General features: G+C 50.0%; 2 protein-coding genes and 2 long non-coding RNA genes across 6 annotated transcripts; 1 reads left to right on the top strand and 3 right to left on the bottom strand.

Annotated features, from left to right (window-relative positions):
- Nucleotides 1-1,865: 1,865 nt before the first annotated feature.
- Nucleotides 1,866-36,445, bottom strand: XG (Xg glycoprotein (Xg blood group)). 3 transcript variants are annotated; one of them, XM_064573677.1, is made up of 13 exons: nucleotides 27,039-27,086; nucleotides 26,721-26,820; nucleotides 25,916-25,957; nucleotides 24,378-24,401; nucleotides 22,556-22,618; nucleotides 18,749-18,811; nucleotides 18,121-18,183; nucleotides 14,914-14,976; nucleotides 11,552-11,599; nucleotides 8,594-8,635; nucleotides 7,335-7,370; nucleotides 5,769-5,885; nucleotides 1,866-3,650 (listed from the first exon to the last, which is right to left on the bottom strand). In XM_064573677.1, exons 1-13 carry the CDS (start codon nucleotides 27,069-27,071, stop codon nucleotides 3,634-3,636), a joined length of 711 nt encoding a protein of 236 aa, XP_064429747.1. In that variant the 5' UTR covers nucleotides 27,072-27,086; the 3' UTR covers nucleotides 1,866-3,633. The 3 variants fall into 3 exon arrangements, with proteins under 3 accessions (XP_064429747.1, XP_064429749.1, XP_064429748.1); XM_064573679.1 differs by lacking the exons at nucleotides 26,721-26,820; nucleotides 27,039-27,086 and adding an exon at nucleotides 35,916-36,445; XM_064573678.1 differs by lacking the exons at nucleotides 1,866-3,650; nucleotides 5,769-5,885; nucleotides 7,335-7,370; nucleotides 8,594-8,635 and adding an exon at nucleotides 9,703-11,317.
- Nucleotides 36,446-45,653: 9,208 nt separating this feature from the next.
- CD99 (CD99 molecule (Xg blood group)) lies at nucleotides 45,654-82,259 on the bottom strand. Its single transcript, XM_045873991.3, has 10 exons — nucleotides 82,100-82,259; nucleotides 64,692-64,724; nucleotides 64,225-64,269; nucleotides 63,035-63,082; nucleotides 62,310-62,378; nucleotides 58,668-58,712; nucleotides 57,248-57,301; nucleotides 55,724-55,837; nucleotides 47,995-48,051; nucleotides 45,654-46,202 (listed from the first exon to the last, which is right to left on the bottom strand). Exons 1-10 carry the CDS (start codon nucleotides 82,164-82,166, stop codon nucleotides 46,177-46,179), a joined length of 558 nt encoding a protein of 185 aa, XP_045729947.1. The 5' UTR covers nucleotides 82,167-82,259; the 3' UTR covers nucleotides 45,654-46,176.
- Nucleotides 51,760-55,716, bottom strand: LOC135361892 (uncharacterized). The gene is made up of 2 exons (XR_010406010.1): nucleotides 55,211-55,716; nucleotides 51,760-54,641 (listed from the first exon to the last, which is right to left on the bottom strand). It is a non-coding gene; the product is annotated as an uncharacterized LOC135361892 (long non-coding RNA).
- Nucleotides 81,601-85,108, top strand: LOC123844034 (uncharacterized). The gene is made up of 3 exons (XR_006790688.3): nucleotides 81,601-81,822; nucleotides 83,356-83,486; nucleotides 83,896-85,108. It is a non-coding gene; the product is annotated as an uncharacterized LOC123844034 (long non-coding RNA).
- Nucleotides 85,109-102,795: the final 17,687 nt, after the last annotated feature.

Genomic DNA, 102,795 nt, shown 5'->3' with positions numbered 1-102,795 from the left:
AATAGAAGGTTTAGGATGTCCCAGCAGCTGCCTTGTGTCCCAACACACACTTCCATCGTGACCCACCCCTGCCCCACACACCCGCCTGCCTCGTGGGACCCTTGCTACTCCGAATTTGTGCTCAGAAAGCAGGGCAGATGGCAGTAAGACGCAGGCGAGCCTCCCCGGTCCCCGGCCACAGGCTTGGTCCATTTTTAAACCCAGAGCAGGCATCCTGCCATGGGCGTCGCTGGGCTCCTGTGCATGGTGGGTCTCCAGGAAGCCGTGCAGAGGGGACACCTGGCGACCTCCACCGTAGGCGCATTGGGTGGAAGGTAGGCTCTCCTCCCGGTTCCTGGGAAAAGGCCCACCGTCCTCCGGGATGACCTCAGCTCATGACCGCTGCAGACTCTACTTCCAAATAAGGTCACATTGTAACTGCTGCAGGCTACAACTGGAATATATTAACTTGGGTATTTGTGTGTCCGTGTGTGTGCGTGTGCGTGTGATTTCTTCTTCCCACTCTACAAGTCACACGGCAATCAGCATGACCACACTCCCCCCCCTGCCCCCCACTGGAAAGCATTGCACTTCGCCATGGATATGTGGTTGGGGAGGGGAGCAGAAGTTCTTTCCAAGGGCGTGCAGGAAAATGGAAATACAAGTATAGCTCCCGTGGTGGTCACCCTTCTCTAGACCTGCCTAAAATTCGATTCCGGGGCTTCGCTCTGTTCCAGCGTGAAGATGCTCCTCCAGGCCCGGACCCCCAGGCACCCACTCGAGCTCCCAGGAAGAACTGGGAGTGTTGCTTTTTACACAATACGGTCAATACCATCCTTTCCTTCCTTCATGGGCATGCAGAATGCAGCTAATTGTGACTTTTCTCCTCTTTAGCAGGGAAGCATGCCATCCTGGTGGCCCTGGGGGTGGGGCGGGATGTGGGGGGAGTTCCTGAAGGACATATGCCCCCCACCTGAACCTCATGTAACACTCTGGGTCAAGCACACTTTAGGCATCAACCAGTCAATCAATCAATAAAATGCTTCTGCTATATAATCCCCACCCACCCCAAAAAAGATATGCCTCCAAGTACTCATGATTCAAAGATTTTTATTCTTTTTTTTTAAAGATTTTATTTATTTATTTGAGAGAGAGAGAATGAGAGACAGAGAGCATGAGAGGGAGGAGGGTCAGAGGGAGAAGCAGACTCCCCGCCGAGCAGGGAGCCCAATGCGGGACTCAATCCCGGGACTCCAGGATCATGACCTGAGCCAAAGGCAGTCGCTTAACCATCTGAGCCACCCAGGCGCCCCCAAAGATTCTTATTCTAACTGGGTTGAACATTAGCCAGTTTCCGCTTGTCACTTGGGTGATTTTCTTTTCTTTTAAGATTTAGTTTATTTATTTGACCCAGAGAGAGCACAAGCAGGGGCAGAGGGAGAAGCAGGCTCCCTGCTGAGCATGGAGCCCCACGCAGGACTCGATCCCAGGACCCTGGGATCATGACCTGAGCCGAAAGCAGACACTTCACTGAGCCCCCTGATGCCCCCCACGGGGGTGATTTTCATCCCTTAATTTTGTAACTACGTTTAAGTGTTCACCATCCATCGAATTCCAGATGGCACCGATGACAACTCGTCTCCCTCGGCAAGGTGACAGGTGCCCATGTGCTCCCCAAACTCCTGCCGTGACCCTTGGAATGGAGCAGACACCGTGCCGCAGGCAGACACACCCCCAACGGGTACCCTGCCCCGCCCAGGACTGCATTTATCCGATGCCGCTGAGCTGCGTAGATAGCTTCCTGAATCGTGGACCTACTGCGGCATGCTGCCTCCTCCTTGTAGGTGGGGATTACAGAAAGCAAGAACATGGCAAGCCAACCGCGGTATTTTTCTTTCTTCTTTTACATTTATTTATTTATTTTTAAAAATATTTTATTTATTTATTTGACACAGAGAGACACAGTGAGAGAGGGAACACAAGCAGGGGGAGTGGGAGAGGGAGAAGCAGACTCCCCGCTGAGCAGGGAGCCCGATGTGGGACTTGATCCCAGGACCCTGGGACCATGACCTGAGCCGAAGGCAGACGCTTAACCGACTGAGCCACCCAGGCGCCCCTTACATTTATTTAGAATGATGAAAATTTATGTATGACAGGTACAGGAAAAAACCAAAACAGACAGATAGATGTCTTTATAAATGCTTCCATTGCATCTAGGTCTGTACGTGAAGGTGCAAATGCGTGTGTCCATGCATTTGCACGTGCACAGACCTTCACACACACTTTCAACCAGTGTCAAAAGAAACTCACATACACAAAACATGCGGCAACCATGCGGCTTCGTCCCTGGGTGCAGACAGTTGAGAAGCGTGCTAGGACATCCCCGTCCCAACAGGAATTGCGGGCTGCTGTCTTGAAATGGCTCAAATCATACATGAATCCCTGACATGAGACACCACCATCTTAGCTGCAAGTTCCCTTTTGCATTTGGGAAGCTCTCTTTAGGGCTTTCTGCTTTCGGCGCCCCCCTCTTTGTAGACCTAGCTCCCAATCCATGATGGTGAACACAAAGCATGCATATTTAGGACTTTTCTGGGTCCTCTCCATCAGCTGCAGATGGCAAAAATTGTCTCTATTTTGATATTTAGGGCAAAGCCCAAAAGTCCTATAAGCATGTACCTAAGTTGGATGAAACTATGCCAATAAGCCCAAACTGTCTTTTTCCCTCCCCGCTAAAATCTTACTAACACAGAAGCAAATAGCTAGTATGCATTTCAGATGCTTGAGCGTTTTTTAAGGTTCTCTACTATGGGTCTAAAAAAATATATATAAACTAAGAAAAAGGATGGCATTGCCTAAAGAACAGAAACCTAGAGAGCGTCAGATGGAAACTAATACGAGAACAGTCGAGTCACACATCGTGATCGCCGTCCCCTATTTTCCCAGAAATCTCGAAATCATAAGATTTCACAGGAAAAGGAAAAGCATCCCAGGCCGCTTCCCCCGCCCCCCCACCCCCGAGATGGCTTGCACTCGAGCGACCGTGCATGGACAATCCCGAAACCCAGCCTCAGCCTCTGCAGGTTGGGGGCAGGGGATGGATGGAGGGCTGGTCGAAGCCACCCCGAGTGGTGAGAATCCCACATTCCACATCAGCCAGGCCGGTGGGCGCTGGCTCCCTGATGAACACTCAGCCTGGGTCAAGCTTCTCCCCAGAGCGGGCTGGAAACCCCCCCACCCCCAGTGGTGCTCCTGAGACCCCAGCAGAAGACAGCACCCGAACCCACGACCCCGTGCCCTGGGACACTCCCCGTGCTTTGGGGCGACACGCACGGGTCACCCATGTGCACGTCCTGCACCATGAGGTCGTGTTGGGAACCCAGGACACAGTCAGCATCTATCCACATTCGCGATCGAACCAACAGATGAGGCAATAATCTTCGTTCGACCCAAGGAGGAGCCCAGTTATCCTCACAAATGGACCTCCTCCGGCGGATTTGGGGATGCTTTGGGAGGCGGCTCATCTGTGCCGAACAGAAAACACGTCAGGGCAGCTGGTGACGTCGATAATGAAAGGAATTGTCCCAGGAACAGCGAACAGAGTTCTGGTCTACACCGAGCTTCTCCCTAAGCGACCGCTGGATCTCGAAACCCTCATACGTGCGCTGGTTCTGGAAGGGAAGATGGGCAACCATGTGTCACAGCTAGGATGAATTGACCAACTATATCTTTTTGGTCGCAGCTAATATTTGCCCAAACCCCCTTTTACAGATGTGGTTTCATTGACCTTCACAATCTCGGAAGAGGGAGCTTTTATTCCTTGCAGTTTACCAAATAAGGCTGAAGCGTCATGCTCAAACAGTCCACCTGTTGCCCCGTGTGTGGCCCCATCCCCAGAAGTGTGTGTCCAGAAGGTGTGGCACCTTCAAAGTGGAGCTGCCACACCCGTCCAGTTCCGCAGGTTGCACACTGCAAACTCATCCCCCTACAACTTGCCAAGACGGCGTGTGAGCCGTCCTCCAGCTGACAGGTGACCTCCCGGACCCAACCGCACAGCCGAGCAACGTCAGCATGACTGCGTGGAGCCAAGTTCGCTGCAATGCTGAGACCCTCCCCTGCACCCCGGGTCATAAACAAAACCCAAGATGGAGCCGCCATGCTCATACTTGTTAGACGGTTTGCAGGTTTGGCAGCCGGCAAGACCAGGCAACACCAGGATGAGTCTTGCCCACCTTGGGGGGGGGGTCCCCTCATGATATGACAGCGAGTGTGCAGTCTTGGTGTCTTAGGACCATAGCTTTAACAGACGGGCAGGCAGACGTGGTCTCCGCTGGACCCGGTGACCTCATCCCTGAAGAATAGCTAATGGAGGGGACGTCTGGGGGGGCTCAGTCGGCGAAGCATCAGGTCATGATCTCAGGGTCCTGGGATCGAGTCCCGCATCGAGCTCCTTGCTCATCGGGGAGCCTGCTTCTCCCTCCCCCTCTGCACTTCCCCCTGCTCATGCTCGCTCTCTCTCTCAAATAAACAAATAAAATATTAAAAAAAGAATGACCAACTGAAAAACTAGATGGGATGTTTATCTAGCCTCCAAAAAAGCAAAAAGAGCTTCCAGGCAGGGAAAACGAAACAAAACAAAACCAAACAAACAAACAAACAAAAAAAGCGGGCTTTGTCTCAGATAAATGGGGAGATCATGACCCACATTTAAAAAAAGCAAAACAGAACAAAATAAGAACAACTCCAGGTGCTGCAAAAAGAAAGTCAGGTGAGGTGAGGCGGTTGGGCACAAAATTCCGGCAGGCACCGGGAAAAAAGCCAATTCAGGTCTACACTGCTGGGTTCTGAAATGCCCGCGGGCCCGAAGACGGAATCCAAAGTCACGCTCGGTGTGTCTGCAATGACCACGGAAGCTGCCAGCCACGGGAGGGGTGTTTCAGAGACGCTGTTTTCCCCAAGCTTTCTGGGGGGGCGGGGTGGGGGGCCAGGTACGGTGTAGACCCGAGCTCCCCCGTGTCTGGATTTGGTCAGTACTCCCCATCCGCCAGCAGAGGGAGGCCCCGGGCAGGTTTTGGGATTTTGCAATCCCACCTAAAACACCGTTCCTGCAGGATTCCCTCTTTAGGGACACAAAGGAGATGTGGGTGAACGCGCCCCTGCAAAGCCCAGATGGAGTCCAATGTGGGTTCTTGCTGTGGGGACCACACCTCCACACACCCTCAGCTCGCTTCCGCAATAGAACCCCTCTTTGTGTCTGGGCCCTCCCTGCAGACGGGTCCTCAGGGCCGGCCACCGGGCAGCACCCATCACCCCTGCCCCCAAGGGTAGCCAACCAGGCGTGATTCTCCAAAACCCAGGAGACTGGACCCCCAAAAATCCTGAACTAGAAAGCCACAGCGGCCCCCCACCCCCTTCCATGGGGTCTGTGCCCAAATTCACCAGAAAGCCTTCCAATTCTGTCCCTGCATACTTTTGTTTTTGGAGAGGAATACAAACATCACAGCCTCAACCCAAACATTTCCCGAGTCCCTTACGATCTATCGAAACCGTATCAGCCCCCCTGATCGCAACCCCGAGCTGAGAGCGTTTCAGTCTATGTGAGTTTTAACACCCACTCTTGCAGATCACAAAGCTGCTTAAAAATACGGGGAAAAAAACGGAAAAGCACCCCCCATGAGGCCCCAACTTAAAACCACTTCCTTAAGCAAGGCGCTATATGGGACGTCCCCAGAAATAACCCAGCCCCGTAACAGGCTCCAGGAACTATTTTTATACAACCCAACACTTACCATTTGTCCTGAAACAGTTTCTCCTTCTGTTGCGTTGGCAGAAACCCGCTGCGGCGCCCACCAGCGTGACCACCAGCACGGACACAATAGGAGACACGATTTTCGCTACCATGTTTCCTGCGGGATCGAGAAACCAAAGAGGGTCTCAGAAAACATGTGGCCAGCGAGAAAGCCGTTCATTGTAAATCATCCCACAATCTCACCTTGGGCCCTTCCCACCCTCACATGCACGGGAAAAAATACATAATAATAATAATAATAATAATAATAATAATAATAATAATAATAATAAAAAAGAGCAAATCAGAACAAGAAGTCCGAGGAAAGGATTCTGCTTCTATAAGCAGAAGATTTCGAGATTATTGATGACGTCTTACCAGTTCAGGACATTCAAGGCAGAGTATTGCAAATAAGAGGCACTCGATTTGTTTCTCGTGGATTTGTTGAATTGGATGGGTTTGTACCTTTTTCAGTTTGTTTTTCGTGGATTTGCTGAATTGGATGGGTTTGTACCTTTTTCGAAGTAGGATGTTTGTACCCTTGCAAAATATATTCAGTGCACACGTGCCCACAAAGGTCTGGACACAGGCACACACCTAACCTTGACAGCTTGGAGGCAACCTTAACTGCCAACAGTTTGGTTTCTCTGCCTGGGACCTTGCATGACAAAAATCAACGGTCCCGAGAAAGAAGAAATCATTGCTTTTACTGGCGAGAACCACCTGTGTCTTCTCTCAGAGTGGGTCAGGCAGCTGGTGTGTTGTTGGGATGGATACGTGGCCCCCATGGGACGTTGGCTTGGCTACTGTGGCCTGCAGGAAGCATCACTTCCCTCCCCCACCCTGGTCTGGCATCAGTCCCTCTGTCTGGACGCAGGACCCCATACGTTCCACGCAACCCCATGTGTGCCACCTCGATTTTTGTCTTGGGCTTGGCCCCTCCAGCCCCCAGCTTGTGTCCGAGAGAATGGTAGGGATGGCTGTCCTGCGAACGCCAGCCCAGACACCCCACAACCCCGAGGCTGTGCACGTGCGTCGGGACGCAGAGGCTGCAGAGCGCTTCCATGCGTCCTACTCGCGGAGCATCTGTGACGCACAGAAGCTTGGCGTCGGGGCGAGCGCATTCATCTTCAACGTGAAGGCGGGACTGCTGAAAGGCTGCATTCTGCCACCAACGTGTGACCAGCGTGGGCCTCCTGGCCTCCACCCCTGCCCTGTCTGACCTGCTCTGGGGCGGGCATGGACTTCTAGGGGGCTTCTCTAGGGCCGAATGTCCACACCCTCCTTCCCGTTCTCCTTCTTGGCTTCCGTTCGTGCTCTTGCTCAAACACACATGAGCCATCGGCGGCCCCGGGACAGGTCCACGAGCCCCTCCCTGCCCTTGGAGTCCCGAGACCCACCCTCCGCCCTCCTTCTCTGAGCCCCCAGGGAGGTGAGCACCCCGCAGAGGCAGGCTGCTCCATGAAAACCTGTGGGTTAAGACAGTATGTCCAGACCCTGCTGGCCCGCCCACGCGCTACGCAAGAGCGTGTTTTTATTACAGACGGGAGCGGCGCGGATCCATTACCCTGGGGGTTCCCGTAGGTCGAGTGTCCGTCTCCGCCTGTAAAGAGGAAGGCACATGGTCATGGGTTTATTCAGCAGAGTCTCCACCGCCGGGCACCGCGGAAAGGCTGGGCATGCAGCGAGAAGCACCGCGGACGCGGATCTCCGTGTGCGGGGAGCTTACCTTCTCCCCGAGGAGGGGCGCACACTCAGCCTCAGGACGGGGCTGTGGACGCTACATCCAATGCTGAGGAGTGCGAGGGGGCAGCGTAGCGACAGGGCAAAGCAGCTTCCGTTCCAGGGGACAAGGGATATACACACACCTTTACAAACGCAACGTGCACGTGCACCCACGGACAGGTGCACACACTCACGCCGCCCCCCATGCGCGCACCGCCCCCCATGCGCGCGCGCCCGCATCCTCACATACACACAAGCACACACTCACATTCATGCTTGTGAACACACGAAGACATGCATACACGCACACTGCCACCCATGCGCGCGTCTCCACGCATGCAGGCGTGCACACCCCCACATGTTTGCAGAATACATGCAAACAGACCTGCAGGCACGCATGCCAGCCACACGCATACACACGTGCACACATCCACCTGCACACGCACGCACACAGTGCACACACAGAGACCCATGGACATCTATATGCAAATCCATGTGCACAGACTCATGCACACAGAGGCACATGGACATCTATATGCAAATCCATGTGCACAGACTCATGCACACAGAGGCACATGGACATCTATATGCAAATCCATGTGCACAGACTCATGCACACAGAGGCACATGGACATCTATATGCAAATCCATGTGCACAGACTCATGCACACAGAGACACATGTGTGCGCAGGAGAAAGACATGCCCGTGTGCATTAGCAAGTAGACGTGTGTATGCAGCCAAATGCACACGCATGCAGAGGCAGACATATGCACACATACAACCATACATGTGTGCATCGGCGTGCACCCATCTGCACGCATGCACGCATGCACGCGCATTGGCACACACACGCATGTACAAACACACACACACAATATCAACTGTAAGCAGGGCTTACTTACTTCCTTGCAAGAAAGTAAGACTGCGCTGCATGCAAAGCAACTTTGGTGACCGGTGAGCACACGAATTAGACCCCGATGGTCAGTTAACTTCCACGCAGGAGGCAATAGGACAAGCTTCCCACCAGCGCGCAGATGGGGTGTTAGTTCTCCCCAAGGACAGTTTCTCCGCACACAGCTCGTAAGAAATAATTCCTTTACCGTAAGTATTTCCGTAAGAGTTGGGTCTAGAGCGCCCTCCTCCTGCAGGACAGAAAGACCACGTGTCCAGAAGTTGCGGCGACACCACTCAGAAAACCAGCACACCCGAAGCAAGATGCTGCGTGAAGCTGCGGAGATTTCCGGCCCTCCCTCCCCATGCAAAGGGAAGAGACACAGTCACCACGGGGCGGCCTCTGACCACACAAGGAGTGGCGGCTGAGCTCAGCCTGCACGATGCACGGCTTCCCCTGACACCCTCTGGAGCTCATGGCGACTGGGCCACACGCCATGCTCATGCCCGAAGACCGGGCGCTTGCCTTAGCTCACGTGCAAACACGCTTTCCATGAGGCCAGCCTGGGCAGTGCCGTGGGCACAGACTACAGTCATCCCGGCCAGTGAAACAGGAAGATTTCTGGCACCTTCTTCCCATGTCTGGAGGCCGTTTCTCAACGAAGGTTTGAGATGATAAACGGAACGCTTGGTGCTAATTTTGTTAATTTGGAAGCGGGAGCATTTTTGTGGGTGCTGTTTAAACACTGATGGGTCATTTGATCAACTGCCTCCGGATTGAGCCGTGTCCCCCTCCCCAAAATTCATATGTTGAAGTCCTAGCTCCCTGGAACTGCAGAACGGGACTGCGCTTGGAGGTGGGGTCTTTAAAGGTAACAACGTTCCAAATTAAGGTAAAATGAGGTCGCTAGGATGAGATCACTAAGCTGTTAGGACTGGTGTCCTCTGTGCAGGAGGAAGGGACATGCCCAACGCGTTCTGCCACCTCCAGGGAGAAGCCGGGTGACGCGGTCACCTGATGCATGAACCCGATCCTCGGTGCTAGTCTGAGAGCTGACTCACAGCTTGGCACAGCTCAGTACCACAGAACAGGGGTCCAGGCACGGATGGGGCCAGATGCGTGTTCCCAGAGCCTCACATGCCAGTGAGCGTGGCCCTCTGGAAAACCGCATCAGCCAGGCTTTGTCCTGCAGCTTGACCCTGGCCCCGCCCGAGAGCACGGGGTCAGGGGAGGGGGGTTTGCAGACATTTTGTCCCCAGGGTGAATGGTCATCCTGAAGAGTGTGCTTTTCTGCACTCAGAGGGGAGACAGGTCCCCAAGACATGGCGGCGTGGGATCAGAGCCCTGACTAATTTCCTGGGGAATAAATGTAGGCATCCTTAGGGCTCCTGGGAACACTGGTAGATGAGTCATTTCTTTCCCGCTTGTGAATCCGGCAAAGAACAAAACAACAGGCTCTGGGAAGGATCCTCGCGGAGGGAGAACCATCAGAGACAGGTGCATGGGGTAAACACATCCCCGGACTGGGATACCTCCCTGGCCTGGAGGGTTGTGGGGGCGTCATCTGACCATGCAACATTCCACGTGGCTGCTTATAAAAATATCAAATAAGCTTTTGTCCCACAGTTTCCAAAGAAAGAGGATGATGGGCACATCACATCTGCACACTGAGTTTAAAGGAGACAGCTTTTGACCCCTCTCCACTAGGACCCTTCACACGCCGCCTGTCCCATACAAGCGTGTGCACCTTGGAGGGACAGCGTTATGGGGATGGGACCATCTATAGGGCGACAGATATCTGTCCCTTAAAGCAGACTGTTTGAGCACCATATTTCCTTCACCTTTACTTTAGAAAATGGGATATAAAATAAAAATTTCCCCTTCAGAGGTTAGGGAGGTTAATGGGACCACATCTCCGAAAGGACCATACCCCTTGCCAACGCACCATACAAATATTAGTTTTGGCCAAAAGATAAGTCACTCAATTCATTCATGGTGCTCAAAACGCTTAACACATGGCAAACGGAAAAGAAAAATAATGCTTTGAAACCAATCCACAAGTTGATTGGTGGGCCAAGGGGACTCAAAGGTACAAACGTGTAGTTACAGGATGAATAAGCCCTGGGACGTCACATAGAGCCTGGGGACCCTAGTTAACAATCCCGTATCCTATATTTAAAAGTTGCTAAGGGAGTAAATCTTTAAGGTTCTCATTTTACAATAAAAAATAAAATTTGTGGGGTGCCTGGGTGGCTCATTCGGGGAAGCATTTGCCTTCAGCTCAGGTCACGATCTCAGGATCCTGAGATCGAGTCCCGCATCGGGCTCCCTGCTCAGCAGGGAATCTCCTTCTCCCTCTCCCTCTGCTCCCCCTGCTTCTGCTCACTGTCTGTCAAATGAGTAAATAAAATCTTTTAAAAAAATTTAAAAAGCAAAATTTGTAACTATGTGTGCCAATAGACACACAAAAAATAAAATCTGTAACTGTATGTGCGATGGACGTTCCCCAGACCTAGAGCCATGATTACTTTGCGACATATAATAAATGTTGAATCACTACGCTGTAAACCTAGAACGAATACAATGTTCCATGTCAATTGTATCTCAACTAAAAAAAAATAATCAATCGGTAGCATTTCGCTTTCCCAGCGCCGACGTTTTGTTCTCAGTCTTCCCTTAGGCAAGCAGAGAGCATCTGAGGGCTTTGAGATCCGCTGATCCGTTTGCAAAGAGCTCAGTGTAGACAAGAACCCCACGAATCACTCCTGCGGACTTTTCTATTCCTTCCTGGCAGAATCTGCCTCCCCGAAATGTGTTCTGCTGGCAGTAGGTCAGCCGCCTAACAAAAAGCCCCCAGTGTGTCGGATGTTGTCCCCCCGGCGAGTGTTGCTGTCTGCCGTTCTGTTTCCTGCTACCTGGACGCTGGGGGCCCCTGGACGGCAGGACGCGGCCAAGCCGGACGGTCAGTGCGGAGAGGGCTGCGAACCCCGGACGCCAGCACACAGAGCCCCCACACCCAGGATCCCAAGAAGAGACGGGGATGGGCATGCAAGGGGGAGGCGGGGATGGGCATGCAAGGGGGAGGCGGGGATGGGCATGCAAGGGGGAGCCCGGCAAAGACGACCCCCACCCCGCCGCCCACCGGGGGTCCGGGCGCTGGGCGTACCATGCGTGTTTCCGGACCCATCATTGCTGGGGTAGTAGCTCCCACCACCTGCGGGAGAGAAGGTCCGTGTCAGGGATGCTCTGCTGGGAGGCATGGGGTTCCTGGTGATGGCACCAAAGCCGTGCCCACGACTCACCCCAAAGAGAGCCCCACATGGTGGCAAAGAGCGGGAGCCACCAGGGCACGTCCAAGGCTGCCCGCCTAAAGTCACAGCTTTCTGCTAGGACAACTCCCGCCGAGACAGACCCCCTGTGGAAAGCTCAGCGCCTTCACAGAGCCCACATGGAGCCGGACGGGCTCCCCGCGCATGCAGGTGCATCGTCCTCCTGCAGAGAGGTCTGAACGGGACCCACAGCTTCGTACAGAAGCACCTTCACGAGATGGGCAGACCGGAAAGGCGAAGCCCATCGTGAACCTTCTCTCTTAGGGGCACGTTTAGGGTTGGCTGATCGTGACCGTCACAGCCCTGAAGACAAAGCTGTTTGTTCATGGTGCTGAGCGTCGCAGAAAGAAGGTGCACGCGCACCCTGCTTGTCCAGATGACGCATGTGCCTTTTGGCAAGGTTTTGGGGCGGAGGCCTTCCCTCTTCTGAAACACATCGGGCACGACCAGACAGAGGAGAAACCTCGCCTACGGGACACAAAGCCTCATGCATTACAGCCTGGAGCCCGAGACTATAGACGGCTCTGTCCCGACCGACCCCTGCTTTTGTTTACGGAGGGAAAATTCTCGGCGGGTGGTTCCATTCCAGTGATAGCAAGAATGTCCATAAAGGCTTTATACATACCTGTGTACATGTGCATAAACGTCTACCCATATACGTAGGTATATACACACATACGAACAAATAAAAGTATACATAGATAGATATAGAAGTACACGTACAAAGATACATACACATATAACAGTATACATACGTACATATAAAAGTAGATAAATATACATAAAGATATAAACACACACATACATATGTAGATATACATAAAGATATATATACTCAAAATATATGCATACATTTTTAAAGCTGTCTCTATGTACATATATAAACATATTTACACACATATAAAGATATATCTATACATATATAAAGGTATATGCATATGCAATGTTAGAGAACTATATATATATAAACATGAAAATATAGAAATATATACATATTCAGAGGTGTGCATGCATATAAATATATATAAAGGTATGTAGAAATACAGAAATAAATACATATATACACTATATATAAAATGTATGTGTACATAAAGGTATTTAACACCTATATTAAGATATAGATAGATATACACACATGTACAAGTGAAGAGATATATATATACATATTTATAAAAGGTGTATATGTAACAGAGACATATAAATAAGTACATACATATATAAAGAGATATATACATAAATAAAGATAGAGATTTTATGTATATAAAGGTGTTTATGTAAATGTATAAAAGGATATATATATAAATATAAAGACATATAAATATTTACATACATATATAAGGGATATATAGCTAAATAAAGATATATAGACATACATATATGAAAGTGTTTATATAAATATATATAAAGAGATTCATACATGAATATAAAGATATATAAACATGTACATCTAGGGTGCCTGGGTGGCTCAGTTTGTTGAGCGACTGCCTTCGGCTCAGGTCATGATCCTGGAGTCCCTGGATCGAGTCCCGCGTTGGGCTCCCTGCTCGGCGAGGAGCCTGCTTCTCCCTCTAACCCTCCCCCATCTCATGTACTCTCTCTCTCTCTCATTCTCGCTCTCTCAAATAAATAAATAAATCTTTAAAAAAAAATGTACATCCATATATAAGGGATATACAGCCAAGTGAAGATATATAGAGAGTATATATATAAAGTATATATACCATATAAAGGTGTTTATATAAATATATACAAATATATATTTATATGTATTTATATGTACATATATTTATATGTATATATACACACATATATGTATATATATTTATACATATATATACGTATAAATATATGTGTATATATACACGTATGTGTGTATATACCTACGTATATAGACGTTTATGTATATATTTATGTGTATATATTTATATGTATATATGTATATATATGTATTTATATGTAAATATATATAAAGCATATAAAGGTGTTTATATAAATATATATACAAATATATATTTATATGTATTTATATGTACATATATTTATATGTATATATACATATATTTATGTGTGTATATACCTACGTATATAGATAGACGTTTATGTGTATATTTATGTGTATATTATATGTATATATGTATATATATATGTATTTATATGTAAATATATATAAAGCATATAAAGGTGTTTATATAAATATATATAAAATATATATTTATATGTATTTATATGTACATATATTTATATGTATATATATACATGTATTTATATGTATATATCAAGCATATAAAGGTGTTTATATAAATATATATAAAATATTTAAGGGATAAACGCATAGGTAAAGATATAGAGAGACATATGCATATAGAGATGTTTATATAAATGTATATAAAGGGGTATATAGGTAAGTAAAGATATATAGAGATGGGCGCACGTCCAGGTGCATATTTAAAGGTCCGTACGGGAATCCGTACACGAATATAAAGATGTATAAATACGGGGCGCCTGGGTGGCTCAGTTGGTTAAGCGACTGCCTTCGGCTCAGGTCATGATCCTGGAGTCCCGGGATCGAGTCCCGCATCGGGTTCCCTGCTCGGCGGGGAGTCTGCTTCTCCCTCTGACCCTCCTCCTCTCATGCTCTCTGTCTCTCATTCTCTCTCAAATAAATAAATAAAATCTTTAAAAAAAAAAGATGTATAAATACGTACATGCATTCATAAGGGATCTGTGCATGAGTAAAGACGTGCAGAGACGGATGGGCGCAGGTCAGGTGCATATTTAAAGGTCTGTACGGGGATCCCTATGCGAGCACAGAGACACACAGAGAGCTGGGTGTCTCCAAAGCCAAGCACACATCACGCCTTGCAGGATACCTACGTGCACAGAAGTGTCCGGGAAAAGGCACGTGCCCAGGTGTGTGCCGAGCTATAAAGGAACGCACACGCACGAGTATACGCAGACACACACACACGCGCGTTTACACAGACACAACCACCACTTGTCAGTGCAATCTGCCCCGTGGCCCGTGTTGCCCACGACACAAACCTCCAGGGGGGACAGGCGCACGGAGCACGCCCTCCGACGCAGCGTGGGACGCGTGGGACGCGGACGCCCTGTGCAGCGCATCTTCCGCTCGGGGCCGACTCTGCACCCAGGCCTCCCCAACACCTCCCCGGTCAAGAGAGAGAACCTGCGGGCATACCTGCGGGCGGCTTGGGTCTGGGCGGGTAGCGGCCGTCGTCCCGGTCCGTGTTGCCGAAGTAACCTGCGGGGTGCACAGACCATCCCTGAGACCCTGTACGGACAGCGCTCCGTAAACCCCAGCCCGCATGACGGACGCGTGGGCACGTTACGGAGAGCGGGGCAGACCATTTGCAGGACGCCGGGACAGTGGGACCAAACTGCAGGTGTTCCCAGTGCCGTCCAGGTGGGACACCATTCTTCCTTTGGGGAGAAGGTACGGGGGACCCGGCAGCCTGGGGAGGGAAGGTGCTTGGACGGGCCGCTTATGATCCGAGAGTTGAAGGGAGGTGCAGAACGCAGAGGAAGGCAGTGATCCATCATATCTCAGACCCCCAGGCCCCAGGACCTTTGCACATGCCCTCTGCACCGAATGCAGGCTTCTCTTCCTGCCTCAGCCCTTGTGCTAAGACCACCTCCACCCTGGGTGGGACCCCACAGCTCCCACTGCCCCATCCATCCCCGCCCGCTTGGTGGCTGCCGCACCCCCACGCCGAGAACCAAGAACCAGCCTCGGCACAGAGCATGTGCTCACGGAAACACTATGGAATGCCTCTGGATACTGAAACCCGTGGAATTTCCAAGCATACCTGAGCTGACGTGAAAGGAGGTGCTTCTGAAAAGGCCCTAAAGATGGGCGCTGGTTGCCGGGGGCACCAAGCCCCCCTGTGATGAGCGGGTCCTAAATTGCAATCCCGCCCCCCTGACCTCTGGGGACAGGGAAGGCGCCAGAGGTGGAGTTAATCCCCAGTGACCCACGATTTAATCCATCGTGCTTGCGTGATTGAAACCCGCCTAAAACCCAAAAGGACGGGGTTCAGCGAGAGTCGCGGTTGTGGAACGCATCCACATGCCGCATGGGGGACGCACTGCCCCTCCCCGGGGAAACAAGCTCCTGTCCTCGGGACCCCTGCAGATCTCACCCCATGCACCTGTTCCCCCGAGAGCTCGTGCATATCCTTTATCAGACCCTGTAGGGTAAACTATCACCTGTGTTTTCCCCGAGTCCCGTCAGCCAGTCTGGCAAATTAACGGAGCCCTGGGAACCGCCGATCTACAGCCAGACGTTCAGAAGCTCAGGGGACAACCTGCATTTGCAACTCTTGTCTCAAATGGCGACGGTGCCCTTGGACTGAGCCCTTACCCTGCGGGATCCGGGGCTGTTTTCGGGCACAGAGTATCAGAAGCGAGTTAACCGCTCGGTCGTGTCAGCAAACACACACGTCGGATACACCGTGCAGCCTCCCGCACGTCCCCGTGTGGGACAGTGGAATATGGTGATGCATGCTCACCGGAATTTCCCTGCCCTCTTTTGAATAAACTTGCTTACACCCTGAGCCGGTTTTGGATTTTTTTCTTTTAATCAAAATACAGTGAAATTTAATGTGCACTTGGGTCCCCAAAGCTCAGTTTGGGGTTCAGTGATTGCCTTTGTTAACATTCTCCTAGGCACCAAATATCCTGACCCTTTTCTGGGGATGCTGACATATGAAGTCTGGCGAGGGGCCCTGAGCTGCCCGCTGGGGCCAATGGGGGAACGTCTGTGTTTACAATCAGAATAAACCTCGGGGCCTTTAGAGGCGGTGGCCAGCCTATCTGCAGAAGCCGGCAGCTGGATGTGAGTTGTATTGGGGTGTCGGGGTGCAAAGGGGGTTCCAGGGGGCAGCAACAGCACCCATGGCCAACGATCGCCGTCCCCAGATAGGAAACTGAGTATCTTGTCACGGCACTGGCTGCAAGCCGCAGCCTGCCCACCTCCCAGGTGTCTCCTGCACCCACAGGGAGGCAGGTCCTGGCAGAGACCCCACAGCCCTCACATTTGAGCTGGGCAGTTGCTAATGCCATGCAGATGCATGCAGCCAACTTCAGCGTTGGAAGATGTGCATCCAATAGAAAACCCCACAAAAGGTGTCCACCTGCTTGGAAAACCCACAGAAGGCATCCACCTGCTTGGAAAACCCTACCGAAGGCATCCACTTGCTTGGAAAACCCACAGAAGGCATCCACCTGCTTGGAAAACCCTACAGAAGGCGTCCACCTGCTTGCTGCTCCCAGATACCTGAAGCCTGCATGCTTTCTCCCCAAGAGCCAAGACATGGCCCCAGAGATGCATGTTTGGGGACTTAGGATGCCCTAAGCATCCATGGGCAAAATTTGTCTGCACAACCCACCCTTCTCTCCCCGTGGAGTTCCAATGCCCCCTGCCCTCCCAGGGCGTGTGTACAGGACTGAGCCACTTGGGACACAGATGACATCCAAGGGGAACTTCTCAGGGTTTGCAGGACCGTCCATAGTCAGCCTGCGCCTCTTTCCCCTTCCCCATATTAACGATTTGGTCTCTGTCCAGTCTCTGAGAAACCCCCGTGGATATGCACAGCTGTCTGACCCGGGGTCTCATAAAACTGTGAAATGCAAAATCAGGCAGTGACCTGTTCAATTTCTCTCCACAGAAATCGCTCCATAAGGGACACCTGCCCAGAGCTGTGGGGACCCCTGGGAAAGGGGTATATAATAATATAAATATATTATTTATTTTATATATAATTTAATAATGTATATGCTACATATAATGTATATTGTGTGTTATATATATTACATGATATATAATTATAAACCATATAATACAAACATATCATTTATTTTATATATAGTGTATATGCTATAAAATATATGATATATATGATATATAATTATACCTGTCCTGCCATCCAGTAAGGGCCAGCCGCCGAAGACATGGTGGCATCTTCAAGAAGCTGAGTCTCGCGACTCCAGAGAGCTCATGATAGAGCTCATGATTTCTCATTAATTTTGCTTCAAGTGGGATCTCCAGAAACATCTGTGAGCCGTGACCAGCGTCCGTCATGACCCCTCGTTAAGGAGGGGACATGGATGCCATGTTGGAGGACACTGGATGCCATGGCTGGGAATTTGGGGAGGGCATGGGGTCTGTGTAGAGCATTCCAGCAAATGGAGTTGAGGGTGTGCACCCTGACGGAGGGATTTAAGGGTGGATCCTCCATCCCCAACATTGGAGTGCACTCCTTATAAAACAGCCTCTGGACATTTGAAAAACATTGCCATTTCACCATCGAGGACAGAATTTCGAGAGCATCAGTGTGGATGCTGCATCCATCCCCAACGCTTCCGAATCCCGTCTTAATGCGCTTACCTCCACCGCTGTCAGAACCGCCAGGCTGCGGGCGAGGGGGTGGCCTCGGCTTTGGGTAGATACCTGTCAGAAAATAGCAAGGGGATTTTAGGAACGCTCCTGGAAGCCCTTGGCTTAGCCCAGCCTCACATGGCTCTACCTGGTCTTAGGTTTTAGGTTTTGGGCGCTGTTGTATTGCTGAAGACTTTACTGACACTGTGTCCTTTTATTTTATTAAGAAATCTATGGGAACTGGGTCTGCCAGGTTTTTGAAGCCAAGGAGACACGGAGGGTGAATGACTTGCCATGCACAGCGCACACAGGTGGGCGTTTTTGAACGGGACATAATTTGGACCCTACAAACGAGCGGGAGAGGAACTTGTCCTCAGCCTAATTAAAAATCCATTACAAGAACATACAATACCCCCTGATCACACGGTATTTTCCAGCGCTCAGAGCAACGGGAAATAAAATGAGTGATGTCGGTTCAACCTTCTGGCCTCCCCTGCTTAGGAGTGTGACTCGGTTTCCCGCACAGCAAGCTGCTCCTTATTTCAAAAGCAGCCTGATGCACCCCCCACCCCCATAAAGACAAGGCGGGCTTCACGAAACCAGGTTGGAAAGGAGCCCTAAGGCTGAAAATTCTTACTTCCACTGTCGTCCGGCATTCCAGGTTGGGGGCGGTACGGGGGCTTGGGCTTTGGGTAGATATCTGCGGGGAAAACGACATAGCGTTTTTAGCAGAGAGAAATAGCCTTGTGTTATGAGCAGCCTATAAAACAAGGACATGCGCGCGACTATAGATTTTCCACCTTATTCACATCTGTTGTTCACGGTGTTACAGACGACTATCGACCCGCCAGACATGACTGAGTCTATAGATGTAAAATCTCAAAACTGCAACTTAAAGAAAAACCCACACGTGGGTGCACGCACACACACACACACACACACAATTCCTAGAAGCTAGCTTTCACGGCAAGAGGGTGCTAGAGCTCTAGGTTGCTAGCAGGTGCAGGCTTAATGATAAAGTTCAGCTTGCAACTTAAATAAAAAAAAAAAAGGCAGAGAAATTCTCCCGGTGCATTTTTAAATTGATGTCAACGCTTTCTTACTAAACATTCTTCTTCTGGTTGTTGGTTATCTCTCTCTCTCTTTCTTTTATTTTAACTCCATTATTTACTTATATATAATATATCATATGATATAATATCAAATAATATCATATCAAACATCATAGAATGATACATATTATATGTGCTATTATATAACATATATTAAATTTTATTATGTTATGTAAATATATTATTTATTTTATATATAATTTAATAATGTATATGCTACATATAATGTATATTGTGTGTTATATATATTACATGATATGTAATTATAAACCATATAATATAAACATATCATTTATTTTATATATAGCGTATATCCAATAAGATATATGATATATATGATATATAATTAGATATTGTAGTTTATTATATTATATAAATATATCATTTGCTTTACAGGTGTAGTATATATGCCATATTATATATGCTATCTAATATATATGATTATATATTGTCTATTATTATATGGTATATAACTATGTTATTTATTTCATATATAATTTACGAATGTGTATTACATGTGAGTTACCTATGAGCTATATAATTATATACTATATTATAATACATGTGTTCTATAAATCATACCTGTATTACTGAGGTATAATTGACATGAGATTATATTCGTTTCAGGTGTACAACACGATGACTGGGTATTTCTCCACATTTCAGAATCCACCTATCACCATAGATACCAGCTACAACATACTCTTTTTTTCTTGTGGGGAAAAGTTTTCAGATCTACTCTCTGAGCAGACTTCCAACACACAATTCGGCACTATTCACCGTGCCACTCGTATTGGTGAGCCGTCTTCATTGTGATGCACATGGACGCCGTGCGTTGATACCCTTGGTTCTGTGACCCGTCTCCCACAACCACCCCACTGATGGACACTTAGGTGTTATTTTGTACCTCAACTAAGAGGATTCTTTTTACCCAGAGCTCATAAGACGTGTCCCTCTATTCTTCCAACACTTGTAAAGTGTTCCTTTGCATATTTAGGCTTGTAATCCACTTTATGTTTAAGTATTGCATGAGGTAGAGAGTGAATTGGCTATTATCCAGGACAACAGCCACTCACCTCGGCCCTGTTTACAGGACGTGCTCCCTTCCCACTGTTTTCTGGCTCTGACCTCTCTCAGGTACCAAGACGCCCCAGCCCTGGTCACACCTCAGACTTCCACCCTCCCTGGGCTCTTTGTCTGGGCTTTCCTGTCTAGACCCCTGGTCAAAAATGTGCCCATCCCTGCAGAAGTAACAGACTGTCCTCATTCTTAAATCATCCCATGCTACACGAGTATCTACCTCTGAGCTAGAAAGTGCACACATAATAAAAACTGAAGATTATATTGCATGGTGAGATATCACCTCGCACCTGTTGGCTATTACGAAAAAGACAAGAAACAACAGATGTTGGCGAGGATGTGGAGAAAGGGGAAATCTCTGGCATTGTTGGTGGGAATGCAAGCTGGTGCAGCCACTGTGGAGAAGAGCTTGGAGGTTCTTTAAAATATTAAAAGTAGAACGACCCTGTGATCCAGTAATTCCACTAACTGGATGTTTATCTAAAGAAAACAAAATTACTCTCTTGAAAAGGTATCTGCACCCGCATGTTCACTGAATCATTATTCACAATAGCCAACAGATGGAAGCACACCCCCAGGGTCCATTGATAGATGAATGGATAAAGAGAATGTAATATATATGTTACAGTGTAATGTATAGATATAGATATATTGTACCTACATGCGGTATGTATAAAAGAGAATGTAATATATATTTTGCAATGTAATGTATATATCATAATATATACAAATATATTGTGTCTATATGTAGTATGTATATTGTAATGTAATGTATATATTATAATATATAGATATAGATATATTTATATGAATATATATATTGCAATGTAATACATTGCAATATATTCAGATAGAGATATACTGTATATTTATGTAATATGTATATTGCAATGTTATGTATATATTGCAATATATACAGATAGAGATACAGATAGAGATATATTGTATCTATATGTAATATGTGTATTGCAACATAATGTATATGTTACACTGTATCTATATGTAATATGTATATTGCAACATAATGTATATAATATATACAGATAGAGATATATTGTATCTATATGTAATATGTGTATTGCAACATAATGTATATGTTACACTGTATCTATATGTAATATGTATATTGCAACGTAATGTATATAATATATACAGATATAGATATATTGTATCTATATGTAATATGTGTATTGCAATATATTCGGATATAGATATAATGGAATGTTACTCAGCCATGAAAAAGAAGAAAATCCTGCCATTTGTGACAATATGGCTAGAACTTGAGGGCATTATGCTAAGTGAAATAAGTCAGACAGAGCAAGACAAAGACCACACATCTCACTATATGTGGAATCTTAAGAAAACAAAAATAAAGTAATGGCAAGGTCATAGACACAGAGAACAGATTGCTGGTTGCAGAGATGGGAGGTCAGGGAGGCCAAAATGGTTGAAGGCAGTCAAAAGGAAATCATAAAAAAAAGATGTCGCTTAGGTGCACACATCCAGCAGAAATCAAAATGAAGCAAAGCGAGGGAGCTCATCTATATAAAATTCAGTGTCGTGTTTAACTCTGACGGGGAGACGGGGAGATAGGAAGGGAGTTCGCAGGTAGATGTATCCTATCGTCAAGTACCAGTTCCTGAATTCATCATGAAATTACTTAAAATACAACAAGACTCTCCTTGGACAAAGACAACAAAGGCACATAAAACAAGGATCACAATTCATTGAAATTCTGTGCAGGTTTTAGGTTTTTGGAGTTGTTGCATTGCTAAGGACTTTATTGACAATGTTTCCTTTTATTTTATTTTTTATTTAATTTATTTTATTTTATTTTACGTTATTTTATTTTATTAAGAAATCTATGGGAACTGGGTCTGCCAGGTTTTGAAGCCAAGGAGACACAGAGGGTAAATGACTTGCCATGCACAGCGCACACAGGTGGGCGTTTTTGAACACGACATAATTTGGACCCTACAAACTTGTCCTCAGCCTAATTAAAAATCCATTACAAGAACATACAATACCCCCTGATCACACGGTATTTTCCAGCGCTCAGAGCAACGGGAAATAAAATGAGTGATGTCGGTTCAACCTTCTGGCCTCCCCTGCTTAGGAGTGTGACTCGGTCTCCCCCACAGCAAGCTGCTCCTTATTTCAAAAGCAGCCTGATGCACCCCCCACCCCCATAAAGACAAGGCGGGCTTCACGAAACCAGGTTGGAAAGGAGCCCTAAGGCTGAAAATTCTTACTTCCACTGTCGTCCGGCATTCCAGGTTGGGGGCGGTACGGGGGCTTGGGCTTTGGGTAGATATCTGCGGGGAAAACGACATAGCGTTTTTAGCAGAGAGAAATAGCCTTGTGTTATGAGCAGCCTATAAAACAAGGACATGCGCGCGACTATAGATTTTCCACCTTATTCACATCTGTTGTTCACGGTGTTACAGACGACTATCGACCCGCCAGACATGACTGAGTCTATAGATGTAAAATCTCAAAACTGCAACTTAAAGAAAAACCCACACGTGGGTGCACGCACACACACACACACACACACAATTCCTAGAAGCTAGCTTTCACGGCAAGAGGGTGCTAGAGCTCTAGGTTGCTAGCAGGTGCAGGCTTAATGATAAAGTTCAGCTTGCAACTTAAAAAAAAAAAAAGTCAGAGAAATTCTCCTGGTGCATTTTTATTTTATTTTATTTTTTTATTTTTTTTTTCCTGGTGCATTTTTAAATTGATGTCAATGCTTTCTTACTAAACATATTCTTCTTCTGGTTGTTGGTTATCTCTCTCTCTCTTTCTTTTATTTTAAATGTATTATTCATTTATATACTATATGTTATATTATGACATATGCTAATTATATCTTATATATAACTATATATTAAATGTTATGTTATATAAATATATTAAATATATTATTTATATTATTTATTTTATATATAATTTAATAATATATGCTTATATATATTATTACATATGATATAGTACATATACACATAATATATATTATATGAATATATATATTAATATCTTATATAACTATATATTAAATGTTGTTATATAAATATATTAAATATATTATTTATATTATTTATTTTATATATAATAATATATATGCTACATATAATATATATTGTGTGTGTCATATATGTACTATATCATATATAATTATATAATATAAATAGACTATTTTCTATATAGTATATATGTTACATAATATATATTACATTATATGTAATTACAGATTATATTTTATTATGTTATATAAATATATTATTTACTTTGCATGGATATCATATATGCTATATAGTATATAATGTATGTAATTATATATTATATTTCATTATATGGTATATAAACATATTATTTATTTTATATATAATTTATTCTTTTATGTTTTAAAAGACTGTCTATTTATTTTAGAGAGAGAGAGTGGACAGCGGAGAAGCGGAGGGGGAGGAAGGGGGAAAGAATCTCAAGCAGACTCTGCGCTAAGTGCGGAGCCAGATGCTGGGCTCGATCTCAGGACCCTGAGATCATGACCTGAGCTGAAACCAAGAGTCAGACACTTAACTGACTAAGCCACCCAGGTGCCCCATATATATAATTTAATAATGTATGTACTGTATATAATGTATAGTATGTGTGCTCTATTTGTGCTATGTAATATATATAATTATATGTTGTATTTTATTGCATGGTATATATTATTTATTTTATATATAATTTAAGAATGTATACTGCATGTGACCCACCTATGTGCTATGTAATTATATATCATAACACGTATGTTGTATACGTCACGTCTCTATTACTGAGGCGTCATGGACATAGAAGGTTATATTAGTTTCAGGCGTACAACATGACGATTGGGTATTTCTGCACATGTCAGAATCTCGTTAACACCCATCACCATAGCTACCAGCTACCACACGTTCTTTTCTTCTTGTGGGGAGAACTGTCCAGACCCACGCCCCGAGCAGCCTTTGAGCGCACAATTCGGCATTCGTTCCTGTTGGCGAGCCGTCCTCGTTGTGGTGCACGTGGACGCCGTGCGTCCATACTCACCTGAGCTTGGCTTCTTGGTGGGTTCTGTGCACAAAGAGAAAAACACAAATCCAATCAGCATCGAAGATTTGTGCACAGCTCACAGAAGGAACAGTTAACACCCTTATAAAAAGGGAAAATTTCAAGGACTAAATATGACATGTTTTGAACACAAATCTCATCGTGTATTGTTGCGGGAGGGGGGAGAAAAGAAAGAAAACACACTTAGAATCTACATCGACCAGTCCTCCCCGGGAGTTGTGCAGGGTTGGGGTGGGTGGGAGGAAACTTAGTGAGGTGGTCCACTCGGCTCGTGAGCACCTAAGTTAGAACAAAGGCTTTTTGGTGGCGAGGGAGAGATACTCTGCACAAAGGCCGACTTAGCCGAGAGCACCCAGGGCCGGCGGGCATGTACGTGGTGACTCGTGCATCAGGAAGGCGGCCACGTGTCATCTTCTCTCTCTCTCTTTCATGTGTGTGTTTATTCAGTCAACAAACGCTGCCTGAGTGCCCACGGGCACCGGGGACTGTGTAACGGGGGTGCACACAGCCCCCCAGGCGATTGCACAACCACGAGGCCAGCGTTCGAGGCCGTGGACATCAGCTGGGCGGTGCCTGGGGTGCAGAGCACCGTGTGGGTGAGCGTGCATGTAGGGTCTGGGGGCGCAGACGGACGGCAACAGGAGCTCAGCGGAGGGAAGACGGACGGGACGGCCTGGTGCACGATGGCCAGGCTCCTTCCGAACAGACGAGACCACATGTCCTCGCTGTCCACCCACGCGGTGGCAGGTGCCTGAGCTCCTTCCTTTCCAGGGCTGAGTCAGATTCCTTCCGTGCAGGGACCATCTGCCCCGGGGCTACCCTGCCCTCCAAGCTGTGCACACCGGGGACAGTGAAGCCTGAGGACCCCACTGCACCTTGACAGGGGAAACAGAGTCTCCACCTTGGCGTGCGTCCACCATTAGCTTCTCCCACTGCACGGACCGTCATCCCCTACCTGCCCCATGGTGGTTCAGATCAGTGAAACCCTCCGTGCACGGGGAAAATCCCCATGGGGGTGGGTGGTTTTGCATCAGGGAGTCTCTGTCCTTTGTAAGGTAGGGGTCTGCGTGCCCACCCCGTCCTCATTGTTACCACCCCTTGTCTACCTGCACTGAGTGACCGTGGGCTGTGCCGGAGCCAGAATCCGCTGATGATCCTTCTCAGAGCAGACAAGCCTTTGTCTTTCTTCCAAAACAAGACCCCCCTCCCCATCCCACCGTGTGTGCGTGGACACCCCGTGTCTCCCAGCTAGACCTGATTCCAGACCCTCCTGCACGGTCCAGGAGCTGATTATTCAGCTTTCTGGCAGCAAGCACATCCAGCTGGGCTCAAAAATGCTAAAGACAGGGCACGGGGGGCTCTCCAACCCCACGCCCCCTCTCCGGGGAAAGCGAGCAGCCTCGTCCACGGAGGTGGATGGAGAACCTGCTGGGAGGGAGGTCCCCCAGACCCCCTGAGCAGCTGCCAAGCTGCGGCGAAGGAAACCTTCCCCCCCACCCCGAAATACGGTCACTCACCGGGGTCATCGAGAGCGTCGGCCAAGTCGAAGTCACGCTGACCTGTGGGGGGCACAGAGGGTATAAGTGGACCAGACAGGAGACGTCAGGGGTCCTGGTTCCTGGCTGCAGGCTGCTCCCCTCCGCCGCCTGCCCATGCTGAGCCACACAGGGGCCTTGGCACGAAGGTCAGCCCACCGCGAGAGCTCAGCAGAGGGTCGCAGTGTCTCGACCTCCCCCACCCCGTGTGTTTGTCCGACGAATATCCCGTCTTTCCCAGCAGCTGGGTGCCCCTCACCCAAGACGCATGTTTTGGCAGATTATTATGGCGTTGCAGTCTCCAAGGAGGAAAGAATCCTCCTGGGATCCCAACTCCTTCTAGCTCCCTCCCAAGCTGAACACGGGCATGTTTCCGAAACGCCAAGCATCTGTGCGTTCTGCAAACACCGCTGGGTGTTGGGCGTGTGCCAATGAACCCCCCAAGCCCTGCTTCCCAGCTCTCTCAGGGGAGACAGGTGCATGAGCACCCCGAAAGGGAGGGACGGGCTGCCTCGGGGACCAGAAAAACGAGGCAGTGGGCAATTGCTCTTCTTGTGTGAGCACACCTGGAGGTCTTCCAGGAGGAGGTGACGTGTGAGCTGTTTCTAAGGTGCCCGTTTTCTCACGACAACGAAACACCCCAATAATCAGAGAGCAGCACCTCCTAGGCAAGAGAAGTTCCCTCACGTCAAGGGACAGAAACTAATATTTTTAAAATCGGGCCGAATGGGAAACAAAAGCAATCAGCACAGCCCACACAAAAGCCAGCAAGATCCGCACAACCCACCTGGCCGAGTGGTGGCCACGGCCCGAAGCTGACATCCAAGACTAGCGAGCTGCACCCCGCTTGTCCCTCTGCTCCCGAAGCCACCGTTTGGGACGCGACCCTGCCCGACCGACCGCAACAAGGACTCAAAACCAAGTGCTTTTCCCTATTGAACCCGGAGCCCAAACCTCCCCCTGCCGAGCGAGCCAGCGCCGTGTTACTTCCGCTTTGCAAACCGGGGCCTGACAACAAAGCCTTCCCTGACCTCTGACTGAGTCCTTGCCCTGCAGGAATTTGGTGAGACGGTCCCCAGGAGCCAGTCCCCACCCCCATTTCTACCTTCAAGAATGCCCCCCCGGGGGGGAAATGCATGTGCAGAATTTGGGGTATTTTCCTCTCTACGGGTGGGTGTGCGATGCAGGCCCGGCCACAGGCCACCCCCTCGCTTTCCAGGACCTCCCCCGGAAGGCTTTGCTCAACACTCCCAACCAGGCCCTCCTCCCCGAGCTCACAAATTTCTGCGGCTTCCTGGCAAAGAAGTCTGGAATCTCGGCAGGAGCCGAGACCGTATTTCTGCTTTTTCGCTGGCTCAACTCGAAGTCGCTCTGGGTGGAGCAACGTGCATGGGGGGGACGGGGAGTGTGGCTGTCCAGCTTGGGGACGGGGGTCCCCCCTGGGTGGACGGCTCGGATGCTCTCCAATCCCAGGGTGCTGATACACCTCCTGCATTCACCCAAACTCTTGGAATTTCTCCATCTGAAATGCTTCCCCTGGGGACCCTTATCCGTGTGTATTTTCTCTAAAAAAACCCCAAAATCTTTTAAATGAGCTGAGGATGGCCCTGGGCCACCCCAAGTTCCTCTCCTGCCCATTGAGACTTTCCCTCCCGCACAAATTTGCCCCTTTCGCTGCTCCCAAAATTACAAGAGCGAAGTCAGAGGACGTTTCCGATTCTGGCCCATTTGAATCCCCTTTTGGGGGTGACAACTTTTTTTTTTTCCCCAAACAGCTTCGCTGAGATAGAATTCGCCGCGCCGACGACTCGCCCATTTAACGCGTGCACTAGGGCGGCGTGGAGCACGTTCCCCGGGTCATGTAACGACCGCCTGTCTCTATTTCCAGAACATTCCACTGCCTGCAAAGGAGACCCACCAGCAGCCCGTCTCCAGGCCCCTCCCCAGACACCGGTGACCGCAGACCAGGAGCCGGTTTCCTGGGGGGCCTGATGGGCAGAGTCAGAATTCACGCTGGGCCCTCGGGCAGCCTCCGCCGCAGCCCCGCGCTCCGGGAAGGAGTCTGGGCGTCGGGAACCAGGTGACCCCTGGACGCTGGGTGGCCTCGGCGTGCAGCAAGCTTTGCTCGGCAAGGACAGGCCTCTGAGGGTGGGGGACCCCTAGGCTGGGGTGCAGCGAGCAGCAAGCCCCGCGGTCCACACGGGAGGCCCCGGGGGACGTGCCCCCTCCAGAGCCAATCGCACTGAGCGGCTTCCGACTGTGGAGTCGTGGCTATGTCCCTGCGGGGCAGGGGGCCCGTCTGCCTGGCCAGGGTCTGCTCCGCTCCAGCCTCTGACTGCTACTCGTGCAGGAACAGCCTGGGCTCCATCTGCCGCCCCAGGGGCTCTCTCTGGCCACCCTCGTCCAGGGCGGACGCGCAGGACTCCGCGTCAGGCTGGCTTCTCAGACAGACACCCCCTCGCAGGGCGCTGGGGGTGCACAGGCTGGGGGTGCACACCCCTTCCGTGCAGCTCCCGTGCACAGCCCCCCACCCCCGCAGGTCCTGACATTCAGGAATGACCATCGCCATTCTGAGCCAGGGCCTCATCCCCGGAGTTCCAGGCACCCCGCATCACACCGGCGGCCCGTAAGCTGCTCCACATGCCTCGACCACGCCCGTCGTCCCAGATGAGCAAAAGCCTCTGTGTTATCCGCCCTGCCCACCACCCGGCTGGCCTCTCCCGAATGCCTGTGCCCAGCGGGTGGGGGCTGCCCGCACTGCATGTAGGATCCCTGACCCCTCCTCCTCTCTGCATGCATCAGGAACCACGGTGCACCCTCCCCGCCTCTGCAAGCCGCCCTGGCCTCCGGGTCCCCTCCCTTATCAGCAGTACCTTTGCCAGGATGGAAATGCTTCCTGAGCTCTGGGTGGGGGAGATGGGTCACCCCATGGGTCACCAGGCAGCCACACCTGGAAACATGGGGTTTACCCTGAAAGGGCTGCTGTGTGAGCAGGACTCATGCATGCAGCGGGGAGGGACTCCCCGGGACCTCTTGCATCAGTTGGCGACTCTGGCCAGCATCAGGCACCCATGTGGGGACCGTCCAGTCCTGCAAGCCAGGCGGAGCACCTGCGGCCAAGACGTGGCAGGGGTCCCACCCGTGGCAAGGGGTCCCCATGCATTTCAGGTCCTAGCTGGGCTGGGAGCTCACTCGGGCTGACAAGACTGCTCCTGGGCCTCAGTCTCTGGAGACACCCAGGCAGGGAGGGTGTGCATGAGCCCATTGCACTCATCGGCATTATTTTTCCACTCAGAGCACATGACGTGGCTCGTGTCCCAAGACCTGTTTCTGATCTCGTCTCTCCTTTTGCTTAGTGAGCTCAGGGACGTTTAATCAAACCCACACGTTTTGGATCCATGACCCCAGGGAGAAAGCAGCGTCCCGGGTCCTGGGGTCATGACGCTGGTGATCCTGCTGAGATCCCGGGGACGTGGGCTCACGGTGGCTCGTGCTGGTGGGTGTCTGGCGGTCAGCATTATATACAAGACCCCCTCCCTCCACCAAAAACAAAACCAAAAAGCTATTTGGGGTCTTTGAGTAGCACTTGGAGGAATTTTGTCATCTCCAGGGGCTGTCCTCTCCTGGACCGCCAACCCCTCGACCCCCACAAGACTCCCATCTGCTTCCTACTGCACTTTTCACGCCCTGAATTTCTCAGCTTTGATGCGCACCCTCAAGTCAACATGACACACGGCAATCTGCAAAGCCAACAGCAGGACCCTGGTTGGGATAATCATCATACCACGCCGATGTTGTCAGAGTCCCCGCCGCCCACTCATCCAGGGCTGCCACGCAAACCAGGAGCCACGCACAAGCCCACACCAGAGCTCCCCCCCGGCCCTGCCCCCACAACCACTGAATTATCGACTCTGATCTAAAGGAGAAAATCAGCCCCAGGCAAGCTCCGAGTACAAGAAAGTGAAAAAAAAAAAAGCACGAATTTAATGACCGTGGACCACACTCATCGCGTGGCCGATCACCCACTCATGAACGTGGACAGGCTCTGACATGCTATTGTTCCAACCAGTGTCCTTGTATCTGTGTCCCATCCAGGAAATTATGCGTCATTTCTTCACACAGGATTTGACTGATTTCCCCAAGTGGGGGGCTAATTGAAATCAATCCTTCCGGGTCAGCTGCCACCGAGTGCATGGCTCACGTTTATAGGACCCGTTTCTGTCCTTCAGAATCCCCCCCATGGGGCCGGCGCTGGAGCAGGGATGCCCAGAGAGCAAATCGTGACTTCCTCCAGGCAAATCCTTTGACTCTGCTCCATTGTTCTTAAATATATATATATATATATATATATATATATATATATATACACATATATATATATATATGAATGTACAGAAAGCACATTTTGGGGGCTCTTCCCCAGGATAGAGAAAATTAACAGTGCACGTAGGTGAGCCGTTTAGGTTTGCACAGACTGTGATAAGGAGCCCAGGGGTGACGCATCCAGGTGGGTGTGGGTGCATCGCCTCTGGGCTCCTTGTTCTCCTGCTGGAACACCTCTGCATAAATGTGTAAGAGTCTCCGGGTGCTCACGAGGTTTCTGTTTCCAGCAGCAGCAAGGGTTATACAAGAGGGCTGGGTTCTCATGCTGCATAACTCAGCATGCACGTGCAGGGACGCCATGAGGGACTCTCTCCCCAGGGGCGGCAGTGCTGACCCTCCATGGAGATGAGCAGGTGGTCCCCTCGAGCTCCACCCCATCCTGCTTGCCCTGCAGCTGATTACAGCTGAGCCGCTCTTGCAAGGTCAACCAGTTGTCCCGGTTCCTAGTGTTCCCAGGTCCCCTTTCAATGAAAGCCCTCCACCCCGACGACATGCACAGTCCTGGGAGGGGAAGTACTTGGTCACAAAGGACTAAAGGTTGGATATTCATCACAAAAGCCAAGACATCCATCGTGAAATGCAGACCGTCCAACGAGGCAGTGTCCCAGAATGATGCGTACACATGGACCCCCGAGGACGTGGGTGACATGCAGCCCCTACCATGGCAGCTCTGGGTGTGCCAGAGAGGCTGCGTTTCTCTGCAGCTCCTGGGGGAGACTGAGGCTGTGGGCTGTGGACTTCACTTTGCAGGGCAGGGGCTTTGTGTTCCCTCCAGGTCCCAAAGGCTGAGAGTCTGAGATCTGGGCGGGACCGAGGCTGGTTCCTCCTGAGGCCTCTCTCCTTGGTGTGTAGACCCCGTGTCCTCCCTGTGTCCTCACGTGGTCGTCCCTCTGTGCCTGTCCTCATCCTATCTTCTTAGAAGGACCCCAGTCCTATGGGATCAGGGCCCACCCTAATGACCTCACTATACCTTAATCCCCTCTTTAAAGACCCCCACCTTAAAACACAACCCCATTCTGAGATCTTGGGGTTAGGGCTTCAACCTGTGAATTTTGAGGGGACACAGTTCAGCCCATAACAGACTTAAACTGGCAGAAGCTGAACCACCATGGAATCACCACCGGACGCTCTGGTAGGATGGAGTGGAGGCCCTCACCCGGCCCCAGTCCTAGGAGCAAAAGGAAGGAGATTTTCGGCAGAGCTGTATGAGGACAGACCGTGCACGGAGTGCTGAGTCCACACCAGCGCTGTTCCTCAGCCTCAGGACTTCTGCCTCCATGCCTCTCAGACCCTCAAGGGCGTGCAGATCAGCCCATAATCTGCTTACGAGCAGATTCTGGATCAGCAGGTCTGGGTGAGTCCGAAACTACGTTTCTCCAGGGTGTTGGTGCTGCTGGCCTGAGGGCCTCAGTCTGCAAATACACCATGTGAACAAGAAAGACATCCTTCCTCCCTGTTTTGTCCAGTTGACCAAACCCCCGAGGATCTGAGAGGTCCTCACCCCCTTCAAGAAAATAAGAGCCAAACAAGAGCCCCAGGCTGCTGCTTCCCAGGAGGAGGAGGGAAGGCAGCTTTGCACCAGCTGTGGAGGCGTCTGTCCATGCAGTGTGCAAATATTCCAAGTTGATGCCCTGTGGGCCACCTTCAGAGCAGCCCTGTCAGTAACTCCAGGAAACTCCAAGGGACAGCCATGGGTCTTGAACAGAAACAGCTCTGTTCTCTTGCAAAAGGAAACCTATCACCTTTTGGGTATAACTTGCATGCACATGGGACCTTCCCGCTTCCCCAAAGACCTCTGAATACAGTGAATCTGGCCTCATATTTTACTCAGAGCCTTAAAAACTAGAGAGGCTGATGGATGTCATCTGGGGGGAGGACACTAGATGCTCCCCGCGTGCCCTGGATAAGAGGCAGGGGCTCCCCAAATTGCTGATGCAGGAGGACCACCTGCAAAGCTGAGAAAGCATCCAGAGCGGGGCCCAGGACTCTGCATCTTGACCCTGTCCCCCAGCAATCCTGACGCCCGTTGCCCAGCAAAGTTTCCCAACTACCTCCCCCGAGTATCAGCACTTTGTCCAGATCATATTTTATTGTGATCCACAAGGATAAAAACAAAATATTGGAAGAAAACATTTTGAAAACTCTTGAGAATTTGCTCCAAGGTCGCCCCGGAAAGCCGTCTGAACACTCAGAGCAGAAGGCACAATGCTTTGCATGCTTTGCCCCCTTGGTTCTCAAGAATGTGGCAATTTCTACAGCAGCTGTGCTCACCAGAGACAGCCCCCTCAAGGGCGTAGCTCAAGGTCACAGGGAAAGTGGGGATACTAAAAGATTTAACAGCCCTGCCTCCATTCCAGCCCCGCAACAGAAACAAACACGGGAGTATTTCTGACGACACAGCTGAGGGACCCCGGGGGGCTGAGAATAGGCAGAAAGACCTTGGAACCCTCCGGAAAATCTGCAGAGTTGGCATCTCAGGCAAGGGAAGTGGAAACATGAAAACATCCCAGATGGTTCATATTTTGTGTCAATGTGGCCAGGCTTCAGGGCCCAGATGTTTGGTCAAACACTAGTGTAGATGTCACTGTGCCAGTATGTTATCAATGGGACTGCCACCTGCAATCACGTGCTGGGAAAGCATATCACCCTCGGTAATGTGGGTGGGCCTCTTCTGATGTGATGAAGCCTTAAACACAATGAGCGAGGTTTCCTGGAAAAGAAGGTAGTCAGACTCAACACGGCAGGGTCGCATCCGAGCTGAGTTTCTAGCCTGCCCTCATGGTTTTGGACTTGCCAGCCCCACACTCCTGTGGGGCAATTCCTTAAAATAAATTTCAGTCTATAGATTGACAATGATGATAATGATATATATATAGATAGATGATAGATAGATAGATAGATAGATAGATAGATAGATAGACAGATAGATAGATAGATAGATATGATGGATGGGTGGATAGATGGGTGAGTGGGTAGAAGGATGGATGTATGGATGGATAGATAGATAAATGATGGGTGGATAGATAGATGAATGGGTGGATGGATGGATGGATGGGTGGGTGGATGGATGGATGGATGGATGGATAGATGGGTGGATGGATGGATAAATAGATAAATGATGGATGGATAGATAGACGGATGGATGGATGGATAGATGGGTGGATGGATGGATAGTTGGTTGGATGGATGGGTGGATGGATGGATGTATGGATGGATAGATAAATGATGGATGGCTAGATAGATGAATGGATGGATGCATGGATGGATGGATGGATGGATAGATGGGTGGGTGGATGGGTGGGTGGATGGGTGGGTGGATGGATGGATCAATAGATAGATGGATAGATAGAAAAATGATGGATGGATAGATAGATGAATGGATGGATGGATAGATGGAAGAATGGATGGATGGATTGATACATAAGTGATGGATGGATGGATGGATAGATGGATAGATAGATGAATGGATGGATGGATAGATGGATAGATGGGTAGATGGATGGATGGATACATAAATGATGGATGGATAGATGGACAGATCAACAAATACATAGATGTACGTATGTATAGGTGGACAGGTAATAGATGGATAATATTTAGATACATAGATCAGACACACAGACAGATGGAGTCTCTCATGCTAACATGAGATTTCTCAACCTGAGCACCAGTAACATTTGGGGCTGGATCACTCTCTGACATGTGTGGCAGACATTGGGCAGCAACCTCGGCTTCCACCCATTTGAGGACACCAGCTGACCCACTCACAGTTGTGACAGCGAAACATGACTCCAGATATTGCCAAGTGTCCCCTGGGGGCAAAGTGGCCCCTAGTTGAGACAATGGCAGGCTGCATCATGTCTATCTAGAGGATGTCCCTTCTGGCCTGGCTGTGCTGGCTAATGATGCATCACTGAATGGGGAACCCCAGAATAGCTGTCCCCTTATGTCACGGATCAGTGAGTCTCCACCCTCGTGCCACGGATCCATGAGTCTCCACCCAAGGGTATACCAGATGGCCCGGTGCTTACTCATCATCCCTTCAAGGGAGCCTTGACTCTGCACAGAGTCCCTCTGGGTGCTTTTGAATCTACAGGTTCCGAGCCCCACCCACATACCATATGAGCATCTCAAGGGGCAGGGCCTTTAATCCAGCTCCCTCCCAGGTGATTCTGCACACCAAGGATTGAGAACCACTGCCCTACATAGCTGGGCAGTTTCGGCCCCACTGTTGGGCATGACAAAACAGGCTTAAATGACCCATCTGGGGCTTGGCCTTCCCACCCACAGATCAGCTAGATCAAAGGTAGTTTGGGGGCCACGAGGAAAGAGGCAGAATCAAGGGAGACTCTTGATTGGTTCTGGGGTGCAGCCAGCGTGGGCTGGAGTTCCGTGGCCCAGCATGGCCTGGCTTGTTGCCTCGGGCACACATCCCACCCTTCGAGTATCACCAAACCACAAGGCCCCACAGACCTCAATGCAGCACGTGATGCAATAATATAATAATATATTACAATAATATATATACAAGATAAGATATATTTAGGGGGAAAAGACACATAAAGATAGATATAAATAGTTTCTTTTTTCTCAACAGACCCAAAACCACAAGCTGGCCTTGGCAAGTTTCATTTCCACTCCTGCTTCCTCATTGTGACCTCAGGCACATGATGGAACCTCACCCCGTGCCTCGTTTACCCATCTATAAGGTGGCGGCAAGCACGGCACCATCATCAGGCTGCATGAGAATCAGCTGGGAAGCTGATGTGTGCGTGGAGTGCGGGAAGCTTTGCCCTCCAGCTGACCCTCAACATCCCATCGGCCCCCAGAGAACCAACGCCTTGTCCCGAGAACACACCTCGAACAGGATAAACGGGACACGCCCCAACAGGGACATCTGAATTCAATCCTGCTACTCCTAACCAACACCACCTCCCAATCCTCCATCCCACCCGACCTTCCGTGCTTGAAAGGAGAGTATTAAAATGACCAGAGGGGTTGTTTCGGTCCCGTTTCTCATGAGTTCATTACAGTTCCTAAATAGCCTAAGTAGCCGCCTGCCCCACCCTCCAACAAACCAAACACCCCCCGAATCTGGGAGACAGCCCGTGAGCTCCAGCTCCAGTTTTGTGCGTAAACAACTCACATGACTTTCTTTTGCAAGAAGGAAGGATGACATTTATCCAGACGGCTGCAGAATCCAAACCCGAGTACCCGACGAAAATGGGCAGAACTAATCTTTTCCATCCGGAACAAGGAATTTAAAAGACACCCCCCCCCCCCGGCACCCTGTCGAGCTTAAATTCCGGGGTAGGACGGGCTGTGTTTGAAACGCAGAGCGGAAAAGCAGAGAACGCCGCTTGCTTCCAAACGCTGTTGGTCCGTGTTGTGCAGTTCCAGGTCCAGGTCCCCGGGCTCTCAAGTGGCCCCCGTGTCCCCTCTGCCTTCTCAGAAGGCACCATTCCCGTCTCCTCTAGTCCCCCCTGGCAACTTCTAAGCGTTTGTTTGGTAGAAGCTGCTTTGGAGGAGTTTTGAGAAGGAACCAGACAGCAAGCACAACACCCACGCGGCTCTCCCTCGGGGCCAAGACGCCTCTTACCTTGGATGTGCATCAGAAGGCCCAGCACCGTGATACAGAAGAGGCCCCAGCGGCTCTCCATCCTTGGCGGCAGCACGAAGGAGCCTCCGTGGAGGCCCCAGCCCAGCGACTCGTGAGATCCGGCCCTCCCGGGCCCCACCCTCCGTGTGTTGGCTTCCTGTCTCTCAGCTTGGAAGAAAGGGAGGCGACATTCCAAGCGGAAAGTATGAACCAAGCTGCAATCCCTTTGCCAAAAGCTAATGCACCCCGTGCTCAGATTCCAAACCCCACAGCCTAGAGCCCATGAGGCAAGCGCGTGCACGCTGAAGGCCGACCCGGGCCTCCCAGAGCGGCGCTGGCCGGCCAACGCTCAGCTCGGCAGGGAATCCAGCATCACCTGGCGCCAATGGGCATCCTCCGCTTTGGGAAGCCGGGCACACCTGCTCTGCAGCTCTGCTCCCTGCAGGCGTGGGAGGCGCCACGAGATCAAAGGTTGGCCAACCCTGAGCACAGGGAGGACGCTCCCTGCCCATAGATTTGTAGATTCTAGGCTTGCTGCTTCCCAAGGGTGGGACTTCAGATGAGTTCACGCATTCATTCCACAAACACTGTGGACGCACGTCTGTTCCGAGCCAGGCCCAGGCTAGGTGCCGGGGTTGCGGGGGTGAAGAACGAATCGTTGTTTACAAAGGGAGGGGACATCGAAAGTTAAACCAGATGATGGCAGTGTGACATTACATAATGCAGGGAAGCACACAGAGGCCACAAATTTGATGGAGAGAAAGGGAAGGGAGAACATTCCGGGTGAGCAAAGCAGGATGTGTGGTCCTCTTCTGTGCTCTTGAGTCTGGTCTTCGATAATAAGGTCTATGCTGGGCCCGTTGAGGATTAAAATGACAATCGGCCATGTCTTGATTTTGCTAGTCCTTGTCAGACCTGGCAGGGTCTAAACTCAGCCGGGCGTGGGCTTCTAGAGAGGGTGGTAACCTCTAGATAGATGATTTCAAAAGCTGAGTAGGAAGGACATAAGATGGCAGGGACAGAGCGTTTGGGCAGAGGAAGGTGTGGGGTAAATGTACTCAGTAGGAAACAAGGAGCCCAAGGCGACTGTGGGGGACAACTCTAGGGGGTGCTGTGCATACCACCAACTGTTACAGACTGAAGGTTTACATCCCCCCAAGACTCATATGTTGCGGCCCTATCTTCCAATGGGGTGGGATTGGAGGTGGGCCCTTTCGGAGTGATTACATTGAGATCAGGTCATGATGGTGGGCACCATGATGGGATTTGTGTCTTTATAAGAAGAGGAAGAGACACCACGTGAGAACACGGGGAGAACACTGTGTCTATATCTCAAGGAGAGAGGCCTCAGGAGGAACCAGCCTCGGCCCTGCCTGGATCTCAGACTCCCAGCTTCTGCCCCACCTGGATCTCAGACACCCAGCCTCCAGGATAGTGAGAAGTAAATGTCTATTGTTTGAGCTGTCCTGTCCTTGGCATCTTGTCCTACCAGCCCAAACGGATGACCGTGCCAACTAGGATGAGTGCTCTAGAGGTGAAGAGTAGCCACTATTTGCCTCGTTCCTTGTTAACGTAGAGTGTGACTTAGCTTGTGTCGATGTGACAGCATCTGATAGAGAACTCATGATATTCTGTACATCCTACAGATGATACTTTCTCCGCTAAACCATTACTTGTCCATGTAGGGATGGGGGTGTGGCATTTAGAGGTCAATGGTGTTGTACGGTTGACACTGGGACCCATTCAATGCTTTGTGGGGCATCAGAATAGAGAATGCATTTGCCCCGATATGTATGGACTTTGTCTGACTCTCTGTTTGTGGAGAGTCCATATTCCAAATTGAAATATGCCACAGCCAATGTTGAAAGTAGCACAAGGCCCATTGTATTTTGTGTCTCATTTTGTGCCGCAGCAAAGGGACCTAATGACCGTGTGGAGTGGAGGAGCAGGACCTATTGAAAGTTATCTTACGGCTGTTCCTTCCCCCCAAAACAGTCAGGACCATGAAACATCTGAGTTGGGCCTTCAAGCACAAGTACAAATTTGATGGAGAGAAAGGGAAGGGAGAACATTCCGGGTGAGCAAAGCAGGATGTGTGGACCTCTTCTGTGCTCTTGAGTCTGGTCTTCGATAATAAGGTCTGTGCTGGGCCCATTGAGGATTAAAATGACCACCGGCCGTGTCTTGATTTTGCTAGTCCTGAATGCTGTATAAGGATTTCAGTTCTGCAGGCTGGGGGGACCACATTGCATGTGTAATCAGGGGAGGGTGGAGATGGGGACCTCTTGGGAAGAGAAGCCCAGGAATGGCCAGGAGATGAGTTACAGAAGGGGCTGAATTTGACGCAAGGAGGTCACAAAAGGCATTAATGTCATGCTGGGGGAGGTGACATCGGCAGAGGTGGGCAAATTTAACGGTCATGGGGTAAGGTCGTTTCAAGCATTCTTTAGAGAGGGAACCAGTGGAAACATGGCGCCCATATTCAATCACAAATGGACCTTCAAAATACTCTTCTGTGGATCTGGAGAAACTTCAGTCACTAGCATATGGCAGAGCTAGGATTCAAAACCAGGCAGGCTGGGGGCACCTGGGTGGCTAAGTCGGTTGAGTGTCTGACTCTTGATTTCGGGCTCAGGTCATGATCTCAGGGTCATCACATCGAGCCCCGTGTGGGGCTTCCTGCTCAGGGGGGAGTCTGCTAGAGATTCTTTCTCTCCCTCTACACCTCCACCTGCTCCTTCTTTCTCTCTCTCTCAAATAAATAAATAAATCTTAAAAAAAATTTAAATCCAGGCAGCCTGAGTCCAAGACTCATCCCTCCTTAACCTGCCCTGTTGATTGCTGGCCCAAAGCATGCGTTCAAAAATCACCTGTTAAGTTAAACTGAGGGGAAATCGGATGAAGGTGGCTGGCAAAGGGAATAGAGGTGGCCATCCAACCATCTGTTTTCGGTCCAGAGTGGGTCGGGTTGACCCCAAAATGAGAGAGCGAAGCCAAGAGTGACGTCTGGCGCTTGGCGTCAAGAGAAAACTCTTGCTCGGGAGGGCTTGGCTTTCCAGTGAGTAAGGAGGGTGTCTGTTTCCCTGGTTTCATGAGTATTCTTCACATCTCCAAGACTCCAGTCTGTCACCCATCAACTATTTGGCAATGACGTGCTTGGTGACAGAGCTAACTCAACAGGCACCCTGCCCTTGGGAGATACACAGATCGGTGTTTTCGGCTGAGTTGTGTCTCTTCAAAGTTATGGTCCCAACAGCCAGGAACTCAAAATGGGACCTTACTTGGAAACAGGGTTACTGCAAATGTAATTCGTTAAAATGACCCGGGTGGGTCCAGACAACAGGATCATCACATGAATGATCCAGGTGGGCCCTAAATCCAACATCAGAAGACACCAAAGAAAGAGGAGAGACACACACACAGAGGAGAAGCCACGTGAGGACGGAGGTAGAGATGGGAGGGACGTGGCCACAAACCCAGGAACACGTGGAGCCCCAGAAGCTGGAAGAGGCAGGAAGGACCCTCCCCAAGAGCTTCAGGAGGGAGCATGACCTTGCCCCGCCTGGATCTCAGCGGCCCTGCCCCGCCTGGATCTTGGTGGTCCTGCCCCGCCTGGATCTCCGTGGCCCTGCCCTGCCTGGATCTCAGACGTCTGGTCTCCAGAGCTGGGAGAGGGTGAATTCCTGTGCTTTAAGCCACCTGATTGGTGATTCTTTGTCACAGCAGGAACGGGACATTCATAGAAGTTCCTTTCTTTGAAAGAAAAGAACAAAAAGGTACTGACTAGGCATAAACATTTTTCTTCTAGCTCGGAAATAACCCCCCAAGCCCCCACATGCTACGTATCAGCGGACCATCACCCCTGGCACGACTTGTACTTCTTTTGCGTTGTTGCGGGTTCCCCCTCCTTTCCATCAGCATTTGAATTCGGACATAATGTTAGAGTTGGAGCGGAACCGAATGCATTTCCAAAGTGCCCATCAGTCCTCCCCGATAGGCTGACCTGAGTGAAAAAATGCAGGCACTCACCTTGAGAGCAATTTCCAGGACACAGAGCCCGGCTTCCCCATGGTCGCCCCGAGGTGGAGAACGCATGGGGGAAGAAAGCAGGACCATCGCACCAGATGAATAGCGCAATCAGCCGCAGAAGCACTCAGTTGCTGGGAAGAGGGTAATTACCCGCTCTGCCCTCTCTGGGACCCGTGGTCCCATCCAGGATGGAAACCAAGGGCTGGAGCTTTTAAGCTCCATCTGACTTTGCGAAATTTGCCCTTTTGTTTGTTTCTTTTCTTTTCTTTTTTTTTTTTTTTTTACCTCTTTCCTCACAAAAGACAAAATAAAAAAGTATATGGATAAAGACATATCGTTGATTTCACAGGCATTTTACAGAAGGGCCAAATTCTTTACATCTCCTGTTTGGGGATCTGTCTGCAGAAGAAATACAGCCGGTGGCCAATCCAGGGATTTTTTTTCCCCTATTTTCCCTGTAAGGCTCTGTGATTACACCTCCCTTATCCATCTACACACATTGACTCACCCTTGCTGGCTTCCTCCCTCAACGTGCCAGGAAAGAATACAAACCCACCATTTCCAAAAGGCTTTGATCCCGTCTGATCAATGGGCTTAGTGTACAAGAAAGAAAAAAATACTAATAAATGGTGGTGGTGAAATCTGTTTGTAAACCACTCCCCCTCCCCCCCCCCCCCCAAAAAGCTGGATTTAGGCTAAACAGATTAAAAGGGGGAAATGAATCCTGACGTTTTCTGCATTTTTTTTTTTCCGGCACCTGGAAACGTGTGCATGTGCCTCGAGTGTCTGGTGTTCTGGTTTTCGTTCTTTACACGGAGCATCATTACAAAGCGATGCTGGTGATGCAGACCAGGTTGAGGTGCACACAGGAGGGTGTGGGTCTCTGTGTGATGCTTTAAGGAGCTGCATGTCCAATCCCAAACTCCCCGTGGGACAGTCAAGAGCGGTGGATGACGCGCTCGGACAGACGTTTTCTCCCCATTTCCCCGACCACGAAAAGGAACAGACGTCTCACACACACACGCACACACCACAGTGTGGATGAACTTTCAAAATTTTACATTCGGTGACAGAAAACAGACACCAAGGGCCACATCGTGTGTGAGTCCATGTCCCCCAACTGTCCAGAACAGGCAAATCCAGAGACAGAAAGCAGATGGGTGGTTTCCTGGCTATGCAGTTGAACTGTGGCCCCCAACCCCTCCCCCAAAAATCATACGTTGGAGTCGTCACCGGTAATCCTGTAGAATACGACCTTTGCTGGATGTCGGGTGGGTGTAGATGCAATTGGTTAGGATGGGGTCACCCTGGAGTCAGGCGGGACATGACCCTATGCGAGCTGTTCCTATAAAAAGGGGGACGTTTGGACAAAGATGGACACATGGAGGCAGAGGTGGGACCAGCCAAGGGACGCCCAGGACCTCCAGCAGCTCCCGGGAGCTGGGACACAGACATGGAGCAGACTGTGCCTCAGAGGCTCCAGCAGGGACCAGGGCTGTCCACACCTTGGTCTCGGACGTCTGGTCTCCAGGACCAGGAGGCAACACACTTCTGTGGTTTAAGCACCCCTCCTCCCCATCGGTGGTGCTCGGTTATGGCCGCCCCAGGAAACCAGTACATGACAGTTTCCTTTGAGGGGGTGACAAAAATATCTTGGAACCAGACGGAGGCGGCTGGTGGTGCAATATCACGAGCATGCTACATGCAAGACAGACGTGAGTGTTTTTGCTTACGTTGGCCCTTTGCAGCAGACGAAGGGGCCGAACAAACCCCATCCAAACCTGCTGAGGTGGGGGAGCTCCCACGTGGATGAAGGGGTGTCCAGAGCCTCCCTCGACCCCATAGAGTTGGGTATAAGGACAAAAACGTGCACAGAATATAAAACACCCGTTCCAATCGCCCCAGGTCAACAATAAGAAAGCAAAGGGCTGCAGGTCTCAGGGGACATGCGTGCAGCCAGCAAAGAAATCACAGGGAGGTAGAGGAGCCCAGAACTGCCTAGGGGGACGCCAACCTCCAGAGTGCGACCTCAGACCACGTTCCTCCCGCCTGCAGGTAAGCATGCAAGATGCAGGGCAGGGATGCCAAGTTGGCTCCCGGGAGCAGAGAGGGAGGAAGCTGATGCATTTGCTACCCCTGCAAACCACCATGTGCCCGGGACGGTGGGTCTGAGAACAGAAGGGGACGGGCAGAACAGGAAAGGAGGAGCCAGCCCCCGGGGAAGCCGGCTTGACCTAAACCGGGGTATGTGCACAAGTCATGTCTGGCCATACATGGACATCCCCTGAGCCGCAGAACGATGCATGCCGATCCCCTCGTCAGGCACTCGTGGCTACCCACCCCTGTCTCAGCCTAAACAGCTCACGCAGAACACACATAGATGCTTGAAGAGACAGCTGATACGGCGGATTTCACGTTCGCGTCCTCTATACCTTCAACACCGAGAATCCACTTGTGTCTCCACGTTCAGGGAACTTCCTCAGAAAGAAAAGCTTCTATCCACTGGAGGGGGAAAAAAAAGGTAGAAATGATATAGGCAACATGCTGGTTGCACACGGCAATAAAACCAGGAGACTGATGACCACATCCAAGAAAGCAGAAAACACGAAAATATCACGTGGACATTAAAAAACAAAATGAAACAAACAAACAAAAAAAAACCTTTTAAAACCACTGAATTAACAAGAAAGAAAAACAATCCGGAAATGGTGACTCTCCAGGAAATAGAAATAGGAATGATCCGTGTCCCCCCTTGAGCTCAGAGAAAAAGCCAGAGCCTGGAATATTTACAATATTCCACAAGAAAGGATGAGAAAGCATGGAAATTACCGTTCGACTCAAGGCGCGTCTGCGTGGAGGGCAGATAAACCCAAAGAACGCCAACGGCTGGGATCATGAATGAAAAGCGCAGAAATGGTGAAGCTTATCATCCAACCATTAGTTGAGAACCGAAACCGGAAACATAATAACAGTGTAAAATCACAAGGACATAGAGTTCCCCACAGACCCGGAGAACAGTGAACAGTTAGAAGGAAAATCTGTGTTCAAATCTACATGGTGACATTTTGAAAACTCTGGAAACGTGGATGATTTTCAAATGAAGAAGTGGAAATAAAGCTTTTTTTTTTTTTAATTTTAAATCTCTGTTTCCCTAAGAGAGAAATAAAAGACCGAAATCACTTATCCCCTCTACACACACATACACACCAGGCCCAGGTAGCTCCAGCCAAACCAGTTTCTCAGGATGAAAAGAAGAAAGTCTATCAGAATCTACAGAAATCATGCAAACAAAGAACACATAGTGAGGTCACTCTTGAATATGGACGCAATAACCCTAAACGAAACGACAAGCCCGCCACCAAATAAGACCCAAGTCAAGGACAAGAGGATGGTTCTACATCAGATTAGGTATGAACATGCATGTAATCGTATTGAATTCATCATATTCATAGAATAAACTGGAAAACCCTATGATCATCCCCACAGATCCTGAAAAAGCACTTAATTTAATACCTACTCCAGATGAAAGCTCTAAAGAGGGATATTCTCTTTTTTTTTTTTTAAGACATAAAGAAGGGTATTCTTACATGATTACACATATATATGGAATATTCGGGACATGGTTTGGGAATAATAGCATGATACCCTATGCAGAGGGTAGGAATTGCATAGCAGAATCTCTTCCTCATCCCTATACAAATATGCATCTCTAGGGAATCAAGTATTTTAATGTAAAAAAAAACAAACCATAAAAGTGTTGGAACAGAATATGAGGTTTTGGGGGTGGTTTTAGAGATTTTATTTTTAAGTAAATCTCTACACCAAACATGGGGCTTGAACTCACAACTGTGAGATCAAGAATCTCATGCTCCACCGACTGAGCCACCCGTTTGCCCCCTGATGTTTAAAAGAAAAAAAATGTTAGTAAGGTTGATGTCTTTCTAAGTATAACAGCATGCCCAGAAACCATTAAGTAATTTCACTACATAAAAATGATAAAAATGAATGGAGAAAACATCTCTTCAGTTAAGAGGCTAAAAATAAAGTGAAAAAGCTTATTGGCTACCTATTTCAGAGTCAAAAAAAATGGCAGTGCCTTTAATATGTAAAGAGTTCCCACAGATCAATAACAGCAGGAACAATGATGCATGTAAAAATGGGCAAAGGGCGTATTCAGAATGGAGCAAACATGGATTTTCCACACACACATTCCCAATCCCACCTGTGTTGAGAGAAACGTAATGTAAAACCGTTGATTCGATACCATGTTTTCAACAGGCTGGCAAGGCCCATAACGTTTGCAGGGCTATTTGAGGACAGCTGAGACATCACTGGGAACACCATAAATTTGCACAACTTTCATGGAGGACGATTAGGCAGTGCCCATCATCACACACACACACACATCCTAACAAAGCTGACTTCAGACAATAAATGTACACACACACTCGGACAAATGTACAATATCAGCTCATGTTGTTTGGCTAAATACATTATGACCCAGGTTTAAACCCTCTAACTGTGTTACTGTTCTCCCACTAGCCTACATAAATTTTTTTTTTAAAGATTTTATTTATTTATTTGACAGAGAGAGACACAGCGAGAGAGGGAACACAAGCAGGGGGAAAGGGAGAGGGAGAAGCAGGCTTCCTGCTGAGCAGGGAGCCCGATGCGGGGCTCGATCCCAGGACTTTTTAAAAAGATTGTATTTATTTATTTGTTTGTCGGAGAGAGAAAGAGGGAGAGCACAAGCGGGAGAGCAGCAGGCAGAGGGAGCAGGGAGCCTGATGCGGGACTCGATCCCAGGACCCCGGGACCATGACCTGAGCCTAAGGCAGATGCTTAATGACTGAGCCACCCCGGCGTCCCCCTACATAAATTTTCTAATCCTGATTTCAAAACCGTGACACTAAGACTTCTTCATACAAAAGCTCAGAAATAATTAAACAAAGCCATTTTTGTCAAGGAGGAAGAGTATGCTTCTGGTTCATTTCGAGTTGTTAGGAAACATAGCAGGAGCTCCTGAGCCACAAAGCAGTTTTACCCCAAAGGTAAAGCAAGCTCTCACACCAAAGCAGTTAAGACACTTTGTAAAGACATTACAGTTAACAAATTTCCACAAAAAACCCACATGGAAGAAGAGGGCAGTATCTGAACGCAGAGGAGTATCTGATTCAGGGGAGTAGCTGAACTGCGGAGGAGTATCTGATTCAGGGGAGTATCTGGATGCAAGGAAGCATCTGATTCAGGGGAGTACCTAAATATAGAGAAGTATGTAATGCAGGGGAGTATCTGAATGCAGGGTAATATCTGATGCAGGAGGGTATCTCATGCAGGGGAGTATATGAATGCCGGGGACTATCTGAATATAGAGAAGTATCTAATGCAGAGGAATACCTGAATTACAGGAGTATCTGATGCAGGGCAGTATCTGAATGTAAGGGAGTATCTGGATTCAGTGGAGTATCTGCATGCAGAGAAATATGCAATGCAGGGGAGTATCTGAATGCTGAGAAGTCCTTGTCCCCAGTGTACTAAGACCAGTGGAGGGAAGTAGGCAGAGAAAGAAAATCCCGAAAATGCAGGGGGTACACATGGGTTGATTGTTTGTCCTGCAGCCCCAGAAAAGGGACCACGGGGTCCATTCCACTGGTTTCCACAGCCTTCTTTAAACGTCAGCCCATGATAAGACATTTAAGTAAAAAGTACTTGGTTTCTAATTTCTTTTTTATTAGTCTGGTGTGAAAAAAAAATCTTACCCAATGAAGGACATTTTGAGGACACTAATGAAACGCTTATCTCACCATATCCGAGGGTCAATGCCAGGGACAGTTCTGTTTAACTCACACGTTAATTGGTAAACGGCCCAGAGTTCCGGGTGGGGGAGCTTCAGTGGGGTCGGTATTGGGATGACTTTGTGATGGACAATCGGCCTTTCACACCCCACGGGGAAACCCTTAACGGCCACGGACAGGGTGAGCAAAACTCCCCTCTCGGGGTGCAACACTCGGCGTTAGTATCCCTCGTCTACCCAGCATGGTGCAAATGGGCACAACGCATCTCAAGGTCAAAACAAAGAGTCTCAACGTGAGCACAGGCGTGGGCAGGACAGGGCTGGATTCCGCCGCGGCCACCGCCACCCTGGTGCACGTGTTTCTTGGGAAGATGCAGCAGGGGAGTCTTCTTGTTCTCCTGCTGGGAACGTCGAGGATTTGCGTTTGCAGTCAAGCTTCTACTTTTCCAGAAGACTCCACTGAACTGCCAAGGACAAACAGACAAGGAAAGACTTCACAAGGCATCCCCAGCTCCCCCCACAACCCGCACGTCACCGACTGCTTCTTAAACATTTCAGACGCGGGTGACTCCCTTGCTATAGAAGATAAATGAGCGCAAAACGCATCGCTGACAGCAAACAAAAACCGACTCTAACCTGCTGGGGGAAAAGAATTCCACACATTTTAGAGTCCAATCAACTCTAGCTAGGAAAAAAAATATGTACTCCAGAAAAAGTAGAAATAGGAGAAGGCATTTTCTCCTAGGAAAAAGAAAAAAAACATACTCCACAAAAAATAGGAAAAAAAATATAGAAGGCATTTTTTCCTAGAAAAAAACCACGTACTCCAGGAAAAGCAGGAAAAAAAAATAGGAGAAGGCATTTTCTCCTTAAAAAAAAAAATACTCCAAGAAAAATAGAAAAAAAAATATAGGAGGCATTTTTTCCTAGAGAAAAAAGTACACATTCCAAGAAAAGTAGGAAAAAAGATAGGAGAAGGCATTTTCTCTTAGAAAAAAAAAATATTCCAGGAAAAGTAGAAAAAAAATAGAGAAGGCATTTTTTTCCTAGAAAAACAATGCATACTCCAAGAAAAGTAGGGAAAAAAAAGTGAGAGGCATTTTGTCCTAGAAAAAAAAAAAATACATACTCCAGGAAAAATAGGAAAAAAATATAGAAGACTTTTTTTGTTGAAAAAAAAAATACATATTCCAGGAAGAGTACGGGAAAAAAAAATAGGAGAAGGCATTTTCTCCATAAAAAAAAAAAAAATACTCCAAGAAAAATAGAAAAAAAATATAGAAGGCATTTTTTCCTAGAAAAAAAGTACACATTCCAAGAAAAGTAGGAAAAAAGATAGGAGAAGGCGTTTTCTCTTAGAAAAAAAAAAAATTCCGGGAAAAGTAGAAAATAAATATAGAAGGCATTTTTTTCCTAGAAAAACAATGCATACTCCAAGAAAAGTAGGAAAAAAAAAAATGAGAGGCATTTTCTCCTAGAAAAAAAAAAAATACATACTCCAGGAAAAATAGGAAAAAAAATATAGAAGACTTTTTTTGTTGGAAAAAAAAATACATATTCCAGGAAAAGTAGGGAAAAAAAAAATAGGAGAAGGCATTTTCTCCTTAAAAAAAAAAATACTCCAGGGCGCCTGGGTGGCTCAGATGGTTAAGCGTCTGCCTTCGGCTCAGGTCATGATCCCAGGGTCCTGGGATCGAGTCCCGCATCGGGCTCTCTGCTCCTTGGGAGCCTGCTTCTCCCTCTGTCTCTCTCTGTCTCTCATGAATAAATAAATAAAATCTTTAAAAAAAAAAATACTCCAAGAAAAATAGAAAAAAAAATATAGAAGGCATTTTTTCCTAGAAAAAAAGTACACATTCCAAGAAAAGTAGGAAAAAAGATAGGAGAAGGCATTTTCTCTTAGAAAAAAAAATATATTCCGGGAAAAGTAGAAAAAAAATATAGAAGGCACTTTTTTCCTAGAAAAACAATGCATACTCCAGGGAAAATAGGAAAAAAAAATATAGAAGACTTTTTTTGTTGAAAAAAAAAATACATATTCCAGGAAAAGTAGGGAAAAAAAATAGGAGAAGGCATTTTGTCCCAGAGGATGTTGCACAAGGAACCACAAGAACGTGACACGAAGTTGTGCCTCAAGCCCCGGAGGGTTGGTACCCCGGCCCCGGAACTCGGGCCGCGGGAAGGAAGGGGACGCGAAGGATCTCTTGCAACGCCCCGCGCCACGGGAAGACATCCGTCCCAGGGCCCGCGACCCACCTGGCTGGTCGGCGCTGGTGTTCTGCTGGTTCTTGGTGCTGGGCTCACCTTGGTCGGCTGAAAGAAAACACAAAAGATGCCCCAAGGGGGTGAACGCAGAGAAGGCCCCCTCATGTCACCGCCAGGCGGAGTCAGCCCCCCACCTCCTCCCCACCCGCCCAAATCAGTGGGACCTGGAGGGACGGAGACGCAGACCCACCCAGGGCAGCTCCGTCCACAGGGAATCGAAGGCTAAGGGGGCCTCGCGGGGTCCCGTTGGCTTGATTTCGGGTTTTCTTGTTCTCGGTCAATTAAAAAAAAAATCTTTTTTCCGAAATTTCTCTTTGGGAATGTTCCAAATGGGCATCAGAGCGGACACGACCATGGCCGCCAACCGTCCCCTCACCGAGATGCACAGCCCAAGTCGACGGGATTCAAGACTGGCAAACACAGATTCACTGACAAAAGGCGTTTATTTCTCGACGACGTCGCTTAGGGGCCCCGAGCGAAGCACATCCCAGACCGTTCACAGAGCTTGAGACTTTGTACAAAGTGCATCGCTCGGGGCGAGAACACCGTCGCGAGCAAACACGCCACGCGCCTTCAACTGCAGGTCACGGAAGAACGGGTCCCGGGGGGCGTGCGAGGAATCCCACCGTCAGTCGCCCTGTCCCCACCCCCCAGCCCCAGACGCAGACCCCTGCTGGACACCCAGAGTTGCATGAGGACCGTGACCACGTCAATGGCGCATCTTCTGCTGGAAGGGGGTGGGTGGCGGTCTGGAGCAGGACCCCAGAATGAGCATGCACGGGGAGGAGGGTGGACGCTGCAGGGCGCAGGACAGGGGTCTGTCCTCTGGGGAGCAGGACCCCAGGATCTACATGCACGGGGAGCAGGGTGGACGCTGAAGGGCACAGGATGGGTGTCTGCCCTCTGGAGAGCAGGACCCCAGAATCCGCATGCACGGGGAGCAGGGTGGACGCTGCAGGGCACAGGATGGGTGTCTGCCCTCTGGGGAGCAGGACCCAGAATGAGCATGCACGGGGAGCAGGGTGGACGCTGCAGGGCGCAGGACAGGTGTCTGCCACTGGGGAGCAGGACCCCAGAATCCACATGCACGGGGAGCAGGGTGGACGCTGCAGGGCACAGGATGGGTGTCTGCCCTCTGGGGAGCAGGACCCAGAATGAGCATGCACGGGGAGCAGGGTGGACGCTGCAGGGCGCAGGACAGGTGTCTGCCACTGGGGAGCAGGACCCCAGAATCCACATGCACGGGGAGCAGGGTGGACGCTGCAGGGCACAGGATGGGTGTCTGCCCTCTGGGGAGCAGGACCCAGAATGAGCATGCACGGGGAGCAGGGTGGACGCTGCAGGGCGCAGGACAGGTGTCTGCCACTGGGGAGCAGGACCCCAGAATCCACATGCACGGGGAGCAGGGTGGACGCTGCAGGGCACAGGATGGGTGTCTGCCCTCTGGGGAGCAGGACCCCAGAATCCGCATGCACGGGGAGCAGGGTGGACGCTGCAGGGCACAGGATGGGTGTCTGCCCTCTGGGGAGCAGGACCCAGAATGAGCATGCACGGGGAGCAGGGTGGACGCTTCAGGGCGCAGGACAGGTGTCTGTCCTCTGGGGAGCAGGACCCAGAATCCGATGCACAGGGAGCAGGGTGGACGCTGCAGGGCACAGCATGGGTGTCTGCCCTCTGGGGAGCAGGACCCAGAATGAGCATGCACGGGGAGCAGGGTGGACGCTGCAGGGCGCAGGACAGGTGTCTGCCCTCTGGGGAGCAGGACCCAGAATGAGCATGCACGGGGAGCAGGGTGGACGCTGCAGGGCGCAGGACAGGTGTCTGCCACTGGGGAGCAGGACCCCAGAATCCACATGCACGGGGAGCAGGGTGGACGCTGCAGGGCACAGGATGGGTGTCTGCCCTCTGGGGAGCAGGACCCCAGAATCCGCATGCACGGGGAGCAGGGTGGACGCTGCAGGGCACAGGATGGGTGTCTGCCCTCTGGGGAGCAGGACCCCAGAATCCGCATGCACGGGGAGCAGGGTGGACGCTGCAGGGCACAGGATGGGTGTCTGCCCTCTGGGGAGCAGGACCCCAGAATCCGCATGCACGGGGAGCAGGGTGGACGCTGCAGGGCGCAGGACAGGTGTCTGCCACTGGGGAGCAGGACCCCAGAATCCACATGCACGGGGAGCAGGGTGGACGCTGCAGGGCACAGGATGGGTGTCTGCCCTCTGGGGAGCAGGACCCAGAATGAGCATGCACGGGGAGCAGGGTGGACGCTGCAGGGCGCAGGACAGGTGTCTGCCACTGGGGAGCAGGACCCAGAATCCGATGCACAGGGAGCAGGGTGGACGCTGCAGGGCACAGCATGGGTGTCTGCCCTCTGGGGAGCAGGACCCAGAATGAGCATGCACGGGGAGCAGGGTGGACGCTGCAGGGCACAGGATGGGTGTCTGCCCTCTGGGGAGCAGGACCCAGAATGAGCATGCACGGGGAGCAGGGTGGACGCTGCAGGGCGCAGGACAGGTGTCTGCCACTGGGGAGCAGGACCCAGAATCCGATGCACAGGGAGCAGGGTGGACGCTGCAGGGCACAGGATGGGTGTCTGTCCTCTGGGGAGCAGGACACAACCCCTGCTCCCCAGAATCCCTATTCATGCGGCATGGAGCACGAACACCAGCACCGTTGGGTGTTGGCGGGCTGTGATTCCAGCAGGGCTTGGTCACCCGGGCGCTTCTCCCAGATCGTGCTGGCGATGCTCTTTGCTGGAGCTGCATACAGCCCTTGGCGGGGGGCCGACACTTAAGAGGGAGGCCAGGCCTTGTGACCGTCGGGGATGCAGAGCCAGATTCCCCATCTCCCAGAGGGGAGGAGCCCCGGAGACAGCACGCACCCTTGACCCCTAAGGGGACACCGCGTTCCACAGGACGCACCCCGCATCCCACCCACTTCGCCCTGCCCTCCAAACAGAAAAGGGCACGCACACCACATCTCAAAACAAACACAAGCAATGCACATGCTTTTCGTCTGCACTAGGGACCACTTGTCCCTAGTAGAACCGTCATGGAAATGGCAGCTTATTGGGACTCCGTGCCTGGGGACTATTCATGTATATACACAACATGCATTTGGAGCCAAGACCACAGCCCTGCGGGACCACCGACCAGCAGTGCCTGATTTTAGGCCACACGGAGGACTTCCTTCTTGGGGGCGGTGGGCACACACACACTGGACTCAGAACCACCCTACGCTAACTGGGGAAGAAGCCTTATTTTATAAGAACCGAGAAATCTGCAGGGACATCCTCCAAAGAGCCAGGTGGTGGCCAAGGTGACCACGGAGGGGCGACCCGACCCACGAGAAAAGCATTTAGAGCCTCCACGACAGCTCACCTCCCCATTAACCACCCATGCTAACCCCACAACCTGCCAGCGACCCAGCCCTCACATCATCACCACCCCATCCCACCCCCGGGGCCGGACATGACGCTGAACCTCAGCACGAGGTCAAGATGAGAAAAGCAGTGTTTACGCCCAAGGGAAGGAGATGCCCGAACATGCACGGCAGGGGGCGGGGGACATCCACGGACGACTTCACGTTTACGGGAAGATCCAGGATGCGCGGATGCTCGGACAACCTCCACCCCGTTCTCGATGGACTTTAACATTCTAAGATCGTGAGATTTTTAGATGGTTCCTAAATAAGTGGATTTTTTTTTTCCTTTCCTCCCCTGGAGAAGTGGGTCAAGTGGGACATTCACGTATTTTTGAAAAAAAAAAAAAAAAATAACATGGGTCACAGAGACAGTGAGGACCTGCTTTGTGGGACACAGAGTGGGCAAGGCATCCAAGAACTGCAGAAGCTGGGAAATCAGACGTTGAAAGTTGCACGGCAAAGCGAAACCCTACGACCCGGGTGGGCTTTGTCTCGGGACCCTCCGGCTGGCCCAATTCGTCGACTCAATGGACAGTCGCGAACGGGATGAATGCAGAGAAGCGCCCCCTCCCCACCGCCACCCGCCACCCCAGCCGGCCGCGGTTTCTTTCCGTCAGATTTAAGTCTATGAGAAAATATTTGCATTCCTCTTCCTGTCCTGAAACTACCTGCACGTTAATGCGACATAAGAGTGTGAGCTTCCATGCATCTGCAGGGGGTGGGGGTGGGGTGGGTACACAGAATCCCGGATCTGGGAGGCATCCCCATCCCCATGGCAACTGACTAGCCATAAGGAGCAGGGCAAACGCCAGGGTTTGCTTTAGACTCAGCATCTTAGCGGACAAGCACTGATCCTACAGGAGCAGCTCCAGGCTCGCGCACGGTTTCCCGCTCGTCCCTACATCCTCAGCTCATCTGAAACGAAAGGTCGAGAAATGAAAACAAAACAACACAAAAAGCAAAAAGGTAAACTTCGGAGAGGTTCAGGCGAGTCCGAAGCCCCAGGCAGCGGTCGCCGGGTGTGACAAAGACACTCTTCGCACTCGGGAGGAGAGCTGGTTTCTAGGGTTGGTTTTCTTTTTTAAGCGGCGTTGAAAGCCCAAGGTGCAACGGGCGGCCGCGGATCAGAGACGGAAGCAAACTCAAAGAGGAGGGGGAGGTGGAGGTGGGGACAGACGGAAGCAGGGACAGAGGGGAAGGCGAGGGACACGCCAGCAGGTCGGCTCAGGAACGCCTCAAGCACCTGCTGGAAACCGGGAGCACACGAATCAGCCGCCACGCACACGGAAGGCCAGCAAATCGTGCCCGCCAAGTGACAGCCACCCAAAGCTGCGCTCTGTCCAAGCAGGTCACCATCCGTGCCATTCGCTGCTCAAACCCGTCACTTGAGGCCAATGCCGCAAGCCACGAGCCCACGCCCCAAATGGCTCCTAATAGACCAGCGCGCGTCATTTGCAAGAAAACCACATTAAACTCATCCAAACGCATCCAAATGGGCAGGAATGGAGGTACACATCGGAATCTCCAGGAATAAAGGACAGATGCACCAAATTTCGTGGGCCACGGATACTGTTCCAGGCGTCAGCTCAGAACATGATACTAAAAAGCACTTCAATAAATGTACAGCAAGACTGCTGGGATTTGATGGATGCATCTCCGCGTTGAGAGAGCACCTACTTGATGGAGACTAACCTTCATGCACAACTCAACAGACCCTGCAAAATCCAACGCAATGACAAGATCCTGGAAAACCACCCTCTATAAAAACAACCACTCTTGTAAAACAATAGTTTTCCCCCCAAACCTTGGTTTTTTCAAGCGCTGGGACGCGCCGTGGCCACATCCTTCTTAGGAAATGTCCAAGCTCACAGCTACACATGGGTATGCGCTTCTTTAAACCACCATCCCGACAAGAAAACCCACAAACAGTCCTGCACAGACTCCACTGAAAGGTCTAGGATGTTCACGATCCCAATGCCTGGATCCAACACTTCAATTCTATGTCTGTTCATAAAAAGGCATCACGGACACAGACACTGAGTTCATCTACCAACACAGGTCAAAAACACCAAAACGTCTCGTGGCGTACTCAGAAGAGAGACTCATTCTCCTACGTCAGTGTCCTGGGGTTTACAGAAAAATAGCATCTAATTTTCTTTGTCTTAACATGGGGCATTTTATGGCTCCAGACAAAGGCACCTAATGACTGAAATCAGAACTACCAGCTTCCTTCCCTCATTTTTTTTTTTTTTTTTACATTTTCTTTGTGCATCTACATCAGCGAATATCAGAAACGCCGTAAAAACCAGAAAGCAAATCGAAACTGTAAAGTCACCCCCAATGTTCATTTGGCTCATGCAGAATGAGAGACTATACGGAATTCTGGGTAACTGAATTTAGCTAGCTGTTCAGGAGCATATGTTGAGTCCCGGACTGGCCCGAGCCCATTCTTCAGGAAGGATGCTGTTATTTTTTGGAATTAGGGAATTCAACTATATCTACCTGAGGAACTTTGTTTTCACCCCCCGTTAGGAAAAAGACCAAGACCCAGGAATGCAGTACAGGGGGATGGGGAACACTTGGTTTTCCAAGTCCCTAATCCCATTCCAAGTATGGGACAATGTCAAGTCCATTAAGATTCTTGGGTCCTTCCCCAAGTGCCTTGGCATATGAATGTCAAATCGGCATCATAACATCCAAGGGGGTCATATATCCCAAACCCGAGGTGACAGAAATGCTTTGCAACTCCAGAATCCGAATGGATTTGGAAATCCAAATTGGATTTGAAAGTCACCTACAGATTTTCAGAAAATCACTGTGCCCGGACTTCCCATGCATCGTTCCTTAGCAGGCATGCCTTCATCCTCTCCTGGCTGGGCGTCATGCTCTGAGCTGAGCCTCTTCAGAGAGGGGGGCAGAAATGAAGTCCATTTGAGCATGTCCTTGATCTCGGTCATCTGTCCATTTGGGCACATCCTTGACCTTGGTCATCTCTCCATTTGGGCATGTCCATGACCTTGGTCTTCTCTCCATTTGGGCACATCCTTGACCTTGGTCTTCTCTCCATCTGGGCACGTCCTTGACCTCAGTCATCTGTCCATTCGGACATGCTGGATGCTCAACATTTAGGCAACCGAGCACAGTTTCCTGAGCACCCCTGATGGAAGGCGCCCAATCACATGTGGGAAATAGACATAATCAGGCACCCTTCCCGTTCGCTGCAAGAAAAGAGATGCCAAACAGCAGCTTATGTTAAATCTCTGAACCCACAGTCTGTTTGGGACTGTCAATTTCGGGTTACAACCAGAGTCTGTGAATCTAAAAATCTAGAATGATGGGAGATTTAGGGTAGACTCCCTCCCTATAGTCAGATTTTGTATCACCATCTATTCAGATCTTTGAGTCCTCAGGCAGTGGTCCTTGAGGACGGAGGTCAACGGCTAAGTATGAATCTGGACTTGAAACCACAGGCAGGTTGAGAAGTTTAGACATCGTGAGGCTCCATGCATAGCCCACAGGACTCCTAAAGCCACATCAGAGTCCACCCTTCGTGTTCACCTTGCAAGAGGGAAGGCAAGACTTAGAGCAACCCAGAGATGCATGAACATGAGCTATGTTCAAAATACAACTTACTGATATCAGAGCAAATCCTATGTAATTCAGGGACTCTTGCCCGTACGGTCCCCAAACACCCAACGATGGAGTTCCAATCTCTATGTTGGTAGGTGTGACATCCTCCACATTCCCCTATAAATTTTATATCCCACCCAAAAGCCCTCTGGAGCACCTGTCAGTACGGGGTGGTACCAGAAAAGGAATCGGCTGCCCTGCATTTCAATTTTAATTCTCTTGGTTGGAGAAAACAATATGGCGCTCCCCGCCGCCCCAGCCATCGCTCTTGCCTTAAGGGGGAAGAAGATGACACCAATTATAAATAAGGATGAATAAACATTTCCAAGAGCTAACATTTCTTCAACCAACCTGTCAAGACTTTCACACACAACCCTATGGAACCTCACAAAAGTCCTGTGGTGTACAGATGATCATTTCCCCCCTTTAGAGACGGAAAACCCAAAGACAGGGGTGGTTAGTGACTTGCAAAATTTGCACAACTCCACACAGGCGGCGCTGGAATGGAAGCTACAAAGTCTGACTGCAGTATCCCAGCGATTTCTTGAACCATCAGCCACCTCACACGTGTCTCATGCCAAGGGGACTTCTGGATTGTTTTAGTTTTGAGAAAGCACAGCTTTTAAGTTAGTAAGGCATGAAGAGAAGGAAGGGGCCACAAAAACCTTACCGTTTTCTTTGAAGCACAACTTTTTCTTCTGGTAGGCGATAAAGCTAGAGATTGCTCCGGCCACGGCCACCACAACGGCCCCAATGATGCCAGGGATTACCCCAGGGGAGTCAGCTGCGGGAAGAAGCATAGGGCACCATGACGGGGAACACTCGTGGAGAGCAGACCACGCACAGGATAGGTGGCTGGAGGCCCCGCCCACAGGAAAAAGGTGCAATTGAGTGTCAAGACACAGGGTCCCAGGGTGTCCATGGAGGAAACCCCACTCTTGAGCCTTGCCCAAATCCCAACACTGCCTCCAATCCATTTGCATGACACGAAGGGCCAGCCATACTGCTCCCCGAAAGTCCCACCTGGAACTGGAATCCATCTGACTATGCATATCGCTTCCAATGAAAAACAGGTTTCGGGTGGATGACACACCCTGCCTCCTCCCATCCCTATGGCCAGTGCAGGGGTCCTAACAGTCAAAGGTGGAAGTCTCAGGAGAGGCAACATGGCCCACAGTGCATGGTGCCCATCTGGGACCACTCAGAGGCTGTGTGGCATCATCCTCTTCATGCATTTTCTGAAAATCAAAGCCACTGACCCCCTTTGCTACTTTCATTTGACTTACTGGAATGGAGTTTCCATGCACTATTAGTAACTCACACTACGTGTATCTGTGCCACATGGACAGCTAGCTATTTCTCGGCATGGCAGGTGCCCAGGACATCCCACTCCATGAGTCAATCAAGGATGGTGTGATGCTTAATTGTGTCCACTTGACTGGGCTCAGCGGTGCCCAGATAGCTGGGAAAACATTCCTTCTGGGTATGTCCATATGGATGTTCTCAGTAAAGATTAATGTTTGTATCTACAGACTACGTGAAGCAGGTGGTCTTCACCCATGAGGGTGAGCATCAACCAATCCACAGGGGGCCTGAACAGAACAGAGCGTAGAGATGGGACATCCATCTTCATCTGCCCTTGCGCATGAGCACTCCTGGTTCTCGGGATTTGAGACTCAGGTGGGGACTTGCACTCCCAGCTTTCTCGGTTCCCAGTCCTTTGGACTGGGACTGAACCACACCAGTGCCTCTCCTGGTCCTCCAGCTAGCAGTCAGCAGATCGTGGGACTTCTCAGCATCCATAATCATGTGGGACAATTCCTTATAATCAATCTCTTTCTGTATATCCTACACTTACATCTGTATCTAGATAGATCCCAGTGGTTCTGTTTCTCTGGGGAACCCCAGGTAATATAGATGGTATTCCTTCTTAGGACACTGTGGGAAGATGAGTAAACTTAACCTGTGGGTCACATCAGTACCCCCTTGCTGAGTCTATTAAAGAACACCAACCAGCTACTTCAGCAGAGCGCTTCGGAACGCACAGCGCAAAGCAATCGCACTTTGATGCTTCGGGCCATCATCTTTAGGATGGCAGAGCCAACACTCTAGGTTTGATCTTGAGCGCTGCATTCCACTTTCTCTCAACAGTGCATATAAGAAACCCAAGACATCAGAAACCATGTGTACATACCCTGCTCCCCCCCATCAGGCTTTTGGCTTCCTCCATCACCACCGCCACCACCTCCTGCAAGGGAGAAACAGGCTTGCAGACAAGTTGCATCGGGAAGAGTTTTGGTAAAGAAAATATAATCCCAAAGATCAACTACTGGGACCCTGAGTTGTGAAAGAACTCACAGAGTCCTTTCCCTTTGTTGAGTCCCTGCTTTGCTAAACCTATCATTGGACTTGCTCCCATTTGCCTGACACCCAGACTCAGCTCCTGACTCAAACCATTCCTCCCATGGTGGGCTGCAGGTGAGCCAGTGAGTCCTGGGTGCCTCACGGATTCTGACCCCTCTTGCTGGGCTCGGGAAGAACCCCAGCCAGGGCCCTGGAGCCCACCTGGGACCCGGACCATAGTTATGGGGTGATCCAAGGCACATTCCTGTTGAATCCCAGGATCTGTACCTGTGACTCACCCTTGAATAACTCAAGAGGATTAGGGGATCCAACCCCCTGTACAGTCAAAAATCCGTATACAACTTTTGATTCCCCAAAAACTTACTTACTAATAGCCTACCATTGACTGGAAGGCTTACTGATAACATAAACAGTCAATGACATATACATTGTATGTTCTGTGTATTATATACTATACTCTTACAATAAAGTAAGCTAGGGAAAAGAACACACGATTAAGAAAATCATAAGGAAAAAAAGATGGAGGTAGAGGCATGAAGAGAATCATAAGGGAGAGAAAGTACATTTACAGGACTATATTGTATTTATCAAAATAAATGGACCCATGCGGACCAAACCTGTGTTGGTCAAGGGTCAACTGTAAGTATACATTAAGACAAACTACATGTAAATATAATAAATCTTAATATATTCTAACTACTATAAACACATATTATTATATTTATTGTATACTAAAATTTTTACTTATTTATACAAGATATATTATATCTAAGTACTGCTTTGGACCCTACTCTAACCTCAGATTTTAAAGAGAGAGGTGGAAAATCTGCATTTCGAATTGTAATGCTGTCAACCAGGGTCACATGACTTCATTCTCATTTCTATGTTCATTAAGTAATAGAACACAGGCCATTGGTGACACCCAATAGTCATCTAAAAAAAAAAACAAAAACCTAACAGGTGACTGGGGAGTTCAGGCGATGTCTGAGAAGTGCCCGATCAGCTGGCCTCCAGCCCCATGCATGTGGCCGATAGACAGCTCCCTGAACCATTAACACAGCTCCCAGGGAGCAGCCTTGGTGGGGCAGGTCTTACCGGCCACATCCTTGATGCATCTACAAATGGCAGAGGTGGGAAGAGATTTCCAAGCAGCTGACCGTGATTTCCCTGAGGGTAAGACTGTAGGCCCTGATGTCATTGTGTACAGCAGGTGGGTGACAGAGAGAAAAGAGAAGAAGTCTTAACTCTACCTCCATCTGAAGCTCCATCGATGAGATCGGAATCTGAAAAACCACCTAGGAGACAAAAACACAGTGTCATCCGCCATATTGGGACTGTCAGGGAGGTCTCGATGTCTTGGAATGAAGGAAAACACCATTAGAATCAAAAGCAGATCTGAGGCACAGGGAATCCAACAGCGGCTCTACTTTATAGAAGAAATCTCTCAAATACGCAACGACAACTGAATTCCCAATTCTATTTTAAAACTCCTCAAATTCGTCTTACCAAAAACTCTGCTAGGAAACCTGAAAAAGATACCAAGAGAAATGGAAAGCATATACCAATCTCTTGGATGAGTGTAAATAAGATAATCCCAAAGGGATCTGTCTGGTATAGATTCAGGACACTAATGGCCCTAGGTATTCACTCTCCCCATTATGGGTGGCATGTTCTGCCCACCTCTTGACTGTGGACTCGGCCACATGACTTACTTTGGACAACGGTAAGTTGGCAAAATGGGAGCCGCATCAATATTTTAAAATAGGGGTTGATGCTCTTGCCCCTTGAGAGGAGCTCATAAAACCTAGTGGCAGGGTGTGGGAGACACATAAGGGAAACCTTAGTCATCCCAGCTGAGGTCACCCAGACAAGCCAACGCCAGAAGACCCACCAGCTGACCACAGACATGTGACAGCCATGCAGAGATCAGCCAAGCCTGGCCCAGACTCGTGACACATAACACATTTTTTAAGATTTTATTTATGTTATTTAGAGACTGAGAGAGAAAGAACGGGGCGGGGTGCAGAGGGGGAAGTCTCAAGCAGACTCTATGTTGAGTGCCAGCCAGATGTGAGGCTCGATCTCATGACCCTGAGATCACAACCTGAGCCAAAATCAAGAGTCAGATGCTCACCTGACTGAGCCATCCAGACACCCCGAGACATAACAATTTAAAAAATTTTAAACCACACTGGGTTTGGGCATAGTTTGTTATGCAGCCTTCGCTAGCTGATACATATCAGATTTAACCCATCAGTTTAACAAAACCTATCATGACCAAGTATGGTTTATTCCAGGAAGTCAAGGACGTAATGTGTAGAAAGACGTCCTTCAATATACCTTGTCGTATTCACAGGTTAAAAGAAAACTAAATGCTCATATGCATTGATAAGCACATGCACTTGATGAAATTTAATATGGGTTTTCTAGCCAAGGCAAAATGATTCAAATACAATAAAACTGGAAAGAGAAACTATAAACATAAAAATATATATACATTTGATTGAAAAATAGTTTTGCTAATAATGTGATAGTATTTTCATAAAAGCTAAGCAATGAAGGCAAAATTATTATTATTTTTTTTTTAAAGATTTTATTTATTTATTTGAGAGAGAGACACACAGCGAGAGAGGGAACACAAGCAGGGGGAATGCGAGAAGGAGAAGCAGGCTGGCTTCCTGCAGAGCAGGGAGCCCGACGTGGGACTCGATCCCAGGACCCTGGGACCATGACCTGAGCCGAAGGCAGTCGCTTAACCGACTGAGCCACCCAGGTGCCCCTGAAGGCAAAATTATTAACAGGTAATAAGGATTCATCATTAAGCGGCCAGTGAGGAAAGATGTACAAAATTCCTTTCTGTATCACAGAAATAAGCAGAAAAATAATGGGCATAAAATGTATTCACAGAAACAAACATTAATAGGGAAAAGCAATTTAGAAACAATGTTTATAAGAACAACAACAAGAAAGAAGGACAGAAAACTGAATGCAAAGCAAAAAGCTCAATTTTGCAAACGGCACTCTCCAAATCGATCTCTCGTTGGAAACCATTCAAATGACAATAAAAGGACAGTTTTCTTTCTCTCGAGAAGGATGAGAGACAATGACTAAGTGAGTGTTAAATTAAAAGGAAAAAAACAAGAGAGCCGCAAAAACGCAGGGAAGCCATTCAAACATCAAAGAACCCACGGGGAAAAACACAGACACACATGCACACACACTTAAAGGCTAACTTGCCAAAAAAGCACTGGGAAAAATACCCAAATGCTAAAATAAGGGGGGAAAAGTTTTCGTAATAAATGACTGAAGAGAGTATCCGTAAGTGGATGAAACGGGCTTCTCGATCAGGAAGGACATACCAGGTACCCTCGGATGTAACTGTACGTGGCCAGCTGACACTCCAAATTTATCTCCTTTAATTTCCTAAATAAAGACGTGAAATTAGGGCCAAGGGCCGTGTAACCTTGCACAGGATACATCCGGCAAACTCTTCCAGGTGATAACAACCAGTCTCGGGAACGGTGTGTAGGAGAGACGCACATTTGCACCAACAGCTGGACTGGGGTGTGCCAGTATAATTTTGAAGGCAATTTAAAAAAAAATGTCAAAAACCTTAGCACACACGGACCTAAACAGTTTGACACGCACCATCTCTTTTAAGGAATAAGAAAGGAAAGGTGTGAGGGTGTCTTCGGTTTGCTTTGTGAATCGTATTTCTCCAGCCTCCGAAGACACAGCACTTTCGACGTTAAGGACGTTGCAACGGAATGACCGCCATGAAAAGGCGCACAATAAAAACAACCAAACGGAATGAAAAAAAATGCTTATGAAATATTAATAAGCACAGCATGAGGTAAGGAAGAGTATGAACAAAAGACTGACATCATCGGGTCTTAGAATTCTGTTCATTTAAAATCCCGTCTAGGGGCGCCTGGGTGGCTCAGTCGTTAAGCGTCTGCCTTCCGCTCAGGTCATGATCACAGGGGTCCTGGGATCGAGTCCCGCATCGGGCTCCCTGCTCCGCGGGGAGCCTGCTTCTCCCTCTCCCGCTCCCCCTGCTTATGTTCCTTCTCTCGTTGCGTCTCTCTCTGTCAAATAAATAAATAAAAATCTTAAATAAAATAAATAAAAATAAAATAAAATAAAATCCTGTCTAAAGCACTAGGGAAGGCAACTGCCAAAATGTTGACGGTTGCACAATATGGAGACTATTTATGTTTTTATGCGTTAAAAATTAAACAAATCTAAAGCAAGAAACCCACTCAGAATCTGAAGTCTTCACACAGCCGTCCAATGCAGAAAACAGGTGCTAGTTGGATTATTCTAAATATACTGGAATATGTCAGAAAAAGGAAAAAGGCTGAAAATCCAACAGCTTCTCCACAGCAGGAAACCAAAACCTCATACTTTTGTCCAAATCCATTATTTGGACAAATATATAGTTTAGGGGCACCTGGGTGGCTCAGTCGGTTGGGCGTCTCTTGATTTCAGCTCAGGTCACGATCTGGGGGTCATAGGACGGAGCCCCACGTTGGACTCTGAGCTCAGCACGGAGTGTGCTTGGGATTCTCCCTCTCTCTGTGCCCCACCCCCTTCTCGCACTCTCTCTCTCTCCCCATCAAAAAAATTTTAAAAAAGTAAGTAAAATCTTCCATTGCGTTTTTGAAAGGTCCGTAAAACCCTGGAAGTCAACCGCAGCCAACCAAAAGTCAAATCCAAACCAAAAATATCGTTTCGAAAACTCGTTTCCCACTCCTAGAAAACCGGAATGACCTTGCGCTAGAGAGACCCCAGGACGCCCACGCTAATCTGGAATGACCTGTTCTCGGCCAACAGGGAGACCACCGCTCTCTGAGAAATGCACAGCACCCCTGCAGGGGAGGGGGTCTTACCAGAAGATCCAGGCTGGTTGGGGTTCGGATGAGGCTTCGGTTTGGGTGGTTTAGGTGGCACTGGGTCATCTGTTGGTAAAACATAAGCGTTGCGTTTGTGAGCAGTCAGCAAAAAAAACCCCAATACCAAAAAAACGAAACACATCAGTTTGCCTACAGATGGTTTCCCAAACAGCCAGAAAGTGGAGTGTATCCTTCCTCATGGAGGGGACCCCCAAACACAGCCACCTGCCCATTTCTTTCCATCATCATCCAGCTGCCCTACTTACCTTCAAGAGAACCAAACAGTCCAAGGGTTCCGTAAATTTCCATTAGAAACTAAAGCAGGCGACTGGACCAGCTAAGGAATTTGTGGGACCCAGTGCGACACGGAAATGCGGGGCCCCTCTTTCAAACCACGTTGAGAATTTCAATATGGCAGCAACAAACCATCCCAGCGAGGGTGGGGCTCCTGGTGAGTGAGTGCACGGGTCACACGCCCGGGCAAGGGTGCTCACATCAACCTTATGGCATTCCAAACGATGCTCGCCCGTTTTTTAAAATAAAAGCAAAAGCACACGGGTGGAAACGAGAAACCCAACAAGGGCCAATAGCAATACGCCATTCTCTACGTGTTTGCGGTAACAGCTCGTTCTGACTTGAGAGGGACAAGGCTCTTGGGAACGATGGTAATTTGGTGATCCTAAGCAAGTCAGCCACACAGGAGACTTCCCGAAGGCACTTACTCTCTCCTCCCCCGCCGACAGCATCTTCCAGACTGAACCCATCATCGTCTGCAAGGGAAACGGGCCGTTAACACCGAGGATCCAGGAAGGAATCCAGCTCCCTAAACACACGGAGGAACCCCTGCGTCCCCACCTCCCCAAACACGTCTGCGAATACCAGTCTGACCCAGGTCTGAACAGAAGAGCCAAATTCCTCACCTCTCAGAGGAAAGGAGCAAGACACAAAACCAAACCCACAAAATGGCACGTACCAATCAATGGCGCCACGTGGGCCGAGCTGGGATTCCAACTCTGCCCGCCGAGAATCCCCTCCCGTCCGAAACCACCCCTCCCGCGTGGCCAGCGCCCTCTGTACCGCAGACACAACGCGGTGGGCGCAGATACAAGGCACTGGATTTGCACGGGCATGCACCAACGCTGGGGTTCCCTCAGCGCAATGAGGGGACCCTTCCTGGTGGCATCACGGGTTGCCTTGGTTTTATGAACCAAGTTCCAGCTACATCTAGGGACGTTGGCGGATCCGCCCAACGCAAGGCACCGAACTACCGTGAAAATTCAGGTTTTCAACCATCTCTTATCCAGCATCCTCTGCACGTCCGTGGTGCGCAGGGACGCGGATATGAACACAGCAGGTGCTATGTGTTCACTCCTGACGGGACATTCTGGCTGGAGTGCCCTGCTCTTAAACCTATTCAATTAAAAACAACTTAAAAAAAGAATCAACAGCGGTAAGACCTCCATGATCTTGGCATCAGTTTTTGTCTGGGTGGCTCAGGAGCAACGGATCAGACCCTTGTTCCCGGTTCCCGACTTTCCTTTGAAAGGAGCCCCGCCAACAATGGGCGGATGTGTCCTAGCGGCTGGAGACTGGGTTCGCTCACGTGTTCTACGGGCATCTCAGCCCCCCAAATTCTTCTCCTAGGCAACGCACACCCAAAAGCATCCAGACGCGCTGTCCAAGCGACCTGAAAGCATCCCCGAGACACGTCAGCCCCTGGTCTTGCCCAAAAAACATGGCACCCTGTAGCTAACGTTGGCAACATCACTCCAGTAGGAACCAGTCTGCGTCCAGAGCCCCTGAAACCACTCGTCTCTATGCTTGTCTACGTCTGGACCAGCTCTTGGGGCGAGCGGGAGGGCACACGTGGTGGGGGTCTCTCCTGCAAGGCACCAGCCCGTTTGCTTCTTACCAGAGCTGGGTCTCTTGGGGGGTGCCGTGGGCTTCTTGTCGTCATCTACAGAGAAAAGACACTGAATCAGCAAGACCTGAAGGTAGAAAACCGTGCCAAGTCTCAACGATGCTCCATGCGCTTTAAAAAAAAGTCAGAAAATGTCCAAAGCACCACTCCCCGATTGCTCAGGCGGCGGCCGGGGGTCAGAGCGTGAATTCTGAGCCCACCAGGACCGCCACGGACAGGTGCACAGGTTGGTGTTGGCCACGGCGTGTGCTGAGACCAAGAGCATGGGGGTTCTCCCACTGGGAAGGTTTACTCCCCCTACCCAGAGCGTCCGGCTTTTCCTCCTCCTGCGTGAGTCCCTTTACCCCGGTACACACTTCGATTACTACGTTCAGACAAAACACTCATCGTCCGTTTTAAGTCAAAAGTTTACTATTACATCTGTCACCTTATAAATATTAAATTTCAAGAGGACTCACCACCAAGGGCATCCGACAAGTCGAAATCTTGGCCTACGAGGACAAAGAGTCTGGTTAGAAATCGGGGAAATAAAAACGTAAAAATTAAGAAGACGGTACAAAAAAGAAGGGGGGAGGGCCTGAAATTTTTCTGGATTTCGTGATGTTTGCGACAGTTAGCCGCTCTTTAAAACGTATAATGGAGGCGGAACTTCTCATCTCTTCACCACGCTCACGTTTACGCCGAAACGTTAGATGATAGTTTACGTTAGAAACGGCTGGTGATCTTAAAATTTAGCAGCTGTTACAGCAGTAGGAAAACATGGTAATTTTTTTTTTTTAAGATTTTTTATTTATTTATTTGAGAGAGAGAATGAGCTAGAGAGAGAGAGCACGAGATGGGGGAGGGTCAGAGGGAGAAGCAGGTTCCCCACCAAGCAGGGAGCCCGAAGTGGGACTCAATCCCGGGACTCCAGGATCATGACCTGAGCCGAAGGCAGTCGCTTAACCAACTGAGCCACCCAGGCGCCCGGAAAACATGGTAATTTTGCCCGTGCATCATTTATGAGGAGCAGACCCTCTGCAAAAATGACTAACAATTTCCCGTATGTGACGGAAAACACAGATGGGCAGAAAAAAATCCCCTTTTATGACCAACTTCTCTGACTACACAGCCAACCTGCATCTCTTGCAGAATCACTAGACAACCCAGAAAAACACAGACATTGTTTTTTGACCTCCTGGGATCACAGAGAATGGGGAATCTGCGGAGCTGCTCCTTGTGCTTCTCCCCGGGCCCGACTGTTTTTACTGAAACCATCCCCGTGCTATCGCCAAGTGCCCATTTCGGATGGGCTGCAGAAAAGGCACCGTAAAGACATTTTGGAGAAGCCCGCGTGGACTGCCTGGACAGCTGTGAGGGGACTGAGCGCAGGTCGGACAGTGACTGGAGGGTCCAGAAGCGGAGGGGACGTCTGCACCACCTCAGGAAGCGCTGGTGTCCAACGCTCCACGAACACGCACAGAGCCGCCTCAATGTGGGCATGTGCTCAGTTGTACGGGACGCCTCAGGCAGGCGGTGCTCTATTATTGTGTCCTCTCTCGCGTGTGCGTGGGGCATGCGTGTGCGTGTGTGCACAGATGTAAGTGTGTTTGCGTGTGCTTTGTGTGTGGGGATGCGTACACACGTGTTTATGCTTTGTGTGTGTCCATATATGTAGGTGTGCGTGGGTGTGGTTTATATGTGTGGATGTGTACATGTGTGCATGGTTTATGTGTGTGTGTAGATATAAGTGTGTGTAGGCATGGTCTGTGCGTGTGGATGTGCACGTGTGTGCATGGTCTGCGTGTGTCCCTACAGGCAGGTGTGTGTAGGCGTGGTCTGTGCGTGTCCCTACATGCAGGTGTGTGTAGGCGTGGTCTGTGCATGTGGATGTGCACGTGTGTGCGTGGTCTGCGTGTGTCCCTACATGCAGGTGTGTGTAGGCGTGGTCTGAGCGTGTGGATGTGCACGTGTGTGCATGGTCTGTGTGTGTCCCTACGGGCAGGTGTGTGTAGGCATGGTCTGTGCGTGTGGACGTGCACGCGTGTGCATGGTCTGCGTGTGTCCCTACATGCAGGTGTGTGTAGGTGTGGTGTGTGCGTGTGGATGTGCACGTGTGTGCGTGGTCTGTGTCCCTACATGCAGGTGTGTGTAGGTGTGGTGTGTGCGTGTGGATGTGCACGTGTGTGCGTGGTCTGTGTCCCTACATGCAGCTGTGTGTAGGTGTGGTGTGTGCATGTGGATGTGCACGTGTGTGCATGGTCTGCGTGTGTCCCTACATGCAGGTGTGTGTACGTGTGGTCTGTGCATGTGGACGTGCACGTGTGTGCATGGTCTGCGTGTGTCCCTACATGCAGGTATGTGTAGGCGTGGTCTGTGCGTGTGGATGTGCACGTGTGTGCATGGTCTGCGTGTGTCCCTACATGCAGGTGTGTGTACGTGTGGTCTGTGCGTGTGGATGTGCACGTGTGTGCATGGTCTGCGTGTGTCCCTACAGGCAGGTGTGTGTAGGCGTGGTCTGTGCGTGTCCCTACATGCAGGTGTGTGTAGGCGTGGTCTGTGCATGTGGATGTGCACGTGTGTGCGTGGTCTGCGTGTGTCCCTACATGCAGGTGTGTGTAGGCGTGGTCTGAGCGTGTGGATGTGCAGTGTGTGCATGGTCTGTGTGTGTCCCTACGGGCAGGTGTGTGTACGTGTGGTCTGTGCGTGTGGATGTGCACGTGTGTGCATGGTCTGCGTGTGTCCCTACATGCAGGTGTGTGTAGGCGTGGTCTGTGCGTGTGGATGTGGACACGCGTGCATGGTTTGCATGTGGGCACGTGTGTAGGTCTGTGTGCTGCTCGTGTGTCTGCATATTTTTGTGGCGGGGGTGTGGTCTGTGTCTAAGAGTATGTGTAGATATCTCTATGTCTAGTCCGGGTGTGCATATTTGTCTCTGTGTGTCTCTGTGGGTGTGTTCCTATGTGTGTACTAAGAACAGGCTGACAGAAGCAGGTGGTCTCGGGCACAACATACACGGGACGCCCAACAGTACGCCAGTGGGGCTGTATTCACGATCTCAGACCCTGAGGTGACAGTGTCTACACCGCGTGGCCCAGACCCAACAAATGCAATTATACCTCCTGCTGCGCACGGCAGGTTTCCCTGAGGCAGCGGGTGGGGATCTTACCAGCGCTGAAGACCCCACTGGGCATGTGCCCAAACATGCATGCGTACACACATCCGCGCTCCTGTGTACTTACGTGGAAATCCACGCCTGTCCACTCCCCCCACACGCACTTCACCCGAAATCACCGTGCCGAGAGAGCTTTGTCAGACATCCGCCTTCCCCCGCCCTGGAGAGGACTTCCAGCTCCAAGGGCACATGGCCTGACACAGACGGATTCCAAGAGCGGACGCTGTCGCGCTCGGGACGAAGGGGGACACTTAGAAAGGAGAAGCAGACAGGGCTCTTTGGGACGCTCAAAAACCAACAGCAACACGTGCGAACGTCAATACAGACTTTCCCGTGTGACACTCCCAATTGCCCTGATTTCTGCCTCATGAGAGATGGTGATGGAGAGAATCCGCAAGGAAGCCAAACGAAAGAGAAGACTCCGTACTGACTCTTGTGTGTGTATGTGTGGGCACTGCACATGGGCGTGTGTTAGGCGTGTGTATGCACTGCATGTCAGCCTGTGTCTATGTGCACGGGGGTGCATGTTAGGCGTGTGTATGCATTGCATGTGAGCGTGTGTCTGTTTGCACGTGGGCGTGTGTCTGTGTGCACCAGAACCACTGACCGGGACCTCACTCTCCCTAAAACTGATTCCTCTCCTGCCCAGCCTTCCTTTCCACTGCTGTGAGGAGGTCACGGGTCCCCTACACGCCCCTTCCACTGACCCCCACATGGTCCCCAGACAAACCCAGTAGGAGCAGACCGAGCAGGGATGGGGGCAGGCTCTCCAAACACCCTCCAGCCCCCCACACCCCCAGGCTGCCCTGTCTGCTGGGGATCTCGTCCAGGGCTCTCCGCTTCAGACCGCGGCCAACGTTCCCATCCAGTCACTAAAACCAAGCCCAGAGCCCACTGCTCCCAGGACCCCAAGATCACCCAAGGGCAGGTCTGAGAGTGGACGGGCACAGGAAGAATACCCCCTTCCCAGCCTCCTCCCCAACCCCTCAGTGTACCCCAAGAGCATGCACTCGGCCCCGGAGCGAGAGCTTGGCTTCCAGCCCGGCCTCTGGGCTGGAACCCTGCAAGATTGCCCTGGGCCGAGGACACCGCGCAAGACTCCCAAGCGTCCAGCTGAGACCACTTCACCCTGGATCCCGTGTCTCAGGGCTCTCCCTGACCTCTGCCCCCTGGGGACACTGTTTCCTGATCACAAAGCCACACCCTCACCAGAGACGACAGAATCCAGGGGACTACCCCCCCCCCAAAGGGAGTGCTTCCCACACACAGCCGCACAGAAATTCTGGGGCATGGAAGGGCCAGCTCCCACATAACTCAGTCATGAACGTGAATCTCTCCCCACCCAGCCCATTGTGCAGATACGTTGCAAGACTGTGCCAATGTTTGCAAAAGGCATGCACACACGTCACCGCCAGCTGAAGTCCCCACAGGAACGTTCAGGAAATGCAATGATTCAACACCCAGCAGCACTGACCAGCAATAACCGCTCCCAAACTACTGCTAACCTAATCTAATCTCTCCATCTACACAAGTGGTCTACCGGGTCCAAGCCAGCACTGCTGACTCTGTCATCATCATGGGCGACCACGTCAGGGGGCTGCGTGTCCCAGGAGAAACTCTCCCATGCCGACCACTCCCCTCACTGCCTCCCGGGGCCAACAGCACCAAACGGGGCTGCCACCACCTGGACCAGGAGCCTAGGCCCCGTGTCCAATGTTCAAGGCATGTAGCTCCTCGGTCCCCACTGCAAGCGGACCACTGTGCATGGAAGCCTGTCCAGCCCTGTGGGCTCCTACACCCCTCAAAGCTGCAGATGTTCTGGGGAACTCAGGGGTGAGTCACACAGGGCGAGGCTGCCCCTGGCCGGACGGAGAGACACATGAGTCACCCAGATGGCACCACGCCTCCAGGAGCCCCTCCCGCCCTGTATCAGCCAGTCACGCGGGGACACGGGATGAGCCACGTGCAGTCCCCAAACCCCCCCCCCCCCGTGGGTGTGTGGGCAGCTTCTCCTGAGTGCAGATGCAACCCCGCCTGGATCTCCATCCCACCTGGGTCTCCATCCCCCGCCCGGATCTCCATCCTGCCTCGGTCTCCATCCTGCCTAGATCTCCATCCCACCTGTATCTCCATCCCCTCCTGTATCTCCATCCCCCCTGGGTCTCCATCCCCCCCCAGATTTCCATCCCCCCCCCGGGTCTCCATCCCGTCTGGGTCTCCATCCCCCCCTGGATTCCCATCCCCCCAGGACCTCCATCCCCCTTGGGTCTCCATCTCCCCTGGGTCTGCATTCCGCCAACCCAGCCAGAATCGGGTTTCTCTGAAATTCTATCACAATGGTGGAGCTTTGCAGAAATATAAAACAGGACGGAGATATGCATAATACTAAATGACAGAAATGACAAATGACAGGATTCATACAGGAAACTTATAAATTATAGGAAAACATAATAGAAATAAATTATAGATGTATATCCAGAATAAACTGTGTATATTTACATATATATAGAAGTCTATATAGAATATGGGATAAATTATAGATATATATTTAAAATAACATATATTTACATATAGAGAATATAAAATTCTATATAGAATATGGAATAAATTATAGATAAATATTTAGAATGAATTATATACATTTACATATATACAGAATATAGAATTCTATGTAGAATATGGAATAAATTATACATATATTTAGAATAAACTCCATATATTTAAATATATAGAATATAAAATTGTACACAGAATATGGAATGAATTATAGACATGTATTTGGAATAAATTCTATATATTTACATATATAGAATATGGAATAAATTATAATTTAAATTTAAAATAAATTACATATATAATAGTTATATAACAGTTATATAATGTTATAATAATAAATGGTAGATTGCAAATTATATAACTTATACACAGACTTTATAAATTCTATAGATAAATTATATTAAAAGTAGAAGTAATGTATAGAAATAAAATTACAATAGGAACAAAATATATTGATGATGAATTATTGTAACTGTAAATTATGTAGCTTATAATTATACACAGAACTTATAAACTATATAAATACATATATGATAAAACAGAACAAGTTATAGAAAGAAAATCAGAATAGAAATGAAATGTAATTATAAGAGATTATAGAAATTACAAATTATGAAATGTATAATTTATACACATATAAACTTATAGACCCTATAAACGAGACAGAAATAAGTCACAGGACGAAAATATGATTCTTTGTAATAAAGTACAGACGTTTGTTACACATACTTACACATTATAATTTATACAAAGCTTATAAACCATATAAACATATGAATAGAGTAGAATTACAGAAATACAACGAGAATAAAAACCAACGACACGCATTCCCAATAAATTATACAAACTGCAAATCTTATAATTTGTTCACACGGTCTGTAAGTCGCCGAGACAAATACACACATAAATAAAATAAATTAGGGAAAGACGAGAGGAGAAACACCAAGGAGGCAGTGAGCGGACTGCTCACATTTCCAGATACTTTTTCGTAGGAGCAACGGGATAACAAACGTCGGCAAGACCTCTGGGGTGACTCGCTTCAGAAATACCTCTGTGCTCTTTGCAGACGCCTCACTGGACGTTCTGCCTTACAGATTTCGAGATTTATCTATTTTAGAGACAGAGAGAGAGAGCACGAGCAGGAGGGGCAGAGCGAGAGGGAGAGAGGATCTCAAGCAGACGTGGGACTCGATCCCACGACCCTGAGATCACAACCTGAGCCGAAACCGGGAGTCTGATGCTAAACCGGCTTTGCCACCCAGGCGCCCCTGTGTCCCTCAGGTTTTTTTGAGTCCTCAAGGCTCCGGGAGTGTGCTGGTCCCGGGTCCAGCTTCCCAAAGACACCCGACGTCATGACAACAAAATGCACTCGGCGGCTCAGTGACAGACGCAAGGAAGACCAAGGCGGAGCCAAGCTGGAGAGCTGCACGCACGTGTCCGTAAACACACGGCACGGCGGTCGCCCAGCCCCAGGGACACATTCTTGGCTACACAGAGGAGCCAAGCTCAGGGCCACGGCGGTCTTGGGCGTCGCGACCACCCCGACAGCTCACGTCAACTCTGTTCCGTGCTTCAGTCCCACGCGGGTCGTCCACCTGACCCAGATTCCGCGTGTGCCTGCAGGTGAAAAGCAGCCGGTCCGGTTCATCCTCCCCGGGCCGAAGGTGCTTCGGGGCTTGGATGGGCCGGGTCCTTTCATGCTAAGTTTACAACGTGGTGGAGGAGGAGGGGAAAAGTCTTTCTCGCCGTCACTCTGGGGACAGCCCTGGTAGGTATGCCAAGTTGTGCACAAACCCTGGGAATCTGGTGAGGCCGTGGGCGGGGTGTTGGGGACCATCACGGTCCCCTGGGGTCCCTGTGCCAACGCATTCCTGAGAGACCGGGCTGCCATGCGTGCACCTGCCTTTCTATTACCCTCGGGCCGGGACCTTCGGCTGTCAGCTCATTGCTGCAGGGGCTCCTTCCAGGCCCCCCGGGGACATGCAGTCTCTCCCCTATAGGAAGCCAAAGCATTGCTCCTCAAAGGGCGAGCTCCAAAACCAGACTAGAAGCCCCCACTCCAACCCTAGCCACCTCCCCATCTGTGTTCCCTTCACACCGGTCCCCTCCCTGCCCACCTGGTCTGGCCCCAAATGACCCATTAGACTGTCCCAAACTTTGTCAGCTCATGGAGCCCTTTGTGGCTCTGGAAACTGGCCCAAGGTTGCCAAACAGACTCAACCATTCTGTTTATTAATTACAGTCAATTCTCATGCGTCATGGAAGTTACGTTCTATAAATTGTTGGGAATGCTGAATGCACAAATACTCCGTCTTCGCTTCTAGGGATGGATGGTGTTAGGATCCCACAGCCTTGAGTCAGGTGTTCGCCAGAGAGTCAATGCATGACTTGTTTTCTGCATGTTTCTGCTTAAACAGAACTTACTGGATCTGTGTTGTTTATTCGTCAGCATTGCCAAGCACAGGACACAAAAATGCAAAAGATGTGCCCCTGTACAGAGCATGAAAAGGACACTTGTTGACAACCTGGAGCCTGGACAGTGACTCAGACACCCTCACTTCTGCACCCGTCCCTGAATACGGACGGTGTTCATCTGGGAGTTCCAAATAGCACGTGGGCGAATGCACAAACAAGGGATCCGTGAATATGAAGGATTCACTGTACTTCAGTGCAAACAACGTACCCCCAGGAGTTCCTGCAGTGTTTGACGCGTGGCTGTGTGCTCCTCAAAACTTTAAATCTTACTGCCCCCCAACAAACCCGGACAGCACCTTGTGAGTCTGGAGTGAAAACCACACGCTTAGGGCACCTACAGCTTTCCTTCGGATCCTCTCCTTGCCCATACCGGGAGAACTCCTATTCATACCTCAAAGCCCCAAGAAAATGCTGCCTCCTCTGGGAAGCCCTCTGTCATTCCTCCTCAGCACACTGAAGCATTTCCTCACCAGCGTTTGCAGAGATTGCTTCTCAACCCCAGCTGTGGGTGATTTCATAAGTCCTGATGCTCAGCTCATGCTCCCGGCGAATTAAATCAGAAATTTTGTGGGCTGGAATTCAGGCACCAGTGTCTGAAAAGCTTACCGACATGACACCAATGTGTGGTCAGCATTGCAGGCTTTTGATCCCCTGATCCAGGCTCTGCCAACAACCTCTGCCCTCCAACCCGCTCCGCATGCTCTTTACCTCTCTTGCAGGTAAGTGTGAACACGTACCTGTTTGCTCAAAACCCTCCAGGTGAGTTTCAAACCCATATCCTGGCAACCGGGGCCGCTCATCACATACCCCCTGCAAGTAGGTCTACAGCTAGAAATAAACTACATTCTTTCAGCATTAATCACTGCTTCTGCCTTCTCTTCTCATCCTCCAGACAACCTACCTGCAACTTCCCCCCCAGGCCCACGATCTCACACACATAGGTTTGCTTTTTGCAAGCTACGCCCCCAGCCTGAAAAGCCCTCTCCCCGCTTCGTCAGGCTCCCACTGATATGAAGGTCTGTCTATTCGTGGAAACTCGGTGCCCATGGAGGTTCCCACCTGCAAGAAGCCTTCTCTGACCCTCTGGAAGAGAGTGGTCCCTGCTTCCCTTCACGACACTGCACCAGAAGGGATACCTTGCTTGTCACTGTCCAGGCAGAGAAGAATTCAATCTATGTTGGCTGAAAGCACGCATGAGAGCCAGTGGCTGGGAGCGTGGGTAAGTTCACAGATGGATGGGTGAGTGGGTATGTGGGAGATGGATGAGTGGATGGATGGACAGATAGTAGAAAGATACATAAAGCTAGATAAAAGAAAAAATTGGTGTTAGTTATAAATAAATGATGGAGGATAGGTAAAGCATGGGTGGATGGATAAACTAATGGATGGACAGGTAGATGGGTGCGTGCGTGGATGGATGGATGGATGGACAGGCAGATGACTGGACAGATATGGGTGCATATATGTGTGTATGGATGGATAGGTATATGAGTGGATGGGTGGGTGGATGGGTGGATGGATGGATGGGCAGGCAGATGACTGGACAGATACATGGGTGCATGTATGTATGTATGGATAGGTAGATGGGTGGGTGGGTGGATGGATGGATAGGTAGATGGGTGGGAAGGTGGATGAATGGGTGGACAGCTGGACAGATGGATGGGTGGATGTATGGGTGGGTAGATGGGTGGATAGGCAGGTGGGTAAATGAACAACTGGACAGTGGGATAGATGGACAGGTAGATGGGTGGATGAATGGATGTGCAGATGGAGGAACTGATGAATGGATAGGTAGATGGATGGGTAGGGTGGGTGGATGGATGGATGGATGGATGGATGGATGGATGGATGGATGGATGGATGGATGCACACATAGAGGGATGGATGGTGGGTGGATGAACAGATGGATGGGTGGACAGAATCGATAAGGAGTTGAAGAGGTCTGAGTGACCGGTCTTGGATAGGTTCCCTATCAGACTCAGAGGAATTCTCTTCCATGTGGAGTTAAGTTTCATTAAATATAGGATTATCTCCTGTATTTCCCTGTCAAGCCACATTACTGAGGCAACTCCCTCTGTGGTCTACACAGCAACACCTGGAGAGCTTGCTGCAGTTGCCAGGCCTCCGTGGCCCCGTGGCCCTGAGGCCACAGGTCTTGCCATCCAACATAAATCTGATGACACAGGTAGGCCTGGGCAAGAGTGATTTCTCCAAGCTTCCGGGGGACTCTGCTCTGGGGCCAGGCCCGAGAACATCAGATCTGGGCCTCCACTGGCCACTGAGGGTTCCTGAGCAGGTGTGCAATTGCAACCATCGCTCAAGCATCAGGACAGAGAGCAGAGGAGGGAGGCAGGCAGGGAGGAGGAACAGCTCTGAGGCTGGGATCTTCTCCATCCGAACACTAAATAATTGATTTAATATAACCAGCTTCCTCTGCGACGTTATGTTTTATTTTGTGCATTAAAACATGAAGTAATCTGAGAAGGAGTCCCCACTGCCCTCCTAAAAGTGCCTGAAAAGTCCAGGGAAGAAAGTAGTTAAGGGTTTTTCCATTCATGTGAGAAAAGTGTCAGGGGTAGGGGTACAAATCTCCCCCCACCCCCCCAAAAAAAAGAAAAAAAAAAAAGGCAGGAATAGAGAAAGGAGCATGAATCAAGGAAGATCCAGAAGATGAAATGCACAGGATTTGGTAATAGATGGAATATGGGAGGAAGGAGCTGCCAGGAGTGAAGGGTGGCTCTTCCGTCTGAGAGTCTGGGCAAATGGCCATATCACAAAAGATAGGAATGAAGGAAGAGATGTAAGTTGAGGAGAAAATAATGAGAAGTTCCAGATACAGAGCTTCGGAGACACTGTGGGTGCAACCAGATGGACCTAGTTTAGAAGCTGTTACCTGCATAAGCCTAACCTGGAGAGACTCAGGCCTGGTACCTCAGGGGAGGAAGCACTGGCATCCCAAGATGTGGATGGGGAAACTTCCTGTCCTGTAGCTGGACACAGGATGCCAGGCTAAGCCTCAACTTCCTCTCTGTCATCCCCACTCCCAGATCCCTTCCCCAACTCCATTCCAGCTTCCTCTTCTCCGAATGCCCGGATTCTGACCCATTCATCACCTGGTGATATGCTTATGATTCGCTGTGATGAGTCCAGCTGCTTTCAGAGCAAGGAGACATGTACACCTCCACCTGGAGCCACTTGGGACAGCCTGGGGCATCCCTCTCAGCTACACATCTATCACCCAGCTATCTGTCTGTCCATCCATTCTGTCTGTTTGCCTGTGTATGTATACATGTATCTATGTGTCTACCTATTTATCTATCATCCATCCATCCATCCATCCATCCATCATATCTATCTTTCCATCTGTCTACCTATCTATCTATCCATCCATCTCTACATTATTCTATGCATCCATCCATCCATCATATCTATCTTTCCATCCATCCACCCTTCCATCCATCATATCTATCTGTCAATCTATCTATCATCTATCTATCTATCCATCCATCCATATATATGGCTATCCATTCTTTTATCTATGTATCTTTCTATTACTATGTATTATCAATCCATCCATCCATCCATCCATCCATCCAATCCATCATGTCTACCTATCTATCATCCATCCATCTCTACATCATTCTATGTATCTATCCATCCATCCATCACATCTATCTATCCATCATCTCTACATCATTCTATGTATCCATCCACCCATCATATCTATCTTTCCATCCATCCACCCATCCATCTATCATATCTATCTGTCAATCTGTCTATCTACCTACCTATCTATCCATCCTATCATCTATCATTTTTCTATCATCTATCTACTATGCATCCATCATATCTATCATCCATCCATATATGTCTATCCATTCTTTTATCTATCACTATGTATTATCAATCCATCCATCCATCCATCCATCATGTCTACCTATGTATCTACCATCCATCCATCTCTACATCATTTTATGTATCTATTCATCCATCCATCATATCTATGTATCTATCTATCATCTATATCTATCTATCCATCCATCCATCCATCGTGTGTACTATATCTACCATTTATCATCTACCTATCAGTCATCAATCAGTCAATCCTGTATCTCACCCTTCGAGTGCTACCTCACTCCAGCCAGGCCACAAGTCCTTAAGCAAGTTCCCCAGCAGGAAGAGGCCACAGCCTCATCTTTCACACAGCATCCAGCCCGGATCCGAGTGAGAGTCAGCTGTTCACAACCACCTCCTCCTCAGGGAGACCCCAGCACATCCTTCCTTTCCTGCCACACCGTGTTGGTCTGCCTCAGATAGCTGAGGTTCCCCTTACTGTCTCCCTTCATCCTGCTGGGGTATGTTGGGGTACACTCTGTGCCGAGCTTGGGGCAAACACCACAGTTTCCGTTCACGCTGAGCACAGAGCCCATGCCCTCTGCTAAGAGAAGACAGCTAACAGCCTCAGAAGGAAACCGACAACAGATGGGTTCTTGCAGGATTTACAAAATTGACATGGCTCCCAGACCCTCTGCCCCCAAGACAACATCATCTATTTATACTTCGTCCATGTATAACACTGGTCCACGGTGCGCCCCAGCGAATGCATGCATCTTCCACGCTGCATCCCCTACGCTTAGCAATCAGACCAGCACACGGGGGCTATGGCAAAGGCAGCGCTGAAAAAAAGCAGCCAGAAATCTCTGGCCACGCTGTGTTGGGATGAGTAATGCCTTCCAGAGCATCGGAATGCAGCTACTCTGCTACTTCAGCCCCCTTCTGGAGGGCAGTTCATTTAAGGACTTACAATTATTATGTTGTTTTAAAAAGCACTCCCTTGGAGCAACTATGTTCCTCTTTGTGAAGTTCCTGATACAATGCAATGTATCCCAAACCGAAGGGGACCTCTCCAAAACTTCCAAAATGAAGGGGACCGACCTATCCAAATCTTCCAAAACGAAGGGGACCTATCCAAATCTTCCAAGTGGAGAAATGAACGTGATTTGCAGGGGCTTTGGATCTGCAAGTATGTTGAAAGCCTTCTGCCTGCCGTCCAGGGCAATAAATCCGTTTTATGTCTTGGCCCAGGCCACCCAGACACGGAGAAACAGAACGAAAGCCTCATGGTTGCTCATTCCGCTGGGCTCCTGATGAGACACACGGCTGCTTTAGCCTCTAGTGAATTTTCTTCTTGTCAACAAAGCTGCCGCCCACGGAACTCTCGGCCATCAATGCATCCCAAGCTACCGTTGGAGAAACACACTGGTTTGCGGGCTTGCGACCGACTCGGGGGTGGGGGGAAGAAAAAGGATGCATCTGGTTTCCTGTTTAGGGGATTTTTAATAATACGGCTACCGAGCGAGAGTACACGAGGGATCGTGGCAACGTTGAGTCATTCCGAAACAAAGCTGAAACACATCCATGTGCCGTCTCCCCAAACTGGTCTAACAACCACACCAGTGAAGAACAAGAAACTCAAGAAAGGGAAGTGTTGTGTCTCTAGGGGTGTGGAAGATACTATTAATTCCCTAAATACAACTAGAACTTTGGTGAGTGACCATCTCTCACCCCCAGACACTGGCACACCCAGGAAAGTGCATCCATCTGGTGTTGGATGGTGAACCACCCAAGGCGTCCAAGCAACATGGCGGCACCAAGATCACCGACGGTCCACGCGGCTTTCTCTCCCACAGCGGGGCGGACATAACCGAATCCTCACAGCCGCTAACTGGGGTGGAAACGCCCTGTGGGTTGCGTGGGTCCCTGCACTGTAAGGTTTCAGGGCGAATAGAAATGAAAAAGAAGACTCCCCGTTGAAAATACAGGAGAAACATAAGGGAAGGCCTGCCCTTCCTTTCAGACATTCTCTGTCTTTGTCAAGCATATGGAAACGTTTGCAATAGCTAAATACGCTGCTCACGTATATGACGGGGAATCTGCGCACAGCCACATGCAAGCAGGAGGACTTGCTGTGTGCGTTCCCCACCCCAGCGGATCGCCCGCGATTGGGGTTTCATGCATATTCCTTCCTAACCCTGCTTTCTGCCCCCTTCTACCTCTGTAGAAAAACCATCTTGGTTGGGAGAGGTCTCGTGTAATTACCACCCCCAACAACACCCTTCCTGTCCCCTTGCAGATTTCCCCGACAAATAACACCATCAGGAAAGAGTTGGCAAGTCTGGATCCCATAAGTTCCGTGTGGATGACAATGTTCGCTGGAGGCAATTCTACTCATCCTCAAGGGTGTGTCCTTCTCAGAGGTTTAGAAAATGCACCTCTGTCCGGAGAAAGCATTTCCCAGAGCACCGTATCCCCCTTGCCCCTAAAAAGGACTTTTGGAGTCCCTCCCTAAACACATGCTCCGTCATCCATCACAAGAGTCGGCAAAGGACCAAAGGATGTCCCAGAGCAATCCCTGCTGATTCACGTGGGACAGACGCCCAGACATTAAAACAAAGCACACGAGGACACATGGACATGTCTTGTGTCCCGTGTGTCTCTCCGACCCTCACAAAGGCTGGGCGTCCTACAGAACACTCCTCCAGTCTCTGGGCATCCGAATGATCCCAGGTAGAGCCACAATGTTGACTAATTCTGTTTTTTTAAAAAGAGGTGTTCCAACTCACGTTGCCAAAAATCAAGACCCGATTTTGAGATCAAGAGTGAGCTTCTTCACAAACGGAGCCACCCAGGCGCCCCCCGAATGCTGAGTAATTTCGAGCCTCCAAACACACATTCGTCTTAGAGCTCTACCCTGTCTGTAAGTCATAAGACACGTGGGATTGTTTTCCCCTTAAAAGAAGCCACCGTGCATTGGGAAATCTCAGGAGGTGGAAACACCATGATGACCACGTGTGTTCTACTCAGGGTCCCGTGGGGGAAGCCATCCCCTGAGAAAAAGGCCAGATTCCGTCCACGAAATCCTGCTGGACCCCTTCATGTTGAATTGGTTATACTGCTCTATTAGCCACATTCTGCTCTAAATCAAAGCAGGCAGCCAAGACGTCATCCAGATGGAAGAAAAAAAAAATCTACAGAAGTCAATTTCCTATCTCGACATGAAAAAAATATATTTTAAAAAAAGCGTTAACCTCCTAAACTAAGAACAGAAAAAAGCGCCAACGCATGCAGGTCAACAAGTGCAATTAAGTTTTATCAGAGCCCAAAGGGCAGGCGGTCAGCCTCCTCGGCAAACAGGCGGGGCCACGAAAGCCACACCCACGAGGCGGAGATCAGAGCCTTCGTCAGGACACTGGAGAAACCAAGCCCACATTTTGACATTTGGGGCTGCATGACTCTCTGGGGTGGGGCATTCTGTGCATGGTTGGGTGTTGAGCAGTCTCTGGTCTCCACCCACCACCTGCCCCGGTACCCTTTCCCCCAGGTGTCACACCTCAAAAAAAAATAAAACGAAAACAAAAAAACGTCCCCAGGCATTTCCAAGGATCCCAGGGGTGGGGAAAACCCGGCTCCATGAAAGGTGAAATGCCTCTTTACGCCTCCTCCATCCCTCCCTCCATTCCCATGGGAATTTCAGGAGAAAGACAGGAACGGGGGGGGGGGGGGGGGGTGGCCCTGGGTCCTGAGGACTTTGAAATCCACCCCCCGCCCCGCCCATGCTAGTAAAAGCAAAGGTCTGTCCCCAGGCTCAATGGGCTTTTATAGCTATTGTGCAAACTACACCAAGCACGTATTTCTATAGGAAAGTGTGTTCTGACCTTCACCAACTGGCAAGCGCTTTTCCTGATTAAGACAAACAAAAAACCTGCATTTGTATCTTTTGGAAGGGCTGGTTCCTGACCCCAGAAGGATCAGGTAGGGAGGTCTGGGGGGGGGGGGGGAAGGGGGTGGATGGGGGGGGTTGTGCATCCTCAGAAAGATCAACAGGTACTAAAGCTCCATCCTTCCAACCTTTCTCTGCTGTTTTTGCCTCAGGCTGGCTTTCCCTCCCTGGATCCCCGCACACGGGAGGGGCTCAAGGCAAAGTGCAGAAACACACACCCAGAGGGATCAATGAAAACTCCTTTCAGCACGTGTCATGCAAACACACAGCGGGAAGACAAACATGGGGGGGGCGGGGGAACAAACCCATTGCTGTTGGAGCAGACACAGCGGAAGGAAAAAAGGACATTTCCTCAGGAGCAAAGAGAGAAATTGGAGAGCCATGCGAGGCCCTCCCCAGCGGGCTGTAAAATGTTCCAAGATGTTCCCCCCCAGACCAGGCTTCATCTCCCCTGAAGCCCCCAGAGGGCACGGGGCCCATTTAAAAAGCACCCACATCACTTCACAAAATGCTCCCCCAAAACAACCAGGGTGCCAAGAAGGCAGAAGTCAAGCCCCAGCACCCAGCGGGAGGTCCCCCAACAGAGGGGGAAATTCCCAGCACCACGCAGGCCTTGGGTCATGATTCCTGGTTGCAAAAATGCGTCCACCTCGGAGCAGACGGGGTCCGGGAACTACTCTGCCGTGCGCCCGGCTGTCCACTTAGCAGTCTGGCCACCGTCCCCGGGTGGGTGGCTGCGGCCCAGGGAAATAACCGTTAGCAGTCTCTGGTCTCCACCCACCACCTGCCCGGGTACCCTTTCCCCCAGGTGTCACACCTCAAAAAAAAATAAATAAATAAAACAAAAACAAAAAGCATTCCCCCCATGGGAATGGAGGGAGGGATGGAGGAGGCGTAAAGAGGCATTTCACCTTTCCTGGAGCTGGGTTTTCCCCACCCCTGGGATCTTTGGAAATGCCTGGGGACGTTTTTTGCTTTTTGTTTTTGTTTTATTTTTTTTTGAGGTGTGACACCAGGGGGAAAGCTTCCAAAATGCCACGCCCAGCAAAAATCCGAGCTTTCCTTTGGAAAGGACAGAGGGAGAAAGAGGATGGCAACTTCCCCTTTAAAAGGAGAGCGACAGGAAAACAGGCAACTGCCAGAAACAGGCCTGGGCCGCCTGTGCGTAAAGTGGGGGGAAGAGGAGGTCCCCGGGCCTCCCCTAGTCCTGACACTTGTGTGTTTTCTGAAGTCTCCCCTGGGGCACACCCCGCAGTCTGCGGAGGACACGTTTCCTTCCACCGCGCGCGCAGCGAGCGCCCCAGTCCCCGAGGAGGCTTGGGCACACGGTGTCTCCGAACGCGCCCAGCGCTCCAAGTTGTTCTAAACTACCCCACCCCCGGCTCCGCCTGGTTGCAGGCTGCACAGCCGAGTCCAAATTTAGGCCGGGAACGCAGGGCGTGGCTCCCCGCGCACGAACAAAGCCGGGGCCCGGGGGGCGCCAGGGGGGCGCCCGGGACCGCTGCCGGGGTGCGCAGGGGCGCACACGCGGGCCGGGAGCACCTAAGGGCCAGCGGCTCCCCGCCAAGTGTCTCCAACTACCGGAGTCCGTGAGTTTGAAAACACGCTGCCTTTCGCCTCTGGCGTAAGTCCAAACCCGCCCAGTAAAAAAGTTGGAGGGCCCTGAGGCCGCCTCCTTGGGGCGTTGGCTACCCGCTGGCATGGCGCGTTCCGCCCCGGCGGGGAGGAGGGCGCGGGGGTCCCCGCTGCGTCCCCTAGGCCCGCCTCCGGCAGGGCGCCCCGCGGCCTTCCCTGGGGTCCCGGCGCGCGCGTCCCGATGCGGGTCCCCAGGCTGGCCGGCGCCCCCGGGGCACCCGCCCGCTCCCCTCCCCCCCCGCCCCGAGGTCTCCCAAGTCGCTCACCCCAGGCGGGCACCAGGGTGCTGAGCAGGCCGACCAGCAGCAGCGCGAGGGCGGCCCGGCGAGCCATGGTGCGTCTCGCGCCGCGCAGGAACTGCTCCGGGAGTGGGGCGCGCGGGTGGCGGCGGCGGCGGGGGCTGCAGGGCCCACGGGGCGGGGCAGGCGGAGGGCGAGGTGGGGGGGCGCCCTGTGGCCCCGCCCCGGCCTCCGCGCGCCCCGCCCGCGGCCCGGGACAAGCGGGCAGGGCTGGTTACTCAGAGCGGGGTGACCCCCTCCCTATTCGGAAAGTGGGGGCCTCCTACTCGCCCCTAAGGACCCCAGGGAGGCCTGGAAGGAAGCAAGTAACCCCCACCTCCCTGCTCAGAAAGTGAGGGCCCCCTACCCGCCCCTAACGACCCGGAGCGTGGCCCCGAAGGGAGCAAGTGATCCCCTCCCTCTTCAGGAGGTGGGGGCCCCTCCTTGTGTCTACAGCCCCTAAGGGGATCCGCGTTCTTGGGGGCGAAACCTCCGGTGTAGCCCCCTCCCTGCTCCTAACTCCTAACGGGGACCGTGTGCCACCTCCAAGGGGGCCAAAGAGAAATGCTCTCTTTTCCCTGGGACCGCGGTTCCCTGGCCCGGGGGCGGGGCAGCCCCCCCCCCCCCCCAGTCCCATCCCAAAGTCCAGGCTGAACTGACAGGGCCTGGAGCAGGGATGGGGGCTTTGGGGGCGCACGGCAACCCCCTCCTCCCCAGCCTCAACAGGGACCTCCCTGGGAGGAGCTTCCTGAAGCCTCTCCCCACCGCAAGCTGGGGGGTGGGCGCGCAGAAGGGGAGAAGCAGGAAACCCCTCCCGTTGCCCTTGGGAGGCGACTGCCGCCCTGGTGGGCCTCTGGCCAGGGTCCAAACCCCAGTCTTGGGGCTGGTCCCTGTCCCAGATTATCAGTATATATTTTTTATTATTGAGATGTTAGCTTAATATTCTCTCCGTGTTCCTTCAGGGTACAGAACGTCTCAGAACCGGGAAAAATCCCTGAGTCAGATTCCTGCATTCCACCCTGCACACCCTACCCCCATACCCGCGAGCTCCATCCTAGGGCACTCTCCTCACCCCTGCAAGAGTCAGGGCCCCTCCTCCCCGGGGCATCAGGTCACCTTACCGCCACCTACTGGGCTCAGACAGACACAGGGCAGGCCAGACGCACTAGACTGCACCCCGGGGCCCGCCTGGGGCAAGTGCAGGGATATTTAACTTAAAAAGGCATCCATCTGACCATACACAGCTGGAGGCTTGGAGGTGTCCTGTTTTCTATCGGCCAGTGCAGCGTGTGGACCCTGGGTTTGGGCACACAGGAGGCTCTTCTTGGGCAGCAAAGGGATGCTGGAGCTGCTGCAGCCATTTTGGCACCTTGAGGTAGGTCAGCACCCTGAAAGAAGCCACGCGTGCTTTGAGCCAAAGTCGAAATGCAAAGACCCCTCCCCCACCCAGGGAACCTTCCGGTTCAGCCCTGTCACCCCTTCAAAATAAAACCTAAACCTGGACAATCTTTAACCTTGGTCCCTTAGGCAGTACCACAGCTGAAACTGGCGTTGTCCACACCACCCTAAACGTTCCAGCACATTCTGCAGCCTGGGCTCACCTTTTATCCCCGAGGGGCTAGGTCCTCATCATCAGCTATCATAAATATGCATTGTCACTTGCACTAAAAGCTAGGCTTTAACTTTTTTTTTTTTTTTTTAATTTATGTTCATACCAACAGGCATCTTGGCTACTTCTCTTTCTAATTCATTAAGTTGACTTTGCCTTTTTTTTTTTTTTCAAGGGCCACCTTCCTTGGCTCAAAATGAAAATTTCCATCATCTTTTGCAGATGCCCTGAGAGCATCAGGAAGCTCTAAGCTCCAGAATAAAAATTAAATTAATTGAAGAAACCTCCTGAGTTGTATCCAAGCTCCACAGAAGAGATATTTGAAGGGCATACATCAAGACCTAGAGAGGGAGGAGGGAGGAGGCTCCTTTTGGAACAGGCTTCTTGCTATGCATGCGTTATGCTGGTTCAAACTCAGGACAGGAGGGAGGTCTGGGCGGTTTTGACAGTCCCTGTAACACACACACACGCACACACACACATGCACACGCACACACCTACAGACTGGCCCTTCTCCCACCTTTTACAGAGCATCCTTTGTGGACCACTGGGCTTTGTCTATTGACCTGGAAAATGGGTCTCAACGGGGACCCCAAGAACCCAACGGACAGAAAAAAGTACTTACAAAGCAGAACAGAAAAGACCGTATACACGGAGGGCGTGAGGGTGGCAGACAACCTCGGCTGTCAGAAGGGAAGTTTGCAGAAAGGAAAACCTGTCTAGGGGGGGAAATTCCAAGAGGCCTTTCCGGGTTTCAGGAAACTGGGGACCTGACTCCATCTCCTTGGGAAAACTCTGTCCCCACTGCAACCCAACACTGAGGTCTCCTCTTTGTGGCCCTGGAGTCAAAAGACACAACCAAACCAAAGAACAGCAAAAAGAAGGGTTTTACTTGCAATTTCCCAAAGCAGTGTCTTCTCCGAACCAGAAAACGGGGAGAGTCTGAAGCTCGGGTGCTTGCATAATCACGACAGGGCTTGCGAGGTGGGGGACCCAGGGCAGAAGTCATCTTAAGGTGTCAGAGTCCGGGTCCTACATGAGGGTCAGCAAGGCTCAGTATTATCAATACTCTGGCTCCGGCCAGTCTGCTGTTTGGGGAGCTCACAGGGGTTTAAAATCCTGCCAAAGGGACTCAGGAATGTGCACCAGGTCAATCTTGACTCTTCACACAGCGAGGGGAGTTGTACGCCTGGTTTCCTGTCTCCGATTCCATCGGGCTGGGTAGAGACTGTTTTTCCATTTTTTCGTTCCCCTAAAAAAAAAAAAAAAAAAAAAAAAAAATCATTAACTACTGAGCCTTGTGTATATTTTTGTCATGCTGACGTCCTAGGAAGTTCTGCAAGAAGTGTGCAGGGGTGGGTCGAGCCGATTGGCAATAGATCACAAAATGGTTGGGAGGGACCTAAAATGATGTGTCTTCTGTTTTTTGTTTTTTGTTTTTTAAGATTTTATTTATTTATCTGACAGAGAGAGAGAGAGAGCACAACAAGGGGCAGAAGCAGAGGGAGAAGCAGACTCCCCACTGAGCAGGGAGCCCGATGTGGGACTTGATCCTGGGACCCCGAGATCGTGACCTGAGCCGAAGGCAGACGCTTAACCGACTGAGCCCCCCGGGCACCCTACGTCATGTCTTCTGTTAAGAAAACTGTGCCTGGTCTTTCTTTCCCTGGGGACCCTTCACCGTATCTGCCGACAGATACAATTTTGGGGAAATCGGTTTCCAGGGAGAACAGCCTGCTGTCACTTTGGTGCACGTCTCTCTGTTCCTCTATCACCCGGGATGCACGGTTTGGGGTGCACTGGGCGGGGTCCTGCTCTCATCAGCAGCACTGGATGCGCCAGGTGTGTGCCTCTCTTTTGTTTGGTTGGTGTTGCCATTGGTTTTCTGTCCGAACAAGGGGTCCCAAAGTACTGGTCGGCTCCAGGGAGGGGATCAGGGTGGCGTTCCTACTGGATGCCAAGGAAGGGGTCAGGGAGGCAGCAGGGAGCCCAGCACGAGACCAGGCATTTGGAGTTGGAAGCAGAGCCCTGCCCGGGCTGGCCCAGGTCTTCAGCATGAACCCCACAACCCCAGGCTCCATTTACCCAGCTGGACAGAGGGGAGAACAACACTCCGTTCGGGTTCTGGGAAGGGGCACTGTCGGGCTGGCGTGGGCTACCGTTATTCCAAAGTACCGCACATATCTGTCCTGTTACCTGTCACTGTTCCCCACCTGCTGATACCCACCCACTGGGCTCAGCGCTTCTGCACGTGAATTTCTGGAGGGATGCAACCACTCAGTCCCTATCAACCTCCACTTATAAGAGTATCATTTACAACAACAGAAGAGCAGAAATGCACAAACGTCTCACAACCCACGCATCAAGCAACAGAAGCAATAGGCAATCCATGTACACAGGGAAATGGCAGCCTTTTGAAAGCACTGAGGTACATTAAAGGGTTTGCAAGTCCTCGTCAATGAAAAAAGCACAGCCTAAACCCATCCACATTGCATCAGAACACTCTCTGGGGTGTAGGAGAACGTTGCTGGATACACGCCGAACCTATAGCCCTGATTATTTCTTGTAACACAAGGGATGTCTTTGTTATCTGCACTTGGTAAACTCTCCGCACTTCATCTACATTACTTTCGAACTTGGAGGTGAATATATTTTAAAATTGTAAGAGTGAAAATGTGGGGGAAAGCCCCCAGAGTGTGGCCCTAACTTCAGGAAGGAGCTAGCTCCTGGAATATGATGATGGTCATTTGAAGAGATGGAGCCTGATTTCCCTCCCGGGTCACCTCTGAACAGGTAAATGGGGAGATGGATGGATGGATGGATGGATGGATGGTTATTATCTGTGGATGGTTAGTAGCCATGGATGGTTAGTAGATGGATGGATGGTTAGTAGATGTACGGATGGTTAGTGGATGGATGAATGGATGGATGGATGGATGATGGATGTATGGTAAGTAGGTGGACGGATGGATGGAAGGATAGAAGAATGGATGGATGATGGTTAATATCCATGGATGGTTAGTATCCATGGATGGTTAGTAGATGGATGGATGGTTAGTAGAAGGATGGATGGTTAGTAGATGGATGGATGGATGGATGAAAGAATGGATGAATGAATGATGGATATATGGTTAGTAGGTGGATGGTTGGATGGAAGGATAGAAGAATGGATGGATGATGGTTAGTATCCACGGATGGTTAGTATTCATGGATGATTAGTAGATGGATGGATGGTTAGTAGAAGGATGGATGGTTAGTAGATGGATGGTTACTAGATGGATGGATGGATGGATGGATGGATGGATGGATGATGGATATATGGTTAGTAGGTGGATGGATGTAAAGAAGGACAGAAGAATGGATGAATGATGGATGCATGGTTAGTGGATGGATGGATGGATGGATGGATGGATGGATGGATGGATGGTTAGTGGATGGATGGATGGATGGATGAATGGATGATGGATGGAAGGGTAGAAGGATCGATGGATGATGGATCGATGGCTCGATCAATGTTCTTAGCTCCTAGTCATACGAAATCTTGTCTGCTAGACTTTCTCCTGGTATCTGAATTATTCTTGGATAGTCAGTGAAAACTGACACATTTCCAATCTGGTGCATATATAACCAGCGCCTTACCCTGAATCAGATCAGCTCTGCTGCTCTTTCAAAGTTCAGGTTTTGATCTTCAAGCCTGGGCAGCACTAGACATTTTGGCCAGGATGCTTTCACCAGGGCAAAGCCCCCCAGAACTTCCCTCCTCTGAGTCCCACCTACCCAGCTCCTACTCCCTCTCCTCAGGCTTGCCTTCCCCAAGTTCCTTGGGGTCCCTCTTCTCAGTAATTCCTTAGCACACTCAGCCACTCATCAACTATCCGAGGGCCCACTCTATGGAATATGGCAGTGAAATCAAGCAGTCATAGCCCTGCCTCAGAGAGCAGTGTTTACTTTTAATAGCCCTTGATTTACATGTATTTATTTGTGTTTATCTGAGTCTCCCCAAAGTCTTTGAGCAGTCTCACTTTTTATTCTAACTCAGCACCTGGCTGAGAGCCCAACACAGAGAGATCTCCTTTCAGATGCTTAATTACTCCACTGAATGCAAGCAAAACAAAAATGAGCTTGCCATGAAAAGCTGAGTATTTAGATAATGAAGGTTTCTTATCATTACCTTTGGTCTATGAGGGCACAGGCGCGCACACACAGAGAGACACGCACAGAGTATGCATGTATATAAATGTCCACACTTACCTTTACATGTAGATCTCCATCATCCATCCATCCATCCACTCATCTTGTGTGCATGCAAGACCACACGTCCATCTCATATCCCTTCCACCTTCTTCCATACTAAGGGACTTTGATTTTATGGATGCTGGCAATATGGCAGCTAAAAGACCATTTCCTCAGTCTCCCTTGCAGCTAGGTATAACCAAAAAGTAAGCTCTGGTCAATAAAATAAATATAAGCAGAAATTGTCAGAGAAAACTTCTGAAACATTCCTTAAAAGGTGGATGGATGGATGGCAAGGGGCCCTTTAGGCCCTCTCCTTGCTTTGTCTTGTGCTTGCCTGGAGTACCAAGGAGATGCCTGGAGCACCAGCAGCCAGCCTGGAGAAGGAGGTAACCCAGAGGATGGGAACTACTCTTGAAGGATGTCTGAACATAGTGAGAAAAAGAGCTGTGGTTGTTGGTGGCACTGCAGAATGGCCATACGAGCCCTAATCTGACTCTCTTGACATCATTTGTGGGAGAGAGAGATAAATTTTTATCTTCTCTTTTTTTCCTAAAAGTCAGATTTGCTTCAGTCGTATTTAAACCATTTTTCTTTCTGGTCTTTGTTACCAGAGGTCAGGTCCAGTTTATAATAGAGACCTGCTATGAGTTCCTTATGGGCAGTCAAAACAGCTAAGAGGTGTCTGGCCATCATACATAGTGCCTATTGAACAGATATTGAAGAGAAATCTCCTGAGTCAGTAGAATGGTAGGTGGAAAGATGGGTAGATGGATGTGTCAGTGGATACGTGGGTGGATTGATGGGTGGATGGATGGATGGACAGATGGTAGAATGGATAGATAGATAGATAGATAGATAGATAGATAGATAGATAGATAGATAGATAGATAGATAGATAGATGAGTAGGTGGATGGATGGATGGATGGATGGATGGATGGATGGATGGATGGATGGATGGATGAATGGATGGATGGATAAGTGAATGGATGGATGGATAAGTGGATGGATGTGTAGATGGATGGATGGATGGATGAATAGATAACTGGGTGGATGTGTGGATGGATGGATGGATGATGGATGGATGGATGGATGGATGGATGGATAGTTGGATGGATGGATGAATGGATGTTTGGATCGATGGAGGGAGCACCAGGCAGCCTTGTTGCACCAAGAAAACTCAACTCTTGAAAATAGATGATTATTAAAAAAAAGCACTTATTTCTTGTCCCGACTCATACAACATTGCTATTTTTTCTTAAAAAAGTAAAACTGAAACCATTCCTTCTGAAAGCCTTCTCAAATCTTTTGTGGAATAAATGGGTCAGGAATCCCTAAGTATATGAATAAATAAAACATGATGTTATCCACGGGCACGCTATGCTTCAAGTTATGCTCAGGATGAGTGAATACAGAACACGGAGAAGAATTTGGGGGAGTACTCGCCCCCCGCCGCATGAGGTTTCAGTGATTGTGCCATTTTTCAACTGCACTGGAACTGGACATAAAAACCCACAACTTGATTTGTGGAGGCTCACCGCTTCCCGTCGCTTGCAATCACTTCTTCCCCAGCTTCTGTGGTGGAGCCCACTGTACTAAATGTTACTTCTGGAAAAATCGAGCTTTAAAGAAACCATGTGGGTGAGCTTTCAAAATAGTCTCTCATTCATCCAAATGGCCAAGAGACACATGAAAAACTGCTCAAAATCCCTTGGCATCAGGGAAATCCAAATCAAAACCTCAATGAGATACCACCTCACACCAGTCAGAATGGCTAAAATTAACAAGTCAGGAAACGACAGATGTTGGCGGGGTTGCAGAGAAAGGGGAACCCTCCTACACTGTTGGTGGGAATGCAAGCTGGTGCAACCACTCTGGAAAACAGTATGGAGGTTCCTCAAAAAGTTGAAAATAGAACTACCATACGATCCAGCAATTGCATTCCTCAGTATTTACCCCAAAGATACAATTGTATGTAGGGATCTGAAGGGGTACGTGCACCCCGATGTTTATAGCAGCAATGTCCACAATAGGCAAACTGTGGAAAGAGCCACAATGTCCATTGACAGATGAATGGATAAAGAAGATGTGGTATATATATACAATGGAATATTATGCAGCCATCAAAAGGAATGAGATCTTGCCATTTGCAACGACGTGGATGGAACTGGAGGGTGTTATGCTGAGCGAAATAAGTCAATCAGAGAAAGACGTGTATCATATGACCTCACTGATATAAGGAAGTCTTAATCTCTGGAAACAAACTGAGGGTTGCTGGAGTGGGGGGTGGGGTGGGAGGGATGGGGTGGCTGGGTGATAGACATTGGGGAGGGTATGGTGAGCACTATGAATTGTGCAAGACTTGAATCACAGATCTGTACCTCTGAAACAAATAACGCAATATATGTTAAGAAAAAAAAGAAGAAGATATGTGCACCCCAGTGTTCATAGCAACAATGTCCACAAGAGCCAAACTATGGAAAGAGCCAAGATGTCCATCGACAGATGGATGGATAAAGAAGATGTGGTGTATAAGTCAAGACAGTCTTGAAAAAGAAGAACAGGGGCACCTGGGTGGCTCAGTCAGTTGAACATCTTCCTTTGGCTCAGGTCATGATCCCAGGGTCCTGGGAATGAGCCCCACGTCGGGCTCCCTGCTCCGCAGGGCCATCAGTGATGGTTCTAACTTTACATCTGGAAGGGCATGTTGGGAAAGCACAGTTGTTAGCTGCGACTTTTCGACATTTCGAGAGAGCTGGAAGCCAGAAGAAGCATGCCCGACTGGAGTGAGGGCTGCAGGCCAAGTCCAGACTTCTGGGGAGTCACCTGCAGCCTCCCCTGAACCTTCCCTAGGGTCTCCTGCAGCCTCCACTGCCCCTGAACCCGGGGCTTCGGGATTCTATCAACACGGCATCTTGCACTCATTAAACCACATGGCCCACCTTGGCGTGGGTGGGCCTCACCTAATCCGTTGACGTCAGACTAGAAACTCCCCCGCCCCCAAAATGGTGGAGGAACAGGGACTTGCGGTCTCTCTGTGCTGCACCCGACACGTTTATCTTGTCCCACCCTCGTGCACGGAGCTCCAGGTTCTCAGGCGTTCGGACTCACAGCAGGTAACACCACCGGCTTTTCCGATGTTCCAGCTCTCCGGGGGCAGGTGGTGGTGCTGGTCCTATAATCGCCGCCCTCTTGGATGCAATTAGAGGTCGTCTCGGTGAGCAAGCGGTGCAGTGCATCTGAGCCCACATGAATGGAGCAGAGCCTGCGGTGTGCGCAGATCCTCCCCGAGAACCTGCTGAGCGCGTCCACCCCACAGATCCCTGGATGTCACGCTTGTGCTCACCAGCCCTTGGACAGAATGAATTTCCACCTTCTTGAGACCCCCACCGCTCCCGCCCGGCCCCAGTCTGGGATCCTGGGCAACAGACTCAAGATCCAAGTGGGAAATGACATCCCCTCTGCGCCCACACGCTTTTCTTCCCATCAGGGATCGTTTTGTGTGGGGCGGTGGGGAGGCAGGGGAGGGCCAGCAGCACCGTCTAAGAGAGCACCCACGTTGTTCCCGCTCATCCTGCTGTGATGCTGAGCCCTTCGGCACCCATCACCTTTCCTAGCTGCAAGCAACTGCAGAATTCCCAATGAGTTGGCAAAACAAACAAGCAAAACCCTGTTCTCTACTGGAAGGATATTTGGGTGCAGTCGGAATTGCTCAGAGCTGGTGAGGCGCGCCCACATCGGGAGTGTGGGTGCCCTGTGCTTGCGGGCAGGACCCGAGACCCGCGTCTGATCACGCAATATGGCGCCAGGGGTGGGAAGCCATGGCCAAGCCTGGCACCGGCGCCTCCCCGTCGGGTCTGCTCTCGGTTCTTTAGCCGTGCAAGTGCTGTTTTCAGTGTCCGAAAGCAGAAGTGTGCGAGGGGCTCGGCCACACCCGTCCGTTTCTGTGCTGGCCCCGGGGCGGCTTTGCTGAGTCTTTGCAACAGATGGTGGGTTCCCCTTGCATGCTGGACCGCTCCTTATATGCAGGACCAAGTCCCACCCTCCTGCCCACTGACCCAAGGGCAGGGGGCTTGGCATTTATGGACTCTTTCCAAGGGAGAGAAGCAGACGTCCGATGCTCCCTTGTGAAACCAGGACACCAGCTTGCACGCATGTATATAAGTGCATACTGTTGGTGCCTCCTCGCTCCAAAAACCCTCCACGGTCCTAAGGGCTGAGAGTCCTAGTGGTCTTCTGTTGTGTGAATGGGGTGACTTTGGGGCGAAGCCCCGTAAGGTTGGGAGCTGGTTGCCTTGTGATGGGAAGGTTGCAATTTCATTCCTGCCCCCCCGTGACCAGTTCACAGTGGAATCAATCCCCCATGGCCAGTGATTTCATCCGTCATGCCTGGGCAATGAAGCCTCCCTAAAAAAAAAGAAAAAAATTCCCAAAAGGAAGGGGTTCGGAGAGCGTCCGGGTTGGTGGACATGTGGAGGTTTGGGGAGAGAGGTGCCCGCTTCCTCACACCTGCATCTCGTCATCTGAGTTACATCCTGTTCTAATCAACCAGCGATCTAGTGAGTAACATGTTTCCTGAGCTCTGTGAGCCACTCTAGCCGATTAAAGGGACCGGAGGAGGAGGAGGGTATGGGACCCTCTGATCGGCAGCTGACTGTTCAGCACCACAGGGGACAATCCAGATTGGGATCGGCATCTGCAATTTGTAGAGGGCGGTCTTGCAGGGTTGAGCCCCCGACCCTGTGGGATCTGCCCAACCAGCTGCTACCATCTGGCATGTCCAGTCCCCGTGGATACTTTCCATGTTTCCGAGCTACGTGACTTCGGGGTGCTTTGCTGGCCAGACCTGTGCCTGTCCCCAGGGAGGTCGGTGTTACTGGACCCAGGATTGGGTCACCTGCTCTGGGGACAGCCCAGTGCTGCTGGGAGGAGGGTCTGACGAGCTCCAGGGTGTGCTTCATCGTCCAGGGCTCCCCATGGGCCGGTCCCCAACTCACAGGATGGCCTCACCTGAGGCCAGACCCCAGGGTCTGCTCTGGGGGAACCACACCCAAAATACCTCTCCCCTTCTTGCTCTAGAGCCCAGACCTTGTGGGGTGTATGCAGTCCTGCTGGGCCCCGGAGGACACGTCTGCATGGCAAACTCATCCTGCTCACCTCCCACGCCGTTTCCTTCCCCTCGCTCGCAGGGCTGCCCATGATGACTCACAGGATGTGCACCCCGCAGGGGCACGCCGGTCCCTATTCCCGTTTTCCTCTCTCTCCCTGTGCCCTCCCACAAGGTGCAGCCTAATATCCCGCAACACAGAAGTCCTTGTTTGAGTCGCCAAATCAGTGAGCGACTCTCCGGGAAACCCTGTCCTCCCTCTTCCCTCGGGAACCTCAGCGGGGAGGGAGGATGCCGCATATGTGGATACAGGATGAGCATGCTCTGCCCGGGGGGATGGGCGTCAGACCAGGGAGGCAGCCTTGTGGTTTGCTCCAGTACCCTCTGCAAAAACACGTGCATCAGGCGACCAGGTGACCCACAAAACAGGAGAAACCCCACCCGGGATGTGTCCCCGCTGGGCCCCCTCCAAGCCGCCCACGGGTTCTCACTGGCTCCGGTTTCTGTGGCTTTTGTTTTCGCCTTCCCCATGGAGACATGATTCTGCTGTGCTGTGCACCGGGCTTCTTCAACCACAAAGAAGGAGGTGCTGACGACCAGTAAGACTGAAGGTTTTGTGAAAACAGCCACGGAACTGAAACTGGAACAGGTATTTTCTTTGCAATGCAGATCTTTAAAGAAGCACAGAGGAAACCCCCGGGGCCAAGAGAAGCCATCTGCTGCGTGTCTAAGCCCGAGCCAGCCACAGCGGTGCAGACCCCTTTATGTCCACGGATCCATCTTTACCCCGCTGCCCCGTGTGAGGTCGTGATAAGTGACTCATACTCCTAAGGGCGCCATCCTCCAAGAGACGAGACACGCTCCAGACTGGAAGGCTCTCTGAGTCTTCATGGCCACATCTCAAACCTCAAGAAAGTCAGACACTGCCGTGTGGGTGGTCAGGACGAATCACGGGGCGGCCAACTTTCATGGGTTCAGGAATGCCCGGGGCCAGTGTGCTCACATGCAGACTCCAGTGCAGTCCATCTTGGAAGCAGGGGCAATGTGGCCTTTCCAGCAAGCACCTGGGGCATGCAGAGGCTGCTGAGGCATGCAGAGGACCACACCTGGGGGGAGCAATGTCGAGAATGGGGAACCAAGAGCCCAGGTGATGAGGGTCCTACTGGCCACCTGTGCGTGCTATGCTCATGCCAGACCAGAATTGTGCGTGGAAAGAAAAAGGGTCATCGTGTTTGCTTGCCTTTGTCCTCCCCGTGAATGAAGTCTTGCATCTCCAGAAGAGCAGTGGCCTCTGCAAACCATGCAGGCACAGAAGGACCTGAAAAGTGGACTCCAGTGAGTTTGTCCGAGCAACTGCCGGCGCTGGAAAGCCCCAGCTGAGCTGTTGGCATGGAGAGACCCCAACTAGTTGGGTGTCCTGAGCCGGCCACTTGCACCCAGCTCCTAACTTGGTGGTGCCATGAGGTCGCCTTGGCCCCGATGCCAAGATTTCATCAACCAGGTGCCTGGCCCAGCATGAGGCTCTGTGCTCCCCTCCCACATGAGGCTATGAATGAGTTGACAAACATGGCCCTTGGTGATTTTCCATAGCCATGCACCGGGTCCTGCCATTTTCTGAGCATCATGTTCCTTGTCACCTTCACACTCTCCAGTCCTCTGAAGAGGTCACAGAAACCAGCTGCCTGAGAGATTTGGAATCTTCCTCTGTGAGGTGGGTCTGGTCCCTGGCCCTCGCTCTGTCATCCATGCTCACTCTGTCCCCTTCCTGCTCAGGCCACGCACCATGACCAAAGTCAATAGGCAAAGGAAATTCATTGTGAGCATCTGCAGTAGATGCTCTTAGTTGCGGCCCATCCCTGCACCTTCCAGGGACAGGATTTCTCTGCAGGTGTGCAGGGTTCCACCCCCGACACAGGAGGTAAGACCCCAGCTTCTCACCTGGACTGAGAAATTGGGACCACCCACGGAGCCTTCCACCTGGAGGATGCTAGCTGAAATTCATGATTAACATGCCAACAAAACACTATACCTGTGAGTGGCTCCCCTGCAAAATGGGTGACAGCCAGCCACCACCTGTGGGCAAAACGGAGCTGGACCATCCGTCCCCAAAGCCCACAGTGCTTGACAACTATCCGGAGAACAAGGGATCATCCTCACAATATGGAAAAATCTCCATTTCCATTATGTATGGCTGCCAAATTAACGATAAACCATTGGGGGGGATCAAAGATGCCCCCCAAAGGTGGCATGCCCACATTCTCACCACAGAAGCTTACAGGTTAACCAGGAGCAAGCTCAACAATGCATTCCTGTCTTCTTCCAATGAGTTATCATTTGTTCCAGGTAAAGGACGTGGAAACACGACTGTGGACAGAGAGAAAAATCGAACGGGTTTGAGGCAGAATTTAGGACGTTCCTGGGGTTTTTTTGTGTTTGCTTTTTGTTGTTGTTGTTTTTGTTTTTGTTTTTTGCATAGGGTTGCACTTCTTTTAGTTGACCCACAATGTTACATGAATTTCAGGCGCACAACATAGTGATTCAACTCCTCTATACATTAATGCTAAGCTCCACACAAATGTAGCTGCCATTTGTCACCAACAACACCATTACAATATTACTGCCCACATTCCCCACGCTGTGCCGTTCATCCCCATGATGTACTCACTCCATAACTGCAAGCTGTGTCTGCTTCTCCCCTCCACCCATTTTGCCCACCCCCCAATCTGTCTCCCTTCTGGCCATCATCACTTTGTTCTTTGCACTTATGGGTCTGTTTCTGCTTTTTGTTTGTTTATTCGTTTGGGGGTTTTTTTGTTTTTGTTTTTGTTTTTGTTTTTAGATTCCACATAAGGGTGAAATCATATGGTATTTGTCCTTCTCTGTTATTTCATGTAGCATAATACCCTCTAGGTCCATCCATGTCGCCTCAAATGACAAAATTTCATCCCTCTTTATGGCTAATATTCCATATACCACTTCTTCTTTATCTGTTCATCTATGGATGGACATTTGCTTCTGTATCCCTGTATTTCTGATTCACAAGTAATCAATAGCATTTCTTTTTTAAAAAAATATTTTATTTATTTATTTGAGAGAGAGAGAGAGAGAGCCAGAGAGAGCACAAGCAGGGTGAAGGGCAGAAGGAAAAGCAGACTCTCCGCTGAGCAAGGAGCCCCATGTGGGACTCGATCCCGGGACTCTGGGATCATGACCTGAGCTGAAGGCACATGCTTAACCGACTGAGCCACCCAGGTGCCCAATCAATAGCATTTCTTAATCAAATGGGTATCCTTTATGAAGGAGAACCTGAGATGTTCAGATAGGTTTCTAATTTCTCAAAAGTGGTCCATTTGAGAACACAGTTTCAAGAACACCATCCCCACATTTGTGCTGGGATAAAGGAGCTCTTTACAAAAGGCAATTCCGTTTTCAATGTATTTTAATCAGTACTTGAATTTAGGCTGGCATGTCTCCCTTAGGTCCAGCTGGATGGTCCTGGGTTAGCTGAGACTTTGGGTCAGTGAAGAGAATTGATTACTGTCCTTCAACTGTGAAATAGCACATCAGCACCTCTTAGAAATTGATATAAGAATAGAGCAGACGTGTAGAAATTGCAAAAGAAGGACCCCATACTTCCATTTTTCCTCCAGTTTAACTGAACATATAAAGAATTGCAAATTTTGACACATACCCACACAAATTTACATGAATCCCTTACGAAAATACATGTTCTGCCCCAAAGTAAGATCCATCCAGTGCTGGAAACCCGCCTGCTGTGTTAAAACCGACTCTACAGCCCGAAGTCTCCCACAGAAACATGTACGTCCTCTAAAAACCCGATAGCAAATCCTAACGGATTAACTCCCACGTATAAAACGACTTATAAAAATCACGAATGACCTGTTCCAACTGTCAGAAGTGATTCAGTTCTCCGGGCAATTGCTAAGTCATTTTATCTGGTGTCTGGCAAACAGGGCAATGTACGTAGATATCCAACAAATCAAAGGATCTGGAGGCAGGTGTCATGGTAACTTCTGGTAACTTTTAGATGAGGATGAGCACACATGACATTTTAAGATATCTGCAGGGTCATGAACAAGGCTTCTAACACTGAGTAGGTGAACAAGGGACAGGCTAGTAGCCATGTTCTTTTGGAAAGAGTATTTAAAAGTTAAATTTATAGCAGAAACGATTAGCATGATCCCTTTTGGATTCACCCCCAATGTGAGCACAGACCTCATGTTTGCAGACACTGGGTTTGAAGGGATCTGGCTTTGGATGAAAACGTCTATCAGATGGTGAGCGAATTGCAGGTAAATGCAGGATAATGGTGTGTTTTGCGCTGAGAAAAGCCTCTGTGCTTTTATGTCCCTCCCAGATGGGGTCCGGGACAGGCATCCATGAGATGCATTCACAACCTGGATTCTTTCAGAGTTAAGCACACTCTTTCTCTAAGACGTCGTTAGTCCACATCGATGGTGGGATGATTTGCTCCATCTTAGAACTCCTAGTCCAGCTGGACTTGGCTCAGTTTCCTTCCCCTTTTTTTATTTTTTATTTCATTTTATTTTTTCAATTTCTTTCTTGGAAGAGCACCGTTCTGTGTGCATCCAAGGGCGGGGGTGAAATAAAATTTATTGAACAGAGCACGTGGCTGGGGCAACATGGATATGGCCGTATCTCTGACTCCATTGGAATCATAATCACGAGAGGAAACACCTGTAGATGGATTGTTCTCTGCGGAAAACGATTAGGATTATCAATGCAAATGTGGTCCATGCATCTTCTTTATGTGGTCTGACTATCGATGTGTTACCGGTCAAGAGAGTCAACACTATGCAGTCTGGGTTGGAGTGCGAGTTGTGGGGAAGGTCAAGTCCCTGCCGTTCCAGCCCGCCTCTCTCCCATCTGTTCCTCCAGTATTTTTCCCTTGCGTGTGGCCCCATGAGGTGAGGTGAGAAGTGTGTGAGCACTGTGACCTATGACACAGGCCTGGACTCACCCCCAGTTCACAGCAGGCCCCCTGCATGGGTGATTCCAGAAGCAGAGGCTCTTCCTACCCAAGTGTCTCTGAAGGCCACGGACAGGTCCCTGTCGTCTGTGACCCCAAAACAAGGAAGCTGCTCCCAGAGCTAACTGGAGGGGAGAGATGGGACAGGGAAGGCAATGCAGGGTGGCACGGGGAGCCAAGGGGCTAGGCTCAGGATGGTGGTTAGAGACAGCCTCTTCCATAAGTTGCCAGAAAGCTCTGGAAGGTGACAGGTAGTAGAAGCACGTGGGGGCTTTAGGTCAGGAATAATGCCCTGGAGAAGCTTCTAGGGAAGAGAGGGGCAGAAGAAAGCTATGGATGGCTATAGGGTTGTGGGGACTAAGGTGTGGGGTTGGGCACTGTGAGAATGACGGGCCAACAAGTTCGGGACAGAGCCAGGGGTCAATGTCCCACAAGCAAACGGCCTTTACCAGGCGTGTTGCAGGTTCCAAGCATGGCTCTACAGAGCCAGGGAAGGGCTGGGTGCACCATGCACCTGACTTCTACATGGACATGTCCAGGTGTTAGGATCTATTCTTTATTGGGGTAAAATTCCCATAACGTGAAAGTCGCCCTTTTCAAGTGCACAATTGAGGGCTGTTTAGCACATTCAGCATGTCATGCAACCCCCACCTCTATCTGGTTCCAGAACATTCTCATCCCCCCCAAAGAGAGACCCCGTCTCCATGAGCAGTCCCTCCCCATCCCCTATGGCAGCCCCTGGGAACCACCAACCTGCTTTCTGTCTATGGACTCACGTGCCCTGGACGCGTCCTATAAACAGAGTCACACGCAATGTGGCCTTTTGTGTGTCTGCTTCCCTCCCTGAGCATCATGTCCTCAAGGTCCATCCACATGGTAGCAGGGGTCAGAGCTCCATTTCTTCTCATGGATGAGTAATATTCCCTTGTGTGGGGGGGGACACATTTTAGCTCATGCATTCACCCACGGATGGACACCTGTGTGGTTTCCACGTTTGTTATGAGCAGTACTAGGCACGTGCGTTTACAGGTATTTGTGTGAACACCTGTTTTTTGTTCCTCTGAGTTAACACATGTAGGAGTGGGATGATGGCACCATAAGGATCATAGGGTAAGTCTATGCTTCCCACAGAGGCTGCACCATGAGATCAGCACTGCAGGAGGGTTCTGCTTTCTCCGAAGCATCGCCTACGATTCTTACTTTCCCTCTTCTTTACACATTAGCGCCACCCTAGGGACACATTAAAGTCTTAAAATTGTTGCTCAGAATTATGGTCCGGTGCATCTGGAGGTGTAGAAAACGAAATTCAGCTTTTATTTCGATTTTTTTTAATTGGTCGTATTATGATGACTCAAAACATTGCACTATCACCTAATGGTGGAACGTATTTTTTCTCGCTAAATTTATACACTTTGCTAACGTGCGACCCAAAGCAGTTGATGGGCAGGGCGAGACTGGTACCCCAGGTTTGCAGTTGGCCTCAAGAAAGGCTGGTTTGCACGTGACGAGAAAGACCCCCACAGTTAGCAATTTATGCTTTATCACACTTTTACACGCAGGTCCACAGATGGTGCATCCATCAGGGCTGAAATTATAAGGCAGACAAGCAGACAAATCCGATAATGAGGACATGATTTCTGCAACCACCTCTGCAGGGAAATCCTTATTGCTCATCGATCCTACCACTCTTATTATGTTTCTTTCAACGGTGGGTACTGTTGGGGAAAAGAACACACCTATGGCCAAATTTGCTGAGTCTCCTGGTCCGTGTACTGTTTGTCAGTGCGAGGTGGGGTGATGCCCTGGGCACCAGCTGGAGGTAAATACAATCCTACTGCCCACCAGGAAGGGGAAAACAAAGAACCAGAGTGCTCCTAGAGAACCAGGTCATGAAAATGCCATCCACTGGAGCAGGAAGAGGGCACCCAGTCTCCAACTATCCCGGTCCTTATTGCCTTGGGTGCCAGCTTAACTTCCCTGCTGATCAGTCCAAGAATCACCTGGCTGTGGCCCCAAGTGCCAACTATCTGGCTTCTAGGAGACACCAAAGCCCCTGACCCTGCCTTTCGGGGCGGGCATCTCTCCTGCCACCCCATAGGCAGCATACACAGCCTTCCCACTGTAGCTGTGAAAAGGTCAAGAAGGCGTGTGCTCAATGGGGAGGAGGGAATGTATGAATGCGTTTGCAGACAGGATGTAAAAGACCAAGAATTTGCATGACTTTTGAAAAGAATGGTCCTACGGGCGTCTGTGCCCCTCCGGATTCCCACTCAGGAGACGGTGCCTACTCAGCAAGCCCCAAACAAAGGCTTCTGTGTCAGGGAGCCGCTGCTGCTGACCAGGGCTGGCTCACTGGGCATGAAGGACAAGACAGAATGGTGAGGGAAGGCATCTGTGGAGTGGGGGTTCCCAAAAATGACCCCACCAGAGGAACCTGAGCCCATTCTGGGGTTTCCAGCATGGCCCTGAGAGGCTTGGATTGCCCAGCTCAGCGCTGGAGGACCACACATCACAGAGAAGGAGAAGCCTGGAAGCTGCTGGTTGACAAAGGAAGGAAGAGAGACCCAGGACAGTTCAAGGATTTGGTAAAGGTCACCTTGCAGAAGAGGCAACTGGGCTCAATGCCTAGGACTACCTTACATCTGCACTGGGATTTTCTCTGGACACCAGAACAATGGGAGGAGGGTCCACCCGGATGCAAATGACACACGGCTGGGGATGTAATTCTCCCTCTCTGACCCAAAGAGGAAATCCTAGTTGTCATTTCATAAACTACCTTTCTCTCTCTGTGTATCCATCCATGCATCCATCCAACCATCCACTCTCATCTACTCACTCAATCATCCATCCACCCACCCATCCATCTATATACCCACCCATCCACCCATCCACCCATTCAAACATCCATCCATCCATCCATCCATCCATCCATCCACCTAGTCATCTATCCACCCACCCAAGCACCCACCCATCCATCCATTCACTCAAACATGTATCTATCCATCCATCCATCCATCCATCCGTGTGCTTTTTGCTGCTTATTCTTTCTTATAATTTAGAAAGCACAACAATCCAAAGCAGACCAGCTGGAATGGTGTCTGTGGCAGGTGGACAGCTCACCTCACACCTAGGATTGGCTGTCCCCATCACAACAGGGAGGCCAGTGAAGCCTGTCTCCTTCATTTCAAACCTAGGAGAGCAGGAGGTGGGAGGTCTTTCGATTGCACCAAGCAGAATCCAGTCACCTAAGAAAGGGAGCTTAGAGGTGTGAGGTCTATGCAGGGGTACCAGGAAGGTAAACTGAGGCTGGCTCTCCATCAGGATATCTTGGTTGCAAGCACAGACTTTAGAAACATTAACAAGAAAAACTCTTGTTATTGAATTTTGCTTCGGCCTTCAAGAAAAAAAAAAATCATGCTATTGGAGAAGCCCTGAGCTTCTTGCATTGAGAGTAACAAGCTACACACCGACTTTGTCCATGTCTCTGTCTGATAAACATAACACTCCAACTGTCTTAATCTGGATGAAATTCTCAGTAGCCTCGGCTCATGCCATTCACGCAGAACAGACCCTATGAGGCAGTTTGAGATCTTGCATGATTTCCTGGTCTGTGGTGAATGCTCCTGACATTCCCACTGACAGGTCCTGGCAGAACACCTTCACCGTGGAGAAGAAGGTGGACAAACATCCAACTATAGCTCTCAGCTTCTCTCCACACCCCAGGTTGCTTCTGCTCCCTTTGCCGATACTGAAACCATGCTCCCTCCTCAAGGAACACACCTGGGTCACTTTGTGCAACCGCAAGACCTCATCTGGTCACATATCCTTCGTGGGCACCTGTCACACCTATGTGGTCCCCCAGCCTTTGGGGGTCCCATTCTGGCGGGTCCTGAACACTGAATCAGAGTAGATCTCATCAAGAAGTTGGCAGAGGTGATTTGGAAGATTCAGCGGGCAGAGTTCCAGACACCTGTGGTAGGCAGAATAATGAAATCATACTAATAATGACAGAAATAATAATGTTGACACAACATTGTGTTCAATCTAACTAAGAAAACACTCCCATTCACGGGACTGTAGCAGGCTGACAAATGTCCCCCTAGACTGTGCCATGCAGTGGGATCAAGGTGAGCAGACCGAGGCCACGGCCAGTCCCTAATCCTGAAAATGTCCCTTTGGCTGTCCCCAAGGGCCATCCTTGCCTTCCATTCTGATTGCCTTTCCCCCATGTGCTCCCTGGGAGCTCCCTCCTGCCCCCAGCTGCCCATCTCTCTTCCTCTGGCTTGGGCTCTCACACCGCTGCTCACGTCCCCACTGCTAACGCCCTTCCCTGAACCCTTGAATTGCAAAGTTCATTTTCCCATCACGAAAGCATTCTCTGCTCACTGCAGATGACCAGGACAACCAAAAAAGAATGGTGGATGGAGAAATAACACCGAGATTTGCCTGTGGAAGGAATCCAGTGATGCCGTTGGCACCCAGCATCTTGAGGATGACTTCTCCATCATGATCCTACTGTAGATAGAGGGCATAGCTTTTGCTTCCTGTGTGGACGTTGCCCTTGCTGGGTTGGAGACTCCCAAGTCCTCTTCCCAATCTTCCCAATGCATGTTGAAGATGGAAGAAGGAGCCACCAACAAAGGAAAGCAGGCTTCTTCACCAGCGGTCACCCTGCCAACAACCTATTGTGACCTACTAAAACCCAGTCCCTTCTTCTGGCCCC

This window comes from Mirounga angustirostris, unplaced genomic scaffold (assembly GCF_029215605.1).
Source record: "Mirounga angustirostris isolate CCGP_5_RB_7025 unplaced genomic scaffold, mMirAng1.0.hap1 SCAF_11, whole genome shotgun sequence".
Lineage (NCBI taxonomy): Eukaryota > Metazoa > Chordata > Mammalia > Carnivora > Phocidae > Mirounga > Mirounga angustirostris.
This window is presented reverse-complemented; position numbering and strand designations above follow the sequence as displayed.

Bases quoted from the DNA above. Each gene is read 5' to 3' on its own strand.
- XG (XM_064573677.1), bottom strand. From the start codon at position 27,071: ATGCATTTCCCCCCCGGGGGGGCATTCTTGAAG. The intron at 24,402-25,915 runs GTGAGTGACCGT...CTTTGTGCACAG, and splicing joins CGACGCTCTCGATGACCCCG to AACCCACCAAGAAGCCAAGC. The intron at 8,636-11,551 runs GTACGCCCAGCG...TCTGTCCTGCAG, and splicing joins TGGGTCCGGAAACACGCATG to GAGGAGGGCGCTCTAGACCC.
- CD99 (XM_045873991.3), bottom strand. From the start codon at position 82,166: ATGGCTCGCCGGGCCGCCCTCGCGCTGCTGCTGGTCGGCCTGCTCAGC. The intron at 62,379-63,034 runs GTAAGTGCCTTC...TTTTACCAACAG, and splicing joins TGTCGGCGGGGGAGGAGAGA to ATGACCCAGTGCCACCTAAA. The intron at 48,052-55,723 runs GTAAGGTTTTTG...GTTTTCTTTCAG, and splicing joins GTTGTGCTTCAAAGAAAACG to CCGACCAAGGTGAGCCCAGC.